The sequence below is a fragment of the Microtus pennsylvanicus genome, chromosome 6, assembly GCF_037038515.1.
Source record: "Microtus pennsylvanicus isolate mMicPen1 chromosome 6, mMicPen1.hap1, whole genome shotgun sequence".
NCBI classification, from domain to species: domain Eukaryota; kingdom Metazoa; phylum Chordata; class Mammalia; order Rodentia; family Cricetidae; genus Microtus; species Microtus pennsylvanicus.
In genome coordinates, this window is record NC_134584.1 from 58,059,241 (window position 1) to 58,193,356 (window position 134,116).

The 134,116-nt window shown below is 45.3% G+C and overlaps 1 protein-coding gene across 1 annotated transcript; it reads right to left on the reverse strand.

Annotated features, from left to right (window-relative positions):
* Window positions 1-3,048: 3,048 nt before the first annotated feature.
* On the reverse strand, window positions 3,049-101,739 carry Serinc5 (serine incorporator 5). Its single transcript, XM_075976320.1, has 12 exons — window positions 101,529-101,739; window positions 52,914-53,081; window positions 37,945-38,123; window positions 37,506-37,588; window positions 35,724-35,817; window positions 29,163-29,374; window positions 26,884-26,979; window positions 24,178-24,304; window positions 13,954-14,020; window positions 10,222-10,261; window positions 9,461-9,605; window positions 3,049-7,151 (listed from the first exon to the last, which is right to left on the reverse strand). The coding sequence occupies exons 1-12, from the start codon at window positions 101,553-101,555 to the stop codon at window positions 7,004-7,006; spliced, it is 1,386 nt and encodes a 461-aa protein (XP_075832435.1). The 5' UTR covers window positions 101,556-101,739; the 3' UTR covers window positions 3,049-7,003.
* Window positions 101,740-134,116: the final 32,377 nt, after the last annotated feature.

Consider the following 134,116-nt stretch of genomic DNA (forward strand, 5'->3'; position numbering starts at 1 on the left):
GTGTGTCTGTGTGTGTGTGTCTGTGTGTGTGTGTCTGTGTGTGTGTGTGTGTCTGTGTGTGTGTCTGTGTGTGTGTGTCTGTGTGTGTCTGTGTGTCTGTGTGTGTGTGTCTGTGTGTGTGTGTGTATGTGCCATGTGTGCTTTGTGTCTGCAAATGCTAGAAGAGGTTGGTGGATCCCCTGGAACTGGAGTTAGTTACTGATAGTTGTGAGCCACCATGTGGGAGCTGGAAATTGAACTTGGGTCCTTTGCAAGAACAAGTGCTCTTAACCACTAGGCAATCTCTCCAGCCCCTACTGCGTTTTTCAAATTGACTTACAAGGACATATTAGTTACTAAAGATACAGATACTCCAGGATACTATTCATATTTTCCTGGCTTGTCGTAACTTTGGTGTGTTTATCTATATGTCTATATGCTAAGCACCAGCAGTTCCACCGAGCCATGTCCCTAGTCCTCAGCAGGATCTAGGTCTCAACACTTATGTATCTGTGCTCGCCTAAGGATACCAGTCATCCCTTCCCTATCACCACATTCCATACCACACCACCAAACAGTTCAGCCATTTCAATGCCGTGAAAAGCCCTCCAGAGTGCCAAAGCTTCACCAGCCTTGTCTTCCACCATCATCATTCACAAATTTTCCCGTCACCCCTCCCTGAGCACCAGAACACGCCCAGGATCATCAGAGAAGCGTGAAGCATTCCTAGTGCGGAAGAGAAGGTGAATAAGCAAGAATATGAACAGTAGTAGGAGCTGGGTGGCTAATGGGAATGGACACCATAGACTGTTTGAATACTTAGTCCCCAGGCCTTAGAACTATTTGGCAAGACCAAGAAGTGTGGCCTGGTTGAGGAAGTGTATCACTGGGGGAGCACGTAAGAGGGTTCACAAGACTAGCTCCAGTACCAGTGTGCTCTCTCTGCCTCCTGAGTGTGGATCAAGGTGTGAGCTTAATTGTTGCTGCCACCATGCCTTGGCTCCACTATCATGGACTCTGACACCCTAAGTCCAATTAAGCACCCTGTGTTGCCGTGGCTGTCCTGGAACTTGCTCTGTAGACCCGGCTGGTCTTGAAACTCAGAGATCCCCCTGCCTCTTCCTCCCGAGGGCTGCGATTAAAGGTGTGTGCCACCACTGCTAGGTGCCTTCTTCTGTAAGTTGTCTTGATCATTTCTGGGGCTTCACTACAGCAACAGAAAAACAACTACGACAGAAGGTGGTGGTTCGATGTAAACTGGGAGTGGAGGAGGGGTCCAGGAAGTCACTGGAAAGGCAACACGGGAGTGTAAGACTGGGAAGGACGGCCCACACAATCCTAGGGAGGACTCTTTCAGGAAGGGATGGCGCATACATATGATGACCTTGAACAGTCAGGAAGCCAAGTGATGGAACAGACTGGCCATGGGGAAAGTGGCAGAGGTACCGTCAGCAAGGTAACTGGAGCAAAGGCAACAGGTCGCGCAGGCTTTTACACACCACTACAAAGGATGGCTTCAACTTTGAATGAGACAGCAAGCCATTTAGAGAGCATGGTGAACTGTTTCCCAAGGTAGCTGCTAAAGCACACGACTCGGGTTTTACAAGATGATCTTGCTACTCTCCTTTGCTGAGAAAATGCACAGAGTATGAGGTATACATGCCGCAGAATGCTATCCAGCCTTGAACATGAAGGGACTCCTACAATGGACACCACCTGAAAGAACTTGCAGGACCTTGGTACATGAAATAGTGGAGGTGTGGGCATATGAATCAGGCCCTCTAAGTGCTGAGACTGTCCTCCAACCCAAGCCACCACCATCTTGGGCAGTTCAGTGGCACCCCTTGCAAAAAGATCATTTGAGCAGGGCTTGTTGATGGTCTACTCCTCGTCACAGAGGAATGGAGAGGGTCACAGGACCCTTACCTGACTATCCAGACACTCCACCTTAACTTCATGTGGCCCTGGCGTGGGGAGTAGGCTCTGCAGGTAGATGACTGAAGGAAGAGGGCCCCATCTTTGTGGGGGAAGGAGCACCTATACTCCTTACATCACCACTCCCAATGCTGTCTGAAGCCTAATAAATAGTTTCCCTAGAGTGAACTTTTACGGGATCATGCCTGTTTGTGTCTGGGACCTTAGGAGAAGGGAAAGGGGTTTATGATCTTCAAAGAAGGAATTTTAATAATAGCAAGCTAGAGTGAGACAGGGTGGCTGGAGCTGGAGTTCAGTGCTACTGTACCTGCCTACCCTGCATGAGGCCCTGTGTTCAACCTCTAGCACCTGAAACACAAGCATCAAGCAAGGTAAACTCAGACACAGATCGTAAAGCTGTGGTTATCAAGGACTTTGGGATCATGTTAGAGAACTCAGAATTTCACCTAAGAATAAGAAGTCCAAGAAAAATGTTGTAAAACATGGTGCCTGCACTTAACAGTGTATTTAAAATTGCTATAAGGGGGAAATATATGTGTCCTTACCATAAGAAAGAAGTAATACATGTTAATTAGCTTCCTTTAGCAAGTCTATGCTGTGCAACAATCTTGGCACACTGTAAATATGCATTACTCACACTGGTTAATAAAGAACTGACTGGTTTATATCTGGACAGGAAGAGACTGGGTGGGAGAGCCAGACGAGGAGGATGCTGGGAAGAAGGGTGGAGTCTGAGGAGTCCTGAGCAAGATGAAGAGGAAGCAGATGTACATGCTATACTGAGAAAAGGTACTGCCATGTGGTAGAACACAGATAAAATGTGGATTAATTTAAGTTGTAAGAGCTAGTTAGTAAGAAGTCTAAGCTATTGGCTGAACATTTATAATTAATATTAAGTCTCTGTGTGGTTGTTTGGGAGATGCTGGTGGGATAGAGAAACTCCATCTACAATTCTATTTGTAGTTCAAGGCCTTAAATTGGATACCATAAACAATCCACTTCATTTGTTAAGTATAAACTATCCGTATAGTTGCCAAGTTTGATCCCTGATTGACATGTAAAGGCACAAACCCTGCCACAGGCTAACTGGTGGCTTTAGTCATGTGTCTAATAGAAAGAAAACAAACAACATGGTTTTCAGGTTTAAATTTTATTAAAGTAGAGTTAACAAGTTTGAGTTGTTTTCTTTTTTTACATAGGAAAAGGCCAGTCAATTTCAGGTAGTTCATAGAAAAATTAGCATTCAAAAAAAAAAACAGGTACAAACCCATAATTGGCGTTGTGGCGAAAAACAGCAATTTTAAAAGGTAGCAAAATCTAACCATGTCAGAAACTTTATAAGCCAACAGTAGACTTACCATACAAATTACATTCAAACTCCAATATAGAAAAAAAGTAACCACAAAATTTGGCTACAGCTAATTGTTTCCAAAAAATCTTTTTAAAAAATTAACAGATATGACTATAAAAGTTTTGTATTTTTTCTTTGCAAAGTAAAAAAAAGTTTAAATCTTTAATAAATGAAGACAAAATGATCCTCTTAAAATTTTTATAAATAGCTCTCAAGACATATATTACTCATCTGCTGTAATCTTTCTTTACCTGAGAGAGTTTCCCAGGAGCCTTTCTCCCAAAGGATTACCTTAAAGAGTTCTTCCATCATTTTGCTCACGTGAATGTGGTTACACTTATGCCGAAGTCTTTTTGGGCAAATGCATTCCTGATTTACCTGCCCTTCCCCAACTAAAACAAAATCAAATACACCTCTTTGGTAAAAGTCAAGTATCTTGGCCTTTCAAAATAACTGTCTCTGAATGACTCACTGATGGACAACGTAAGAAGAGCGAGCTGAAGACCTCGAGATCAGCTCTCCTGTCTGCTGATGTTACCACGACACTAGAGAGCCCATCTCTGTAAGAAATGAAAATGTTTACTAGTTAAGTTACACCAAAAAAGCCCTTCAGATTCTAGGCCCAGGTGCCAACCTCATCTCCGATGAAGGAGGAGGGCCCAGCATCCTTTCTGGGCATTCAGTCTCATCTCTGAGTATAAGTGGTAGGCATTGGTATTCACGCCGGTACACCAAAACAAGATCCTGCTTAGAAAGACAACAGAAGAAGAAAAGCCCAGCAAGTTTAAATATAGGCTCTGGAGCTCCCTTCCAGAGAAACGTGAAGCACCAATGATGGGCATCTGGCAAAACTTAAATAAGTCCATCATCTGAAAAAGGCAGAAGGTGACAGTTTGGGAAGGGGGCAGTTAACACTACAGTGACGTCATCTGTGAAACTGGAAACATTGCCATCATGTGGAAACTCCTGCTGGCCATTCCTTATGGGAATCAGAACCCCAAAGTCTCAATACCCCACACTCCCTCCAACTCCTTCCCCAACACAGTTACCCAGATATAAAACTTCCCCAAACCTCTGGAAAACAACTCATCTGCTGACTTCCCAAGAAGCCTGGAGCAGCTACCCTGCAGTACAAAAGCTTGACTCGGCAATGATTGGCAGGCTTTCCAAGGGCGAACATGGGGACAGTCTCTAGTCTCCAACCAGGCGTCGTGTCTAAGCAAGACTGCCAGGAGAATCCCCTCCTGGCTTAAGTGTTTTACTCATAAGAACAAGAGGGAGGGGAACACTACAGTGTCTAGCGCTCTGCTGCCAGGTCTGCCACAGTAGAGGGTCAGATCCGCAGCTGCCAGGCATGGAGTTTTATGGTCCTGTGAGCGTGGCAAGAAACAAAGAGCTGCTACCTTTAAAAGTTACTGGTGGATAAGGCAAGGTAACACTGCCGTTGTTAATTTGAAGCAATTGGCACACTTTCCAGTTTCTCAAGTGCAAAAAGCTTTAACAGGGGCCTTAAACCCACACATGGACTACCACCTGAGTAGTTTCTGATCACGAGTGTCGACTTGCCGTTTTGAGACAGGGTCTAGCTGGCCTAGGACTCACTGCTGAGATTAAAGGTTTAATTCTTAACATCTATCTTACTAGGAAGCCCACAAAACTCAAACGTAGCCATCTCACTTCTGACCATCAGCCGAACCCTAGCAGCTGAGAGTAAAAATGGGCGTGGCCAACCCTTCTAGTGGGAGACCTAGCTTCTGAAGGGGAGGGCACACACACACCTCACAACCACTTGGGCAGCTGGAAAATAAGAGGGACCTGGCCGGCTGACGGAGAAGCCACAGGGAGCTGCGGCTGACTCTGTCCTGTGTCTCCCTGAGCTATTCTCTGCAGAGGAAAGGGACCCGACAAGGACCAGCCCAGGAGTGTATGGCTTTGTCAGCTTGACCTTGATCCGCTATGAAGGCCAATTCAAAACTCAGACCCGGCTGCCAGACTCAACAGAGAAGATAGATCTTAGCAGGAGGAAAATATTACTGCTCCATCCCTACCTCAGTTCCCCTCTGCTTCTTCTCACAGGATGGGTCCTTCAGGCTGTTGCCATGGAGCTGGCTCACACTGCCCACTTTCTGAATCAGTCCCCATTGATGGGGCTCCCATTCCCATGGGGTTCACTAGATTTGTTTAGAGTTAGTGTGTAGCTATATTGTTTGTGATTTTCAAGTGTATTTAAACTGCTGATCTTAAAGAGTCCTTGACCTATACAAGGAATTAGGATGACGTTTACAAACAAGGAAGGCATCCTTATTTGTGTGCCCTTTAAGACTAGATCTCAAACACTGCCAACCAGGCAAGTTCTTCAGCGAACCCTCCCCTATTATTTTCCCCTGGCACTTTAGTAAGTGGACACAGGAGTGAGGAGAAACAAGAATCCACATTTTGGCACATGGGAACCAGGCTTAGGTGGATCCCAATTCTGCCTGACTTGTTCAGATAGGCACAGAAAAGAACAGCTAGGCTGAGCCCTTCTGAGAGGTCTAGAGAGTATCTCTACTCCACACAAAAGCAGAATATGCCTCCACCAGTGTCTTTGACAGACTTGGCCCTGGAGAATCTCCTAGACTACGAACATCAGCATTGAAAATGCATACTTGTGAGCACTACTTTCCAAGAGTAAATCTGAGAAATGCCTATGGATGGAATCCTCGGAGATGCCCTCAGCCACCTACCTCTGCATCTTAGTCCAGTTCCTCACTTCCACAGCCTGTCTAGCTCTGCCTGGTCAGCTCTGCTGAAGCTCCTCACCCCAGCCCTTCTACTTCAAGGAAGCCACGATGCTAGCACTGGGGCACACTGCAAGTGAGGAAGGCCTGGTGGTAGAGGAGGATGGGTGGGGGCTTCCCGTAACACTCTGAGAAGGGTGTGACGAGCTGCAGCCAAGAAGCAGTGTTTCTGTTAAGATCCTTAAAGCATTCCTGTTAATAACAAGTAAGAGCTGAAATTCTCTGCTGCTCAGACAAAGAAAATAACATTGACTATAATCACATGAACACCACCATAAATAAGAGCCAGTTATTGTAGACTCAGACTGGGTAGGCATAAAATGGTGGAGAATCCAATGGAAGTGAGATCAACTTGTGCTTTTCACATTATTACAAAGATTACCCCGAAAAGAATGAAGAACCTCTGCCAAGGGCAGAGGGGAAAGGCCCTAACTCCCAGCATCAGGACCTCACAGGAAAATGCTGCGGCAGGGACACAGGGTTGTAGTCTGAGGGTGGAGGACCTTCCTCTTGTCCTCTACAAACAGGGAGCCATGAGGGCTTCAGGAGGCAAACGTGAGTGACAGAGGTCAAGACCCACCTGAGGGCTAGGGCCTCAGGGGTTTTGTTTTTGCTTCTTTATACCAAGTATGAGAATGACAGGCTATACAAGGCTATTTTCATCCCTGTGATGGATGCTGTGTCCCGAGTTCCGTTCTGGTTAAAACACAAGAAAAACAGCGACAGAACTTTAGCTACCACATAGGGGACAGCATAAAGAACTAACTGCACCTATCGGCTTGGCTGAAGATTTCAATTCCGGCAGGTCAGACTGCACACTGAGGAGCTGACTGGGCGACTTTGCTTGTTTTTGAGAGTGTTGTCAGACCCGGGGAAGGTAACCAGAGAGCATCAGCTTTTCCCAGGGCATCAGCTGCTGCTCACATCCCCTGCTGAGCCAAGGGGCACTTGGGCATCCTCACACCGAGAACTGCCTGGAGGGACAGCAAAGAGGGGCCACCAGGGTCCACAGGTAGAGTATCACACACATCCAGCAGGAGGCCATCTTGACCCAGAAGGTGGACCAGCTCCCAGTGAAGAAGGTCTCAATGGTGGCATTTTCATAACTGTTGAGGAAAGGACACAGGTGTGGTGAGAGCGGAAGAGAGTTCCTCTGCTAGGCACTTCCTGCCCCAAGCAGCCGCCAACTTTCTTAGCAATTAATGGAGTTGTAACTCATATACATTTTAAATGTATCATTTGATGACTTTTCAAAGACTCACAGGCTTGTAGAGTCATTGCTACAATCAGTTTGAGAACATCGCCATCTCCCCAGACATCCTGTATCCCTTAGCTGCCCCCCCCATTCCCACTGTTCTCCATTCCCTGCATTCGTTAACTATTTCCTGTCGGTAGGATATGCCCTAAGTCAATTCATGTAAATGCAGTCATGTGGTCTCTTATAATTGGCTTTTTAAACACAGCAGAATTGTTTCCAAAGTTCTTGGTGTTGTACCATGTACCAGCACTGACTGAGTCCTTATCTGAGATGCCTAGGACCAGATTTTAGAATTTTTCACCCTGAGATATTTACATGGATGTTATCAGTTGAGCAAGTGCAAAATTGGAAATAGGAACCCTCTCATGTCATGTTAGATTTGAGAAGATATTGGATTTCTGGGTTGGGGATACTCAACTGTATGTCACTCTTTTTATTGATACACAGTATTTCATTGTTTAAGAATAGCACACTGTTATCTCATCAGGTATGGACATTTGAGCTATCCCAGACCCCCAGACCTCTGTGTTGTTATGAATTACTATGACATGAGCATTTGCCTATAATTTTTTGGTGTTTTTTCCTTTTTGTCTTAGATCTTAGGAGGGAAATTGCTGGATTATACTATAATCTTTGTTGAACCTGCAAAGAACTGCCAAACTATTTTTCAAACTATTGCCAAACTGTATTTTCAAATGTGGCTTCTGTTGTAGGACATTTGCACACTGTGAAGATGTATTGTTGTGGTTGGCTTAGTGAAGAGCTGAACGGACAACAGCTGGGCAGGAAGAGGGTACTCAGGACTTCCGGGGACAGAGAGGACTCTGGGAAGGAGAGAGGTGGGGACAAGCCAGTGAGACTCTGAAGAAGTCAGACATATGGTACAGAACAGAGGTAACAAAGATTAATAAAGACAGATCAATCTGAGTTATAAAAACTAGTTAGTGTGGCCAGGCGGTGGTGGCGCACGCCTTTAATCCCAGGACTTGGGAGGCAGAGGCAGGCGGATCTCTTTGAGTTCGAGGCCAGCCTGGTCTACAAGAGCTAGTTCCAGGACAGGAACCAAAAGCTACGGAGAAACTCTGTTTTGAAAAATCCAAACAAACAAACAAACAAACAACCCCCCCCCCCAAAAAAAAACTAGTTAGTGACAAGCCTAAGCTACAGGGCAAACTTTCATAATTAATAGTAAGTCTCCATGTCTTTATTTGGGGGGCAGGCAATATAAGGTTGGCCCCACAAGAAAGCTTGCTACAGGCTTCATTTTACATTCTGAGCAAGATGGAAGGACAGCTCTGGTTTCTCCCTAGCTTCTCCTTTCTCAGATGCTCCAAGTCAAAAATTCCTCCAGGAGTTTTCAAATGATCACTTGGAAACATCAAAGTCCACCCCGCCCTCAGAAGAATGTCCTCCAGGAAGAGTTTTCTTACCCTAGGTTCTAGACTGTGACTCCTGGTCCATGGAATCCCAATCCCCAGAACCCACCACTACCTGACACAGTGCATGAGTTTGGGTCACGGTCTGTCTCCTACTAGAGTATAATCTCTGGTGCTTACATCAGTACGGCACATGAAAGCCACACAACACCTATTAACAAACACAGGGATGCAAGCGGAAGCCTGAGTCTGTACAAAAAGCATAAATCTCCATGTAGGAATCAGATCCATTAGGCATGGGCAAATTAAAAACTGGAAATAATAAAACATATGTATTTTGAAGTAGGAAACACCCCACTATATTAATCTTTCTTAAGATAACCTTTCATCTGTTACCACTAGGGTTCTCCAGACTCGCCAAGTGGAATTAGCCCTTCCCGTCTTGTGTGGTTTCTTTCCCAGTACAGAGACGGGACTCAAGGCCTCTCACACGGAGCTCATGCTCGGCCTCTGAGCACCCCAGCACCTGCCACTTCTTAACTGCAGTAAGCAGTGGATGCAGGAAAGGTGCTGCTCCACCAGGAAGAACGGTGAGCTATCAGTTACAAAGGCTGTGGGCGCAGTGAGAGCTGGACAAGAGCTGGACTACACACTTAGAGAACCACACTGAACTTGGGGTTCGTTTCTTTGGTTTTGTTTTGTTGCTTCTCAGACAACTATTTGACTCGATAGATATATTTACTCTGAGCTTGGCTTTAAGGCATTCAAATGGGACACTCACTGGAACCAGCTGGTCAAGGTCATCATCACGTAGAGGGAAGCCAGCAAGAAGACAAAGTGGAAATAGGAGTAGCTGTAGACGGTGCCTTTCTTCTCGTCATAGATGACCCGGGGGCCCTCCTTGACATTCTGCTGCTCTTCAGTATCTGCAGATGACAAAGGGTGTCAAGGGCAGCGGTGAGCCCTAGGGGGAGCACTATAGCAGCTCCTGCTTGTACCTTTTCGTCCTAGGTGCTGCTAAGTGGAAACAGTACAAACTCCACCTGTACCTCCGTCACCCTAGGAAATTTCTTGACTAGACAATGTCAGCAAATACATTAATTTAGTAAGGCAGAAGAGAGAGCTCTTAAAGACATAGAGACTATTAGAAGCTTAGCAGGAGGGTAACCCATGTGCTTTCAAGCCCCCAGGACTTTCCCTTCTATGAAGAAAAGCAAGTAGATGAAAAGAAATGGTACCCAAAGGAGGTGTAGGGACCTCTTGATATTTTCTTATCATTCCTTTAAAAACAGTACACATATTGTACTTTTTTCTAACTCTTACTTAAATTAGACATGAACCAGAATCCACAGCAATTTCCCTGCCAGCTGCCAACAAAACCAAACGCAGCGGCCCTTGAGGAAGATGTAAGAAGTATATAAACAGTGCTTTGGATGAAGTGTGGTTTAGGTACCAACATAGTGCCCGAATTGCAGATGCTTACAGAGAGAAATCCGGTCTGCAAGGCCACGGTCAGGCATAGACGAGAAATGCTGCACTTACCCTCTCCATCTGGGCCGAAGCAAAAACAGAACCTGGCTACCTGTGAGAGCAAAGGCAATGGAGTCAGACGCCTGTGTCCGTGTCCCTAGCACTGACGGCTGCCCACACGGCAAAGCGGCTATCAGAAGCACATGCTGGCATCTCAAAAGGCTTGGCTAAGTATCTGTCCCAAGATACACTGGGTACAGTAAGAGGGAATACCTTCCTGGGCATGGGGATGTCCTAGCTAGGTACTCCGGGAGCAAAGCCTGTGTACCAGCTCCTTTAGGCATAGCTTCTGCTGCAGAACTGCTTTGTCCTGTAGCAGCCCTTTCTGGGCATCCTCCGTGGAAGGACTGATCATGGAAGGCAAATAAAGGCCCAGCTAACAGGCCAGCTAGGACTCTGGGGCACCATATATGTTTGGGAACATGCCCTGGGGCTAATCCAGCTAGGACTCTGGGGCACCATATATGTCTGGGAACATGCCCTGGGGCTAATCCAGCTAGGACTCTGGGGCACCATATATGTCTGGGAACATGCCCTGGGGCTAATCCAGTTTATACTGCCCTTTAACTTAATCTAGACTCTGTCTAATTCTGTCACCTTCCTCTCCTTCCTCTCTTCTACGTGTGCTGACCCCTCATAAATTACCCACTTGAGCCACTCTGCCTCAGTTTCTACTTCTGGGTGGCTGAAACATGCAGCAAACAAGCCGAGGACCTTACTTGTCTCACGCTTCCTAGTGGCTCGTTCTGCTGCTACCCATCAATTCCGCTCCTGCCTAGGGGCTGGCACTGGGATCCCAGTTGAGGATGCTGAGAAGGGGCAGGTGAAACAGGAAGCCAGCAATCTAGTTTCATGACAGAGCTGGGATACATGCAGAATGGAGACCTTGGGATCTGTGATTCACAACAACAGCTGGCATGTGGTATTCAGGGGGCCGAAGCTAAAGAGTGTGGCATGGGAACTGGAGAAAGCTGCTGAGCAGGGGTGCTGCTGCTCCTGACCTAGCACCCAGGAGGCAGAAGAATCCCAAGTTCAAGGCTGGCTTGAGCAATGTAGTGAACTCTAGGCTAGCCTGGGTGTCACAGCAGATTCAAACCAGCTTGGGCTACACAGCAAGATCCAGACCAGCCTGTGTTATATAGTGAGATCATTTTTTTTTATAAAAATAGAAACAAAACAATAAAAATAAACAGATCAGACTGCCGAGCTGACTGCAGACACAAATAGCTGGGACACTAGCTTTTTCAGAACAATTTGAATTTTATATCCTTTTTCTTACTTGTTCAGAACAAGAAGCTTAAAGAAAATGAAATGAAATTATCTAAGCTTTATTACATAATCACAGAGAGACTGATAAACAGAGTAAGAAGCACAGAACATGCCGAGACTGCCTGGGAAGCCAGGGCCCTTGCTGTCTCTAGTGGAAGACAGCTGAACTACACAGAAACCAGAGCATCAGCCTTTCTTCCACCCTGTTCCCACTCAAGGTCAAGCCCTTGCCCTTGCTCCCCCTTCAACTCCACAAGACTTGGGCCGTGTGAGGCGGTCTATAATTCACCAACAGCAGTGGGCTCACTTTAGTCATGCTGAGGTCCTGTTTCTCTTGAAGCTTAAGTTACTAAGAAAATACCAGCTCGGATTTTCGAAGGTATATCCCAGGCAACTCTACGTGGGATCATGAGCCCACCTTCTCAGAGGCAAATGGTGGGCAGCTTCCCTCTCAAAGGAAAAGAACAACATACTCTCTTAAATCTAACCTGGGACTTGCTGCTGTCTGAGATTGAACCGTTCACAATGGGGACATTGAAACCATAATATCCAACCCTCAGCAGGTGGCCACCCAGTCAGTGATGAGAACAAAGGAACAAAGGCTTCTGGAGGACATTCTGCTCTGTAAGGGACAGCAGCGACCTATTCAACCCAGCACAGTCTTCTCCTGTGAGTGACAGAAAGCGCTGGTGAATGATACTGGCGGAGTAACAAGCCCTCATTATGGCTCCCTATCTCCAGGTCAGGCGCTGGAAGGGGCATCTCAGACAGCCAGCTGCAGAGCAAAGTGCCAAGTAAACGCTATTCAAATGGAGCCAGTGGCCAGATGCCAGGCCAGGCCAGCAGCAGGGACCAGGGACTGCAGCTGTGCTCCTACGCAATGTGCTGTCAAGAACATTTACCCTGGGGCCACATCCTGAAAAATGGAAATCTCCTTTCTATAAAATGCAAAGGACAGCCCTTCACTGGGCTTTTGTGAGGACTTAAATGACACACGGAAAGCTCAGAACAGCACCTGGCCAGTGCTAAACAGCTTAGCCAATCACTGAGCTGCCAGGTCCTTACCAATCCTGGGGTCAGGGCTGTCTTGTCTTAACTACCCTGTAAATTTGAGTCTTCTGACTATGGTTTATGGTTCATCAAGAGCTCCAGATAAAGCTCTTGAAAAGGAAATAACAGGGCTTTGTTGACTGATGGTCTGCTGCTGGCTCCGTCCTCCCATCCACATGCTGTGAATGGCCTCATTGGTGTGTTTACAGTTCTGAGGTCTTTGCTGAAGGACACACATGTGAAGGCACTGGCGCACAACTGAGGTGTCAGTGTCTGCAGGGCACGTTCAGTTCCCTCCCTGTCTTCTCTGTCTTCCTACAGAGCTGCACGGCTACGCTCTCTACGGAGAATACCGATGGGTGTCAGACAGGTGAGCAGTTTAAAACAAAAAGAACATCTGTATCCTGTTACAGCCGAAGAGAGTAAACAAGGAGGAGCTGAACAAGCTTCTGCTCAGACCGGGGGTGGGTGCCAGGGTAACAGGCAAGAGGCCAACAATGGTGATGGAAAATTTAAGAATTCTTTTATTTTAATACACAGGACAATAGTGCATTTTCTATACAAAAATCTTATTCTTTTTCAGACCGAAAATAGAACCATTAATGCCAAAAAAAAAACCTAAAAAAACACCAGCACAATGCAAAGTAAAAATGAGTTTTCTTACTGGCTATAGAAAGCATAACAAGGACAGGTCCCATGACCTGCAGTAGATGGTCAACACAAAGCAAATTCAGTGGTATCTTTGGGGATGTGCTGGCTCATAATGCTTTGCTTGGGCATTTTCTACCTTGCTTGTCTTTTGCTTAACTGTTATGGTTTCTGATTTTATGTTTGTATGGGTTTAATGTGTGTGTGTCTGTTTGAACACACATGTGTGTGCATGTGTGTCTCTGAGTATGTGTATATTTATGTGTACATGTGCCTGTGTGTGTGTCTCTCTGAGTATGTGTTTAAGTGTTTCTTGTGCTTCTTGTATTTCCCCCTTTTGCTTAGTTTTGTTTTGCTTTGCTTTTCAATTGGCCTGTTGTTTTCTAAGGAGAGGGAGAAAGAAGAATGGAGTTGGATGGATGGGGGTGGGCTCTGGGAAGAGACAAGGGAGGAGAAACCATAGACAGAATAAACTGTACAAAAAAAATTATTTTTTGCTCTTGAGTTTGGTTGGTTTTTGTTTGTTTGTTTGGTTGGTTGGTTTTGGTTTTTCGAGAGAGGGTTTCTCTGTGTATCCACGGCTGTCCTGGACCTTGATCTGTAGACCAGCCTGGACTAAACCTCAAGAGTCCTCTGCCTCATGGGTGCTAGTATTAAAGGTAAACACCACCACTGCCCGACAAAATTGATTTAAAAAAAAAAAAAGACACTAGCGCACAAAGGTTGTCCTGCGAAAGGGATCTGAGCTGGAGCAGGGCAAGGGAGGGAGGAACTTACTTCCAGTTCAGGAGCTCCGTATCGCCTCTGCAGAGCGTCCGAGCTGGACCTCGTGGTTGATGTCAAACTAGGAAGAGAAGTCAGAGAGCACAGTGAGAAGCTGTCCTGTGGAACGGAGGGGGCGCTGCCTGGCTGAGGCTTACTGTGCCCACAGCTCTGGTGCCTTCGTGCAAGCGCATCTGCCCCCTTGTCTCCATCTGGGGTTTAACTTTGCATAAAGCTGTCTGGGGGGCAAGGGTATGTCTGAAAAGGATGTGCTGAGCATGAGTTGTCTTCCTCCCTCACTCTTACTTCCTAAGTAATAATATCTTACATAATTTACACTGTGTCAGACATGCCGTCTAGAGGCAACCTAATATATGAAGGATGTATGCAGATCTTTCGTAAAAATAATACTTACACCATGTTATATGCAAGGAACTTGATTTGGTATCTGGGGGAGGAGGGCACCCCTGGAACCAACCCCGCACCGGACACTGAGGGAGGAACACAAGCTACTGTGATATTGCGTCTGTTATCCAAGCTTGCTGGCTGATTCTACAATGATCTTTTTATGTCCACAGTATTAGATCATTTCATCCAGACACAAGTTTGCTGATATCTCTGGTCTTCTATCTTGGTATTCAGCACGGGTCCTGCTGCTCCTTGCTTAAATGCTAGAATCACTTTGTAATTTCACCTCTCTCTCTGTTGAGTGTGAGTCTTACTTAGAGATCACAGTTACGGGAGGACCCGGAGGAGGCGAGAGAAAAGCAAAGGGCAGCAGAGCAATACTTTCCCTCTGAAGTTTGTTAGAGGAATTACTGGCCTGTATTTTTATTTTTGCTTTTTTCCCCCTTTAAATCCAGGCGATGCAGCTCAGTTAGCAGAGTGCTTGCATAGCATGCTCGAATTTGTGGGTTCAGTTCCCAGCACCACATAAACTGGGTGAGATCATACAGACCTATAACCCCAGACTTGAAGGAGTGGCTTGAAGGAAGATCTGGCATTGAATTCAAGGTCATCCTTGACCTCACAGTGAACCTGAGAGCAGACAGTAGACCCTGCCACCAAACGTTGCCGTCCTTCCCTCCACATGAAGAGGTAAAATGATATGTAGGACAGACTTGCAAAGGTAAAACTATCCACTTGTCCTCACATAAGAGCATGGAAGCACTTTACACAAACCAAGACGCTCAGCATCTAGCCTGACTTTATGCACTTATTTCGATAATTCCTGAAGGCCTTGAGTGCTGTATGCGGCAAACCCTGTTCTGAGTGCTAGGGGCTCCTCCATGAGAATGGAGCTACCCTGCCTCACCCAGAACCAAGCTGACAAGGACACAGCTGCTCAGGAAGCTAGGCAGCTCCTAAGAGACAGGCAGGAATCGAGATTCATGTCCCCAAACCAACCTCAGGAGGTGGCAGGGGCTTGTGTGCTTGCTCTCAGTCTCTTGCCCGAGGGAACAGAGATCAATGAACTACGGAGAAGCAATAGATCCCTAGCAAAGAGGTCCCCTGGGACCCAGACCCTAACCCTCCATTCCTCCACTCTACTTCCTGACTCAAGACAAACCTTCCCAGTGCACTTCCGACTGCTGCATGCCAAGTATGCTTTAGTACAGCAGGAAGTTTCGGCAGGGAAACCCAAATTTTAATTTTAGTGTGACCTCAGTATCTCAAGCTGTCAACTGAAAACTAAAGAAGAGTCTTTGGAGCATTGTAATAAATACTTCATTTTATAAATTATTTGGAATAAAAGTTTCAGAAAGACAAAACTTTGGATTCCAGGACCTTTGCCACCTCATTCACCCTCAGACAGCACTAAACCAGGAAAGGCTTGGCTTCTCCGTCTAAAACTCCTTACACCCAGACCAGCCCTAGGGACCATGTCTTCCTATATGCAGAGAAGATACAGCTGCAGTATAAACCTTTTCCACAAAACTCTTGAAAATTGCCAGGCTGTGGTGGTGCAGGCCTTTAATCCCGGTATTTGGGAGGCAGAGGCAGGCAGATCTCTGTGAGTTTGAGGTCAGCCTGGTCTACAGAGTGAGTTCCAGCACAGCCAGGGCTGTTACACAGAGAAATCCTGGCTCAACAAACAACAAAACCAAAACCAAACTTCTTGAAAATTAATGAAAACAATGGTTATGCAAGCTCTTAAAGCCTAGAATATTCTCTCTCCCTCCCCTTTCAATCTCTGTCTGTGTGTGATGTGTGTGTCGCTGTGCGCATGTGAAGGTCATAGGACATCTTGGGTGTAAGTCCTTACCCGTCACACTTTGAGACAAGGTCTCATGTTGTTCCAGGTCTCTTGTTGAGCTTCTAGAAATTCTCCCATCTTCCCCAACTCCCCATCTCATTGGAGAAGCACTGGGGTTATAGACATATGCTGCGTCTGGCTTTAGGAATTTGAACTCAGGTAGCTATCTCCCCAGCCAATTAATTTTATTTCTTTATTTTGAGGCACAGTCTTACTATGCAGCCCGTGCTGGTTTGAAACTCACTATGCAGTCCATACTACCCTGGAGCTTATAGACATCCTCCTGCCACAACCTCTTGAGTGATGGGAACACAGATGCCAACCACTCTACCCTGGAGCGGAACAAGGGTAGAAAGATTGACAGCAGGACCGAGTGATGTGATTTTTCGCCACTGAGAGAATAGCTAAGGCAGCATAGCTTGTTCAGGGTCTCTGGATCCCATCCACAAAAACCCAAGTTCCTTATAAACATTGACACAATCACCAAAATACTGCCTTCCTTCCCTCCTCACGAGAAGCCATTGCAATACTCCAAACTCTGCCATATTGTCAGAACAGCGCACGGTGGCAAGCCTATGACGTTCTCATGGTGCTGCAATCACTGATTCATGGCTACCAAAGACCAGCATTCCGTGGGAGCCAGGGAAGGCTACCCCATGCTCCTGGTGCATAGCCATGAAGAATTCTGGCTAGCTGCTGAGGTAGTGGCAGGATTTTGGAAATTAAAAAGCAAACCACGACCATTCCTTCCTTCTTAAATCAGAGTGGCGGGCCCAGAACAAACAGAAATAACACTCCTCTGCAATTTGCCATTTTTCTCAGCTGAAGTCAGCCTTCTTTACCAGAACATCATACCAGCCTTCTTCCACATGGTGTGCTGGGCTGCTGTGAACAACCAGGAAGTTGCTTAGCTTTCCCACTTTTATATTCAGTGGGCATTTTCCTAGATGGCTTAAATACTAACTGGTTATTTTTTTTTCTCTTAAGCATAACTAACATAAGAATAACTAAGGACCACTTTACAACACTAATGCTTCCTAATAGTCTAACTGTGCAGGTCACCCAGCTCAGGACCCGCCTTAGCAATACCATCTCAGGCCATCGCTGGGGTGGTTTCTGTCACATCCATAGAAAGCAACTGTAGTAATAAGAGCGGCGGGGCTGCGTCCCCAACACCCCAGCCGCCTGGCTAGCTTATGCCCGAAATAACAACACACGAACTGTATTCATTTAAACACTGCTTGGCCCTTTAGCTCTAGCCCTTACAGGCTAATTCTCACATCCCGATCAACCCATCTCTAATAATCTGTGAGCACCAGTCTTACCGGGAAGATTCTAGCCTAAGTCCATCCTGGGTCGGAGCTGGGGCATGGCGTCTCTTTGAGGCATCTGCTCCGGAGAGGAGAGCTGTGGAGTCTGAGCTCACTTCCTCTTCCTCCCAGCGTTCTGTTCTGTTCACTCCTCCTACCTATGTTTTAACCAATAAAATGGGCCAAGGCAGTTCCTTTATTAGCCAATGACCTTCCTCTATCAAGCAACTATAACAGAAAGTGTACCAAAAGAGTGGGCTATTGCTGTGACAAACCTGACCATGTATTTCCTAGGGATGGTGGTGAAGCATTTGGAACTGTGGGCTGGAAAGGCCATTAGTTCTCAAAGCTTGGCTGATTAAGATGAGAGGGCCCAGCCCATTGTGGGTGGTGCCATCCTGGGCAACGGGGTCTGGGTGGTACAAGAAAGTAGGCTGAGCAAGTCATGAAGATCAAGTCCGTAAGCAGCGTTAGTCCACGGTCTCTGTTTCGGTTTCTGCCTCCAGGATCCTTCCTTGAGTTCCTGCCCTTTATGGTGGATTATAAGCTGTAGGTAAAATAAACCCCTTTCTCCATGCATTTGGTCATTGTCTTAAGTTATGGCTTCCATGCTGTGATAAAACACCACAACCAAAAGCAACTTCAGGAGGAAAGGGTTTACTTCGGCTTACAGTTCCTCATCACAGTACACTCAGACAGGGCAGGAGCCTGCAGGCAACAGCACATGCAGAGGCCACGGAGGGCGGCTGCTTGCTGCCTCGTTCTTGGCTTGCTCATTTGCCAACGCAGGGGTGGTTCTGCCCACAGTAAGCTGGGCCCTCCCATATCATTATCAATAAGAAAATGCTCCACAGGCTCGCCCCAGGCCAGTCTGGTGGGGACATTTTTTTCAGTTGAGGTTCCCTCTCCCCAGATGACTCTCCATCTAGGCAGCATGGTCATATTATCTATTAACAGTAATAGAAAGCAAGCCAGAACATTTGGAAACCAGGAGCCAAAATATATCTTTCCTACCTCATGATTTTTTTGGTCAGGTGTTTTGTCACGGTGATAAAAAAGTAGTATCTATCTATCTATCTATCTATCTATCTATCTATCTATCTATCTATCTATCTATTATATAACTATCAATCTCTCCACATAATCTAGCAAAGGAGGCTCAAGCCAATGGCTCGTAAAGCTGAGGCAGAGTTGCAGATGATACTTCATTCTTTAAGCTTACAAAGGACTCCGGGATCCTCCCCAGGCTGAGAACTTTAGCTGAACATAACAAAACAGCATTCTGAATATGAAGACCAAGGACGACATTAAGGACTTTCCAGTTGTGTTCAGTGGAAGCTGGACTTTGTTACACATTTCAGGAGAGGGTGGGAAGGCTGTACTAACTGAGCAAACTCGGAGGGAACCCTGGCAAAAGGGCCATGGTGACAGTCATCCTGGAGTCCTGGCTGGGGTGACTCTCCACACAGGTAACTCCTTGGCACCAGGCAGAGACTCTAGAGAGAACATGGCCCATGAAGCAAGGTTTGGACAAGACAACATAGAGCAAATTCTCAGGAAGAGCCTGACAGTAGGACCTGGGCAGACACAGGGCCTAAGGAAGTATTTGTCAGTGAAACAAGGATCCCCAGAGACCACAGACGACGTAAGCAGGCCATAATTTCTAAGACCAAAATGTAACCCCAGACAATCCTGGGTCTTACACTAAGCACTTCTTTAATTTCTTCTTTCTTTTCTTTTAATCTGCACACTACCTAGTGTTCTAGCCTATATAATTTCCACCAAGAATTTAACTATCCCTATAATCATGTTCAAATAACAGCTTCTATCCAGACACTGTGGCCTCAATGAGAGCATCCTCCAAACCCCCATGCTTCATCAGTGTAAACTCTGGAAACAGTTGAAAACCCCCAATGGCACTGGTGCCTTCCCTTAGCATCATGGCCTTTCTTCAAGGCCCTGTGAAGTCTGAGTTCAGTCCCCTTGACCTAGAAGCTAACCCATTTGTTTATAGGATCCTACAGGCTGACTCCTAGTGCTGCAGTGGTGACGACGGCAAGCATCTGATCTCCAGACCTACAGGAACCTGAGCCAACTGCTGAGAGTGTTCACGCAGTGCTGAGTGTGAAGGAAGCACACTGTGTGCTGCTGCGCTGTGTCTTCATTCCAGGCCCCTATAGCTCTGCGGTTTAATTACCAGCACTAATACCAACATTTGCTGCTGGCATTTAAACAGGATAAATAGCAGCTGTCAGCTTTGAAAATTGACATCTTTGGGGAACGTCAAACTACCCTCTGCCATCTCCACTGTGACGGCTCAATTCTCAGAGACTCTCTAGCTCAAAAATGATCTTTCTGGTTTTTCTTGTTGCTACAGTGCTAGGGAATAAATCTAGGATTTATACATATGAAACGGCAGGCAGATTCACTTCCACTTAAGCCCCAAATGAAAAGTGATGGGGGCGGTTTCAAAAGCAGATCCTTGAAAGGCTGAGAGTTAAGAATTAATATGCTAAGTCGTGGGGCCATTACACCCTTCATGGGAAATGGACTTGAATCTATCTTATTGGTGTGTGTTTGTGTTTGTGTCTATGTTTATACAAATGTTTCTGCCACTGAGCCATACTCCCAGTCCTAAAAGTGACTTAAAAAAACAAAACTGGGTTTTGCTAAATTGCTGAGGTTAGCCTCAAACTTGTAATCCTCCTGTCTCAGCCTCCCATATTAGCTGGGATTACAGTCACACACCAACACACCCAGTTGTAAAAGTGAGTCTTTACAACTGGAGAAGCAGGGGGAAATTTTCATACTGTGAGTCGCCCCAACTGTCATCTAGGCAGTGTGCCCTGGAGGACTCTGCTCTTTCCACGGATGGTAAAGCAAAGCTACACCTCTGGGCTAGCCTAGGAACAATCACTTCCCCACCCCAGCTTTATTAGACACTGACTAACCTTCAAAAAACACAGTATTTTATTCTGTTAAGTACCCTTACAATTCCTTCTGATAATATCAAAACAGATAAAAAGAAATCTATTTCACTACAAATAAACACAAACTGAAACACCAAAGAACTAAAATAAAGGAAAACACTTGTCTCTAATGCTACTACAACCACAGGTTTCATCTGTCTCTTCCTGTGAGTTTCTGGGTTTTTTAAATTTGTTTTGTTTTTAAATATTTATGAGTATGAGCATTTTACCTGCAATTATGTCTGTGTACCACATGGGTACCTGGTGGCCAGAGTGAAGTGCATCTGAACTGAAAGTAGGGTCTGAGGAGACTGTAAGCTGTCATGTGTGCTGGGAACTAAAGCTGCCTCCTCAGCAAGAGCATCAAGTGTGCTTAACCATCGAGACTCTCCAAGCTTAACCACCGAGACTCTCCTGGCAATGTTTATAAACACAACTGGACTTGATATTTTGTAAAAGAGAATGAGTTATAAGCAGTTTAGTAACCTACTTCTCTCTTGACCTACCAATATTTTTGAGATTTTTGTTCATTTTTTATTAAATGTGTCTGAATGTTTTGCACCCATGTCTCTCTGTACAGCATGTGTGTGCAATGTCCTAGAGCCCAGAAGAGGACGTCAGATCCCCCAGAGCTGGAGTTACTCCAGCTGTTAGCTGTCAAGTTATTGAATAGAAGAGCTCTGGAGGAACAGTCCGTGTGAACCTGCTGGCCACACCAGCCCTGCTCACCAACGTTCTCACACACTGGCCACCACACCAGCCCTGCTCACCAACACTCACACGCTGGCCACCACACCAGCCCTGCTCACCAATGTTCTCACACGCTGGCCACCACACCAGCCCTGCTCACCAATGTTCTCACACGCTGGCCACCACACCAGCCCTGCTCACCAATGTTCTCACACGCTGGCCACCACACCAGCCCTGCTCACCAACACTCTCACACGCTGGCCACACCAGCCCTGCTCACCAACACTCACACGCTGGCCACACCAGCCCTGCTCACCAACGTTCTCACACACTGGCCACCACACCAGCCCTGCTCACCAACACTCACACGCTGGCCACACCAGCCCTGCTCACCAACACTCACACGCTGGCCACACCAGCCCTGCTCACCAACGTTCTCACACACTGGCCACCACACCAGCCCTGCCCACCAACGTTCTCACACACTGGCCACCACACCAGCCCTGCTCACCAACACTCTCACACGCTGGCCACCACACCAGCCCTGCTCACCAACACTCTCACACGCTGGCCACCACACCAGCCCTGCTCACCAACACTCACACGCTGGCCACCACACCAGCCCTGCTCACCAACACTCACACGCTGGCCACCACACCAGCCCTGCTCACCAACACTCTCACACGCTGGCCACCACACCAGCCCTGCTCACCAACACTCTCACACGCTGGCCACCACACCAGCCCTGCTCACCAACACTCTCACACGCTGGCCACCACACCAGCCCTGCTCACCAACGTTCTCACACGCTGGCCACACCAGCCCTGCTCACCAACGTTCTCACACGCTGGCCACCACACCAGCCCTGCTCACCAACACTCACACGCTGGCCACACCAGCTCTGCCCACCAACGTTCTCACACGCTGGCCACCACACCAGCCCTGCTCACCAACACTCACACGCTGGCCACCACACCAGCCCTGCTCACCAACACTCTCACACGCTGGCCACCACACCAGCCCTGCTCACCAACACTCTCACACGCTGGCCACCACACCAGCCCTGCTCACCAACACTCACACGCTGGCCACACCAGCTCTGCTCACCAACACTCACACGCTGGCCACACCAGCTCTGCCCACCAACGTTCTCACACGCTGGCCACCACACCAGCCCTGCTCACCAACGTTCTCACACGCTGGCCACACCAGCCCTGCTCACCAACACTCACACGCTGGCCACCACACCAGCCCTGCTCACCAACGTTCTCACACTTTGGCTTTCTTTCTGCTGCTTGCTGTGATAAACACCATAACATAAAGCAACTTGGGGAGAAAAGGGTTTATTTCATCTTATACTCTGACATCAGAGCCCATCACTGAAGGAAGTCAGGACCAGAATTGAAGGCAGGAGCTGCAGCAGAGACCATGGAGGATGGCTGCTGACTAGCTCCTCACGGCTTGCTCGGCCTGCTTTCTAAAACAACCGCCTGCACAGAGGTGGGATCTCCTCCAGAGGGCAGGACCCTCCCACATCAATCCTTAATCGAGAAAATGCACCCAGGCTTTCCCAGAGGCCAAACCAATGGGGTCTCATTTTCTCAGTTAAAGCTCTTTTCCCCAGATTACTCTGGCTTTGACAAACAACTAGCCAGCACACAGCTAGTAGGAAAAGTGGTTGTATCAGGTATGGGCTCACCAGAAATGTAAAAATATTGAATACCCTCACTGTTTAATTTTGTATGTCAGTGTGTACATGTAGAGACCAGCACATCCTGGGTACCTTACTCTTTGAAGCAGGGTCCCTCACTGAACCTGGAGCTCACTGACTAGACTGCCTGGCCAGCAAGTCGGGATCCATCTGTCCACATTCCCAGCACCAGGCTAGCAGTGTGGGTCATGACCTGGAGATGTGAATGTGAACTTAGGTCCTCGTGCTTGCGTGGCCTTTCCTTTACTGACTGGGCCATCTCCCCAGCCTCAGCCTTCTCTGTTTCAGTGTAGCAGGCACTAGGTAGACAACGGATGGAAGTAAATGTCAGAAGGCTCCCTCAGACATAAGGAAAAGACTGTCGCGTAGCACAGGCAGATTGCGGGTCAGTGCTGGTTAGAGAACCATCGCTTTAACTACATGGCATACATCCAAGCATTTTTGGCTGGTCACAGTTCTGAGCAAACACAGTCTGCAGTGTGCAGATCCTTGCTGGCCGCTTCCTCTTAGAGGATCTGTGGAGAGTGTGTCAATGTACTCAGACATTTTCTTCACCAGGGTTGTCACCACCAGGATTGTTCAGTTTCAACAAGAGGAAAATTATAATGTGCCCATCACAAGCTGAGTTTCTTACACATGGAAACCAAACACAAAACATGCTGAAGTAAAACCTCACTCTGAAAGGCTCCCACCGAAAGGAAGCCGCATTACCAGTGAAGTGCATACCCAGAATAGGTAACCAACCACTTACTTCTGTTCTTGACCTTTCTCTCCAGCAACCTCTCAAGTGTTTTCACAGTAGAGGCTCCTTGGCAAGGGATGGGAGACACCCTGCCTACATTACATGTTTCTCACAGACCCTGGGAGATGCTGCCTGGCCAGCTTCAGAGCACTGATGGTCTCAGCACAGGAGAGGAGGGACACTTCTGTCTTTACTCAACCATGCGTAGAACAACCAGGCTTTCTCTCCACCGATGATAAAACAAAATGCTATTTCCCTTGGATCAGAGCTTTGCCAGAATATTCTGGCATATAATATGTTTTCGTCTTCCTCACTATGTGTTTTACTCTTCAAGGATGCCACAGCAATTAATCTTCAATCATCTTTTAAACAAAGCATTGCTTCCATTTAATTTGCCCCGTATAATGTAGTAAAGTGTACACAGATTTCACGTAGGAGGCCACACAGCAACAGCGCTCTGTCACTTGTGGCTATTTCTCTCTTATGGACAGGGGCTGAAACAACTTTTTCTCTGCAACGTTAAAGCCTGTAAGCAGAACTTCAGTAGCCCTAGAGCTTACCATGAATACGCGATGCACAGAATCAAGAGAAAGGTGCCCAGCCAGGTCACCATGTTTTCATCTCTACGCAGGTCTTGGCCGAAGTCAGGCACACATATGGTGACATTCTTCCCATGTTCATCTTGAACTTGAAAATACAAAGCAAGCACAGTCGTCACATTAGGAAGGTCTACTGTAGCCTACAACGTTCACCTGGGAAGATTCGGATTGCTCTGGCATGACTCCTCTCAATACTGAGACCTTCACTCTGGGGCTTCCACTCTTCCCTCTGATTCTGCACGGCTGCACTTTTGCTAGTTGAGAACACTGCTCTCCCACATCTGCACATGTGAACACCCTGCACCCTCCGTGTTCCAGGTATGTGTTCAAGGATGTAATGACTCAGGAGTCAGTCACCCTTGCTCTTTTCCTATTTTAAGCAGAAAACAGTAAAAGTGAAGCCAGATCCATTAAAAAATATTATTATGCTTTCTTTTCAACTGGATCCATAGGCTCTAAAGAAAGGGCTAGAGCACAGGCCTCCTGGCGTGAACAACCCACTTAGAGACAGGGTCATGGGTGCCTGAAACTGGGGCTCCTAAGCCAGAGAAGACAGGTTACTACAGTTGGCAAGGGACACAGCCTCTTTCAGACTGTGACCTAGGAACCTCCTGAGGTATTCTAAAAGTTTAAAGAAATAAATCTGGATATAAATGGCTGGATATAAATGCTCCTATAATATCCCTCACAGTTGCAATTGGCGTTGTTTTAAAACACTGAGCTTCAATTATAAATATCCAGCTAGATCTGATTGTCAACTAGACCCCAAAACAGAAAAGTATATAAATCATTCTGCAAACACAGATTCTAAACAGGAATTATCACTGGAGTTCACCTCAAAAAAGTAAATATAACTGTGTCAGCTGTGGTTTTAAAACCCTTGATTTTGGAGTTCAGTGGGGGAAATGATTTTTGTGAGATTGAACAAAGTTTAACATTTATATTCAGGTACTACTATTTAAAAAGTGTTTTACTGTTTGAGGAAAATATTTGCTATTTAAAAAGCCATTGTGAACAAAACCTCCATTAAGTTAAAACCAGAGACTAATACATAAGCAATCAGAAAAGGAAGTTTTAAGACCCCAGTCAGGATTGAGCTTTTTTGTGTACAATTAAACTCAGGATAAGCTATACTTACTATAAGACCTCCAATTACTACTTCCTACCATCACTATGAAGACAAGACCTGAGCTGAGCATGGTGGCATGTGCCTATAATTCCAGCACTTGAGAGGCTGAGGCAGGAAAAGAGCAAGCTCAAGGCAGGCCTGAGCTATGTAGTGAGTTCCATGTCAACTTGATTTTATAGTAAGGCCTTCTCTCAAAACAAACAAGACAGATAAGTGCTTGCATCTAAATAATTGCATTTGTTTTCTAAATTTAGCAACTATTTTCTATCCAATTAAGACTAAATTTACTTGATTTATAGAAAATCAAATATACCTAAACATTCACATTCATGCATCTGTTTGTATATGCATATGTATATATGTGTCTATGTATACTTATGCATGACAAGTGATAGATAAAAAATATAATGAGGTAGAAAATTGATAACAAAAATTTTGTTCATAAGGTTGGGGGCTCATAATATTATATTAGAATATAATACTACTTATGTAGGTTAAAATCTTACTTTTGGCACATGCAAGTTGGTCCCAACACTTAGGAGGCAAGACAGGTGGATTTCTGTGGATTTGAGGCCAGCCTGGTCTACAGAGGGAGTTCTAGGTCCACCAGGATTATGTGGACCTTTAAAAGCTTTCAAAATAACCCCTGTAACCACTTTTCACTAGTAACAGGTAACACCCCACAGAACTTGCTGTGTGTCAGCCACTGTTTTGAGTAATGCACACATCTGAACATTTTCACTGAGCTCTTAAAACCACACATATAACAGTGCCCCAACAGTCACGCTCCTTGCTCTGTGTTCTGTTGTCTCTGTAAAGGAATGTAGTCTAGGACAGGCTTTGAGCTTCCCTGCCAGTCAGAGACAGATCCAGATCCAAACTGTGGTTTTTGGCTCCCTCACCTTCACGCTTTGTCCACCCCCTCTCACTGTCAGAGAATAACCTTCTGACATGGGAAAAATTAATAACTAAAAAAAAATCGAAACAAATGAAGCAAAACAAAACAAAACAAAAGACAACAGAATAAAATGAAGTGGTCTTGACAAAGCAGATCAACAGAATGCAGAGGAGGCCCAAACACAGCTGGAAAGGTGAGCTGCTGATCTCTGGTCAGTCTTTTCTGCACAGCAGGAAGACTCAAAAGATGCTGGGGGGTTGGAGAGGGGCTCAGTGGTTATCGGCTTGGTGGCTCCTGTTCCCATGCCAGGTGCCTCACAGTGGCCTGAAATTTAGCTTCAGGGATCACATGTCCCCTTCTGGGCTCCTGAAGCACCTGCACTCACACATGCATGAGCATATGTACACACATGTGTTTGTATACACACACACACATGTGCACGAGTGCACACACACACACACACAACTGAAAACCAAAATTTTTAAGAGCAAAAATTTCGTTTTTGCAGTTATTGGCTTTATTTCATTAAAAAGCCTAGATGATCTTGCTTCCTTGACTTATAGACTCCTCGACAGCTCAGGCTCTAGGGAAATGAAAACACATGTACCATCGGCACACACTCCTGAACAATGTTCCTTACCTTGCTCTTCAGGCTTGCTGGTCAGTGCTGAGAAAGTGAGGTATGTGACATAGCAGCTTATCAGCCCCGACTGCAACAGCCCGGAGTGTGGCTGTCCTGGAACAAGACACAGATGAAGACAGGCTTGAAGGCCCAGCAGCAAGATACTGGACCTTAAACAGGTTCCCTTCCCCATCGATGAAGCTCCTTAAACTTGTACACCCACCTTTACCAGCGAAAAGAAGAATCTAATGATGTGTTTGTCTCAGAAAAAAAAAAATTAAAATTGGGTGAGGATATGCCTACTGATATACTATTATTTTTAAAACATCAACCTCTCCATAAACAATGCTTCAAAACCTGTAGCTATGGAACACAATGCCCAGACCCGTGGAGGTTTAATTGTATGTATGTATGTATGTATGTATGTATGGAAGGATGGATGGATGGAAGGAAGGATGGATGGAAGGAAGGAAGGAAGGAAGGAAGGAAGGAAGGAAGGAAGGAAGGAAGGAAGGATGGAGGCACGCAGGCGCACAAGTGCCATAGCAGGTGTGGACGTGAGGAGGTCAGAGGACAACTTGCAGGAGTCGGTTCTCTTCTTCTACCTTGTCAGTTCAGGGATTAAATTCAGGTTCTCAGTCTTAGGAGGAAATGTTGTCACCCGCTGAACCATCTCTCAGGCCCCCTCCCCCTGAAGTTTATAACAGTTCATAAATCACAAGATCAAAAGAAAATCAGCATCACTGTTTGGCTTAGCATGATAGACAGACATATTTCACAGAACACGCACAGGTGTCCGAGGATTAGACAATCCACGAAGCACAATCACTTAGCTGTGGAGAAAACAAAACAACGACAGAATACTCTTGGCTACACTAAGTACAAGGCCTAGTCTAGGCTAAAAAGTAAAAGCTATGGGAAGTGGAATTCACTGGAAGAGGAACTTTTAAAATTACAATATTTAAGTTACAACTTAGTATTGGAATCATTTAGGGTAACTACAGAATCTGCTGACACATGACCTCTCCTCGCTGAAAATTCCAACCATCTACTAACATGAAAGGATTCAGGCTTCCTTCTCGTTAAAATTCCTTCTTAAATTACTGTTATTCAATTATAATTATCAATAGAAGTACTGTAATAGGCTCTCACAATACTGCTTTTTGGAATAAGACATCCTTAGAACTAATGCGTTAAGCAAAATATTTTAAAATGCTCTGCCTGTTTCAGAAGGTAGCACTGCGCCCAAAGGAGCTTTTAGCCAGATTACTGATAGTTTGCTTCAGGAACTCTTTCCTGATCAGTTGCAGATATTGGGAGGATAATCGCCACAATTTCTATAATGCAGTAGAAAACTTAGTACAGATAATAATCATTTGCTACTACTCAGCTGCTTCCTCTTTCCTTGAAGGGGATGAGTTTCCCTAGCCCAGGCTAGCCTCCAACACCCTATGCAGTAAAGGCTGGCTTTAAATTTCTGATCATCTCGCTTCCATCTCCTAAGTACTGTGATCACAGGCATTCGCAAACATGCCTGGCTTTTCAAACCCACAGCGTGGAAAGGATTCAAGGGGGCTATACAGCTATTGTCCATATTTCGTTTTCCTATCCAGAAATCTGAATGGCATGTGTAGACTAGTCACTTATAGAGTAAGAGTCCTTCAAGAGACACCGGACTGGTTACACGTTTGTAACTCTGAAGGCAGTATGGCTTCAGCACACAAGGTTAAGGTGTGAGAGGTACTTCATTGATTTCACACCTCCACTTTCTAAGGTGCTGTCAACTCTGTCTCCTCTGTGGCTCTGAAACAGCCTGAGCAAGGCCAGGCTCACACAGTTCTGCTGACTTCACTTGAGTAGACTCTGGTCATGAGACAAGAAACAACCAGGTAAGATTTTCTATTCCTGACTCACGAGCCAGGTTGCCCTCGGTTCGTAGCCACCTGCCTAAGACAATCCCAGAAAAAAACTCCTTCTGGGCTCCATCATTCAGATTTCACCAGGACACAACAAGCCAAATTTATAACTCTCTTGCTTCACACAGACTAAGCCCATTCCCATGGAACGGCTCCCCATAATGCACTGTCTCTCTTCCTATGTATTGCCTTAAGTTCAGATCTTTCTGGACACAAAGTAAACCTGGCCATTACTTCCAAATAACCATGGAGACTATGAAGATGAGACTTTAACATTCACAGGAAGTTAAAGAATGACTTGGGCTTAAAAAAGGCACCACCGTGTGTGTTCAAAATCACAAAGGAAAAATACATAAAGAAAAAAAGAAAACCCACACTTACGATTCTGGACACAGGGCGAGATGGCTGCCAGAGAGATTAGCAGGCACAGGCCGCCGTGCGCTCCCAGGAGGATCTTGTTGTCAGTGCAGCCGTCCCTCTGGGTGTAAAACACGGCCATCAGAACCAAGCCCCCAACAGCAACAGAGTACATGATGAGCGTCGCCAGGGACAGCGAGGCGTACCACAGCTTATTCTTGTCGGTGCCTGCATTCCTGTTTCTCCAGGAAGGTGGTAGGGGAGGTAGGAGAGAGAGAGAGAGATCAAGTCAGTGAAGGCTCCCATTCTCCAGAGATAAAAACATCCCTCAGATACTGACTGACAGGATCAGGCCACATCAGGGACATGGGAACCATGGATCAGAAGACACCTTCAGCAACGATGGCACTCTACCCCAGCTAGAAAGTTCTCACAATCATGAAGACTTGACTTAGGCTTAGAGCTATCTCTAAACATGAGTTTCTTCTCCTGACCCAAGTGTGTTCAACACCTAAAGTGAACATCCTCCAGCATTACCCTGGCGCTTCCCACGCTGAATGCTAGCAGTGCTGGGGAAGGTGGCAGCAGCACTGGGGCATGAAGTGGGATTGGCTTCAAGCTCGCTCTCTCCCTCTCCCTCTCTCTCCCTCTCTCTCCCTCTCTCTCCTTCCCTCTCCCTCTCCCTCTCCCTCTCCCCCCCCTCCCTCCCTCCCTCCCTCCCTCCCTCCCTCCCTCCCTCCCTCCCTCCCCCTCTCTCTCTCTCTCTCTCTCTCTCTCTCTCTCTCTCTCTCTCTCTCTCTCTCTCTCTCGTGCAGAGCCTGGAGCTGACACGCTCTCTCATTGCATGTGCTGCCAGCAGCTCCTCTGAGGCCACCTTCTCCTGGAGGGGAAACAGCTCCACTCCCAGGAGACTAGCCAGCCCCAGTTCTTTTCCCTATGTACTGAGAAGGGCCTGTATCAGGACCACTCTCTGAAATACCATGAGGAAATATTACAGTAAATAAAATCAGGGAAAGAGGGCTGGAGAGATGGCCCAATGGTTAAAAGCACTTACTGCTCTTGCAGAAGTTCTGGGCTCAAATCCCAGCATCCACATCAGGCTCACGATTTCCTGTAGCTCCAGCTCCTGGGAGCCCAAAGCCTTCCGGGGTAGCTGCACTCGCATGCACACACTCCCATAGAGACAATGCTCACATGTGCAATTTAATACATCTCTAAGTCAGGGAAAGAAAAGCTGTACTGGGGCTGGGGAGGTAGCTCATAACAGCTCGATTCCTGGTGTTCTCTGGACATCTACAAGTCCAGTCTACACGGAGTGTTCCAGACCAAAGGGTGGACAGCATCTGAAGAATGATAGCTCATGTTGTCCTCTGGCTTCCACATACATGCACACATATGTTCACCCCATAAACATGAATATGCGCACACATATGCACACAAAAGAAGGAAAGGAAGGGAAGAGGAGGGGAGGGGAGGGAAGGGATGGCTTACTGGGATATACCATAAAGAAACTAAGAGAAGAACCTACTTTGCAGTTTTTATAGATATTAATAAAGGTATGAGTAAGATTAGTGGTGACAGAACTCTGTAGAAATTGTTCAGAACAAAGAGAAGGGCGTTTATAAAAGCTAAGCAAGGAGGACAGAGCAAGGGAGACTGGATGACTGACTGGCATCCACCTCATGATTCAGCTGCTCTTGGTGTCAGCACCACACTCCCACAACCTCCAGAGAAAGCAGCTTGCCTAATGTTCCCACAGCGCTGGAAAGGGTTCAAGAAGCACAGCTCTGGAAGACGGCTCTGCCAGAGACAGAGAAAATAGGAAGGAAGGCTGAAATAATGACCATCACATTCCTGACACTAAATCAGGCACTCTGATGACCTCAGAGTCACTCCATAAGAAAGACGAACAAAGAAAACGAGAGAGAATAAGACATGGGGGGGGGGGGACAAAATATACCGAGTGACAAGGAGACAAGGTGAAATACACACCAAAAGGTGAGCACTGCACCGGAGGGAGGGGCAGGCCCTGCTTGCTCCGCCTCTGGTCTTTGGGCTGTTAGCATGAGAGGGATTTCTGGTTATATTGGTAGCCCAGGTTAAGAGTTCGGCCAGAGCCTCTCCCGAGTTCTTCCACCTAGGCCCCATGTGAACCTTGGCAGATCACGATGATTCTGTGTTCACTTCCCTCCCCTCTAGCCTCCGAAAATGGCAACCATACTCTTATCATTGGGAGAAAGAGAACACAAGCACCACAGGTGTTCTCCTCACCGCGGGCTCCACCCACACCTGAACCCTGGTCAGACCCAGCTCCATCCCCAGTGCGGGAGCACCCCACACCAGTCTCCTTAGCATGCCCTTGGCCCTCTCTAATCTTTGGCTTTTTAAGAATGATTCAGTTACGCTCTTCCCTTCCAGACTCTTCTCTCCTAGCATTTCATTTAAACCAAGGCTGTAAGTCTGGAAACGCAGCACAGTGGTGAAGTACTTGCCTAGCAGGTGCAATGCCCTGGGTAAAAAACAACTTTTAAAAAAGCCTTTATACTAGCCTCAAAGGCACTATGATCTGGCCCAGGGCCATCTCTGATATCATCTTCCCCACTCTTCCCACGCCACTGGACCTCAGACACAGATGTCCCTCTGTTCCTTAAACTAGCCCAGCAAGCTTCAGTCTGAGCAGGGTCCTCCCAAAGGACAGCCTACTCTCCTGCACCCATTATGCTGTAGAACTGCGCGGTTCTGTGATGGGGATCTACCTCTCCACTACAACACTATCAGCTTTGCAGAGCAGGCTGGGCTGTCCCCTGCCTCACCATGTTCCCTGCTACCATGTAGAACAGTGCCTGGGAAGTGAGAATGCCCTAAGGAAATAGCACAGGACAGCTCGGTTAGCAAGGAGGCTGTCACTCTTGCTGCTCCAGCTTCACCTGTGCTCCTGCTGGCATCCTGCCGGAGGCCATCCCAGTCAGTACTGTGACTAATCACCTTTCCATTTCCATGCCCATCAAAGTGTTGTCTGGACCACAGCTGTCCTAAAGATATTGACCACATGTGGAGAAAGAAGCCCGGGACAGAGACCAGAAGAGTACCACATCGGCTGCCTGGCAGAGTCTACGCACACCACAGAAAGAGGGCCCAGGCTCAATGAGAGGCAGGTTCAAACTAAACCTAACAAGGAAAATTTAAAATCTTCAATGTTTTCAACATCAACTCTCATTAGCAAGGTAGCTGACTGTACTAGCTCCCTTCTGTTATTTCATCAGTTACTTGTTTATGGAGGGGCATGTGGGCAGGTGGCACGCATGTACCGTGGCACATGTATCGAGGTCAGGGGGTGATTTATGGAAGTTCTCTCCTTCTAACACATGGGCTCAGATGTTTAGTGCCACCAACTGAACCATCTGGCCAGCACCTGTATCTTCCATTAGTTCAACTGTAATATAGAGCTGAGCTTTCAAATTGGGAATATGACCTAGACAGTAAAACATAAAACAAAACCACAACTATTAAGCATCCAATCCAACCAACCACACCATTTTATAGTACAGAAATTGGTGTCATAGATGCCAACAAACATTCCTCAAAGTGACATTCCAGAACGGGGGAGAGAGCAGAAGATCTGTGTTTAGCTGGTTTGCACGTCCATGGCATGTCTACCTTGTAGCTTTTGGGGTCTTCTCTTTTGATAGATTTATAAAGAAAGAAAAGAGTGGCATCTAGTAAGCCATCCCCCTAAAACCGGCAATCACATTTTCTGGGTTAGCCCTGAATCAAGTCTATTCAAATCAAAGAAAAACAGAAATAAAGAGGGGCATAAAAGTTAAAAGAAAGATACCAATTCTAGTGAGCTCCCCAGCTTACTATTAATTTTAGGCTGACAGTCAACTGCAGGTGTGCTGTCAAAGGTTTGGTTGTCATTCTAGCCTCAAAGCAACATTACCATCTGCAAAGGTCTTTTTTTTTTTTTAAGATTTGTTTTTGTGTAAGTATTCAACTGTATAAATATATTCCATATGTACGCGGTGTCCAAGGAGTCTAAATGTGATGTAGGGTTCCCTGAAGCTGGAGGTGCAGGTGGTCCCAGCAGCTGCAAGCTGCCCTACATGGGAACCGAAACTGAACACAGCGGGGAGGAAGGGGGTGTCTTTGTAAGCGCAGTGAGTGCTCTTAACTGCTGAACCACCATCTCTCTACTGAGTAATTTCTAGAAAGTTTTCAAAGTGACCAAACTCTTCCAAAGGGCCCATTAAACTTTGGCATTACTCATCAGTCCCAGAAGAACTGGCCCACGGATCAGTTAAAGCACTCAAGGAGAGGCAGAAGCACAAACGTGCCCAGGGGAACGTGCTGTGTGACATACAAGTCAGGACTCGGTGTCCAAGACACTAATATCTCTGCATAAAGCACGCACGTGCGATAGATCTGCAGATTATGTCCAATATAAAGACGGTCTATGCAGCACTGTCAGTTACGACACATTTCTAACCGCTGATGGGTACTCTGTATAAAGAACAGAGGGCCAAAGAAAACCCCTTAGCTCAGCTTTAAGAAAACACTACTGCCTCAAAATATGACCTAGAAGATGTACAAATCACTAAATTTTAAAAGTGATTCAAAATGTGGACAGCATGCAATAACTAACTCTTACAAAGGCACAAGTCAACTGGAATATGTAATTGAAGAAGTAAGACTTTATAAAATATCAAAATGTACCAGAAGCACTTCTGTATGACCAGTCACTATGCTGTAAACATTTAATATGTATTTTCATTTGTGTGTGTGTGTGTGCGTGTGCGCATGTATGTCTGTGTGTGCCTCTGGAAGAAGGAGTCCGATCCCCTGGAGCTGGGGTTACAGGCAGTTGTGAGCTGCCTGATATGGGTGCTGAGAACCAAGCTTGGATCCTGCAGAGGAGCAGCCAGTGCTCTTAACAACTGAGCCATCTCTCCAGCCCTGACATCTGAAGTCTGGTCCTACCGGCTGTGCTAACCTACTATCCACTAGGGAGCAAAATGGCTGGCTACACTGTCTTCACTGATGTGCCCCCACCCGCCATGCCATCTCATCATCAAGTTTAGGACACAAAAGAGGAACGATGTCCAAGCTGAAGACTATGCTCAAGACAGAGAGTACTGAGAAAGTCTGGACAGTGTGCTTTGTCTTATTCAACGTAACAATAAAATGCACACTCATGTGGCACTGGTATTTGTTGTTGTTTTGTCAAAATTCAGTATTAAAAAGTGATGCCTACAAAAATCTATAAGACAGCAGCCATAGTTCATATACACCTAGGATCCTGGTACTCACGAGGCAGAGGCAGGAGGATCATGAATTCACAACCAGCCTGAGTTGCAGAGGCAGACAGACATAAATAAAGCAATAGCTTTATTGAGTATAAAAGAGAATTATTTTAAAAGCAAAGAAGTTAGCTCAGTGGTGAACACCAGCCCAGAGTTGATCACCAACAACACTAAGACAGACACCAAGTCAAAGCCATAGAGCACACTGTTCTGAACCTCAGTATGAGAACAGAATCCGTGTCTGGTTGCCACTTCCTCAGTGTAGCCCAACAAGAAAGAAAGCTATTAATAGGATTTCCCCCGTGGCCTGGGATGCAAACTCTGTTTTCAAGGCACTAAAGAGTCTATAATTTTGCAGGCAAGACAGCTTCCTACAGCAGGACAGCAAGCTTTCCCGACAAAAAATGTTGTGTGTCTTGGAAAGTGGAGACAACAATTTTGTTTTTAAAAGAAGAGAATGAGTCCATCTCATTCTGCACAGAAGATTCTCATGCTCCAAAGGATTTGTGGCTTTTTCTGCTTCTTAACCTTGTAAGACTGGGGGCCTAGATGCAGCATATTCAAGTTACAGATGCACATGTTCCACATACCCAGACTATCATGATCCATACAGCCAGTCACACATGACCCACACAGACGGTCACACATGATCCGCACAGACAGTCACACATGATCCGCACAGCCAGTCACACATGATCCATACAGACGGTCACACATGAACCACAAACCCAGACTATCATGAACCACACAGCCAGTCACACATGAACCACACAGACGGTCACACATGATCCACACAGCCAGTCACACATGATCCACACAGACGGTCACACATGATCCACACAGCCAGTCACACATGATCCGCACAGCCAGTCACACATGATCCACACAGCCAGTCACACATGACCCACACAGACGGTCACACATGATCCACACAGCCAGTCACACATGATCCGCACAGCCAGTCACACATGACCCACACAGACGGTCACACATGATCCACACAGCCAGTCACATAAACCATACAGATGGTCACACATGAACCACAAACCCAGACTATCATGAACCACACAGCCAGTCACACATGAACCACACAGACGGTCACACATGATCCACACAGCCAGTCACAGAAGGCACAAGCAAGATGGGAAGGCAGAGAAGACAGGAAACAGCATCAGAGAAGAGAAAACGGAGAGATCCAAATGGCCTGGAACCCAGAATAACCCTTTCTCAGCTGAGGCAGTTTCTTTGACTCCATGAGGGAGAGCTTCCCAGAAAAAGCACATACCAGTTCTTGTTCCATTTATGTGCAAACTCGACAATCAGGAGGAGCTGAATGCCAATGAAGATGAAGCTCCCCACAGTTCCCACATAGCGCCAGGCTGCAAAAGAGCATGGCCCAAAGGGCAGGGAGGTGAGCACTGAATGTACTGAACTCTAAAGAAAATAAACTTTTGATTCAAGGTCATTATACCTCTGATAATTTCATTCCCACACAGCCATACAATCTCATACTCACTTGTTAAGCAGGAGATAAAAGATGTGAGTTGGTAAGATGGTGTCTCTGACAGAATCTAGAATCACTAGGGAAATGGGCCTCTAGATGCACCTGCAGGGGTTTATCTATGTTAACTGAGACTGGAGGGTCCATCTTATTGTCAGAACCATTCCTTGGGCAGAGGAGTCTGACTGTGTAAACTGGAGGAAGCGACCTGAGTACAGGAACAGGCATTTGCTGCTTTTCTTCCCTGCTTGTGACCAGCTACTTCAGACACTGCCTCGACTCCCCGCCCCGAACCACACTCTCGAATGAGTCCTTTCTTCTTTAAGTTGCTTTTGTTGGGTATTTCATCACAGCCACAGAAAGCGTAGTAACAAGGCATAAAGGGCATGGCTGAGACTTAGACATCAGTCTGGCCCTGGGCACCCAAGCTGAACCTCATGTTGAACTGACAGCTATCTCAATAGATGCAGGAGTTCACCAAGTCCACACTGGTCCCTAATTCACAAGCAAAAGGAAATATTGCTAGAAAGATCAAGAGTTGAAACCTTAGTGGGCAGTGAGTCTTGACTATTCAGTATGGAAATGAGGGGACAAGGGCTTGGGTCTTTTGGGCTCTGCTATAAAGTGACTATAATGTCAGATGAACCATGCCATGTGGGTTGCAGACTGTCTATAAAAAGACTGAGCTAGAGATGGCCTGAGGACTTTAGGTCATCTCTCACTCTAGATATCTATCTCCAATATGCTAAAATATACATGAAAGGTTTCTCTGTGGAGAATAAAAGCTAGTTAACAGCATTATAGCTAGAAGAAAGACTTAGACATACCATTCTAAAATCCTATGAACTGACATATCCCTAAAGATGGAGCTGAACCCTAATATCTAGGGCATCTAAGGAAGTATGGCTGGTGCCTATGGACTGCCATCTCCGTTAGAAAAGTGAATCGATTTGGGTTGAATGAAGTGTTTGATCCACTTTAATTTAGATGTCATAACATTCTTACCTGATCCTTTCCTAGGAAGAGGCTCTGCTTCAGTTATGATTACTGGCTTCATATTAAATACAAGTAAGGAGTATAACTCAAGGCTACATAACTTGTGTTTAGGAAGAGACTGGGGACCGCCTTCCTTGTCCAGTTTTCACAGCTAACGACTGTTTCATGCTGCCAGGTCTATGGGGTACGTGGAGAGAACAAGGTCCCCTCATGGCAGAGGCATGATCTGATGTGCCAGATCTGTTTGCAAGCAAACACTAAAGACCTGCTTTACTCTCCAGGCCGATAAGTTCATCACTGCAATTCCTTAGCCAGCAGAGGAACAGGGGACGGGGTGTGGAGGCAGATAAAGCTGCTGTTAAAATGCTCCCACACGCTGCTGGAGCCAAAGCCAGGGAACTGCATTCGCTAGACATGCACGCTACCACTGAACTAAATCCCTAACACCTCAACAGTCTTTAACTCAGGAAAGAATCAGTAGTTCACAACATAAGACACCGGACCATACTTTTAAAGACTTTTACAGGTGTAAAAACAAAATGGCCAGGTGCCCGGAATACCCATGCGTACCGTTCAGGAAGGTGTCCTGATCAGGAATGAAGAATGCCCCTGAGCACATGGCCCCCAGCAGCAGAAGCTTAAAGAACCAGAAGCTGGGAAGAGAAAAACAGGAAATATATTTAAATGATATTCAAAGTAGCACGCCAGCCACGCTGCTGCCCGTGGTAGTGAAGGGACGGCAGAATGTCTTCTCCCATAATTAGGCACCTGGCACGGCTCTGATTGTACAAAACACCACTCAGGACAGGGTGGAAATGACCTGAAATGGCCGCGGTAGAAACAACACCTCTCTGTGCACACTGAATTTCTTATCATGCACCAGGCACTACAAACAGCACCATCGCTCTTGGGCTATCAGAGTCACACAACCTATCTTTGGTTCTCCAGATCGGTTAGTGCTGGTGAGCAGAGGGGGCCTGGAACATCCCTGGGAGGACAGAAGACTCACCCGTTGTGGATGTAGGCCCGGCAACCTTTGCTGTTGTTGACCTTTAAGGTCAGCACGCAAAACACAAAGAAGAAGCAAGCCATTCCAAAGCAGACTCGATACACCGCAGAATATCCCACCAGGTTTTCGCAGGTGTCGCCAGCTTTAATGCCTTTACAGAAATCTTCAAAAAAAGGAATCTGAGGGAGGAGGAGACACAAAAGTTGCCGGTTAGAACTGGGCTAGAGAGGAACTGTCTGTGAGTGTCTGTCCAGCCTTAAGTCAAAAACCAAAAATAGCTATGTGCACAACAAAACCGAAACTGAACACAAAACTAGATACCCTCTAAAGACTTTAAAGCTAGAGAGCAGGCTCGGCGGTGAGGAGCATTGGCTGCTCTTCCAGAGGACCACAGTTCAATTCCCAGCACCCCTATGGTGGCTCACAGGCTCTGTAACCCCCTTCCAGGAGAACTGATGCTTTCTTCTGATCTCCAACAGCACCAGGCACACACATACAGGCAAAACACCCTTACACATAAAATCAAAGACATTTCTAAAGTATAAAGACTTGTTCTTAATTTTATTAACCCCCCCCCTTTCAAAAACACAATCCCAATTACAGTACTGTTCAGTCTTTAGGGACTCCAGTGACGTTCATTATCAGAATTTCCATTGCATGTATAGGGTATAGGTGGGTGCTTCTTGAAATACACACTATCTAACATACATATTATGAGGTGAGAAACTGCCTACAGTCACTCCAAGTGTCACTCCTTCCTACAGAGGAGTCAACGATTTAGTTGGTGGTGAACTTTTACTCACCTACAAATAGAAATGTGTGTATACACATCTATACAACACACATATACACATACATACACCTATACACACTCATGTAGTACTATACACATTATGTATACTTTTTTTTTTTAAGATTTAGAGCTGTAGATTTGGCGCAATTGGTAGAGTACTCATCTAGTATGCACGAAGCCCTGGGCTCAACCCTAAGTAAGTGTAACATAAAAACTAGGTAAGGTACAGCTATAATGCCAGCACTCCGGAGGTATATCCCATCCCTCCAGTCCGAGAGAGAGAGAGAAAGAGAGAGAGAGAGAGAGAGAGAGAGAGAGAGAGAGAGAGAGAGAGAGAGAGAGCGCAGCAGAGAGGAAGAATCTTTCTTGAATGTGCTGCTGTCTGAATGGAAGGAAAGTATAGCCACAAAAGTTCAAGCAGAGAGACAAAGACAGCACAAATTTGATTTTTTTCACAAGCATAACTCGAGGCCCTGGAGAGCACCCGCCTGAGCCGTCCCAAAGAGAACACCTTTTACCACTTCGGAGTAGTGATGAAAAGTGAGCACAAAGACATGGGAGACACCCAATGGAGGACATGAGAGAAGCCATGTGAGTGTTTGCTACAGGTTCTTATCTATTTAATTTTAGCTGGACTGTAGTATGAGTGAGCGTCTAGGTTAAAATGATGAGACGGTGAATCTTGACGGTCAGCTTGATAGGGCTGAGAAACTCCTAGGAGAGCGGAGAAGCGCACTTCTGGGTGGGCGGGTGTGACCCTCCAGGGACTGCTCATGAGAACTGACGGAATGGATTCGTGATACCATGTGTGCTTGGGAGGAGCTGAAAAGTAGGAGATGGAGCATAACTGGAGAAAGGCGGTCACTGGGCAATATCTCAGGCTGTATCTTTTTTGTTTATTTATCTTTGAGAATTTCATAGATTTTAATCATATTCTCTCCATTCCTCTAACTCCTCCCAGATCCTTACCTCCTTCTCTTACCCAGTCAATTACCTGTTATCTCTTCCCCCCAAACAAACAAAACAACACAAAAAACATCAAGTCCAATTTGTGTTGCCAGTTATTCCTGAGAATTGAGCCTCCATGGAGTATGGCAATACACTCAGTGTTACTCCATTGAAGAAAACTGATTTTTCTGTCTCCCAACAACTATCAGTAGCAAACAGCTTCTTGGCTAGACGTGGGACTTTGTCCCTACTTGCCCATCTCCGTGCTGGAGTTCTGCTTGTGTTAAGTTTCTGCATCAGTCCCCATGCATAGGAAAACCTCGTTTCCTTGGGGTCGTCCACCACCTCTGGCCCTTTACAATCTTTCCAGCTCCTTTCCTGCACTATATCGTGCCCTGGCTTCTTCCTGTGTGTTCCTTTTTCCTACTTTCTGTGCCATGCAGAGAACAGCCTCTCCACCACCTCAAATTCCCACAACAGGCCCAGAAATACTGAGTTAAGTGACCACAAATTCTCAGAAACCATGAGCCAAAATGATTCATTTCTCCTGTAAGTTGGATCTTTTAGTACACAGTTGAATAACAAGAAAAGTTCATCAATATAAATGGGGCCCAGAAACAAAATATCTTTCAGAATTCCAACTTGCCCCAAAGAAAGTCACTCTATATGAATAGTATTGGTGACAATGAATGTTGCTTTAAACAGTAATAAATTATATTTACAAAGAAGAAATTTGACAACCTCACTTATTAGACTATTTCATTTATATATACCTTTTTTAAAACTATGTTTATATGTGTTGGTGTTTTGCTTGCATGTGTATCTGTATGTCACATGAATGCAAGTGCACACAGAAGGGGCATCAGAAACCATGAAACTGGGTATCAGCTGCCATGGGTCCCAGGAACTGACCCATCTCTGCACGAGCAGCCAAGCTTTTAACCACTGAACCATTGCTCCAGCCTGTATGACTTACCAGCCCAACATACCCACTGTGGTCGGCCTTTGTTTCCTCTTCTTCCCTTCCTTTTTTTCATTTTTTTAAAGACAGGATCTCACCCCGCAGCCCAGGGTAACCTGGGACTACCAGCAACCCACTTGCCTCCCAAGTGCTGGCTTACAAAACTTGCCTTTTCATCTTTGAGCACACAACCTTCTGAACCCCCAAACACACCATTATACATGTACACTGACATGTTCCAACTACACCAGTCCATCCTTCACATTTGCCCCCACCCCTTTCCTTCCTTTTGTTCTCCCCCTGAACACTGGCAGGTAAGACTTCTGCTACCATTCCCAATAGAGCCGTCCTCTGTTCACCCCAGTCCAGCTCTCCTGTGGCCACAGCCCGAGGCGCTTCCAAGGGTGAGTGTGTGGCGCTGCGAATGTGATCCAAACTAGAAGTGGGCAAACAGCCCCTGCTCCAAATCCTAACCAAGCCTCCTTTATGCTCTGTGAGTGACTTAGCACATTTAGCCCTCAGTAAGTGCTGAGTATTTTTAGGCAATAACCTCCAAGCTGAACAAACCAACACGATTTTAACAAGAGGAATTTGCTCTGATTAAATATTTGCTGTTCCAAACTCTATTCCAGTTTTGGGAAAAGAAAACATGCATCACACACAGAATTCATACTCGAGGGTGTTACCTCTTAAGTCTGCTCTGGGCATCCGAGGACATCACACACTGAGCCTGTGTTGTTCTGTGCCGGCCTCTGGGAACAAGGACTTTCTCCAGCCCCATAGAGAAATCAAACTCAAAGCCAAAACCGTCAAGTAAAAATAAATAGTTTGCAGGGAATTACAATCCTGACTCTGCTGTTCACCTAGGCAAGTCTTGCCTCCTTCACTCCCAATTTCCCTAACTTTAAAATGAAATAATCTCATAGTGCTGCCCTGAACACGCCTCTGGCTAATCCCCGAAGGCTAACTACAGTCCCTTGCCCACAGCAGTCATTACACTCGGCCACTAACACATAAAGGAGCTTTCTGGAGAGGGAGTCAGACTGCTGCAAGGATCGCTGGTGGGTACGTCTGATCTCAACAAGGTAGGGTGAGCATCTTGGAATTCCATGACTGTGCCAAAGGGTTTACTGCAGAGCCACGCCAATGAGAATGGTGGCCGGGTTCTGTACAAACTGGGTTCCAGCAAGGCACAATGGCACTCCACTCTAGTACTAGTATTTAAGAGGCTGATGCAGGAGTAACACAGGTTAGAAGCCAGGCTTGGACACACACGAAGCTTAGGGCTAGGCTGAGCTTCAAGAGAAGACCCTATCTCAGAACACGAGGGGCTAGAGACAGAGGCCATTGGTAGGACACTTACCAAGCATGTGCAAGGCCCTGGAGTTGATCTGCAGAACTTAGCAAAATGAAACAAAGTTCCAAAAACATAAGCAGAACTCTCCGACCTGGTTAGCTCCTAAAGAAAGTCCATCTTGGAAATATGTCCAAGGCATGAGCAGAAGCACCAGCCTCGGGCGAAAGAGCTGGGAGCAGCAGCACCAATTATCCTGCCTACAAAGGTGAGAGGCCAGCAATGTCCTTACCGTCTTCAAGTTTGGGTAAGTTCATATCAAAAATTAAGGCAAGAGGAGCCAAGGAGATGGCTCAGTTGCTGAAGTGCTCACTATGGTAACTTGAGTACCCAAGTTTGGACCCCCAGCACACATGTAAAAAGCCAGGTACTGAGGAACCCGCCTTTAATCCCATCACTGAGGAGGCAGAATGGGAAATCCCTGAGCTTTGCTGGACAGGCAGTCTGGATGAATCACTGAGCTGATGGGTCAGTGAGAGATCCTATCCAAACAAGTGGAACCCAAATGAGGACACCCAACATCAACCCCTGGCCTCCGTAAGTACACACAAGCACAGGTGCCTGCACAATGAACATGTACACACATGGTAAACACACACACACACACACACACACACACACACACACGCTACAGAATGGTATACTGATCTTATCGACTAGAGTTCCAGAAGATGCAAACTTAGGAAAAAATAGATTCTTTGGGAGGGCTCTCACAGAAACAGAGGGGAAGATGGTAGTCATATGGCTCAGAAACAGTATGACGTCAGACATGAAAACGTGATATTGGCGAAGCGAATTAGTCTTACATTTGATTCTAGCAAATGTCTGGAGTTTCAAATGAAATCACACTGCTGAGACAGCTCTGGGCATCTCGGCATGAGTGAGAAGTTAACTCACAGAAGCGGAAGAACAATATCTAAGAATTCCTCATCAGCTCTCATTTGAGAAGAATGTTCGTGTGTGTATTGGGGTGGGGGTCCTCTCCCTACTCCCTTAGATTTTCTCCCTGAAGAAATTCTGACAGTAGTATTAGGCTGTCACCAGCCAGGGTGCAACAGCTGTGAGACAGGAATACTAAGCCAGTCCCTACCCTCTCCTGGACAGGGTGAACACCAGGGTTCTTTCCTTGGTATGGGAGCATCCTCAGCCCTTCAGGGAACCTAGAAGTATTTAAAAACAGCAACACCAACTAGGGATTGCCTCTCTTTGGGTTAGTCACCTAGCCATATTTGTGTGTGTGTGTGTGCGCACGCGCACGCATTGCCCTTATTAAAAGCTAAAAGTGGGGGGAATTAAAAATCCATGGTCTGATTTTACCTGATGCTACCACCTCTCAAACCTGTTCAGAGACCAAAAGCACATAGGCAGACTGACAGTACAGTTCGCACATGTCCTCTGTTTGTGGCTAGTGTGGCCACATAGCCAGACAACAGCTCTAGCTGAAGAGCTAAATAAAAACAAGCTCCCGTCTGAATCAGAAAACTCACAGAAGACTAAGCAGGGCTGGAGGAGGGGCTCTTCCAGACACAGAATGGAGTCGGTGAATTCCACCCTCCATTGGCTGAGAATTCGGTTAAAAGGAAGATAGGCTACACGAGGCCGAACCACACCACACAATTCTGGAGGAGAAGCAGGAGTGATTCCCAGTGAAGAACCGTGAGAGCAGGGCCATCAAAGAGGCTGTCCTGATGGACACGACATCATCTGTAATAAAGGTGCAGGGCCCTGGGGGGAGGCTTCCCAGTTTTGCAGCTGACAGGCAATCACAGAAGTGAATCACAGCAACAGTGGGGCAGCAAGTCACTACTGATGGCTTGTCCTGGAGGCGCCTGTATCAAGAGGAAGTGGGGGTGGACAGTCCCACAAGGGGGATCCAGAAAGACAGCTGGACTAGAGACAAGGGGCATGTTGGTACAAGCCTGGAATTCTAGCAGCTGGGAAGTAGACAGGAGAAATAAGTTTAAGACGACCAGCTTAGTCTGTATAGCACGTTCCAGGCTAGGCAAAAAAGGGATGAGGATTTTGAGGTAGCCAGTATACACATGGTGAAGGAGGCAACCTATGGGTGTTAGTAAAGGAGCAGAGAAAGGTCAGTCCTAAGCCCAGAGAAACAAACACTTAGAGAGTGCTAAGGGCCTTGGAGACAAAGTTCTCTGAGCTAACCTAATCAGCTAAGATACTCTTAAATGTGTGAAACATTGTAATGAACAGCCAGCATCACTACTTGGAGCTGTATAAAATGAGAAAGTTGGGTATAGTGGCACATTCCTAAAAGCCCACCATTTGGGAAGCTAAGGCAAGTTTAAGGACAGTCTAGGACACTTAGAGAGACCCTACCTTAAAAGAGAGAAGAGGAGGAGGAGAAGAGAGAAGGGGAGGCTAGTTACAACTGATTGGTAGAGTAGTTGTTCAGCATGTACAAGGCCCTGGGTTCAATCCCCAGAACCAATAAACAAGCAAGCAAATAAACAAACAAAATAAGGATTGCTTGAACAAAAGTACTGGCACCACAACAGCAGATCTGATAACCAAGAAGGTCAGTGAGTGACAGCTGGTGGCATAAAGGGATAATTCATATCCTAAGCAGCATAGAGTAAGGCAGTGCTGCATAGTTTAAAGATATGAATTATTTATTTCTGGAATTTTCCATGTAATATTTTCGGACGTTAGTTGACCCCGGATAATCAATGCCACAGAAACAACACCAGGGTTGGGGTGTTACTGTGCTCACAGCATTTATGTGCTTATTCCCGTCCCATCAGCCTGCAGCTGCTTCATTCTAGTTCATTCTGCGTTGCGGTGTTTGCTCCTTCAGGCTCCAACTTTATAGCAAAAGATGGTGCTCATCCTAACTGTAAGCACTTCTCTGGTGTCTTTATCTGCAAGTGCTTTGATGGCCACAGGGAAAGGACTAAGAAAAAAGTCACATTCTCATGTCATCATTCGCTCCCTCTTATGGCCAGGGCGACCTGAAAAAACGGTTCAGCTAACATCCGGTGCCTCCAAGAGTTCTGTGTAAGGGATCTGACAGTCAAGGACAATGACAGTTGCCTATTGCTTTATGGCTCCTGGCAAGCTCGTGGTTACTAGACAAGAGTCATCTCAGTCCTTGAGTCTGAATCTAACAAAAGCCTCTCAGCGCAGTACAAAGGGCGGCCTCCTCAAGTGCAGAACAATTTCCCAGCACCATTCACTGTGTGGAGGATGGACCCAGCAGAGAGGAGCCAAGGTCGAGACTTGCAGGGACTATTTGCTTCTGGTTTAGATGACCTGAGACCAAAGATGGCATTGTTTTCAAACCTGTGTCCCTCAGACCCTGACTGAGAAAGGATGGGACCCAGGAAAATGTAGGACGTGGAGCCTCATTGCCAGCTCCCCTAACCCTCAGTCCAGTGAAACTTTGACCTACATGAACTGTGTTCACCACAATTCTACCCAACTGACCCATAAGGCACACTGACATGGAATTCAATTGATGTTCAGAAGGAGGATTTTTGAAAACCATTTCATCTCAGTTGGGTTAAAATAATAAACTGGAAAATTCTCCAGAATCAAAGAACTTGCAGGATTTCTCTTTATTTGATATTATTCTAACATCACAACACACACACACAAATAAATAATAATAATAAAGATTTAAAAAACTAACAGGCAGTTTCTGGGAATGAAGAGCTCTGCCTGGGGTTTTGACTCAAACATCCCCAGAGCCTGGATTCCAGCACTCTGAACACCCAACCAATAGAAACCACGTTCACAATTAGAGCCAGACATTTGTACTTTAGCATGGACCCCTGCCATTCTGAGCCAAGCAAACCACACGGTGTCTTGCAAAGCAAAGCATTCTTCACCAGTGCTGTTTGCTTGCTTTGAAAAGACAGACACAGGAGCACACCCTGAGGGCAGGTCCACTTTCCGAGCAGCACCAAAAGAGCACTTCTTTTGTGGCTACTCCACTTCAGACCAACAGCCCTTCTCTGAGCCCAGCTTTTGGCTGTAGGCAGGGAAGGAGGCAGCTGGGAAGGTGACCTTTCCAGAAGGTCACTATATATTTCTTCCTGCCACTGTGCCCAGAGAACACCCAGGAGTCAAGGAAAGCTCTGCTTACTAAATGGTTGTCACCTCCTGGATAGGCTCCTTCTCCCTGTCCCGTATCCAGAGTGTTTAGGAGACATGGGAAGCGAGGCTTGCTTTAGGCTAGGAATGCTGTTTCTGCGAGTTTTGCAGGTTATCTGGCTAACAAGCAAACCTAGTTATAAGAGCAAGAAATCACTGGCCAAATACCCAGGGACCCTGAATTTCAGTCTCTGCTGTAACTAGTGTTTTCAGCCTTGGACAAGACACTTCACTTCATGGGCCATGTCATCTGTCAGACAACTAGATGGGTAAAATAATCCCTTAGGTTTCTTCCATTTTCCAATCTCCTTTATTCTTCTACCAACTGATTCAAACTATACCCTTTAAAAAGCAAGCCTGTTTCCTCTGTGTAACACTTAACAGAGCCCTGTTTATCATCCCCTCTCATAGATGTGAGCCGTGTTCTTTAATTAGATGCCTTAGCTACAGATCTTAGTTCATAGGATCACAGAGACTAGCCCAGGAAGGCAAGCCACACACAACATGACAATCATGTCATTATAGCCCTCTTAGTTCTTCGTGCTGATGACAGGAAAGGAAGCAGCTTATCTGCCAATCTGCAGTCTTAAGTATATTACACGGCACTGTCAACTCTAAGAACCACCAAAGTAGTGCAACATGTCATTCAAACTAACTAGACAATTAGATGCTGTACTTAGGAAGCCTCTTCAAAACGCAAGCGACGGAGCCTCTGCGGCTGACAGTTAAGGCCATGGGTGACTCCAATGGGGAACTAGTAGCAAGGGTGTCCTCACCGTGGGATCAATTATCTGGAGAAGGAAGGCTGAGAGCAAAAGTCCAGTGTGGCCAACTCATTTGTGACTGACTAGAACGCACAGCACAAACAAATTTCCATGGCCTGTCCATGATCAGTACTGTCTGTGGTCAGTACTGGACAAAGGGAAGAGAAGGAAGAAGCTAAGAATGTCCCCAGTTCTGTTCTGAGAGAAGGTACCTCTACCCTCAATTCTTCATAGAAGATAGCCAGAGGCAGAGATGAATGAGCTGCCCCAGGGAAACCACAGTGGTCAGGTTAGTGTTCAAGACACCACAAAAACACCAGGATGGGAGACAGAAAGGGTAACAATAAGGGTTGGCAAGGGCACAAGAAACATGAACCTTTACACATTATTACTATGAATGCTTCTCATGATGGTAGGGGTGCTAATGGTGTAATTACTTTGGAAAACAGTATAGCAGCTCCTCAAAGATTAAGCAAGGTATTTTCATCTAGTACAGAAATTCTACTGTATATACCCAGAAAATAATTATTCACACAAAAATGGTGACATTAACATTAAGAGTCAAAAAAGTACAAATAACATAAGTGTTCATCAACTGAGGAATAGACAAATAAAATATGGAGTATTCATAAAGTAGAATACTATTCGGCCGAAGTACTAACATATGCTACAACATACCTTTAAAAACATGGTAAGTAAAAGACACCAGACACAAAAAAAAGTACAAGTATGTATTAGTCCATTAGCTATTATTATAATAAAATACCTAATACAAGGTAATTATTTTAAAGAAAACAGAATTTGTTTAGCTCATGGTTTAGGAGGTGTCCATTTTGACATTTACGACTCCATCAGAAATACAACCCTATTCCAAGAGTTGCTAAACTTATCATGAATTCTGAGATAAAGGCATAATCCAGGATTGGGGTCTCCCTGCAGCATGACAGCTTCTCTCAAGGCAGACAACAAGAGAACTTCCCAACCAAAGAAAAGCTAATCTATACACCTGGCCAAAATTTCCAGGCATTTGTCCATGCTTCTGTCTGAATGTGGCCTTGGCCAGGAGTCAGAGCAGGGAGAGCCAACGTCAGCCTAAGTGCTTTCACCAAGGCCAGGGGAAGAGGACGAGACACTGCTTTATTGTGGCCTGCTGGGGTGTGTCACTGCCTCCCACTCTGCACTCTAGCTCTTAGGAGGGCCCTATCAGGGTCACATGGCCTGTGGTGTGTGGGCTGAGAACAGTAGGTTCTTTCTGGTTTCAGAATGCTGCCTGTATATCTTCGTGAGAAGGAGCTTGGAAGAGATGCTGAGGCAGCTTTGCCCTGCTTTTGCATGAGGGAAACCCCTCTTCCTATGAGACCGTTGGCTCAGAGAAAGGTCTCCTGTATGTTGAGCCACAGCATGTGGTTTCTCCCTTCTTGGAGCATTTTTTCCTGTGTCAGAATATAGAAGCCATTTTAAGCAGGCTGTTCTTCCCAGTCACTGTGGTGTTTAAGCAAGTACAGAACTTGGGCTGGTTGATGCCTGGTGGCTTTCGTGGACTTCAAAATGTGGATCACAAGAGGAGAAGCAGGTGAGAGAACAGGGCTCCAGATCTCCACTGATAAAATAAGATCTGCCTGCCTGCTTTGGAGATAAAGGTGACAGCTGAGAGCCCCAGAAGCTAGTCATTTGGAAGGGAGAACAAAGGAAGGTTCTTGTGTGCTCACTGGCCGATGTGGAAAGAGCCTTCAGGGCTCCAATCTTACATCTTAGGTCCACATTCTCCCTGTATCCCACTTGGTACTGCACTGCTCTGATTGGGGGAGATGTCTGACATGGTGAATACAACATTTTAAAACCCAAATACATGATAAATAGTGTTGGGAACTCATTTGTTTGGTATATGGCGTGTGGAACATGACACTGTAATACATTTGTTTTAGATTTGAATTGTAAAGAAGTATTCATTTTGCTGTGAAGCATCTACTACGATCTTTATTGTCTTTCTATTGTTCTTCATTCATTTTTAGATGGCGTTATGCTTGTCTGTGCCTTCCGATCTCTCTGCAAACATTTTATTTTGCACATTATTTCCCAGAGGGAAGTCTGGGCAGTTCTGAGTGGTAGAGACTTGGAAAATGGTCGACTCTGACTAGTGTCCTCCCGAGGTGAGAGGGTTCTATGCTTGTTTTCAGCGTAGGTTGGTAGCACCACAGTATATGGAGGGTCTCCAAGGCACACAGCACAGACACACCCCGTGCAGGCCACAAGTTTGCAGTTCTTTTTCCTCTGCCACTCTCACCTCTCGAGCTCCCACAGGCCAACCAAGGGCAGGCAAGGACCCGCAGGGGACCAGCTGTGCACTACAAGGAGACCTTTCAGGGCCCACCCTCAAGTGCCGCCTGGGCATGAGGTCAACCTGATTCTAGCACCACAAAACAAGCTGACTTTGTGGCCAAATAGCTGTCCCCTGAAGGGAAAAGGATTTATTCCACCCAGAGTGACCTCACTCCCTATGTGGGAAGCCTGGCCAAGCCATGCTCCCAGGCAGACGCACGCGATGAAGCTCCGACCCAGGATGGACTTAGGCTAGAATCTTCCCGGTAAGCGCACCTAGGGGCTACACAGATGATTAGAAATGGGCTAAATTAATATGTGAGAATTAGCCTAGAAGAGGCTAGATAGAAATGGGCCAAGCAGTGATTAAATAAATACAGTTTGTATGTTGTTATTTTGGGCATAAGCTAGCCAGGCAGCCGGGGTGCTGGGGACGCAGCCCCGCCGCCCTTATTACTATATCGACAGCACCTGCTGTACGGGCAAGGGCAGTGGTGAAAAAGAATGAAGACACAGGTAAAATGCTCAAACTAAAATGGCATTATGGTAGTAGCCTATAAAAAGCAGCTCTTAAAATACTTTTCCTTATATATGCTACTTCCTCCATGCAGCCTCCCTGGGCAACACCAGGCAACATTTTCCTGTTGAAGGTTCTGTCAGGAAGCAGAGATAGCAGATGGAGTTGCTAGTGGGTACTGCACGGAGCTGGAGCAGGATACCCGAACAGGAATCAGGTGTGTTTTATAAAATTTATGCCTGAAGTACACACCTTGGGCTTCTACATCACCCATACAATTGCAATTGCAGTGCTTCGCTCCAAGAGATGTCACATACTGGCAGAGTTACAGGTTTTCGTGGACCTAAGGCTTTCATTCTACTTGCACCGAAAGCTTAAGAGCAGGGCTCACATGGCAGCCGGCTAAGATACCGACTTCTTACCACAGGACCACGGCAGGTCATCACGCAGCTGCTCAGGAGCGGAGCTTAAGAAGAGAGCATCGCACTACTAGAAAAATAAAAGTAGGAAATGGCGTGCTGGGGTGTAACTCAACGATAGAGGTTCACTGAGCCTTTTTGAGGTTCTTTTCAAATGCATGAATTTAAAGGGAAGATTAAGCAGACCCTCAGCAGAAGAGTTAAAATCTATCCTTCTAGCCTTATAGCTCTTAAAACTTTTTTAATTTAAAAAGTTTTAATTTTAAAATATATACATTGTATATTGTGCATACACACACGCACACACACACACACCCCGCACGCGCAAGCAGGCATGCATGGGAATGCAGGTGCCTGCAGAAGCAGAAGAGGGTGCCAGATCCCATGGAGCTGGAGCCATAGGCAGGTGAGAGCTGTATGAAGAGGGTTCTGGGAACCAAATCCAGTCCTCTGTAAGTGCAGTATGTGCTGAGCCATATTTCCAGGCCCCGTAGGCCCAAACTTCTTTCCCCAAACACACCAAGTTAAAGCATGATGCTAGTAGGGCTGGGTGGTAAATATATCAACAGCACAAAGCAAATCTGGCAGAGCCTCCTCAAGGTAGCCAAACCCTTCATTTCTACCTCCAAACTTTTACACAGAACCTATTTACCTTGTTTTAGGCCTTAGAAAAGTTCACATCTTTTCTTCTGAGAGACAAACTGCACCCTCATCTAAGCGTACCTTGCCGCCCACTGGGGCGCCTTCACTGGAGGCTCTACAGTAGCACATTCTAATCAAAACCATATGGCTACATTAGAAATGTGTTAGCCAACAGGAAGCTCCAATAGGCCTATCCTAACTAAAGGATAAACAGGATAAAAATAGACCAAGAGCTTTGAAGAAAATGTCATGGGGCTGGGGTGTAGGTCAGTAGAGAGATCGCCTAGTTCATGCCTGACTCTGGGTTGATCCCCAGCATAAAGAGAAGGGAAATGATTGTTTTAAAGCAGAGTGCCACTAAATGGCCACAGTATAGCACAGGATTGGGGCTCAGTTTGCTTAGGAGCTGCCCCAGCTGAGGCTATCATCACCACAGAAGAGATGCAGCTCCATTATAGACTCGTCTTCTCTCCCTCCCCACTGTCTGTGAGGATGAAGGGCTGAGTGGTGTACGAGAGGGAAATGGGCCTCGACAGCTCTGCTTTCATCCTCCACTTCCCCTGGGATGAGAGCTGCCCTCAACATGCTGCTGCCCGCTCTTCCTGGCTAGTGAGCCCTAGCACCATGCCAACGGAGCACGGGTGAGCGAGCTGCTGGCTTAGGAGCTCAGGAGAAAGCCCACCTCCCTGCAAACTCAAGCTGCATGAGTTCACCTGCCTTGTTGAGTAATGAACATGGTATCTGGACCCTACTTGCGGACATTTTAGTCTCCCTTTTCTCCCCCAGAACCTAGGGCAGGAAGAGTTGTGTTGTTTATTGGGGTTTCTCGTGACCACAGCACTCTGCACTCTGATACAGCTCGTCAAGAGGCCTGTATGGAGAAACAGGAAAAGGTTCCACATCTGTCTCCATGAACGTCACACTCCAGGCATCCCTGAGTAGACTGCCCAAGAAATGGCTGACCTCTTGCCCTAAGTCCCAGAGGCAACGCCATCCAAGTGGTCCGTCTAGAAAAGCTAAAAACCACAAAAACCACTTCCTGGTATCTATGGGGCTGTCTACGCTATATCATCCTTTCCATCGGCCTAAATTACGTCCTCATAACAAGCTGTGACTTGAAACACTGGCAGTCATCCCTATGACAGAGATGGGCAGAATTCTACAAGCAAAAACTGTGTTTATCAGAAACGGCTAAACAAAACAGAGACCAAGCACAATCCTCTGACATCAACGTTCTCTACCAACAGCATCCAACTATGCCTATCCTACCACTAAGGACAAAGCTACCAGGGGCTGGAAAGATGGCCCAGTCGCTAAGTACTTGCTGCCCAAGCTGGATCCTAGCACCTATGTAAAAAGCTGAGCGTGCCTACCCATGCTTATAACCCCAGCACTGCAGGGATGGGGAAGACTCACTGAGGCTTGCTGGCCTCCAACCACCAACCCAGCTCTAGGTTCAGTGAGAGACCCGGCCTCAAAGAAACAAGGCAGAGAATGAGGGTAGAGCACCTGGTGCTCTCTCCTCTGATTGCCATGAGTGCTCAGACACACAACATACCTCATCACATCCACAGATATACCTAGACATCATACCAAACATTAATCGATTGATTAATTAAAGCTCAAGCTGTTGAATGGCTTGCCTGCTTGGCCTGAAGCAGTGGACAAGTTCTGAGACAGTTCAGAGACCAAGTAAAGTGGTTTGCACGAGAAGTGTCCTCCACAGCCTCAGGCATTTGGATACTTGGTCTCCAGTTGGTTGGTGGTGTTGTTTGGGGGGAGATTTAGGTGGTGCAGCCTTACTGAAGAAGTATGTCATGAGGAAAGAGGGGGCCACGAGCTAATTAAAAAGCCTTGCCAACTTCCATTCTATCTCTGCTTTGTGTGTGCTATGGTTCAAACTGTGAGTTTTCAACTTCCTGCGGCCATGCCTACCATGTGCTGCCTCGCCAACCCACCAAAATAAACCCATGTCCCTTTGGAACCATAAGCCAAATAAGCACTTCCTGCTATAAGTTGCCTTGGTCGTGATGTTTTATCTCAGCAACAGGCACGTAACAAACCTAAATTACAGTGGTATGGAACCCAGTACTCTAAATCGTGTTTCTCATACAACTCCATCAAGAACCACAAACTTACATGCTCCTTCATCTGCTTAGTCACGGAGGATGACATCATCACACAGCAGAGGCCGATGACCAGGAGGAAGTAGAGTAGATACATGAAGCGGGTGGTCCGAGACTGCCGGATCTTAGGGCAGCAGCCGCAGCAGAGGGAGCATCCAGCAGAACCGCAACAGCAGGCCAGCTAGGGAAGACACAAACATCCTCTCAGAGTGTGCCATTGTGACTTAGCAAGAAACACAAGACTGTTCTTCAGGGTCATGGAACGTGAGGCTCTGAAATCGCTGGAATTTCAAGAGTGAATGAGAAGTATCTTGTTATTAATAAACCCCGTTAAGCCACACCTGAGTCTATGCTCAACAGCACGACTCTTGGTGAGCCCCTCTTCCCAGTCATTTCAGGACCTGGCTGTCAGAAGTCAGCCACATGACACGGAAGATTTGAAATTTCAGCTCCCCACTCTCTCCTCTCAGGGAGAGAAGGGGTGACTGAGTTAAATGATCCATGGCTGATGATTGAAGCAGTTGTGATACACACTGACATCTCTACAAAAACCCTCACCAGTGGATTCAAAACATCTGTGTCAATAAAAGTATCCATGTGCACTGGAGATGTGTCCCTTCACTGTGGAAACAGACACTACTGGGGTTCACACTTCTGGGGCTCCTCGCCCTGTACATCTGGCTGTGTATTTTTAACATTTATGGTAAGCAGGGAAAAATAAGTACAGAGTTTTTCCTAAACTCTGTGAGAGGTTCAGCAAATTACTGAACCCTAGAAGGAAAGGGTAGGAACTCAGGCTTATACCCAATCAGATAGGCTACGGAATGTTCAGATTATGAGTGGCCTGAGAAGTTGGGACAATTTTGTGAAACTATATACCAAACCTTGGTAGTGCCAGTCTGAACTAAATTACAGGAGAACCAGCTGGCATCCCATACAGGCCCACTGCTTTACAAACATTTGCCCTAGTTTTCGGCTGGTGGACCTTCCAGGCTAAAGGATGACTGCTCTCTCGGTCATCATGACCACAGGACACAAGAAGAGTGTGTGGCAGAGCTTTGGCTAGAAGCAGTCTGTCTGGAAAGATGAGCACTAATGGCTTGGGAGATAACCAGGAATAAGCAGGAAAGGGACTTCCTCAGAAGTACATAGTCATTATTACACTTAAGAGAAAACAAAGGTTTCTGGGATCAGCTAAAAGCAAAAACAGCAGCTAAGAACTAGAAAAGGTGCTACATGAAAAGAGTACATGGGAAGGAAGACATGAGAAACAAGAGGCTGGACCCAACCATCAAAAGACAAAATCCGTAACACAAACTGTCACCTAGGAACATGTTGAGAGGACATGGATGTGCTTGTAGAGGGGAGCCTGCAACTCGAAACCCCAAAGGCAAGTTCGTAGGTACCTCTTACACGTGCTGTTTCTCAGCCTTGTGCCCCATCAGGGGCAATCTTTCTAAGCTAATGAGTGACAGATGAGCTCAGTGAGCTCAGATCTCCTGCTGTACCACTAATAGTACACAAGGCTTTCACTTGGGCCACATGACCCTGTGTATGGCACATACTTGTACATGTATGTGGAAGCTAGAAGTCTATACAGGGTGTCACTCCTCAGCCATGTATCCACTTTATTTTTCAAGACAGAGTCCTACACTGAATATGGGTCTCATCACTTCAGCTCAATGAGCTGGCCAGCAAATGTTCCAGCCTCCTCAGTGCCGGGATCATAGAGGTGGGCTGCCACACCCACTTTGTTACGTGGGACCTAGCAATCAAACCAGTTTCTTGTGCTTGTACAGTCAGTACTTTTCCAACTCAACGTCCTCTCTGTCCCCCATTATTTGGAAGACTAGGTCTTTGATAAGACACAAGGCAGCAGGTGGTGGACAGCAGTTCAGGCTAGAAGTCAGTCTCTGTGGAGGAGGTTAGGCTCTGCCACCTAGAGATAAAGCCACTTACTCCTTCAAGACTCAGTAGACTCACTTCTAAAGTAACAATGGTAACAGGACATAAGCTATGCAACCCTTATACACTGCTGCGGGAAGCCTCCCAGGTGCATTTGACTTGAGGGAGGAGCTGTTACCCAACAGGGCTTCTCTGAAAGGAATTACAAAAACTGCAAATTACATCTGAACATGTGAGTATGAACACTGTTCTATACCAAACTTACACCCTAATAATTCAATTTCTTGACAATGATCTAGAAGGAAGTTTGGGACTTTGCAAAGCTTCAAAACAAACACCAGTCACAAGAGTACATTGTAAACACCATGCACAATGAGACTAGTCAACAGGTATGTAGTTAGGACAGCAAATTATGATGCTATGGTGGATCCCAGAAGTGGGGTCACATCTCAGGCTACCTCCCTTATGTCGTGAAGGCTCCAGCATTAGAGCCTCTGTCTCTCTACTCTGTAACATCACTTCAAATTCTTGCTAATGTCTTCTATGCGCCTTACATTCTACTTTCCACACATCTTACTTAAAAGGCTCATAAACCTAGGTCATCACTATAAAAGAATCAATTCTCCTTAGGCTGAGCCAACAGGTAGCGCTGCGGTACTACTGCTGCTGCATGCGTGTGTGTGTGTGTGTGTGTGTGTGTGTGTGTGTGTGTGTGTGCGTGCGTTTTTTACCAGCCACACTTCCATTTTCTTTACAATTCATTCATCTTTCTGTTTGTATTTTGTTTGGGCCTCAGGCTCCTCCCACGTGCTGGGATTATAGGCATACACAACCACACTGGGTTTATAATGTGCTAGGACTGAACCCAATGTGTTCTTCCCCTCTGCTCCCAAACTAACTGGATTCTCTAGGCTCTCCCTCTTCTTTCCTAGCTTTTGATTAAGTCACATTGTCTCAGATAACCAGATTTGCTGCATTCCAAGTTCAAAGGTGATAATAAATACTTAACCCATAAAACTCCTTTAGAAGCAGTTTTCTATAGTTGGAGCCTTAAGCATCACTTAATGATCACATAGTAAAAGACTGGTGATGTGAGACATCCTTCTGTACATTGTTGCTTTTATTGGTTGATGAATAAAGCTGTTTTGGCCAATGGCTTAGCAGAGTAAAGCTGGGCAGGAAGTCCAAACAAAGATACAGAGAGAGTCGGCAGAGTCGGGAAAACACCATATAGCCACCCAAGAAGTACGATATGAGGTAATAAGTCATAGCCTCATGGTAAAATATAAACTAATAGAAATGGGTTAATTTTAGAGATAGCTAGCCAGGAATAGCCTAAGTCACTGGCCAGATATTAAGCCTCTGAGTAATTATTTGGGAACAGAGAGAAACCAGTCCAGGGGGGCCAGTGGAACAGAGAAGAGCCTTCTGTTTACATATGATGCCCAAGGAATTTCCACATAAACCCGAGAGAACTTTTAAAAAGAATCTAAAATGGAGCCAAGAATGGCTTCCTAATTCATGTCTCTCATTGCAGGTCACAGTACAGAACCACGTCCGCTGGTAGCAGCAGGCCTCAGCTAAACATGGCACACTCCCTCTCTCACTGGCCGCAGTACAAAGAGGCTTCTTCCAGCTGCTATGTGCAGGCTTGACAGCACAGCCTGAGACTTGAGAACACAGCATGGCAGATTTAGGCTTTTACTCAGATGAAAAAGGTTTATGTGCTATATACTGCTCCCCAGAGTTGGGAGGTGAGTGCGGCTCTCACCCAGTGGTCCCGACACTGGTGGTGAGCGTGTTTCCGCCATCTTAGAGGGCTAAGCACAGGGGCAACAGTCAAAGCCATGGCTGTAGTCTTAGCCATGCTCTCTTATCATATTTAAAACGCTCCTGATCAGAAAAGGATTATAGATACACAATAGGACAGATTTCAGATAAAGACCTATAAATGTGTCACAATGTGTTTGATAAAATATGCATAGGATCAGAAGAAGGAGAAGGCGAAGGCAAAGAAGAAGAAGAGGAGGAGGAGGAGGAGGAGGAGGATAACAGTCAGATTAAAATAATTTAAAAATCCTTAAAAATAGTATAAAATATATATATTAAGCCATGTAAAGATAGAAAATACACAAAGAGTCTAAATTATGTGCACTATTGTGTTTTCTTTAAACTTTTTGACTGCAGAGAGACATTGATTCTGGTGTCTGGTAAGCTAAACCAACATATAAATTTTAAAGGTATCTTAACTTGAAAATTTAAGTCTAAGGATAGACTAAACTTTGGGGAAAAAGTTCTTCTTTTGTTTCCACAGAAGATAAGAACCTATTGATTACAGTTCTCCTTAGTTATAATAAAAGATAAATTAGATTTAAACTTTAGACTCACAAAGAATATATGATAAATTATCTTCTTTAATTTTGCCTAATACAAATAGACTAAATGTTGTAACTGTAATTCTTGCTTAATAACTATTTTGTTATATATAATTTTACCTTGTTAAAGTTAAAACTTTCCTTTTTAATTAGACAGAAAAGGGGAGATGATTTGGGATGTTCTTCTGCATATGTGTTGCTTTTATTGGTTGATGAATAAAGCTATTTCAGTCAATTAGCCGAGGACAGTTATGTGGAGAATCCAAAGAAAGATAGAGAGAGAGTAGCCACCCAAGAAATAAGATATGAGGTAACAGGCCACAAGCCTTATGGTAAAATATGAACTAATAGAAGTGGGTTAATTTACAGAGAGAGCTAGCCAGAAATAGCCTAAGTCACTGGCCAGACAACTGTAACTGATATTAAGCTTCTGAGTGGTTATTTGGGAACATATTGGCATAGAGAAACTGATCAAGGAGGACCAGTGGGATGGAAAAAAGCCTTCTATTTACAGCCTGGTCTAGAACAATATGCCCCAAATAAGAAAAGAAAAGCGGCTGAGAGGCCCTGGCTCCCTCTGTTTGCTGTATGCTCCCCTAATGATGCACTACTTGTCATCCCACAGCAGCAGGGACATCCAATCACATTCTAAAACGCTGAGCCCAGTAAGCCTCTTCCCATTACAGGTTGGTCATCCTGGGTGTTTTAGAACTAGCTAGAAAGCTTCAAACTAATAGTAGAACTATACCAGAGCAGAGTCAATAGCTAAGCGCACTATCTCCACAGAAAGGAAAATAAATGAATAAATAAATAGTGACAGAAAGGACACGATTATGGAAGACACTGCAATGAAGCAAGCGGTTCCGTCCTACACTGTCACTAGAGCCATGCACCAATGTATGCACGGTATTTGTTAAATGCTTCTCTTTACTTACAGAGCGACGGTCCAGTGGTAGAGTTTGCCTAGCAGATGCAGCACAATTGGTCTAAACATAGTATTGCCAAAACCCAGACATATGTACATTCATATGTATGTACATATTGAACAAAAATTCTAAAAAATATTGCAATTCAACAGTAGCCTTTCTCTGCTAAACCAAGAGTCACTCTTCAGAGCAAACCATACCAATAAACAAAGGAATACATGCATGGCCTTAAGCTGAATTCTGACAAATGCACCAGGGGGAAACTGCAAACCATGTCTGTGAAAGGAAGAGTACAATTCCAGGAAACTGTACTCCACCTGTGCTGACTGGCCACAGTTTTGGAGAACAGAGCTTACTCGTTCTGTTCTTTACCTCAGACAAACCTTGGCTGGTCCAACTCCAAACTGTCACAAGCTTGAAGAGAAAAGCTAGTGTACTGTGTGTGTCTCTAGAGGGCATAAGCCTTTGCCAAACAAGTCAGGCTTATAAAACAAATATCTGTAGGGTTTGTGGCACCAAGACTGAGTAGGGATTTGGGAGGCAAAGAGGAGATAGAGTCATCAAAGAAAACAAAAGAGCCACTGTGCTGGGGATGCTGTGATGGAGGGTGATCATGGGAAGAGTCTGATGTCACTGGAGAAGCTGATCCTGGAAGGATGCTTGTCAGCTCTGGGAAGATGAACTTCTGTGGTGACAGGGTGTGTGTGAAATGTTTCTGTGTTCTCTACTCAGTTTTGCTGTGAGCTTAAAATCACTCTTTTAAAGCCTTTTGTTTAAAAATAAAAAGTGAACAAAGCAGTGCTGTCCATTCTTCCTCAGCAATGGATGCTGAAGGAGTAATGTCCAGTGATGAAGCCATGTGAGTGGCAAACTCCTCAAGCCAAAAGCACTAGTGATGTAGGAGGGTCACCTGTCTATGTGTTACTTTCAGTGGTTAATAAAGAAACTGCCTTGGCCTTGTGATAGGCCAGCCCTTAGGTGGGTGGAGTAAGCAGAACAGAATTCTGGGAGGAAGAAAGCAGAGTCAGGCAGACGCCATGAAGCTCCAGCCCAAGATGGACGTAGGTTAGAATCTTTGCGGTAAGTCACTACCTCATGGTGCTACATACATTAATAGAAATGGGTTAAAGCAAGATGTGAGAGTTAGCCAATAAGAGGCTGGAACTAATGGGCCAGGCAGTGTTTAAATGAATACGATTTCTGTGTTATTATTTCTGGGGCTAAGCTAGCCGGGCGGGAGCCGGGTGGGACGAAAGAGCAGGCCTGCTGGCCTCATTGCTACACACCAGCACTCCCAATCCCTGGGGCCGAACTCACAAACCACATGCTAAACTCTTGAATTTCTTAGTAGCATTATATCACAGAGCATTATAATTTTTATCTTACTTCTTTTATTTTTTGGAGAATATAATTACATCATTTCATTCTTCCCTTGCCTCTCCCTCCCCCAACCCTCCTTACTCTCTTTACAAAACATGACCTCTGATTTCATTATTGTTGTTACATTTTTATGTATGTACATATGTGTGTGTTTGTATATACAGACGTACATTCCTAAATATATAAAAAAAACAACCTGCTCATTCTGTATAGTGTCTCTTCCAAAGTTCACGTGTACTGAGCTTCAGCACCTGGAAATGTGATTCTGTTTGGTCTTTAGAGGCTGATGTTTTTGAGCAGCATCCCTGGAACAGTACCTATCCCAGTGGTGTGTTGTAGTAATAAGGGAGCGGCGGCTGGGCTGCGTCCCCAATACCCCAGCCGCCTGGCTCCGGCTAGCTTATGCCCCAAATAATTACACGGACACTGTATTCTTTTAAACACTGCTCTGGCCCATTTCTACCTAGCGTCTTCTAGGCTAACTCTCGCACCTGGACTGGCCCATTTCCAATCATCTGTGTAGCGCCCCTAGGTGCGCTTACCGGGAAGATTCTAGCCTAAGTCCATCCTGGGTCGGAGCTGGGGCATGGTGTGCGTCTTCCCTGGAGCAGGTAGCATGGCGTCTCTCTTGCGTCTGCTCCTGAGAGGAGAGCTGTCGGGTCTGACCTCACTTCCTCTTCCTCCCAGCCTTCCCTTCTGTTTACTCCACCCACCTAAGGGTGGGCCTATCAAATGGGCCTAGCAGTTTCTTTATTGCTTAAACAATGAAATCAACAGATTGATATATGACACTCCCACATCACTTCCCCTTTTTCTGTTTAAACAAAAAAAGGAAGGCTTTAACCTTAACATAGCAAAATTACATATAACAAAACAGTTATCAAGTAAAAGTTACATCAGAAACATTTATACATATAACAAAATTGACCGTAAATCTCTATCAATAAAGCAAAATCTATACTAATGCAAATTATTCATGTCTATATCATATCCCCCTTTAAATTAAAAGAACATTTATAAACTATATTTGGGAACATGGGCGCAGTTTTTCTCTCCAAACTGCTTCCTGCTGAATGGGGGCGTCGTTAATTAGGTCTTTCTTGGTATAACCTGTGTGCTAGTTTCATCTCAGTTGGCAGTTGAGCGAAGCAATTTTCTGAAGATGTTCACAGCAAACCTTCAGGAGGACGTGGTCCATCATACCAAATCAGAATAGAAGAAATGAACAGGGTCTCATCCTCTGTGAAAACAAAAGAAGAAACTCTTTTCCAAAGTATCATATCCTTAGACCCAAATTCTGAAATCATACCCTCATGATATCCGTTCTGGTTCCACTTGGCAGCCCATATAATGAAATGTCTCTCTGTACTTAGCTCCTTCACAGTCAAAAATTTTAAAGAAAACACAATGTACATAATCCAGACTCTCTGTGAATTTTCCATCTTTACGCAGCTTATTTTTACTTATATCTATAACTATCTGTACTCTGTCTCTTTAAAGACTTTACTTTTACTTTTTTCTTTTTAAACCATTAACTTTATTCTCTATATTCTTTTTCTTCTCTCTCCCAAGCCTACGTATATTCATCCAACAGTGTGACTCATTTAGTGGTCTGAATCTGTCCTATTGTGAATCTGCAATTTTTTACTATCCAGGAGCACTTTTGATTTATGCCTTTAAATCACTAGGCGCTTAGCTGTGACATTCCTACGTTAACTTTTTGCTTTTTGAGCATATATCTTTGACCTGGCTGTCTTTGAACTCTCGGAGATCCACCTGTCTCTGCCTTCCAGGCATTGGGATTAAAGGTGTAGCTACTACACCTTGAACTCACAGAGATCTGTTCGTCTCTGCCTTCTAGGCACTGGGATTAAAGGCGTGTGCTACCACACCTTGAAGTCACAGAGGTCTATCTCCCTCTGCCTCCCAAGTGTTGGGATTAAAGGTGTGTACTAGGACACAAAACAACTCTCTTCCTTTTTTGTTTTTTGCTTTAAGAACTTCAACTTTCAGCTTGCATATATTTTTAACACACTTTAAACCATTCAGAAATTTTCTCTGTCTTTGAATCTCTCTTTACTGTATATCTCTCTTTTTCTGACCACTTGAGTCTTTAATTTACCAAGCAATCTCAGTAGGACTAAAGGCGTGGCTTTGCCAGCTGTAGCCATGTTTATAGCATTTCAAGGTCCCTGCCAGCCAGCGAACTGCAACAGACAACACTCAAGTCCTCTCTCGGTAGCCAGCCCTCCTGCCTCAAACAGTCAAGAGTTTGCCCTGGCAGGATGGCCCAGAAAGCCAGCATTTTAAAACAACACAGGTTTGTTCCTGCTGCTGAGTCAGGAAAGTTTCAAAATGGAGGACATACCATTTTGTGCTAGCTCTGGGGCCACCAGGTAGGAGCGGCACTCAGCACTTTAATTCTGAGACTGAGTGTGCAGCACAGAAATTCTTTTCATCCACGTTACATCCAAATCTGACACGCAGAGCACTACGCAGTCTGAAAACACGTCTCTGTATGGCAGCAGGAATCCGCCATGCTCTTCCGCCTGCCTAAGCCTGATTCTGCCTTTTGCCCATGGGCAGGCGGGGAGCTCTGAGTCATCGTCAAGGTCTCAGAGCACTCTCCTTCCGATCCCAAGCGGGAACACAAACATAAAGCCAGAGTTTGCACTGGCGGCACAGCCCCAGGAAGCCACGCTTTGAAATGACACAGCGTTTTTTCTGCTGCTGTTGCCGAATCAGGAAATCTCTCTACAGCACGCCACCAACAAACAGCAAAAATCTGTGTTAAACTCTATCTCCCTTATTTTTAAGACTTCTCAGTTTTTTTAAGTAGGTTTAGTTAGCCACACGTCTGGGCGTCATTTGTAGTAATAAGGGAGCGGCGGCTGGGCTGCGTCCCCAATACCCCAGCCGCCTGGCTCCGGCTAGCTTATGCCCCAAATAATTACACGGACACTGTATTCTTTTAAACACTGCTCTGGCCCATTTCTACCTAGCGTCTTCTAGGCTAACTCTCGCACCTGGACTGGCCCATTTCCAATCATCTGTGTAGCGCCCCTAGGTGCGCTTACCGGGAAGATTCTAGCCTAAGTCCATCCTGGGTCGGAGCTGGGGCATGGTGTGCGTCTTCCCTGGAGCAGGTAGCATGGCGTCTCTCCTGCGTCTGCTCCGGAGAAGGAGAGCTGTCGGGTCTGACCTCACTTCCTCTTCCTCCCAGCCTTCCCTTCTGTTTACTCCTCCCACCTAAGGGTGGGCCTATCAAATGGGCCTAGCAGTTTCTTTATTGCTTAAACAATAAAATCAACAGATTGATATATGACACTCCCACATCAGTGTGTGTCCTCATCGGGAGAGATGAGAACACAGTCACAGCGACTGTCCTGGGAGAAGATGCTAAGGGGCCATTTATAAGACAGCCTGACAAAACCCTGCTCTGGAGTTATTAGCCTCTGGAAACTACACTGAATTGTTGTTTGAGTCACGTGGTTGGAGAGCTTGAGTGTGGCCCACCCCCCAACACAGTCTGCTTGGCTGACATAAACTACCTGTGCAGAGAGGTACATACAGCCATGTGGGGAGACACAGGTTATAAACAGACTCCCAGGAGAATGACCTAGATATGGGGAGGGGAAAAAAAACATCTACTTCTTAACACTCAAGCTTTTGTTATGTATGTATTACTTTTGTTTTGCTTTGTTTGGGGACAGGGTCTTATCAAGTCCATGTTGGCCTCAAACTCTCTATGCATCTGAGGCAGGTCTTGTACTCTGGATTCTCCTTCCAAGTGCTAGGATTACAGGCATGTGGCATGGTACGTGACAAGTTGTCGTATTTCTTTTCTTTTTAAAGAGTAGCACATGCACACTGGGCTGTATGTGATCCTGTCAAAGGAAGGAAGGAGGGGAAGAAAGGAGGGAGGAAGGGAAATCTACGTATTTTAGAACAGCAAAGAGGTTTGAAGATGTTCCTGCAAATGAATGTGTGAACACAGTAAGTACTTAAGTGATTCTCTTCCCTTCTGAGGAGCCTTCTGTCCCTCAAACAAATCACAAAGAGGAATGTGTCACTCCTAGAGTCCTCCCACTGCCCAGCTCATTTCTGAGCATGCTCAACGCAGGCTTTCAGAAGTAAAAGGTGCTTTGTCCCTGCCTGGGAAAGGGTCAAAATGAAGTCAGGCCAGCTGTTCTCACCGCTCCCCCAGTATCAAGGGAGAAACCAAAACACATCCCACAAAAAGTGAATACTATCTCCACTCTCCCTTCCTGGCCTTGCCCACCAGCCCTGGGAAGTCATCATCCCACGGACTGATGGGAGGCCTATGAGGAAATGTACCAGGAAACATGAGCTAGGATTGGGAGTGGCTTCAGGTACTTCTATTAAGTCAAAACACAATATCCTCATTTCCTGGAAGTCCACGCCAGCAGTACAAACTGAAAATAGCAACGCAGCAGGAAGTCCACAAGTGTCTCTGTGTAGGTGCAAACGCAAACATACAGGGGTACCTAACTCACACAAGAGTCTTCTCTGCAGCTCAATCGTCTTTCAGGTTCTGAAGCTCACAGCAGGTAGCTGTGAAATGGAGCAGCAGTAGGTGGGGGTGATCAGGGATGGTGGGGTCCTTGAGCGTGAAGCTTAACTCAAGGGTTTGGGTGCCAATGCTCATGATCACACAAAACTTCCATTCTGGGTCCTTTTCTCACGAACTCATGGAGTGAAAGTCATGGTCAAGGATAAGACTTAAAAGAAACTTCTACTGCAGACAGAAAGAAAATAAAAGCAGAATGATCAAAGTTCTGTTGCAGAAAACAGAGCTCGGGGAGGCAAGCAAAGCCCCCAGAGGGACCCAACAGGGGCTGCCACAGAGGTTCATTTGCTCCTGTAGGGAGGGAGTATGCTGAAATGTTTGTCTATGGGCTCTTAACATGACTTAGGGCGGAAACTCGGAAGAGACTGTGGCAAATTTTATTAAGATTGATTAATTCTCTGAGCATAGTGAAGTTGAGTCAATAGAGACCCACATGTTCTACACACCCTACCGGTTCAAGCAGAAAGATGATCGCGCATGTTCACACTCTTACTTACTTAGAGAAGTGGCCATGCTTTGATGCCCTCTTCCACACATCTCTAACTTGCTGCTATGTAACGCCATGGCCAACATAGGTCTGCTAGCTGTTAAGACTATGCTGCCTTTGTTCATGCGTTTACATAACCAGCTAGAACTTTATCACGGGCCTTTTTCTTTTGCTGTCTGTGGATAGTTAAGTCTTATCATAGTTTACCAAAAGCTAACTGTAGATTCTCTTGGCTACCTCATGTTTAACTCCTTGCCTACAGGTAGATCTGTGGTGTTCACCTTTTTGAAATTGGCAAAATAAATAGACGGAAAGGAACATAGACTTTACCTACTTAAAATTTAGTCTATTATAACTGCCAAAAAAGAATGCAGGAAAACACAATAGTGTCTACTGGGGGAGCTTCAGCTGACCATCAGTAGCTCAGAGCCTGTCTCTCCTCTTATCTGCTCACCTCAGTTATGTCACACCCAGCTGCAAACCCTTTTACTTCTCCTGCATAGTGTTCTGGATCTCGCTATCTTAATCTCGCCTCACACTCCTGAATACTAACTTGTTTTTATTATAATAGAAAGGACTTGTGTAGCCCAGATCTGAAAACTAGAAAGTCAGAGTTTAAACTGGGCAGCCCTAGGACCTGAAATCCTGGACCAGTACTTTGCAGCTCATCTTCCTCACCCTCTGTGTGTGTATGCAGGGCTCATCCTATAGCACAAGGGTTAGGGAGAGGAGTACCGGTGCCTCCATGGTATCAGGTGGTGCATGCTGGGTAATATATGCCGGGCAGTGCATGCCAGATAGTCCATGCTGGGCTCTGCCCTTTACAAACACCTATGAAATACTGAAATGGGGTTAAAAAGATAGTGTGTACCATGTGCCAGGAGATGGAGAATGGAGAACTCTTTCTTCTATTCCACACTGTAGGGAGGACACTACACTTACACACCATTAATGAGCTATTGATTCTGGGTTAACTCTCCAGGCCAGGCAGCACTTGGGGAGACGCAGAGTTGATACCAGCAGACACTGGCCAGACTCAGTAGTCCAAGACATGTCTGAGACTGTTGGCAGCAGTGAGACCCCAGATCCTGAATTTCTTGTAATCCCCTGATCTGAGTGCCTACAGCTGCTCTGAGCACAAGACCTTCAGGAGTTCCTGATGGCAGGAGAGTGGTTTCTGGTGGGTTTGGCTGGGGAGTGACTATCTCTATATAATCTGCCCCTGAACACAATAAAGGGGGCATTCTTGGGGAACCCAAGGATGACCCGTGTCGCTGTCTCTCTGGCTGTGTGTGTCTGTGTATTTTAACCTCCAGCCCCCTTGCCCGAAGCTCGCGAACTGGGTGCCAGCGCACAGAGCGCAGACACTGGGGGGGGGGGGGCGGTGTGCGCGGCATTTGGCGGTCTCCACCGAGATAGCGGCATTAGACAGCCAGAAAGAGGAGGGAAAGTATGAATGGTGGTCACCTGACCAGGGGGAGCATGGCTAAGCTCTGGGATGATAAATAGCCTTTGTTCCCCTCTTTGCAAAAGCTTGTGAGCTAAAGATGAGATGGTCGGGTGTTTCTACAAGGGGGTTAACCTACCACCTCCTCAGATCACCCTAGCTAAAGCACAGCTTAAGAGATTTAGCATCCATTTCTGCTCACTGACATGTAGGATAGCAAACAACTCAAGCTCAGGTAGGACGGTCACAGCTGTAGCTAATCCTCCAGTTACAGCTGCCACTCGTCCCAGACTCACAGAATGACTGTGACAACATGAACTCAACACACAGGCATGCGTTAGGAACGTTATTTATCCCACACAGACAAAGCTTACTTATTTGTATTAGCTAACACCTGCCAATCACTTACTCTCTGCAAGGGACGATTACGGTTACTGCTGCCATGGCTGTCATCTCTGTGAAAGAGCGGAGGCCAGGGCTCAGGGACGTGATGCAACTTAAGGTAAGAGAGCTGGTAAGGAAAGAGCCAGGGTTTCAGTTGGTGAACTGTGCCCCACTTCCTGTTTGCTTAAGTGCTAACGGGACAGATCACACTGGCCAAACCTTGGTTTTCTCTAAAAGGAAGATGGAGTTAGAAGGGGCAAGCATGGAAGAAGCAGTTTTTCTTCTCTGCTCTACAAAATAAGGGGCCAACAAGTCACCCCTTCTCTGCTCACCTTCTCTGGCAGCAGGGGACCCGGAAGTGTTCTCTGCACCTTAAAAGATGCATTGCTTTGGAGAAGAGGTTCTGCTTCTGTTTCCATAGGAACAAGATGCTCTGAACTCTTTCCAGGTTAAGATGGACCAACTTTGATCAAGGGAGACCTCCTGAGCCTTGACAGGTGTTATAACAAAGGTTATAACTGGTCTTTCCAAAACTTGGCTATTATCTCAGATTTTCTCAGGGATCCTAAATATACTTTATCCACAGACTTCCTAGCAGTTTGGAGAAAACGACATCCACATTCCGAGAGCTCTGGGAGGTATGGATGGTCTTTTGTTATTTGGTAGGTTATGGGTGTTTGTTATATTCAGGGGAATACAGGATATAAAAAACAACTGTTAATCTCAAAATAATTTATATTGCTATAGATTTTGTTTTACTGATACATATTTAAGATCAATTGTTTTGTACTGTGTATATGTGTATATATTTCTTTTCTTGTTTAAAATGTTACGTTTATGCAGCACATTTTGAAAAGTAATGAATAGTTAACAAATGCAAATTAGTAGCCATCTATAATATCTATAATAGTCAAACTTATTGACTTGTTATTTAGTTTTCTAGATATACAAAGATATATTTCAAGTGAATAGGTAATCTTCAAACACTTCAAAGTCCTATGGATATAACATTTAAACTGTTTTAAGAACTTAGAATGTTTTTGGACATGAGGCATCTGCTTCTGAGAGCACCAAGTACTTCAAGATAATGATAGACGTCAAATAAACTCCTTTTGGAATTTGCTTTCAGTGTGGCAAGGTTAGTTATTTGGGTAAGAAACTGCTCTTGCCTGGACTGTTTGATGTTATGCTGTACAAACTGGACATGCAGGACCCACAGTAAAACGGCTGCTGAACTTGCCAAAACAAGGCAGGACAGTCCTTCAGGGTTCCTGCTTCATGAAAGAGTCTGCCAGACATTCTGCAGGACACAGGAGTGACTGACAAATTTTGCCAAAATATGCAGGACAGCCCTTCAAATTTTCTGCTTCACTGAAAAATCTGTCAGGTGTTGTAGACCTATAGGCTGAAGATGGATGCCCCAATATTATAAAAGAACTCTGGGTGATGGTCCAAGTAGCCTGACATCTCTGTTATTTCTAGAATTTTGGAAGTTGCTTACAATATACTTACTATTTACTCAGGTAGTATTAAAGCCTTCTGAGGTCTTCGATGGAGCTAAAGACTAGATAGCTATTGTTTTCCTCAGTTATGATAAAAGATAAGTTAGAAATGAAACTTTAGACTCACAAAAATAGGACAGATGATAGATTATTTTCTTTAATTTTGCCCAAAACAAATAGACTAAATACTATAACTATAATTCTTGCTTGATATCTGTTTAGTTATATGTAATTTTACAATGTTAAAGTTAAAACCTTCCTTTTTAATTAAAGAGAAAAGGGGAGATGATGTGGGATGCCCTTCTATATGTTGCAAATATGTGTTGCTTTTATTCATTGATGAATAAAGCTGCTTTGGCCTATGGCAGGGCAGAATATAGCTAGGCAGGAAAACCAAACACTACTGGGAGGAAGAAGGCAGAGTTGGGTGAAACACCAGCTCCCATAGAAGATGTGAAGTAACAAGACTTGAACCTCGTGGTATAAGCTATTAGAAATGGGCTAATTTAATTGTAAGAGCTAGTTAATAATAAGCCTGAGTTAGTAGGCCAAATAGTTTGTAATTGATATTAACCCTCATTGTGGTTATTTGAGAATTGGCAGGTGGGAGAGAAAGCTCCAGTTATAATATGTAAAGGTGGTACTTGTCCATGGTTGCAGGTATCTACTGTGGGTTTTGATTGTATACCCTAATAGATATATGCCCATAATGACTATGCATTCCAGTTGATTGGAAAAAGGGCTTAAGGTTAAAGGTAAACAAACTTTACCTTTCTCTCAGTTCAACAGAAAACAGGCCTCCCTAAGAGGTAGAACACTGAGAATAAGCTTCCTCGAGTTCAGCATTACTGATGCTGGGGTAAGGGTGGGGGTTTTAATTGTTGTAGAAGATGACCTTGCTCTATGCCACATTCTGCAGTGTTCCTGACCTCCTTCGTGGCCTCCTCAGCTAGATGCAGTAGCAGTGTTCCCTCTCCTTCACAACTCAGTCATCAATGCCTCCAGACAGCTGCTCCTTGGCTGAGAACCACAGATTTAAGAGCCAAGAACAAGAGTAATGGATTCAGATGGGGTTCATATGCTGAAGTCTGAACTGGAGTCTGAACCCAGAAAATTATCCCAGCAACATGGGAAAGGTGATTCTATGCACATAACCACACCTGCATGGGCTCCAACCAAAGCTATCTCCATCCTTTCATTATTAGTGAGAAGAAAGTATGGATGCAGAAGCATCATTTGTACCCATCAAGGGGCAACTATCTATGGTAAAATAGACAAAGGGGTGGGGGTGGAGGGGGTGGGAAGAAAACCTCAAGTTCTAGAAGAAAATGTTGCCAGGAAATGAATCCACGGAATTCAAAATGGAAAAGTCTGGAGAACGGGAGAAAACACTCACTGAGTTTAAATCACTATTGCAAATTAGTTTTAAACACTCTCCTCAAAAATGGAAAGAGAATCTTGCTTATCTTACTTTATAAATAACAGCTTATCAACTGGCAATTACCGAAACTCTAAACCCCGAATCTTCCTCCTGTGTCATGGGGATTATGTGGCAGTGGAGAGATCTGGTGAGCCCTTTCCAAGAGCCACTGAGTGCCAGCTCAGTTCCCAAAGCCTGCCAAGCCACAAAGCACTCTCCAGGCTGGAGACCAGGTCAGAGAGCCAAGGAGATGGGGAAGTATGCTCTGGCATAGGAATAGCAGTGAGTTCATTTCACTGCTCTCAGAGAGCCGGGCCGGGAGTGCCAGTGTGAAGGGTTTCAAGATGCTTGGATGCACCATAAAGCTACAAACAATTCAACATTCGCATGACAAATGTTCGCCAGTGCTGCCTAGCAAAGCAACACTGACCCAGGACCTGACAAACGATCTCTGCCCTCAGGAAGCTCACATTCTAGTAAATACATTTTATCCACTTGACATCCTAGAAAGCCAACCCAACCTCGGACATGTCTGCAATGTAGGTGGAAAAGCCTTGGATGTAATCCAGTCCTTTCATCTTCCTGAAGTGAGACCAGATGTCCAGAAAGGCTGTGGGTTCAAGAACAAACTTAGTGATGGACAGCGGACAAATAACAACTTGGCATTCTGTAAGCAGGTTCAGCCAGTAACTTGGCCTCTGGGCTCCGCGCTTCAGACTCTGCAGTGCAGACTATGAGACACTTGAAACTGCTGCACGAAGTCATGGCAGACCAACTGGAACAGCACTCTGCTCATCCCAGCAAACGGGCAATAAGAGTCTAGTGCACTTTGAAAGGTTTCCATCACAACCAGAGAAAACCAAAAGATGGAGAACAATGTCCTAACCCCAGGCTGGCCACAAAACCAAGTGGCTTCCCGCAGCTACAGCTGTGTTCTGATCAATGCCTAGCCTTAATGAACCTCCCCCCCCACCCTCTGAAAAGCAAAGAACAGGAAATTCCCTACCCACCCCTCCTCCATTCCATGCAGGGTCACATCCCCTGCCCACACCATAGAAAAGCTGGTACTCAAGTAAAACCTTGGAACCAAGGGTTTCTCTTTGTGCTCTGTTTTTGAAGCAGGATCTCATACAGTACAGGCCTTGAGCTCATTAGGTAGTTGAGGGTGACCTTGAACTTCTGATCCTCCTGCCTCCACCTCCACTATGCCTGGTTTTCCTGGTGATGGAGATTGGCCCGGTGCTTCTTGCATGCTGCGGAAGTACTCTAAGGAATTGAACTCCATCCCTAGCCCCAAGATGGTTCTAAATTTGTCTCACAATGAGAGCTCTGCCCACACTTCACCAACCTTAGATTGCTTAGGGTAGTCGGGATTCCATATAATACTATCCACAAAATGCTCAGTAAACAAGTAAAATGTTCATGTAAATAAACATGTAAATCAGAAAATGAGGTGTCAGGCAACTAGGCTCAGGTTTGAAAATCAACCACTGTGCCATGGTGCCAAGGGCAAGAGCAGAGTCAAGAGACAGCGAGGGGAGGGAAGGAAAGGCCCACACTAACCCCACAGGCCACCCTCACCCTTCCAAGTCATTCTGCTCTGGATGAAGGGTTGCGGGGACGTGAGAGGGCTTACTGGACAGCTTTCCCTTGTAGCTGGGACAGCAACTGCACTCATTTCTACAGCCGAGAAAATACTCTTCACGGTAAATCTTACCATCCGTCAATCCCGAAAACATTAGGAAGCCTCACCCTCGCTCTCTTCTCCTCTCATCATGGAAATCCAGCTCCCTTTCCCCTTCCAACGTGAAATGCAAAGAATCAGCGTTGGCCCCATAAAAGGTATTGCAAGTTCATGACCTTTCCCAGGGGCAGCACTGTTCCGTCACCATAAAGGCTGTCCCAGGACCGTTTACTCCCTTCTGAGCCAGTCCTCTTTCCGAGGCTGGGACCCAACGCTAAACAGCTGGTGCTGGGATGCTTGCCATCAGGGTGCACTGCCTCATCACAACAGCTGGCAGACAACTTTCACATACATGCAACTCCCCCTGTATAACCAACCTGAGCAGTGGCCTATTTAAAATGTCCCTACAAAGGAACCACGGCCCAGATGAAAATGCAGTTCAATGGCATAGCACTTGAGTGCCTGGGGTTCCTGGATTTAGTCCCCAAAACACAGTACGTCAGTAGGTGAAAGTAAGTAAGAGTCACTTCTACCAAAATACCAGGAGAAATGCAAATAGTCGTAAGTAAGGCCTCCTGCTTCAACCTTTATCTTCTGTATTCATTAGGCATCGGGGATCTAAAGAGAGGTTCCCCAGATCACTTTCATGAAACAGATCATTGCACACATTGGAAGCAGTGTCCCCTCTACTTTTAAAGCAGAACTCTTTTATCCTCCCTAGATTATGAAGGCCAGCACTCCAGCATCCAAGTCAAACGTGAGGACCTCAAAGCCAGGCGGAAACATACAATGTGAGCTGTTAATTGGGCTGGGAGGTAACCCGCCCAAGGGAGAGGCAGTTCAGGAAATGAATCTTAATTATTGTTATTTGCACAGTCAAACCCACTATTTCTCCAGTCAGCTGGTGGGATGAATGTGGACTGAGCAAGAGGGATGCCTTTGAAGACTCTGCACCTGACCTGCCTCATTCATTCCTTCTTGAAGGAAACAACCCAAGGTTGTTGGTTTTCAGGGAGGCCAAGGAGGGAGCCAGCATGGGCTAAGATGGCTGAGTCATAATGCCTCTGAAAGGGAGCTACCACCATCCATGGAGAAGAGGATGGGGGCACCAGACCTGAGCTCTCAGACAGAAGGTGGAGGGGGAGGCAACAGAATAAGGCCTTACTGACAAAACACTGAGTTTCTGATTTGGTGGTGATACAGGGGGGTTAGACTCGGAGAGATTAGCCTGTTGGGTCAGCAGGGCAAAGCCTGGGTGGCAACGAGGGTATGTGCCGGGCACAGTTGGGAAGAGCCGGAGCTCTTCAGCAGCCTTGGTAAGAAATGGGACAGTGAGGTAGAAGGCAGTCACCATGCAGATCAGCCCAGAGCAGAGGAAAGCAAGAACTGTTTCCCCACAGAAGACAGGAGCGCCTCTGCTTGTGACACTCCTAATGGCTCATGGGCCAGCAGCACCAGCATGCTGGGAGCTTCTAGGTTCCATCCTAACCCACAGAATCACACCCGGAGCCTGTACTGTAAGATCACTTCTCCACATGACCATCAGGAACCAGTCCAACAGCTGTGCAGACTTCAGTTCAACCTGTGATTAAATTACACCACGCCACATGCCTGACAGCAGTGTCCCCATATTTATTCAAAAGACCCCCTCAGTGATGGGGAGCATGGCAGAGAGGTCTCCAGGAAGATCAAACACAACTTTGGTGTAATAAGATGATGCAGACAGACTAGGAGGTCATCTTGAAGAAGTCTTTAGTACAGAAATATGCTAACAGAGATTCTTGGGAAAGAAAACACCACTCGGGGCTGAGGGATGTAGGAGCCAGCCATGATAAGCTAAATAGAAACAGACCACTCAAAGGAAGTTATTTACTTCCAACCATATCACCTGCAAGTGTAGGACTCAGCCATAGGTAAGTTTAATGGAGGCCTGAGTCTCAGGAGTTTACCCTGAAGCAACACCTGGTTTCAGAAAGGACCACAACTGAGATTACCTGAGCACCACCCAAGAACAGACCCCCCCCCACCACAAAGGAAATGCCTTAAGTTCCAACCGCTGTAGATAGGATCACCTGCCAGCATGCACTCACCAGGACACCCCTAGACAAATGTCAGCCAATCAGGGGTCCTGAACCTCAGAAACCCCTAACCCCTACCTTTACTACTATAAAAACCCAACTCTAACTGATCTCAGGGCTATCCAATTATTCCAATACGTTGGTCACATGAGAGACCAAGTTTGCAAATTTGTATAAAATAAAGGCTCTTTGCTTTTACATATGGGACTCGGTCTCCTTCTTGGTTTTGGGGGTACTTCATGGATCTGGGCTAACAGTGACCTCTGATTCTCTGTCACAGTCTGGCTTTCCAGGTTTTCAACACGAAGCTTGAGTTTCTAAGTTTTATTTCCTTGGGCTTCAGTGTTTGTTTGGGTTTTTGTTTTGTCTTGGTATTTATTTTTTGTAGAACTAGGAATAGAACCCAGAGTTTTGCCAAGCTTAGGAAGTACTACTCTACACTAAGCTACATTCCTAGTCTGCCTAAAGTTTTTAATTAGATGATTATGTAATTTTTTGTAAATAAAGAATCAAATAATAGAAACTTATAAACCAAAAAATTAAGGTAACTTAATTTGTTACATTCTACATAAAATATGACTTTTATTTATAAAATACATTCTACCAGTATAAATTAAAGATAAGAATGACCCTAACAAAATCAACAATTATCAGAAGAAAAATACCATAAAGTGAGATTCAGTAATAGCTTTGATAAAATAGTCCAAACCTCACTCTTGGCTGCTGTTGTAAGCAGACACTGCCCTGCCACGGGGAACATCCAACTGTGCTGTCCCGAAGACTCACACCCATGAGTGGACAGGCCACTGTCCCACGTGACTTCCAACGGGAAGATGACAGGTGTGGTGTCTGCAAAGACACGTGAGAACCTGCAGCTTTCCGTTCCACTGAGAGAAAAATGGAGCCGTGTGGACCCAGTCCTGAAACATGGCCTCTCCCTCTCGAACCTGGACTTCACACCCAGCTCCTTAGACCACTTATGCTTCACATGCCATCCCACAAGGCTAAAACTCCATTGTGACTTCCTCCAACTTTACAAGAACAGAACATAATACACCTGCTTTCAGATTTTCTGTATTTCCAATGCCCAGGTCTCTGAGGTCTTGCTGACCCAGGAGGGCGAGTTAATGCCTAGAAATAGCAAGCTATTTCCCTGATAGCACAACTTCAAATCAACCAAGCAAAAGCTCCCCCTCCACGCTTTCCTCCCCCCAGCCCTGCATTCTAGAAAGGAACAGTCCTCTACCAATTACCCCAGGTTCTGAGTTAGACTAACACCCAGAGCCCACTGAAATTACCCCGCCACCCCACCTCAGCACATACACCCTGGCCTTATGGGCCTGTCTGTCTCAAGGAAGCCACATCAAAGGAACAAGTTCAGCCTGCCTCTGTGGCTTCCCAGGTAGCTGAATGGTGTGCCTTCCCTTTCCCCTTGACAACATTATTTATGCATTGTAGTTGTCCCCTGGCCTGTTGACCTCACCCACCTGAATAGTAACAGACCTTACATTTCAGCACACACACACACACACACACACACACACACACACACACACACCAGTTTAATTTTTATTTCTTAATCCCATAAATTTTCCTTAAGCCTTCACCACCTGCTCCCAATTATATATGGGCAGATGGCAAGCAGAAAGAACACAGCACAAACACTAATGGGAAATTGGGAATTCTATGGTATTTAGCTTGCTGGTTTATATACAAATACACGGGGTTTGGGAGAACAGATAAGTCATATTGCTGAAGTCATATCTGATTCTTATCTCTAGCTTTCTCACTGAACACAGTACAAGAAACATGCTCTGCAAAGAATGACACAGCCCGAGAATGGGATTTTCAGTGAGAGTCAATGCTCTGATAACATAAAAATAAACTGCACTGTTACACAGCAAATTCTGGAAAGCGTCAAGCATCCAGAATGGACTAAAAGGAAGCACAGCTGTCAACGTGGCCAGAAATAGGTGAAAATCAGAGCCGCAGAGGCTTTCGGCCCAGCACCCACTATATAGAACAGGGGCCTCCATTCTTGATCATTCCTCCTGTTTCAAGCCCACCCTCACCTCACCCCCATCCTACCCCGCCCTACCCCTCCCCCACCCCTCCTACCTCATTGCCACCCCTGTTAAAGGGCTTTCACTTAATCTTAACAAGACTATGCTGAATCACAATCCCTTTTCAGAAAACCCCAGTCACTGAAAGGTCAACTACTACAGAAACCTCTTTAGGACTGACTGAAACCCTGATCTCTGGCCCCAAAGTCCATCTGACTTCAGATATCAGTTCTCCCTTACCAAATCTGAGATAACTAGAATATACTATTTTGGTCTCTCTTCCACCTAGCCCCATAAAAAAGTCTAAAGTCAAGGAGATCTTACAGGCAGTACCTGCAATGAGGCCAGTACAGCAGCATGCTGGAGGTTAGCCTTCCTCACCTGCCCTCACTTAGTGCCAACGGGGAACTCACTCTGCAGACACAGCCACCACCACAGTGTTCAGAAAAGCATTCTTAAAATGTTCTTAAATAATGGAAAACGCATGTGTCAGATCGGGTCCACTCAACCCTCCCAATAACCCTTGATCTACACTGGATCTTGAGTGTCCCCCCAACGCCATGTGTCGCACACCAGACTATGGGCTAAGAAGAGAAAATAGAACCTTTAAGCAGTGGAACCTAGTGGGAAGACTGTTACGGGGTGGGATACCCTTGAAGGGGTTTTGGGGACCTCAACCTCTTCCATGTCTTCTTGGTATGAAATGAGCCAAGCTCTTTCTTATGTATTCCCCTTGACGTATCATGTCATTGTAGGCCCACAGCAACTGAGCAAGAGAGACTGAGGACTGGTCCTCGGAAGCCAAGAGGAAAAAAATCCTCCTCCCATCTCAGGCATTTGTTTAAAAAAACCAGGAAACAGACTAACAGAGAGGGTCCTCAGCTATTGGTGTGGATTCATTTAATCCTTCCACAGCTCACAACACAAATACTCTCAAATACTTACGGACGAGAAAGTATCCTTTTAAAATACTTTGCATGAATATGTGCTACTTTTAAAATCATAACAAAGTAAAAATACATGATGATCTTGAAGAATTCAGGAAAATGTAAAATAAGCAGAAGACACAGGACAGGAGAGAGAAAGGGGAGCAATGCCAAGTCCATTCCCCCATCCACGAGGAAAACCCAGATGGGCGTCTACCTTGCACTCCCCCTGCACAGCTGTGCACAGCTCCTCTACACGGCGCAGCGCCGACCGCTGCCCACACGTGGCATCCGTTTACACGTTAACTAACCTGACAAAAGCACCTTACGAGAGGAAGAGTTTATTGTGGGTCCAGCTCGAGGGTCCAGGCCACCACGGCAGGGAAGTCACAGCAGGAAGCAGGGCGCGCACACTCAACTGCAGCGAACGGCGGCTGCACTCTGTGCAGGGTTTCCCCATTGCTCTGCATGGATCTTGGTGCTGTTGACAAGGAAGCTACAGAGCATCCCAGCCTAGGCTCCCCAGGACTCGAGTTTCATCTCTTCAAACTCAACTTGTTGGTGACACTTGCTCCCAGTGGCTTATCTGGTGGCTTCTCTTTCCACTGCTTAAGGAAATCCCAGGGGTCGGGAAAACAATATGCCCTTCCTCTGAGGGACAATCTGCTCTCTGGGAAACTGCAGCAGCTTCATGACTCAAACTTTGTATCTGGGCCCCACAAAAAGAAAAACAAACAAACTATTCCTCCTTGCATTTCTGCTTTCCAACTCCTCAACTATCCTTTTCCAGGGGGCCTGAGCAGGTTTTTAACCACGCAGAACAAAGAACAAACATCAACAAAGACAACTGCTCATTATGCAGCGTTTGCTGCCAAGGCTGGGACAGATGCTGTGCCTTGTGGACAGTTTCTCCCAGCTGCCAGAGCAGTCACTGTCATTACCTTCACTGCGGCCGTGGGAAGCTTAGACTCTTAGCAATGAGATGGTCACAGCTATAGCTCTGCAGAGGTGAGGACAGGACCAACTTAGGAGCAAACTTAAGAAACTGTCCTACTAAACTTACCAAAGTGGAAAAGAACAGGAAAATCACTCACACACACACACACACACACACACACACACACACACGTGTACAGGAACACATATGTGTCCATACAAGATCTCTCGGTAGCCTGGAACTGACCAAGCAGTGTGGTCTGGCTGGCAAGGGAACCTGAGGATCTACATGCCTGGCCAGGACTGCAATTACAAGCATGAGCTTTTCTTATATGGGTTCTCAGATTGGAATTGGGTCTCATGCTTAGAAAGCAAATACTTTATTAACTGGCCTCTCCCTTCCAGACTTAGAATCACACTTAAAAAAAGAAATCAATATTTTTTACAATCCAATCAAAATGTATTTTTTGTTTAATAGATGACTGTATCAGACTAGAAGCTGAAGATGATCCCTATGGCAGGGAAGTGTGCTTCTGACGACTCCAGGGCTCAGGGCAGTCTTACTGACAGATGGAAAGTCCAGTAACAACTGCTATAGTAGATGTGTGTAAACAGAACCATCGCTCAGGTTTCCACCAGAATCTATTGCAAGCCTGTGCCAGTAACAATCCGATCTCTATGAACATTTGACATCATTATTATTCACAGAGATGAGTAACCATCTCAGAAAAACCAGTTGCCAGTCCCCAAAGTAAGTCCCTAGCTAGGTGACAGCAGTTTCACCACGTTGAAACTTCAAATGAGTTCTTCTATAGGACCATGTTGAAAAATAAAAAGAGAAATGGTCTGGTGGCTATGAACCCTTATTGCTCTTGCAGAGGACCTGAGCTTGGTTTCCAGCACCCATGTCAGGTGGCTTACGAGCACCTGTAACTCCAGCTTCAGGAGACTGACAGCTCTGGCCTCCGTGGGCACTGCACTCAAGTGCACAGACCCACATTCAATATCCTAGTTAGTTTTCTACTGCTGAAATAAAATACCATGACCCAAAGCACGGGGAAGATGAGGTTTATTTCATCTCTCAGCTCTCAGGTCACAGCCTGTCACTAGGGAAGAAGGGCAGGAGCTGAAGCGGACACCATGAGGAGCACTGCTTACTGGCTCAATCTCATGGCTTCCCCAGGGTAGCCAGAACTGCCTAGGGGTAGCACTGCCCAGGGGTAGCACTGCCCCCAGTAGGCAAGAAAATGACTCAAAGACTTGACTACAGGCCAGTCTGAAGGAGCAACTCTCAATTGAGATTCCCTTTTCCTAAATGTCTAGGTTTATGTCAAGTTGACAAGAACCAACTACCACATGCACACACACACACACACACACACACACAAACACACACATTAAAAAATAATAAAAACTGGGGTATGGTGGTACATGCCTAGCACTTAGGAGGTAAATGCAGACAGATCTCTGTGACTCTGAGGCCAGCCTGGTCTAAATAGAAAGTTCCAGGTCAGCCAAGGCTACATAGTGGGAACTACTTCAAAATAAACAAATAAAAAAACAGCAGTAACAATAATAATAATTGTGTAAGTGAGAAATCTGAGCATTCATAACTAAACCTGATCATCTGCAGACAGTTAATCTTGTCAACATAATGGAATGAGGGGAAGAAAAGTCATTTCAACCAATGTGACTAGACCTGAGGATCTAAATTCAGAAAAATAAAGTTGGACATCTTGAGTGTACAAAAGTTAATGCTAAGGTCTGCATTAAGATCTAAAATGGTGTAAGTCTTTTTTTTTAAGATTTATTTATTTATTATGTAGATAGTGTTCAGCCTGCAGGTCAGAAGAGGGCACCAGACCTCGTTACAGATGGTTGTGAGCCACCATGTGGTTGCTGGGAATTGAACTCAGGACCTCCAGAAGAACAGTCAGTGCTCTTAACCTCTGAGCCATCTCTCCAGCCCCAAATAGTGTTAAGTCTTAAGAGAAAATAAGATTTAACCCTTTATTTGGACAAAAGGATTTTAGATAAAAGAACTATAGCACAACTCAAAACAGAGAGGTTTTTAAGCATACTTCACCAAAATTAGTAACTTTTCTGTTATAAGCAGTATCATCAAAAAAGACAATTCACAGAATGAAAGTATTTGCAAATTATCCACCTCAGGAGGGACATACCTGGAATCCAAAATATATTAAGAACTAGGAAAGGATCCACATGGACATGTCTCCAGAAGAGGTGCAGCCACCAGGCTCCTGAAAAGACACTTGGCATTCTGAGTCATGAGTGCTGTGCAGGGACCGAGTGACAGGCTAGTGACATAGGTTGTGAATGAATTGAATGAATGAATGGAGTGTTCTCTGGGAGGGATGGCTTTGCTGGGAGGCAGCTGCAGCTGGAGTGTTCTCTGGGAGGGATGGCTTTGCTGGGAGGCAGCTGCAGCTGGAGTGTTCTCTGGGAGGGATGGCTTTGCTGGGAGGCAGGGATGCCCTTTCCACAGTGGTTAAAAGGAGAGTGGGAAGGTCTTATGGGGCTGACATCTGTGTAGACTCTCAGCTGGATGGCTACGCAGACATCTAACTACTCCGCTAAGATGGAAGGTCTCCAGTGTGGCTTCTCCCTTCTTATGAACAACTATCTGCACAACACACACAGTACTCCAACTCCTAGTGGTCAGAGTCTGCTCACAAAGTCTGGAATATTCCACAGTGTTGTCTAGACAGACTGCAGCCAGGCTTCTGAGGTCAACTCCTCTGGTCATGAGAATGAGAGGAGTTAGGAGGGAACAGGCAATCAGGGAAGAGGCCAGGAAAGCAGAGACCATGAAGAATTCTGCTTATTGGCTTAATTTCATAGCTTGCTCAGGACAAGCAGGCGCACCTGCTCACACACCACCTAAACCACAAAGAGAGCTAACACCCCCCATCTGCAGCTGGGAGGCCGACTCTCTTGCCTTTGTCACCCTCCTGAGCCAAGGACCACCTGGACCAGCTAGGAGATGAAGTAATGGGAGAGGGGAGGAGAAAATTAATAAAGAGAAAGGGGAGGATCCAAGAAGAGAGAGAGCTCAGGGGCCCTACAATAGATTAGTTCAGGGCCTGCTAGATGGCCTGCCAGCTCTGACGACCCCACCTGCCACAAAGGTCCTTTCAGCTTCTGCATCAATAAACATCTGTCTTCGCCTCTCCAGAGTCCTTACTTTCTTTGTGCCTTGGCTTCAATTCTTTATTATCCTCTAGGAAGACCCTAGACACCTGGGCAGCCCGCAGCACCAACATTCTAGGATCCATACTCCTGGTACAAGAACAGCCTGACTTAAGGCAAAAGCAACCTCGTTGTGAGGTTAGAACAGCCCAAGAGCAAAGCCAGCTCACAGCACCAGGATGCCCTTTCTCTTTAAGGGCACGTGGGGCAAGGCTATGTACAAGTTAGAGGCCTGGGACACTGGTGGTGAGCCAGGACAGACAGCAGTCCCTTTCCAGCTTGATGGCACCCAAAGGGTTAAATCTCATGACTCAGCATTTCTACTCCTACATACAGACTTGAAAAAAATGAACGCACATTATTTTGGTTTTTTGAGTGGGCGATTCTCTGTGTAACAGCCCTGGCTGTCCTGGAACTCACTCTGTAGGCCAGGATGACCATGAACTCATATAAGCCCACCTGACTCTGCCTCGTGAGTGCTGAGATTAAAGGCATGAACCACCACAGCCCAGCAAATATTTATGTTTATTTTTATGTATGTTTTGTCTGTATCACCTGTGTGAATGTATGTTCACAAGTATGCCGATTCCCCAGTAAAGTTATAGGAGGGTCAGATGCCCAGAGCTGGAGTTACCGGTGGTTGTGAGCGGCCTGGCCTGGAAAGGAGGAACCAGAGCTGAACTCTGGCCTGCTGGAAGATCGGGAAGGTCTCTAAGGTCTCTAAAGCACTCAACCACCTCTCCACCCACCTCCCTCACATCTCAAAAAAAATTAAAACCTAATCTGTTATCATTCTTTTAGGATTAAAAAAAAAGTTTTACACTTTCAAATAATGTTGAAAAAAATTGGTTTGTGGCCAGCAAGATGGCCCTTTCGTCTCTGTAATTCCTTTAATGTTTTAAATCGTGATTGTTTTTGTTGGTGATGAAAATTGCATGCTCTGCAACCCTGACAGTTTGCATCTGAGTCCCCAAAACCCACAGCAAGAAGGAAGAACCAACTCCAAAAAGCTGTTCTCGGACCTGCACCTGCGCAGCACAGCACACGCGCACCTGCTCTCTCATGCATGGACTCACACCTGCACCTTATTTGGTCGGGCGTGTCTGCCCAAGAGTGAAGCAGAGGTTAGGCGTTTGTCCAACTCCACTTTACGAATAAGGAGGGTCTCAGAACACCTGTTAGTTTAAGCGTGAACCAAGTGCCCCCAAGGGCAAATTCACAGCACTTTGGGGCTGAAATTGCTTACGTTCCTGAAGTTGTAAGCCTGCTGTAAAACGTTTTATAAAGTTTACATGAAGTGTTTTATGGATCTTTCAACGTTTAGTTTTCTTAAGAGCGCACATTTGAAATGGCTCAGTCTTAGCGCTGGGACTCCCGTGTCTGTTTTCTTGTCCTGCACCAACACAGCCCAGGGAATGATACTTGCTGACAACCCAGAGCCCAGCTGGAACGGAGCCAAAGCAATGTGACGGCTTAGTTATTATCTTAGCACCCGCTACTCTAGGTGGCACACTCCTTTTCTGTAGCTCTATTTACGCCTCAGTGCTTTGGGGGAAAAAAGACCTCCATTTACATATGTAAATTGTGGGCACACAGATAAGATTGCACAGATGTGCAGCCAGACTGGCATCTTGGTTTCTATCGTAGGCAAAAGTGGGCTGATTCTGTTATGGTCCAGCCCGTTTTCTAAAGGCATCAAGCACCACACCCTCCAGCCCTTGACTCTCCCAGGCAGGAATACTAAAATCACTATCAAAATCAAAGCCATGCTGGGAAACGCAATTATGTAAGATGCCAATTTTTACACATTTGGCTTTGCTGAAATAAGGTTTGAAATTTTAAAAAGCAACCGACATGTGTCAAGATGAACCGTGACAGCACAATCAACTGTCAGATGAAAACCTAGTGTCTAGACATGCCCGCCTACCCTCCTACCTCCTGAGAGGATCCCCTGTAGCGACCCTGCTGCCAGATAACCTCAGAAAGGCTCACACTTGCACAAGGGTCTACACGTAGAAGCACGCATGTGCTGGTCCTTGAAAACCAGATACACGGATTCACCATGTTCTGTCCGCCAACCCCTCCCACAGGGGAAAATCTTACTCAACACTGTCACAGTCACCGCTTCCTCTCCATGCACCCAAAGTCACCTCATTTAAAAATAATAATAAGTCACCTGAGCCACATTTAACCTTGTAGTCCATAAGCGTTAAGTACGTCACTATGCTTAGTCAACACAGGTGTCCCCTTTTGCTTCCTGCCCTCCAACCTTTAAGAAGCCCAATTCTGTTGTTTTGGTTTTTGCTTTGTTTGTTTTTCATTTGTTTCTGTATTTGCTTTTATTTGTATTTATTTTATTTGTTTCTGTATTTGTTTTTGTTTATTTCGGTTTTTTTGAGACAGGGTTTCTCTGTGTAGCCTTGGCTATGTTGGAACTCGCTTTGTAGACCAGGTTGGTCTTGAACTCACAGAGATCCACCTGTCTCTGCCTGGGATTAAAGGTGTGCACCACCACTGCCAGGCTGTCACTGTTTTTAACTACCTCAGATACTTCATTTGAATGGAGTCATATGAGAATTGTCCTTTTGTAAGTGGCTTGTTTTGTTGAACGTAACGTCCTTGAGGCTTAAAGTCAGCCACTACTAAAGCACAACCATGTGTCCTCAGACACACAAGCATGTCCAAGTGTCAACCACCTTTCTTAGTTTTGTCCTTTAATTGTCTAGCTGTTCAGGACTAGGAGCAGGGCAAGCCTGTTCTGCAGATTGAAGCTGTAAGAAGAGATCAGGACACCCAAAGCTCTGAGTACTTTAACTGAGCAGTTGAAGCAATGTTCCACAAAGAACATGCTTGCATGGACCTCCTAGGAAGGACCTGCCCAGGCTAGAGAGATGGTTCAGTGGTTTAGAGTTCTTATTGCTCTTTTAGAGGACCTGGGTTCAATTCCCAGCCCACCCAGGAGCCCAGTTCCAGGGGATCAAACAGCCTCTTCTGACCTCCATGGGCACCCACCATGCACATACACGGTACACATACACACACATAGGCAAAACATTTATAAACATAAGATAATTTAAAAAAAAGAACGAATGAAAGAACTATTCTAGCCAAAAAGCCCGCGCCTCTTTCCAGTCAAGACCCTCGCCAGCAATGCCCACCTCTAGTTTCTCAGCTCACAGAATGACATCACAGCTTTTCTTTACTGTGTCTTATCGATACCTAACAGGCTCTATATAACAATTAGGTACTATACATAGATATTACATGTTACATAGATCAAGGGGGTGCTACACAGACAGTGAACTGTTCTTTAGACCTTTTACTGTATCACCGAGGCTGGTTAAGACATCAACCTATCAGCCTCGGCATTAGTGGGGATGCTCTGCTTTGGTGGGTTTTTGCTGTTGGTTTGTGTTGGGTTGGGAATTTGCCAGGTATAACCAGACTCTGTGAACTTGCACTGATCCTGTTTCTGCCTTGGCCTTCCAAGTACTGGGACTCAGGGGCTGGACCTCTGCATCTTGCCTCCGCCTTTCGAGTACTAGGGTTATGGACTACACCATTATATCTGACTTAGAATAGATGTTTTCTATCAGGAGCTCTAGACTTTGCATGCAAGTTGCTAATTTTCATACTCTTCAAGATGTTTTTAAAAGGACATTCACTGAGTGAAAGAGAAAGCCCTTTTCCCACTGGGAACAGCTATAGTCCCGCGTGAAAGAGCTGAAGGAGCAGCAGCTTCTCCTTCAGCAAATCCTACCGGCGTGTGCCACCACCACCAGGACAGCAGCTCCTCTTTAAGCAGTCCACTTTCTGCCACTTCACCCCGGGGATCAGAAGGGTTGGAGACAGGTCCACTGGACCTCTTGTTTGCACAAAACTTCCATGAGCAGCGGCCCTCACCCTGCCCTCCACCCCAGCCACCATAAGGAAATCATTTACTGCTTCATGCTTTTCAAAGCCTCCAGCCAGAAGCCACTGCTGGGCAAAATGATTTGCATAAGGTTCCTCATTGGTTAGCCGTGCTGTTGAAGTGGCCTACTTCCCCTTACTCAGCAACCTGCAACTTTCCCAGAGAAAATCTCGGCAGGACAGATTGGAAAGGCTGTTTTCTGTTAAATCTTGTGATCCACATACAGGGCAGAATTTTCTGGAACAATAACAACAAAATAAGCAACTGCCTGGGAGTTTAAGAGACACAAAAAGACAAAAAGCTTAAACCAAATTTATCACAGAAAAAAAAAGCGAATATGAGGTTTAAACCACAAGATTATGTTTAAAATGTATAGCCATGAGCTTCGCCGGGTTGCTCTGAAAAAAACCGATACCCAGTCATTGCCTCGCAGGATGTATGTGTCTACTTTATGCTGCACACTGGTGTGAGTGCAGGAAAGGGGGGCAGGGGAGCAGGGCAGCTGTCCATGCAGCAAGCTGCTTAGCAGCAGCAATGTATGGCCTTGACAGAGCCCCATGCTAGGAGTCTGTTTCCCCTAGTTACTAGAGAAGGGTGCACATCTTTCTGGCTCCAGAAGACCTGTGGCCTCCCAGACTCTCAGGCTCCTAGAGAGCACCTGGAGGCACGGGTAGCATGCCCACAGGAACCTGGGCGGTTACGGGCTTCCGTGTGAAGGCTCTCAACTCCCGATTTTGTTTAAGGATCAGGTAGACACTAAAACTGCTCAAGCAGCAGGACTAACAGCCAGACTGGGAGTTTTTGTGACTTGGACGCTGAAGACTCTGAAGGAAATTCCTGGAAAGAAGCTGTGTTTACAGGGGCTGGCTACAAGCGCGGTGATGTGGAGCTCCAGTAGCCACTGCTCACCCGCTCTGCCAGTGATTGATAGATAAAAACCTCTCAAATATATCATTAATTTAGCAGACCACTAACTCCCACCAACCCCAAAGCTAAAATGCCATCAGATAGCATCTGAGGCCTGAGGGAAAGCTCCCTCCGCCTTGCTGTAAGCAGCCCCTTAACTCAGGACTTCCTTCCCTCTGTGAACTATAAAAACTGTTTCCATGTTGCAACATGGAACTTGGAGAGTCTGAGCTCTTTTGCTGTGAAAAAAATTATGACCAATGCAACTTTTGTTTTGTTTTGGTTTTTTGTTTGTTTTTTTCAATACAGGGTTTCTCTGTAGTTTTGGCCCTCTCCTGGAGCTAGCTGGCCTTGAACTCAGAGATCCACCTGCCTCTGCCTCCCCAGTGCTGGGATTAAAGGTGTATGCCACCATTGCCCATCCACCAATGCGACTTTTAAAGAAAACATTTAACTGGAGGCTTGCTTACAGTTCCAGGAGGTTAGTCCATGGTGATTGTGGAATGGAGTCTGGCGGCAGGCAGACTGACATGGACAAGCAGTAGTTCAGAGCTCACATGATCTTCAAGTTGCAGACAGGAAGGAAAGACTGGATTGGCATGGGTTCTTTGAAACCCCAAAGCTCACCACCAGTGACACACCTCTTCCAACAAGGCTACACATACTAACCCTTCCCAAACAGTCCACTAACTAGGGACCAAGCATTCAAACCTATGGGGGGATATTTTCATTTCCACCATCACATGGGGTAACCTAACTTGTGGTTCCAAGCCATGGCCACTCAGAAGGATCCCAGAAAACAACAACAAAACAAACGAACAAAAAACTATCTCTTATTCTCTCTAAGATGAAATCTGTGTCGTCCACTGACAAGACCACGCTGCCCCTTCTGACTATGATACAGTAATGACTGTGTCCCTCTGCAGGCCATAGCCAAGTTCTTTCGGTCCTGGGCAGCTAGCAGGAAGAAGGATTGCGTCAGAGGTCACTGACAATGAAGAAAAGCTGACTCCAGACAGGAAGATCCTGCCTCTGGAGCTGTTTGCTTAGTACAGTAAAAGAAAGCAACACAGAGACGGGTTAGAAGGGCAGATCCTTCCAGCACTAAATTTCTGGGAGCAGATCCAAAGGGAGCCTGCTGGACCGACACCAGACCTTGCAGCTCAACAGAAGTGTGACTTGAGGACATCCTTCATGAAGAAAGCGGAAAGTTCAGGGCTTCTTGGCTATTCCAGGCCTCACATCTCAACAGGAATGTGCCTGGGTCATCCTCCTTGAAGAAATTCCGCAAGTCCAGAGGTTCTCGGCTATTCTTCCGATATTTACTTTGAAAGTACACACATTCCAACAGGATCTCTGTGTTAGGGATGATCTGAGCTCAACAGGAAGGCAGTTTTCTCTGAGATACCAGAGAACTGGACCCAGGTGAACTGAGCTGCATAATACTTAAGATACGCACAAGTCAAATGGTGTTGAGTCACACCAGAGCACACCTGGGCACCAGCCTTCATCCGTGGCAGATGCCCCCCCTCCCCTCCACAGCACCCTGAGGCTGGAACTGCCAACACCTGTTTCGACAAGCACACCAAGTCTTTTTCAAAGTAAAGTTTACCACAGTTTAAGTATTTTTTTAGCAACCTTGGATTTATAAAAATATCTTTAATACTATTTTCACCAGGTTCTTTTTTTGTAATTAATTTACTCTATGTGTACAGATGTGTTTTGCCTGTGCATGCCTGGTGCACACCAAGGTCAGAAGAGTGTCAGACCCACAGGGACCAGAATGGCACTTGGTTGTGAGCCACCATGTGGGTGCTGGGAATCGAAACCAGGTCCTCTGGAAAAGCTGACAGTGCTCTTAACTGATGAGCCATCTCTTCAGCCTCGAATGTCCTTTTTCTTAAAAATGTGTTAGCGACAAAGTGCTAATGTTTGATGTTGTGCCCCTGATGGAGGAGGGTCATCTTTCTATCTGTTGATTTCATTGGTTAAGCAATAAAGAAATTGCTTGGCCCTCATAGGTTAAAACATAGGTGGGTGGAGTAAACAGAACAGAATGCTGGGAGAAAGAGCTGAGTCAAGGAGTCGCCATGATTCTCCCACTCCAGGCAGACGCAGGTTAAGAACATTCCTGGTAAGCCAGCTCGTGGGCTACAGCAGATTATTAGAAATGGGCTAGTCCAGGTGCAAGAGCTAGCCTAGAAGAGGCTAGATAGAAATGGGCCAAGCGGTGTTTAAAAGAATACAGTTTCCGTGTAATTATTTCGGGTAAAGCTAGCCGGGCGGGCGGCCGGGTGCCGGGACTCAGCCCGCCGCTCCTAACACAACATGCCCCAGGTTAGCTTTCCCCATGAGGCCTGTGGTTTTTCTTGCACAGCTCTGCATGCAGAATGTGAGTGCACAGTGCACTCTGCACATTACTTGCTGAAGCACCACCGCTTCCAGGGCACTAAGCCTGGGATAAGAGATATTACTTATGACCTTTATTAATGAACTAAATGTCTAAAAGAAAAATAGTGCAATAGATGTTCATGTTATTTATTAAACATTAATCCTAACTAATTAAATATGCCATAGACCTGTGTGAGGTTATGTGAGCATGTGTGTGAGCAGGCTAGTGGAGGCTCTAAGTTGATACCAGCTGACTTCCTGATCACTTTTCACTTTAGTCACTGAGGCAGGATCCCTCCACTGAATGCAGAGCTCTAATTGGCCAGTCTAGTTAGCCAGCTTCCCCGCTATCTCGGCCTCTACCTTGCCCATCTTCTCCACTGAGCCATCTCCCTTGCCTAAAGGTCTGCTTTTGAAGAATTCTTACAATACTGAAAATATTCTCTCCAGTATGAGATTAAATTATAACAACACAGAGTATGGTCCAGTTTGTTGTAGCCCTAGAATGAAATACAACCAAGTACTCACGGGCTTGCTTTTCCTGTGAGTGAAAGTTGTAACTGGTGACTGCTCGTTCTTTTCCAGGCTTTCCAGACCTGAATAATCATACAAAACTATATCAATTACAACAATGTTTGGCCAGCAGTTTAGGCATATTCCTAGCTAGCTCTTACATCTTAAATTAGCCCATTTCTATTAATTTGTGTATCACTGGTCCTTGTGTAAGGCTGGTCTTTCTCCTTCAGCAGCTACCTGGCATCTCCCTGACTCTGCCTCTCTCCCTATATATCTCTGTTTGGATTTCCTGCCTGGCTTTATTCTGCCCTGCCATAGGCCGAAGCAGTTTCTTTATTAACCAATGGTAATAAACCATATTCACAGCATACAGAGGGGAATACTAGATCAAAGTTATATTTTTTCTTTATAATAGTATTGCCTAAATGCTTATACTAACCATATGTTTTTAAAGCATAAAGTGCTGAGGTTTTGGTCTGTGCTTGATTTAGGGAGGAGACTTCATTCACATTTGTGTGTGTGTGTGTGTGTGTGTGTGTGTGTGCATGCCATGTATGCATATGTGGGTATCCTTAGAGTCCAGAAGAGAGCATCAAATTCCCTAAATCTGGAGTTACAAGTAGCTGCCAGCCACCTGGCACTAGATGCTGGAACTGAACTCAGGTTCTCTGGAAGAACAGCAAGTGCTCAAACTCTGAACCACCTCTCCAGGCACTTGAGTACTGTTTTAAAGTTAATTTCCAAGTAATATTACTTTAACATTCTAAGAGTCGGGCGGCTGGGGCTAACATGTGCAGCTCAGCAGCATTGGGCTTGCTTGGCGTGTCACAAAGCACGGCGCCTTGGTAGTCATCCCCAGCAAGGAAAACAATGTCCCTCTGATATGTACTGTTACTTGGAGGCCGACTTCCCACTTAGGTTTGCAGATGCCCAATGGGTAACGGGAAACAGGATGCATGCTTACTATGCCCGCCTTCATTTTATATCTGCCTCCTTTGCTAGCCCAAATTCTGGGCAGAATCTGGAGGCAAATACACGGATCGTTCAGAGTACTCCTCTGAAGATGGGACTCCTCCCCTCCAAGACTACATACACCAATATGTGACTAAGGCACTTCCAAGATTTGCAGGGTGTCATAAACGAGAGCTTGCTAACTCCCAGTGTCCAGCTCCAGACCACAGTCTGCCCTACTGCAGCCACCGTGGTCTGACAGAGAAGCCTCGGGGGTGGGAACTTCTTGCCACTGTTGCTGCTGTTGGTCAGTACTGAACTCCTAACCAAGCAGACTACATTAAGAATATGATGGCCTGACCATGCCTGCTCCCCCACTCCACCCCACCTCACCCCAATCTTTTGCCCCTCCCCTAAATGACCCAAAGCTCTTTATTTAACTCCTTGAAGGCAGGCACGTGTCGGCTGATCCAGCAGCCATCTCAATAAACTCCACCACTACTTTTGCTGTTTGTGCTTTGGAGCAGACAGCTGACCCTGTCTATTGGTGATAGGACACATAGCCAGATACGAGCAGTGAAATAAGAAAAGGTTAAATCTTGGGAATGGGACATTTTACTGCGGGTGTCCTAGCTGCTTAGGCCCTCCTTTCTTACTAAAACTACTTGCAGGAATAAAACCAAATCTTTAAAAAGAGCAATTCTTAAAATCCATATTTAAGCCCAATTAGGGAGAACGGACTTCAGCTAGACCTGGACGCTGACCAACAATAACCTAAAGCTCACTGTATCAACCGTATCACTTGCATTGACACTTGGAGCTTCTCAACGACTTTTCAAATAAGTTCTAGGCAGCCGCATGCTCAGCGAGCAGCAACTTACCCAGGTCTTTAAGTTATCAATCAAACTTCAAAACTCCACTCTGAGGGTGGGAAGGGAGAAAATTTAGAATAAAAAAACTGTCTACCCTAGGGACTTCTGGGTCCATAAAAGGTCCACTGTCCAGACTTGACAGTAAATTCCATTTCCTGTCAATACATTTTTATTTCTGCTACTGTCCATATGTTGCTTGAATTCTTTTCCGTGATAGCACAAGAACAGTGACCCAACTTGCCAGGTGCCAATGCCCGCCTGCTACCAAAGCGAGGCCCCCAGGCCTCTGGTATCATTCCTAGCATGCTGACTGCCCTACCTGCTGCATCCATGCTTCTTAGAAAACATCTAAAAGAACAGAAAGATGGTGGGAAATACCTAACCAACTGCCTCCTTGACAACTCAGATGTAAAAGGCTGGCAAGATGGCTCGTCATGTAAAGAGCGGCTGGCAGTCCTGCTGTTTCCACCCTTAGATGCTGCACAGTGGAAGGAGACGATCTAGGTTGTTCTCTAAATCACACACACACACACACACACACACACGCACACACACGCGAGTGCATAAAGAATTCATAGCTCTAATGGGTTTTTGATCCTACTGCACATATTGGCTTTGTGGGAGCCTAGGCAGTTTGGATGCTCACCTTACTAGACCTGGATGGAGGTGGGTGGTCCTTGGACTTCCCACAGGTCAGGGAACCCTGATTGCTCTTTGGGCTGACGAGGGAGGGGGACTTGATCGGGGGAGGGGGAGGGAAATGTGAGGCAGTGGTGGGGAGGAGGCAGAAATCTTTAATATATAAATAAATAAGAATTCATAGCTCTAAACTCAAAAACAGGAATTTTTAGATCAACTTAGCCAGTGGTGGTGGCACACGCCTTTAATCCCACAGCACTCAGGAGGCAAAGGCAGGGGAGTCCTTGAATTCAAGGCCAGCCTGGTCTACGGAACAGTTCCAGGACAGCCAGGACTACACAGAGAAACCTTGTCTTGAAAAAAACAAAACAAACAACAACAACAAAGGATCAATTTATTAAAGGGACATATTTCTGAATGTGCACACACCTAATGAAGCTTCAGAATATCTTAAGGAAAAAAAAGACAAAGTTTAATGAAAGCAACAGATTCATATTTGTAATTTTAACACCATTCTCCCAATAATTAATAGAATTAGACAAAAAAAGGATAATGCAAAGCAAAGCAAATTTCTGGAAAGATGGAAATTGGAGCAACACTATCAACAAAATGGAACACTTAATAATTGTAGAGTGTTCTTTTCATGAGAAGAGAACATTCACTAAACTATGCCACATTCTGGGCATGGAACAACAATTCAAAAGGAATATAGACGGATTTAGGGTATGACTAGGTGGTGTTTGTCTAAAATGCATGTGGATTAGATCCACAGCCACACACACACACACAGCCACACACACACAAATGCATAAAAAAGAATACACACACGTAGAGAATATCCAATAAGCATCAAGCAATTAAATTAAAAATCAGTAGCAAAAAAGCCCCTGGAAAATCCCCCAAATACCTAGAAATTAAAAACACATTCTCTAAATAACCACCAGATCAAAAAAGAAATTATGAGAGAATTAAGAAAAATACTTTGAGCTGAATGATAATAAAAATACATCAAATGTGTGGATTAAGATGCTATAGTTTTAAATGCTTATTTGAGAAAATAATGGTCGAGGCATCTGCCGAAAGTGAGAAAAATAACCAACAAAGCAGAAGTCAGCAACACAGAAAATGAAGGATTGTAGCAGCTGTGGCAGCACACACGTGCAAGAGGGTCCTGAGCCCAAGAGCAGCCTGGGTAGCACAGCAAAGCCTTATCTCAGAATTCAAAGAAAAGGGGAAATGAAAGCTGCCACTGGGAAGTCAAGAGCCTTATCTTCCGGGAGTAATAAAGCCAGAGGCAGGTGCCAGCCAGTGCCACTGACACTGGAAGACGGCAGCAGCAAGAGGGTGTCTCAACAGACCCAAGGCCAGCCCTTGGCTGTAAAGGAGCTTGCCACAGAGACTGACAAGCTGAGATGAGGGAGAGAACTGACTGCCATGACCTGTCCCGGGACTCCACACATGCACCTTCGTGCAGGTGCCCACACACATGAATAAACAGACGTTAAAAAGAATTAAACTCCTTAATTTCGAAGGCTTTAATAAGCTTGGGTTATCTTATCTATAAATCTATTAATTTTATGTTTCTAGGCCAGCCTGAGATATATGTAGAAAAAAAGAGCCTGTCTCAAATAAACAAGGGCAAGGAATGAAATTTAATGTTAGTTTGTCTAGCGTATGCAGGGCCCTGGGTTTCCATTTCCAGTGCCACAATAATAATAATGGTAATAATAACAATAGTCATAGAAATCAACACACACCCTAGCCACATTAATTAACAGACATGACTTCATATATGCATCGAGCAACCTGACATTTAGAATCATAAACTAATAGGAGAGATTCTTTTCTTCAAAGAAAAAAAAAAGCTTATCTTTGTGTGTGCTATGTGTTCTGACACATACAGGTTGCCCTGGAGACCAGAGGGCATCAGATCTCCAGGGAGCTGGGGTGACAGGCAGCTGTAAAGGCACCTGATGGAGTGCTGGGAGCCACGCTCAGGCCCTTTGGAAGAGTAAGTGCTCTTTACCACAGACCCATCTTCCCAGCCCCTAGAAGAGACATTTCCAAAGCACGTGCACTTAGGAAACCCATCACATTCACTTCCTGTCAGTTCGACAAGTCAGACAGGATGGCATGATTAGAACCCACCTTGGGTTAGATGACATGATCAGGACAGCAGCAGCAGCAGCAGCAGCACAGTGCTGGGTGCCTGCATCCTCGCCACACTTGGGTTAGACAGCATGATCAGGACAGCACCAGCAGCAGCACAGTGCTGGGTGCCTGCATCCTAGACACGCTCATGGCACGCAACCTTTCACGTTCAATTCTGCTAACCAGTGCTGAAGAATCTGTCGATTCAAGCTGCATTTCCCAGACTCTGATCTAGAACCCTGACAATGAATACTAGATGGCGACAAATATCTCCTCATCTTCCTCTGTGGCCTCTGCGGCACCAAGGTCCTGGGGCAGGTCCAATCCTGACTACTAGGTAAACTGCAGTCAAGGAAACGGGCAAACCTTGTGCACTTATTGCTAGTTAACTAATTCTAGCACAGTAAAAAGACACGTAGTGTTTATTCCTGGCATAATGGGCTCAGAACACTGTGGCAGTAGGATTGCAAATTTGAGGCCATCCTGGGGTATAGAGTGAGTTCCAGGCCAGACTGGGCTGTTTTTCTAGTTCTAAGTCTGTCACAGACTTTTTGGTTTAGGTGATAGATGAGTACATAAAAATAAATTCGATAATGAAAAGTATAAAATCCAATGTGAAGTGCCACAGCTTCTATGGCTATTCTAACTGTACAGGAGCTCAATGAGATGTATACAGACATTTTTGTGCGTGGGAGTGGGGAAATAATATGCATGTGGGGATGAGAGGACAAATGCAGGAGTCAGTTCTCTCCTGCAGCCACATAGGTCACCAGGCTTGGCTGCCAGCACCTTTAACCAGCTGAGCCATGTCATGAGCTCTTGCAGACATAGCTATGTGTACAATTGCAGGGATACATGGGTAGCATGTTTAGGGTACACAGACATAGCTGTGCATACAACTGCAGGGCTACATGGGACAGATACCTCTAGTCCTCCATGTGTGTCCACCCTACAAAACCCCACCCACTCTCCTTCCCCAGAGAGTGATGCTTCTGAGCTGAGGCGCACAGCTCTCAGTGAGCTCTGAAGAAAGCCACCTGAGGAGAGATATTACCCTAAGAAACTAAGTCCTGATTCACACGTCTTTCGTTTATATTATCCTGCATACCCAGTGAAGACGTGTAAGTGGCCAGGCTGCTGTAAGGGCTTTGTCAGCTCTTACAAAAAATCAGCAGCCAATGGAATAAGTCAGTAATGATCCAGGGTGCTCAGGCAGAACACTTGCAAAGCTGAAGAACACACAGATGCAGAATCCTATGTCAGAGAAGTTTAATTGCTATGGTTACAAAGCACTGCCATTGTTTCTGAGAACACCACTGCAGATCGGGGCATGAAGTCAAGAACAAAAGACCGAATTCCTCCTTGGTTCCTGGGAACCAAGATCAGAGCAAGTCAAGAGAGCCAGCCCTCCAATAAAGTACTAACAGAGTCCAAGAGCAAAAGGCTGGGGAAAATTCCACACAGACTTCCCAAGCTTTGTTTCAAAATGCAATTAGCCAGTCTACAAAAATGTTGTGTAAACAGAAGTCTGAAGTTCCTTCCACTCCTCATCTTCTCATAAACAAGATTGCGGGTGTATGTGAGCTTGCCCCACTTTCTAGAACACTATCTAATCACTTCTTGCTGTAACATGACTTCAAACCCGCAGTGCTTCCAAACTTGCTCTGTGATACAAACCCAATCAGACCAAGTTTTTCCATAGCAGCTGCTTTCCAAACACTTCAACCTCACAAGGCAAGCTACAGAAGAAAGGCCAAGAGCAAAAGCCTCCTTCCCTTCAAGTGCAGGCAGATGCTTTACAGAAGCAAACCAAACCACCATTTGAATTTCCTATACATACCACACTGACTCACAGGCTATACTGTAAAAATTGCTTTAAATTATCATTAATAAGAAAAATGACCATTAATATACAAGTTAGAAGATGTATGAAATATTATAAAATATTCTTTTACTAGGGCCACAGAGGGTCACTTTTGAATACTTAGAGAGCCTAGAATTTAAGGACAATCACAGTGGTTTATTTGGTAACTTGACCAATACTGCTCTCAACATTCAATCGTAACACTAAACTCAAACGAAAACAGCAATCTGAAATGGAAACTCACTAGCAAAGCTGCCTGCCTCGGGGTGATGAGGGGGTCCATGAGCTTCAGTCACCAGGTGAGTGGGACCTCACTTCTCAGCCTCTGAGTAAAGTCAAGGGGACTGGAGCAAGGGCATTTCAGGCAAGTTTTATCACCTTTTCAAAGTACTGGAAGGAAAAGCAATTGTGTGGAATGCTAGTGCTACAGACCTATCAGCTCGCATAAGAACCCCTCTTAGCTGAGCAGAGTGGTGCACACCTCTAATTCCAACATTTGAGAACCCGAAGGAAGACTGCAGTGAGTTCAAGACCAGCCTGGTCTGTAAGTACACAGTTCCAGGCCAAAGTAGGATACAGGTAATTCCCTGTCTAGGAGGGAAATTAAAAAGAAAAAAGAATTCCTTTCATTCCAGCACTAAAAAGGTAGAGGTAGGAAGACTGCCACAAATTTATAGTCAGTTTGGCCTAACAGCAAGTAACAGGCTGTCTTAGTCACTGTTCTATTGCTGTGAAGAGACTCCATGATCAAAGAGAGCATTTCATTGGGGGCTTGTTACAGTTTAAGGGTTAGTCCACTGTCATCATGGCAAGGAACATGGTGCCACACGTCCACTGGTGCAGTAGCTGAGAGCTACATCCTGGTCAAAAGGCTGAGATGACACTGGGTCTGGCTTAGGCTTTTAAAACCCCAAAGCCCGCCCCCAGTGACTACTTCCTCCAGCAAGGCCATACTTCTTAATCCTTCTAATCCTTTTAAATAGTGCTACTCCCTGGTGACTAAGCATTCAGATGAACCTACGGGGGCCAATCTTATTCAAACCACCACACAGGCCAACCAGGGCTACATAGCAAGACCGTGTGTGTGTGTGTGTGTGTGTGTGTGTGTGTGTGTGTGTATCAAAATGTATCAAAAGATCCAGACAACTGAACATAGTCAGCTCTAAAATACAAGCAGCCATGCCATGATAATCATTGCTTTATCCTTTTAGGTTTTTAGGATGATTACACTACTACACTTGGGCAACTACTAACAAAGTTGATGAAGCTCACTCTACTCACTGCCAGATACCCAGTATCTGTGGGAAATCTACTGCCAGTATTTACATGGAAAATAGCAGTCAGGGAACTAGCAATAGAGCAGGAATGTGACTCTATCTCTTTAGCCCAGAGATGAGTCAGAACCTGCTTTCCATTTCCTACATACTAGTGGCTCCCCAGCCTCCCCAGAACCCATCCCTCTCTGCTCTGCCACAAAGACCAGGCCCAGAGCCATTTGTCAGCTAGCCCTGGGCAGCTATCATGCATCCTAAGAAAACAAACACAAGGGAGCCACCTGCATGCCAACTCCCCAGCTCACCCAGCAACCTTCACTGGATTTACTGTGCCAGTGAAGATGGGGCAGAGACTTAGCTCTCTAACACTGGAACGTGGCTGAACCCTGCCACGATACCACGGCTCCATCAACAGGGTAACTGCCTGGCAGCAGGGCCGGGGCGGTATACGATATCCACTGCATTCTGCCATCATTTTAGACACTAAAAAAAAAAAAGTAAGTGACTAGAAAACTGAAAGTGACCACACTAGTGATAAGTGTAGGACTCAAATTTATTGCAGCCAAAACAAAACTAGGCATAATAAAACAGGAAAAAAGTCAAAACTGTGACTCAGTTCATTAGGACAATGGCATATATACTAAACGATAAAGTAAAAGCTCAAAGTTAAAGACTTAAAATGACTGAAATGATCCAGTTTTACAAAATCAGATTACATATACTAAGCAGAAATGACTGGATATATTAAATATCAAAACACGGCTCTCTCTAGGTAATAGTGATTTTTTTTCTTTTCCTCAATGTTTCATAATACTGCCACATAATTTCAAAAGAGTATCAGTCTTGGAAAGAATACATCTGTGCCTAGATCCCTTCCAAAGGCGGGAGCATCTGCTATGAGCACCCAATAAAGAACAGGGGGACAAGAGCTTTGCGACCAAAGCCTTCATCAAGGTATTCAGCTAGGTTATGGTGCACGCTTTGCACACAAGCTGCAACACACCGTACGAGTCAGCCCACACTTCTGGTGCACTAGAAGCATACATCTAGAGGGATAGAGTCGGCAATACCTTCTGGTATGTAGGCTATATTTTTTTATTTGTGTATGTCTCTCTCTGTGCATGTGTATGGATGTCTGTATGTGTATGCATGTATGTGTGCATGTGCAAATGCATGTGTGTATGTGCAAATGCATGTGTGTGCGTGTGTGTGTACATACATATGTGTGTGTGTGTTTGCCATGCAAGCCTAGCAACCCAAATTTAATACCCCAATCCAACATAAAGGCAAAAGTAGAAAACCTGCTCCACAAGGTTGTTTTCAGACTCCCACAGGCATGCACCGTGGCAGCCATCCCCTCCACACACATCTTACGCAAATGATAATTAAAGATGCGTTAAAATACTCTGCAAGAAGACAGAAGACTGTAGTAAGCAAATTCTGAGAGAGGGAGATGGAGGGAGGGAGAGGGAGAGAGAGAGCATTCTTTTATGATAAAATCCAACAAGACTGCGGCTCCAGCTCTGTGGGAGGACAGAACCTAACACTGCCAGAACCAGCTAGCAGGCAGAGCTGACAGACACATGTACAAGAGCCAGCCACATCTAACTTCTTACTACCTAAATGGGACTTGGGCCATTACTCTCCCCTTTCCTATTTGCCCTAACTAAGAGGTCAACTCTACAGGTGGCCCACACTTGTAGTTCCAACACTTGGGAGGCTGAGGCAGGAGGATCTCAAACTCAGTACAACCTGGGCCAATCAGAGCCACACAGTGAGGCCCAGTCAGACAAACAAGCAGCTGACGCAGCAAGAAGTGCAAGTTCAGTTCTTTACCCAGGACTTGCCAAATGAAATACTATGCTTTAACAAATGTCCCGGGTATTTTTGCTTTTTAACCTTCGACAATGGATAATAGTCCCTGGTAGCATTAAAGGCTTTATGAATTAACATAATAGACCTTAGAGTGGGTTTACATTAAGAAAAACCTCAATGATCAAGAAATATGACCTTGGCTGGGCAATGGTGGCACACACCTTTAATCCCAGCACTCAGGAGGCAGAGGCAGGCAAATCTCTGAGCACAAGGCCAGCCCGGTCTACAGAGCAAGTTCCAGGACATCAGGTCAGGGCTACACAAAGAAACCCTATCTCAAGAGGAAAAAGAAAAAAAGAAAAAGAAAGGAAGGAATGAAGGAAGGAAGGGGGGAGGGAGGGAGGGAAAGAAAGAAGGAAGGAAGGAAGGAAGGAAGGAAGGAAGGAAGGAAGGAAGGAAAGAAGGAAGGAAGGAAAGAAGGAAGGAAAGAAGGAAGGAAATATGATTTCACCAGGCACGGTAACACATGCCTTTAATCCCAGTACTAAGGAGGCAGAGCCAAAGTCTTCAGTTTGAGGCTCAGGTCAGTCAGAATTACATGAGGAGATGTGTCTCAAAAAAACAAAACAAAACAAGAACAAAAACAAGGCATAAGCCACACAATTGCAACTCCATCACTGGAGAGCTAGAGGCAGGAAGATCAGAATTTAGGGTCACCCTCAAGTTGAAAGCCAGTGTGGATTACATTAGACTGTCTCAAGAAAAAAGGGGGAAGGAGAGGAGGGAGAGAGAGATGGGTCGAGGATGTATAGACCTGTCTGTAAACATCTGGGTGCATCTGCCCTTGCATGCAACTGCTGATGAGATGGACAGAGTCTTTTCTTTATCAATGGCAATCATAGGCTGGGCCTGTCCACAAAGCCCCGCTCCTGGGGCAGTCATGGCTGCCTGAGCCCATGCAGAAGCTAGCCAAGTCCTGCCCACTAGACGGTGCTCACATCTATCTGCCCCAGTGAACTTTTTGTTCAATATGCAGACCACAGCATCAAGAAGGCAAAAAGCTGCAACTTCCCAGAGTTTAAGGAAAAGCTGCAAGATCAGCAAATGATTACGTGTTTGGCAGAAATCTGTTAAGTGGGTGTTTGTGACTTGGACCAGGTATGAGGAAGAAACTAAACCACATTGGCCCTACTGGTAGCCATATCAACCAAAACAAGGGGCAACTGTCAAGCTGAGAAGTCAGTCAACTAGAGCCTGGAAAACCAGTATCCAAAGGTCTGGATCAGGCTGCGGATCTGTTTGTTTGTTTGTTTTCCTTTTTCTTTCGTACTTCAGTTGTCTCACCTGCGAAAAGCAGGGCTGTTACCTAAGAGGATGATGTATTTGTGAAACCAGACAGCACAGTAAACACTGAAATAAAGTTCTGCTATCACCTTCACCACCACGATTATCATGAATGCTTACACTTGCCTGCAGGAAACCCTGACAACTCTCAAATTGCTTGGAAAGGCTGTCTACGTTGTTCTTAAAGTATGCATCTCATCTTAATCTAACAGTGTGCCACAGTTCCCTGACACCTTCATTCCCAGCCATCCCCTAAATCAGAAGAGCAAGGAAGCTTTCTGCTAGTCCCTAGAGGCCCGTGTCAGGGTGCTCTCACCCAGGAGGTACTGTAGGGCTCTCCCTTGTGATCTCTGCCTCCATTAGCGTCCATTAGCCAGCAAGGAGGCAAAATCTGAGTATCAGAGTGGATAGAGCAACCAGAGAAAGCTGACTGGCAGACTGTGCAGTGGCAGGCAGGTAATGACAAGTGATGTCTTGGAGCTAGGTCTAGTGGCACATGGCTACAATCTCAGGAGGTTGAGGCAGGGGAATCACCATGATTTCAAGAGCAGCCTAGGCTGCAGGCTGAGTTCCCAGTCAGTCTGGATAGGCTGTCAATCTCCACCTGGCCCAGCCGGTTCTCTCACTCTAAGCCAGTCCAGCCCCCCTGCTCCATCCACAGCATCTCACTTCTAGAGGTATCTTCTCAGGCAAGTAAAACCAAGACGGTTTTACTACGCAGTCTTGTTACAGAACTACTGGCCGTGTTGTTGTTTACACGCTGAGCTGATGAAATGCCCCACACTTATGTACACACACAGGTCACTGCCGGCAGAGATGTTTGGTTTCCCACGCCATATCCTCCTCCTAGCACTCAGCAGCATTTTTAAGCCAATAAGGATACAACTGGCAGACTTAAATTTCTGGAGATGCTGTGAGGTTTGAGGGGTTCATTGTGTACAATGCTTGGGGCTAAACTCAGGCAAATGCATGCTAGACAAGCACTTGAACATTTTGCTTCTTCCCCATACCCTCATATAAACTCCTGCTAGGGGGTCTATAGTCCCGCCCAACTATATAAAATCGTGGTGTGATTGGCTGCTCACTACATTGGAACCACAGTGAGGCCTCTGGCAGCACCGAGAAAGCAGAAGTTATTATCCTGTGGGGAATGGCCAGCACTTGGTTCTTTCCAAAGTCCTAAGAGGGGAGTTTTAGAAACAAGTCATAAATCTTAGCAAAATATTACTCATACCAATTTTTTAAAAAAAAAAATGATTTGCTGACAATAATTTCAGAGCCTGAATTCCGGCACCTGTCCTGAAAGAGCTTCAAAGGGCTTCCAAAGAAGCAGGAGCAGACATTTCCAAATATACGCAATTTCTATACAATGAAAAGTGTTGCACTAAATTGAAGAATATCACTTAGAAAAGAACAAGACTAATGAATCTGGATGCTGCTCAAGATAGAGCACTTGCCTAGCATGCACAGGCAGGAGACTCTGTTCCATTTCAGCACCACATTAAAAAAGAGAGAGAGAATTTGCAATTTTTTTAAAGCAATCTCTTCTGGCCCCTCTAGATCTCAAAAGCTCCCATAAAATGGAGGACACGGAGGGGACATTCCTTTGCTCTCTCCTTTTCGGATTTGGGGGAAGGGATATCATTTTACCTCAAATCAAAAAGCCTCAATTTCCTCATCTCTGAAAATGCCAGCATGACTTCATGCCAAGCACAGTATTAGAGACCTCAGAGACCAAGACGACTCTCCACAGGGCCACCTCAAAGAGGACAGGCCACTACAACTGGTGGGTTCAGAGACTCAGCTTAACCCCTACAGCACTTACAGATGGCCTCCATTGTCCTGACGCTCAAAGTAAACAAGACCAGTCCCCTACCTCAATGCCCACCCACCGCGATCGGATGGGGGTTTTTGTTTTTATTTTTAGTAACCCATTAAAACCGAACATAAAGACATAATCAACGTGGGGGGGGGGGGGGAACATCCAGATGGCTTTACCTAGCTCGCTGTTGTTTTTCTAACCCTGTCGAAAGAAGGGAAATTAGCATTAAAGGGCTAAAACCTAATAATTCTCTCCTGTTAGAAGACGCCTATAGCTTGGATAATGAGAATTTAACTAGCAAGATTACAAAACAGGTTCCAGCAAGATGAATTGCCAAGGAGGGTGTGAAGGCTCGTGCCCAGTCAGGGTTGGGTCGGGTCCGGTCGGTAAACCCAGGAAGCAGGGTTGACCCTTCCCTGCGCCCAGACTTGTGCCCAGGAGTTTGCAAGTCAGGTTTACAGACGTTTTCACGACTACAGAGCCCACGTTCTAGACTTGGAGATGCCAACGCTCTCTGCCTGGACTGACTCGAGTTGTATTCGGAGCGTGGAAGATCTTGTCCGACCCCACGTTTTTCCTCCGGTTCATCCCATAGGCAGTGCAGTGGCAGCAGAGCTGCGGCGCTCACTCGAAGTTCCGGAGGTGACACGTCCCGGGAACCGATGGAATTCTCGGTTCCAGCCAGGCTCGCCCCGCCAGCCGGGAATCCCGGAGGCCTGATGCCGAGGTCGCGGGGGGGTTGCCTCTCGGGCTTCCCCCGCGTCCCTTCCCGCCCACACGGGCTTTCCTGAACCCGAGCCCAGCGCAAGGCTCGTTCACGGTTCTGACAACCCGCGCGGCAGCCCGTCTCGCTCACCTGGCCAGCACAGCACCGCGCAGACATCGCCGCGACCGACGACCTCGGAGACGCTGCCCTCTGAGCCGCCACTCAGGCCCTCTCGGCTCCGTCCGCGAGCACACGTCTCGGAAGCGAGAATCCCCTGCTAACCGAGAGCCGAGCAGCCCCAGCTGAGAGCAGCCTACCGCGGCCTGAAAACAACCGCCGCCAAGCCCCGCCCCGCGCCACTGGCCCCGCCCCGGGACCGCCCTAGCCTGCAGATTCCGCCCATAGCTTAGGCTCCGCCTCCCTGTCCAGACCCCGCCCCTCTCCGGGCGGCGCAGCGGGCTTCTTCCTCCCCGGCACTTCCGTCCCTCCGGGTTAGGCGGTGGGAATGCGTCTTCAGAGCCTCCGGGTTTTACCAACCCGCCCGGTCGTCGCCTCGTCCCTCCGCCCTGGCTCCGATGAGCGAGAACCGCTTGCCTTCGCTAGTAAAGCCGGGAGCTCTAGTGAGCGACCTCCTCCCGACTCTTCTGCCCGGGTCGCACTACCGGGACACCGCTGGTCCTGGGCTACGATCGCCTCTCGCTCTTCAGAGGCGTCCACCAGTTCGTCTTGCCCCCCCCCCCCAACCCCCTCTTCTGCGGGTCTGCCCAGCCTCAGATCCTCAGGCGCCTGACTGTTCCACCTGCTGTTCGGCGGAACTCTGGGGGCTCTAAAAAGAGCTCTGCCCCGAGTGTCGGTCTGGGAATCCAGGGACTCGGTCGGCGTCCTCGCTTCCTCTCACCTGACCCACGCTCAAAGGAGGATCTAGCAATTCTCCTTTTTGTTGGATGCCAAGGGAGCGCCGGGTTTTTCCTTCTACCTGAATATCTCCTCCCAGTCACTTCAAATGTAAAGCTATTTCTGTTAATATGAATTTTACACTAGCCCACTTTTTACTGAAAGAGTATATCAGATAAACTTAACGGAGGAAAGTGAGAGGGAAGCCCGAGCACCTCAAATAGTTTGCCCTAGAGTCTCGGGAAGTGAAAAGGCAATGTTGGGAACCTTGGTTTCTGGTCCTCAGACACACAACCCAAGGCTTGACTGGTCTTGGGAAATTTAGGAGGGAGAGACTAAAGGACAGTTTTTTGACAATGCCTAATCTTCCAGGATCCAGGAGCTTAGAGTAACATCCACGCGAAGCAGGCCCTGCTTGGAGGCCAGAAAAGTTAGGAAGACAGTGGCTGGAGCTAAAACTAAAGGGGTGTGGGTAGTGGCACACCAAATCAAGGCAGCCCTTGCTGGTGGTGGCCTGTGACTCAGAGGCAGGACCTCTGTGGGGCTTTACAGTGAACCTCATTGTTTGCTGCAGGAAGGTTGCTTGACTTAGAAACTCAGCCCCTGGGGAAACCGGTTGGACACCAAGAGTTTCTGTCTTTGTGGAAACCGCCCCAACAGGTGTAGGCGAGGTAAAAACCCACAGCCCTTTGAACTGGGACTTCTCCACTCCTTTGGGAGAATTCTCATCAAACACCGAAGGGTTAGGATCAGGGACTTCCTACCAGAGTCCTTGTTTTGTTTCGGTTTTGTTTGTTTCTTTGTTTACCAAACATACGCTAGGATCCAGAGTGTGGGCATCAGTGTCTTGCAGAGAAAGCGTGCGTCTTAATGACCTGGAGGTAGGGCTGGAATTGGAGCTGGATGGTAGAGCCTTTGCCCAGCCTGCATGAGTTCCTTCCCAGCACGCCAACGATAATAAATAGCCTGCGGGCATGTGAGGTGTATACCGGGGTACCAAAAAGCGTTAAGAAAAACCCGAGTTTCCCACAGAAAGTTAAAAATCTAGCTTCACTAAGAACAGGCTGGATAACATGATCTGTTTGAAGCTCTGACTTACCACCACTTGTACTAATGAATATGTTTGAGTGAAATGAAGAGATAATTTGTGATTTTCTCTTCTGGCCCCAGCCCCTTCAAGATCTATGTGGATTGTGGTACAAACACCGTGTCATGCTCCCCCATTTTTACAAATGGCATCAAGAAAGCTGGTTGCAGGCTGGGATGTCGCTCAGTGGTAGAAGCCTTGCCATGCCTGGTGTGAACTGAAGCTTTCTGTAGATGCCTTTGCTTTCTGTTCCTTAACACACTGGTGTTGAAGCCTGGCAGCCTAGCCTGGACCTTCATGATTGTGGAAAGAGGGAATGTTGTAGATGGAGAATCAAAGTTATCTCAGGCTGTCTCACTAGACACTTACTGCCCACCTCCAGAATCTGACCTAACATGTTCATGACTATTAGGTAAAGCCTTCGGAATGCGCTGCTTAGCAGAGTGCTGGCTTCCAACCATGAAGCTGAGTGTTATAAACATGTCTGAAACCTGTAGCTATTTCTCCATTCTGCTATGTCCTTCCTATCTGATAGCCCCACCAAAGTGTTTGGTAAATACATTCCTTTGTGAGGGTTTTTTTCCCCTGAGACTATAAAAGCTCATGTGGAATAGAATGTCTTTCAAGTCAACCTGAAATTATGTTCCCAGGCCGTGGGTATTCATATTTGGCCCAGAATCAGCAATCTCTTATTCCCTTGAGAGTAAGAGCTGTTTCACATCAGCACTGACAGGCCCTGCGTCCCAGGTTCCATTCCCAGAAATATGGAAAGAAACATAGAAACCCCAGCAACAGAGAGGAGGATTTGGAGTCCAAGTTTCAGAAGGAAACTCTGTCGAGAAGCACAGTCTAAGAGCTTAGAGTCTGGGAGTGGAGCTCAGCAATACAGCGCTTGCCAGCACACAGGAGACTCTGGGTCCAGGATGCCAAAGCCATCCATGTGGCTGCTGAAGTTATTAAGGCCTTCATGAAGCCCAAGGAGGCCAAACCTTTTGTTTTCAGAAGTAAGTCCTCTGCACGTTCAGCAGACTTCTGACATCCAGCTCAGTCCAGGAAGAGTGTGTGTGCTGTTCTATGGCCAAGACTAGCTCAGAATGCCAAAGTTCTAGGCTAACCCTCTAGCCAAGGCAGGCTGCAACTCTAAGCTCAAACTCCCCAGGGTGCCCAGCCCCTCCAGTCTCCTTTATATAGACTTCTGTGCTGAAGGCCTGGACTGACCCGTGGGCTGCTGTAGGCATGTTTGCTACTTGTACAAGGAAACTCTACACAGGACTTGTCAGCAGGAAAAAAGAGAAAATCTGTGTACACTCTTCTTTTGATCAAAAATCTTAAATTACTATGGGCAGTCATGGAGGTTTCCCACTTCCCCGCTCTGAAGACCTGTCTGGTTGGAGGCACCCTTGGTAAGTACAGTTCCCTAACAAGAGCAGAGGAACCGCTAGGAGACCAACAGAAACAGTCTTAATTTACTATTATTATTACTATTTTTAAGTAGTCTACATACTTTTTGAAGCGAGACACAGTGTTCCTAACTTAAAGGTAGTTGTACAGACAGGCCCTTTTGATGTGGCTTTTTCAGGAACAAGCAGTTACAGATCTATTTTAGTAAGATTGTAGTTCTTGGCAGACTAGGTAAAATATTCTCCCCACAAAAATTTTCTTAAATTAACTAAACTAGCTTCAGTTTGTATAATATAATTATATATGTGTGTTACATTTAAAATTAGAAATAAGTAGCTTATAATTTGCTCTTTTCCCCTCCTTGAATTAGGTTCTTTTTTTGATAGAGGTAATATTTAAAAATACCACATACTGAACTAAAAATAGTGAGATAAATATGTGTGTGTTATTAAAATCAAAATGTAAAATAGACAACACCCTTTCCCCTTTTTAGAGACGACATTTTACTAGGTTGCCCTGGACGGTCCAAAACTCAACATGTAGACCAGGCTGGCCAAAAAACTCGCAGAAATCCACAGCGATCACAGTACTGGCATCAAGACCACCACAGCGATCACTCATGACATCAAGACCACCACAGTGATCACAGTCCTGGCGTCAAGACCACCACACCCAGCAACAACCTCTCTTTAGAATTTTTTTTCAGAAATATTTTTACAAATTTCATTTCCAATTCAAGAATTGACTAAAGGCAAATAAAAAATTCAGCCCCTAAAATTTGAACAACTTTGAGGAAGAAAGTTAATGATACATTCTGTTGGTTTTTGATGTTGCTGTCAGGTGTGAGGGACTGACCCCTGGGCCTGGTGCATTTTAAGTAAGTGCTCTACCACTGAGCTATACCCCATCCCCTCTGCTGAATTTTTCTTTTTGATTTTTGGAGACAGAGTTTCTCTGTATAGTCCTGACTGTCCTGGAATTAATTCTGAAAATCAGGCTGGCCTCAAACTCAGAGATCCACCTGCCTCTCTGCCTCCCGAGTGCTGGCATTAAAGGTATGCACTACTACCTTCAGGCTCCAACCGGTGATTTTTAAATATTACATTTTTTTCTATGGTCTTCTTGTATGAAGTCTCTTGGGCCTGTGGTCGTTCAGTTTTTGTCAATTTGACACAAACCTAGGCATATCTGGGATGAGGGAACCTTAATTAAGAAAATGCCTCATCAAATTGGCCTGTAGGCAAATCTGTGGAGATGCTTTCCTCTTTGGTGATTCATGAAGGAGAACTCAGGCCATTGTGGGCAGCGCTACCTCTCAGCAGATGGTCCTGAATTATATGAGAAAGCAGGTTGAGCACGCTATAGGGAGCAAGCAGTAAGTGATCCTCCGTGATGTCTGCCTCAGTTCCTGCCTGCAGTTCCTACCCCGTCTTCCCTTAGTGATGGAGTGCGGTATGAAAGTTATAAGATGAAATAAATTCCTACCTCCACAGGCTGCCTTTGGTCATGATGTTTTATCACAGCAATAGAAGAACAAAGGCAGAAATTGGTACTAAACCATGGACTATTACGGTGACAGGCCCGACCATGTTGTCCGGGGGATTACGAAGAACTTTGGAACTTTGCTCTAAAAAAGCCATTGAATAATCAGCTCAGAATGAGCTGCTGTGGGAGTGTGGGAGAGAAGAGAGTGCCGAGAGCAGGGCTGCTGATGGAGGCCTGCCTTGTGAGGGTTCGCAGGGAAGTTTGAGAGCCCTTGTAAGACTATCAGGGACATTCAGGACTTTAAGAGTCTATGGCTCTGGTCAACTGAGGCTAAAGAATTGGCTGTAATTAGAAGAGTACAGAACCACCAAAGCAAATTCTTTGATTTGCTTGAACAATCAATACTGGTCACGGGGGTCAAAGAATCAACTACTTTTAAGAAGAAATCTGCATCTTAAAGGCAGACTCTAGATCAACACACAGAAGCTGTGGTCTAGAGAAGGCCAAGGCTATACCTGGTGCTGGTAATTGAACTTAGTAATGTATAAGAGTCTCTCGGGTGGTACTGGTTGGGAAGGTATAAAGGGGTTATGGGGAACAGCTGATCTTGGTTGCTGGGGCGGGGGTTTAGAAAAGACCATTGGTGAAGAGGCAGGCTCAGTTACAATAGAAGCCGGGTATTGAAGGATTCATGGAGAGAAGCTGAGGATTGGTGACATGTAGCAGGGTCAGAGTCCCGGAGGAAAGCAGCAACTGAGGCTGCTGGTGAGGGTACAACCCAGTTAGTGTGGAGACCCCAGCTTCTTAGAGATGTCAGTACCACAGAATGACGAGCAAGGACAGCAGCAAGTATGGAGTGGAGCTGGCCAAGCCTGTGTGCGCTGTGGATGGCAAACTGAGCCGGAGGGGCGGCACTGTTCCAAGCTTTTTGGAGCTTGTGAGTCCCAGCACTGATCTTTGCACTGTTGGGCGTTGATGTTTGCTTTGATCTGATTGCAGCTAAGCTCTGGCTTTTCCCTTTCAAAATAAGAAAGAGCTAACTCTTACAAGAGCCCCCACTTAAAGAGTCTGGAATTCGAGAGAAATTTTTAATGTTTCAGCGAGACTGAGCATTTTAAAGAGACTGGACTCTTAAAGCTCTTGAACCGCCAAAGCCTGTGGGACTTCTAAGAGTTGGAATGTTTTATACTGTGATATTAACATGACAATTGAGGAAGGAAATGTTGTAGTTGAATAGTGCTGTTGTCTGTGCCTCGAGCTGATGAGGGGTCAGTTGTGCTGGCTAGTTTTTTCGTCGGTTTGACAAGCCAGTCATTTAGGAAGAGAGAACTTCAGCTGAGGAAACACCTCATCAGACTGGCCTGTAAGCCAACCCGTGGAGCATTCTCTTGATAGATGATTGCTGTGGAAAGCCCAGATCACTGTGGGCAGTGCGGCCCTTGGGCAGGTGGTTCCGAGTTGCACTCTGAACGAGGCATAGGGAGGAAGCTAGTAAGCAGCACCCCTCCATGGCCTCTGCTTCGGGTCCTGCCTCCAGGTTCCTCCTGCCTTGAGTTCCACCCTGACTCCCCTCAGTGATGGAGTGTGACCAGAAAGTTGTCAGATAAAAGAAGCCCTTTCTTCCCTAAGCTGGTTTTGGTCCTGCTGTTTTATCACAGCAATGAAAATCCTAAGTAAGGACTGAATTAGTGGTTGGAGTTTAATATTGGTTCAAAACAAACCACTACCAGATATGGTGGCACACGCCTTTAATTCCAGCACTCAGAAAGCTGAGGCAGGTGAATCTCAAAGTGGTTGAGGTCAGCCTGGTCTTCAAATCAAGTTCCAGGTCAGCCAGGGCTACCTAGTGAGACCTTGTCTCAACAACAACAACAAAAAAAAAACATTTATAAATATACCCAGCATAATGGTACATTCCTGTAATTCCAGTATTTAGGAAGTAGAGGCAGGATATCATGAATTGGGATTAGAATGGGCTACATAGTGAGTTTCAGAACGTCCTTGGCTACATAGACTCTTTTGCTAATTGGCATTCTAACTAAGAGCTAATTAAATAGATAGCCTGTAAGTTTGGAGATTCCAGGCAAAAAGAGAACCTCGTGATGTCTCTACCCCACCCTTCTAATAACCTTATTTCTATTAAACCAATATATGAAGAAGTTTTAAAACGCAATAATATTTTAAAACAATAAAATGAATAGTAGTATCTGTCTCGACACCCAACCTTCCAGTTCTCTTCCCAGAAGCACTTCTCCACTGCGTACCACTGTACGTCTAGATAATATCCTTACGCTGATCCATGTGGGGTGAACTCTCAACAGAGAGAGCCTCCACCTACCTGCCTTCTTGCCAATGTAAGTAGATCATAGTCTTCAGAAAGTCAGCAACCAACAACTATATAGTTATGGCAAGTAAGAAATGCCCACTATATAACCACATAATAGATAAAGATATGGTTTCTTTCTTGTTGGTTCTTTACTCATCAACTTATTTTTCAATCCTCACCCCTTCAGCCTTTCTTGGAGTCAGTCTATCCTTTCAGTATATTCTAACCCCACAGCAAGACCCAGGGCAAGCTTGGCTTGGTGTCTCATTTGGTCTCTGGTTTTGAGGAAGATGTCATGCTAGGACCCTGATGACAACCTATGGGGTAAGACCATTTCCCATGCCAGAACAGAGACAGAAAAGAGTCGATTAAAGGATAGACAGAAACACAGCAGGCTATTTCCCAGATAGAGACTCATCCCTAGAAAAAACAGAAGTTCTTTTAGAAGGGGGGAAGGAAAGTTACTTGATCCTATCTCTTGTCTGTGGTCTATATTGAAGAGATACGCAATCACCTCACTCTTGTGTTAATCAGTAAATTTTACAACATCCATTATCTTTTCTGAGGATGTCCATTTGGGGAAGGTCCTGCCCTAATTAGTCTTCACTATCAGCTGGACACGGCCTAGAGACATCTGAAGATCTCAACTGAGAGACTACCCAGACCCACTGTCTGGAGGCCTGTGGCCATATCTGAGAGTGTCTTATCTGATGACTGACCAGCCCCAGCACCAGGAAAGGGAACCAGAAGTGACACTGGGCCATTGGGCGTTAGTTTTAGGTGTAGGAGTTGGGCATCACAAGCCACTGGGGCAGGGCTCATTGTGAAAGTGCCGTATGTTTACTTTATTTTTGGCCTTTTTGTTTCAGTGCACCTCAGTTTCCTTCTGTATAAAATTGGAGGCCTGGGAAGTTCATACACAGTAAGTCCTTAGACCAGTATCTAGCCTGTAAAAGATGTTTGCCCTCGCTTTAAACTGCATGGCTTTCCTTGCACCCATCCTTCATCTTCCTCAACGTGTACATCTACTCTGTCATTATTAGCTTTTAAACTTTATTATTTGTTTGTGTGCATGTGTGCTTATGCACATGCATGTGTGCAGGCTTGCACATGCCTTTAGCACACATGTGGCGGTCAGAGGACAACCTTCAGGCATCTATTCTCACCGTCTACCCTTTTGAAGCAGTGTCTCTCTCATAGATGCTGCTGCTGCTGTGCCTAGTCCAGATTACCTGGCCTGCAGGCTTCAGAACTGTTTCTGCCTCTGCCTTTTGTCTCCCTACAGGAGTCCCGGGATGCCGGGTGAATGCTAAACCATCTCCCATTTCCTGATCTCCCATTCTTATTTCCCAGATGATCAACCATGTCAATTCCATCTTCTCCATCAGCCCTCTCTTTCCCTCAGAGCCCTGTACACCGTCCTAATGTGGGTCCCTCCAGCTCCTGATCTGAGTCATAAGGATGCAGAGTTTGTTTTGCTGGTTCTTAGTCTGGTTGATAAAGAAGGGAACCTGAGGACAATTTTATTGGCATTTGAAAGGAAACCAAATAAACAGAGTAGGTAAAGCTGCTCAGAGGAGGAGGTGCAACCTGAAGAAAGCAAACACTTTGGAGTTAGAAGCCAAGAAAGCAGCGGCCTTAGCGGCAGATCTGTGCAGTGTTGCGGTGTTGCGCTGGATGTGAATGCTGGGAGAAAGGACTGGGAAGGTTACGGCAAACAGGTGATGGGGATAGGATTTGAGCTGGGATCCAGAAAAGGGAAATGTAAAAAGAGGAAAGAGGAAAAGGTTAGACCTTCTGAGCTTCAGCTCAGACAGTGGGCAGGCTCAGTGGTGACTCTTTAAGCAGCTGCCCAGAGGGAGGGGCTTTGAGGAATGTTTGAGGACACCCCCATGTAAAGGATAGCTACTTCTCATGTGTGTGGGGGGGGTTGCTCTCAGAATGGACCCCGTGTTAGGCAGGTGCACTCTCCCGGAACTACGTTTCCAGCTCTACCAGGGAGCTACACCCCAGCTGTCCTCCCATTTGCTTATCCCGACTTCAAATGGCTCTTGTTTTGAAGAGTCCAAGAATAAAAAAATAAAAATGTAGACTTCAAAAATAAAAATATCGAAATAAAAAATATAAAGTTACAAGTCTAAAAGAATAAAAACAGACTATCAGCAGCTTTTTCAGCAGATTAAGGATCATTCATTCACAGTGAGCTATTTTCTCAGATGCTTGGGAAGCCTAGGTCATTTCACAACTGTTTTATTTACAAGGCCAGAGCTTCTCCCTGCAAATTGAGAATAGTGTCCTGGCCATCCTTGCTAAATGACCGATGTGAACTAAGTTAACCTTTAGGAGACAGAGATATGTGACCTTTGGGTTAGACACTGTTTCTGTTATGGAAAGCTGGCGCCACCAGAGGAGAGGCATAAGACTCCAGTTTACACCTGGAGGTACCAGGAGACAGTGGACAAATACAATGGGTTAATTACTAAGCTCTGATAATGGAGGTTGTAAAGTATGGCAGTCTGTATCTGAGTTTTACCTTGAGATAGTGTGAAAAGCTTTCTGTTATCTCCTAAGTTCTCAGCCTAAGAACCAGTTAATCCTAATTTATTAACCTTCTAGTATTACTAGCAGTCCCTTTCTGACTAATTGCTAAAGACATCTGTTTTCTCGAAATTAATGACTTTCGTTGTAATCTCCTCTGAAACATATTTCATGATGGCTGCCTAGTTACCCATTGACATTAGCACTCACTCCTCTCTTTAGGGTCTCTGCTGACCAACCCAAGGGTCAGGGCAAGCTTGTAAAAATTCCTTTGTTCAGAGCTAATGCTTGGTGCCCCTAATATAAAAAATGGGTTCAAAAACCGGCCTTTTGCCACAGCCTAACAAACACCATCTCTGGCTGTGGTCTCAACTAGCTGATAAGCTTCGTGACCCGTGGTGTTTTATTTTTATTTTTTTATTTTTAAGTTTGTTTCTGGTTTTCGTAGGATCTGGTTTCTGGAATAAAGTTTGCTTCTGGTTTATTAGACTTGGTGGTGTTCTCATCTTTGCGCGACCACCCTGGACCCAACAGTTTCTCTCTACCTTCCTGCTCCAGGCTTGTTTTCTTTAGGTTGTGAAGAAAAACTGTCTGCTTAACACCCAAGGGCTCCTCTGTGTCTGGCAAGAGACACCCCAGCTTTCTCATCAAGTCCTGAGGAATCCAGTCCACCGGAAACGGCGGTTACTCCCCATCGCTATCTGTGTTACAGGACATCACATGTTATTCTGTGGCCCACAGGAATTTCCAGCATGGGAAGCACCTACTGTCCATGTCAGGACAGAGGAAATCTGGACTTGGGTCAGGCCACTTACACCTCAGGAAGTTAACATAGATAACGTGGTCCAAATGGGGTCTGGAGAAAAGCTCCCTTCTTTTCTTCTTGCCTGGCCTCCCTGTCATGGAGATCTGTTTCTCAGTCCCTTCTTTTGCACACTGGCTTTCTGGAGTTCACGTCACCTTTCTTAGTTAATTCTCTGCATTTGATGAGAGGCATCAGCAGCTCCATCCAGAAGCGCTTCTCAAGCTCTGCCTTCCTTGAGCTGTCGGAGTTAAGAATGTGTTCCTTTTACCAGATCTCTCCTGTGCCCTGAGTCTCCTCCCAGTGACTCCTTTTCTCCTGTGCCCTGAGTCTCCTCCCACTAGCCCCTTTCCTTTCCCATTTCTCAGATGGCTCAATGGTTAAGAGTTCTTGCTGCTCTTGCAGAGAACCTGGGTTCCGTTCTCAGCACCCACATGGGGTAGCTCACAGCCACCCCTAACTGCAGCTCCAGGGAATCCCACACCATCTTCTGCCTCATGTGCACACACCCACCACACATACACACACACAAAATTAAAAATAAAATAAATCTTTAAAAACTCAAGTTATAAATATGATCAAATGTTTCTTTAATTATACAATAATTGTAAATCTCACTTTGGTACAGCTTCCAGCTTTTTCTTTTTTTGCTGGTAAAATGTCTAGAAAGCAAAGGGTGGCTCTTGGCCTGTCTTCTGTATCTCAGTAGCCACCCCGAGTCCAGTGGTGCTCGCTGCAGCTTCATGCTCATGTTTGACAGGAGGATTGACCCCTTCTTCGCACGGTGTGCTTTTTATGTACAAAGAGAAAGAAAATTGAATGTAATCCCACTAGTTCCTATGGAGAGGAATTGTCGAAGAACTTTGATTTTCAAGTTCAGTTAATGACTACACATAGGCCACCGCGGTGCTGCCTGGTTATAGCTTAGAGAGCAGGCGATGCAGGGAAGAAATGGTTTCTCTGTGTGACCACCAGTTATGTATGTGCAGAGTGCTGGCAGTTCTGAGGCTCTAAAATAGCGCTTTAAAAATCCACCTTCATGTTATAAACATTATTAATTTGTGTGGTGAGCCACCTGAATATAGACAATGCAAAGGAAAGGACTCTTGGGCAACCCTCCAGGGACCCAGATTCCACACTAATAAGGGGGAGGGAGTTGCTCAACAGGCTTGTCAGCCCTGTGCAGTCTTCTGGGAGCAAATTAATTTCAATTTTTTTAGTCCTCTCTGATTATAGGTAGACCTTGTCCTGATGCCAATGATAAGAAGACATATCCCCCATCTATAAGATGTATTGGGTACACTCAGGTTCTTAGGGTGCACTGAAGCTTTTACTAAATCCCTTTGAAGGAATCCAATGATTAACCTAACTCCATTTGCCTCCTGTGTGCTGCCCCTTTCTGAGTTGTTCTTGCACCCAATTTATCTGGAATCACAGACCTGTGATAAACTGACACCCTGTGAGGCAAAGGGAGGTTTCCCAAGCAGCAGCAATTTCCTTGACATTTGCAAGACTGTGAGGACAGTCCTGAGATAAAGAGTGTGACCTGGCCAAGACCTTTCACTATAAACTGCCCCAACTCTGCCTTGGTTAAGTGCCTATGTAGAGAACAAAGAGCCTTGTGCACACAGCTAAGCGCTGGAGAAACCAGGCAAGTTAAACACACAGCTTACATCTTCAAGGGAATGAGGTGCGAAGCTGCTCTTCCTGGAATGCCAGCAATGATGTCGCTTTACAGCCCTGTGATCCTTTGCTGTCTGATAAGATGGGCTTTGCCTTATCTCCCAGAATTTATGTTTTCACTTATCCAAACCTTTCCTCCTAAATATTGAGCACTGATTTTAAGTCATAAACCGCTCTGAAAAGTGAGGTCACTTGTGTTTCCCAACAGCCTAAGTGACTTCTATGTTATCTTAGGGCCAGGCCAGGCCCACAGATGTTATGTTTACCTTTGCCAACCTCCATAGACCCTAAAACTTGGGCACTATCTCAGCTTGATTGCCAGCATGTTTAAAATAAGTTATATTCTTGTGACTCTGGTAAATAATTATCACAGTGCAGACACTATACACGTTTACTATGAAATGTTAAAAGCATTCCTAAAGATGGCTCATTTCTGTTCTTCTACAGAGCAGGGAAAATTATTCTATCTTCTTTGATTTTACAATTCAATTGTCCAAATGTTTGCTATCCTGATTTCAAGGAAACAGCTTATAGCTGAGACTGACAGATGAGCAAGGGAGACAAAGGCAGTTTACACCAGCCCCCAATTCCCCTGTGCCCCGTGGCGAGCACAGCCTGTGGACTGTGGGGAGCTCGGCAATTAGGATGTACACACAAGATCTGTCTTTTGAATATGCTCTGCTTGTTCACACAAACATTCCTTACAATATTGTACTAACACAAAAGTTAAGCAGCCATCTCCCCAAACAGGGAACTGTGGTTTGGGCAGAAATGCTGCTGCAGAGTTCCACCAGGGAATCTTCTCTGGTGAGGACGCTTCAGGCGCTTACAGGTCCAACCCGAGCCCGCTGTGAAGTCCTTCAGCTGTGGCAGCCTGGAGGATGGCAGTGATGGAAGTCCAGGAGGTTCTAGAGAGCATAAGCCAATGGCTAGGGCTGACAACCAGGCCTGTGTGGGCCAGGGACAGTTCAGGGGTCCATGAAGCCAGGGCCAGGCACAAAGTCTCAAGTCAGTCCTCTTACTGATGAGTGTCAACACAAGCTAGAGATGAGGCATCTGGGGAGCATGGCAGTGAGATACCAGAGAATGGTCCCAAAATTCCAATTTTAATGTCACTTCACTGGGTAGTAACTTTGCACTCCCAGGGCTCACAGTTCGGGACTGATTCACATCACACCATGGTTGAAGTTAGCTCATTATATAACAAGGCCTGTCCTGGACTAGGCACATGTGAGCTGCCCGGTGGCCTACCAGGGGCTTGCTCCTGAGGCCTAGCTCTTACCAGAGCTGTCTAGGTGCAAACTTCTATCTCCATATTCCAAGCCACACAAAATGGTTTTAAAATTACGTTCCTTACACCCCCTGAACCCCCCTCAGCTCTTCTCATTAATCTACTCTCATTTCCTAAAAGTACTAGAGGTGAGATCATTTGTTTAAATAGTATTATGCTGGCCTATCTTTTCAGTTTGTATGTAAACGTCGGTGTCTCTTTGTGTCTACTCGAGCACCTTTGAAGTATAAGCTCTTTGAAGGTGATTGTTGAATCAGAACCACAGCCAGTTAACTGCCTTGGGAAGCCTGTAGCTTCATGAAATCAGTAACAGGCTTTCTCTGAGGATTTCTCTTGAAAGTTGTCTACCTGATTCTGTGCAGGACAAAAGGCAGAATTTCCTCCCTGGGATAGCACAGGAAGAGAATCCCACGAATCCTGTCCGTTTATTCACAGTGGGATTCCAGTTGCACAAGAGCGGTCCTTTTCTTTAGAAATGCTTTTCAAGTAGGTTCAACTGGAGAATCTGTCTGTTTAGAGACAGGGCCTCATGTAGCTTGAAGTTTGTGTAGCCAAGGACAACTTTGAACTCCTAGTCTGTTCATCCAGTACCCCGCCTAGCCCAGAGTATTATTTTAAATTGTTGAAGAAACAGAAAACGTCTGACTAGAGATGTAGTTCATTTCATAGCGTGCTCGCCTCTGTGCTTGGTGTCTTGGGTTCAGTTCCCAGCACTGAACGAAACCTGTTATGGTGGTCCATGGGTCTGTAATCCTATCAGTTGGGAAGTGGAGGCAAAGAGGATCATGACTTCAAAGTCATCTTCAGTTACATAGCAAGTTCAAGTCAAGTTTGAGTCAAAACTGGGCTGCATGAGACCTTGTCTAGAAAAGAAAAAATGGTAAAAACAAAAGCCAAAACCTGTTCTTTTTTAAGCCTTGTTTTTCTTTTGAATCATTTTGTTGCTGTTTCTCTGTAGTCTTGATCATCCTTAGCAGGCTAGACAAGCAGCTTAGTTTCAGTCTGGCCGCGGAGACCATGTGTGTGACTCCACGGCCATCGAAGGAATTGACTGGATCAAGCTGTGGCCTGTGTGAGCCACACTGACTGAGGCGGACAATTTAGTACACTTTATCCCGTTTATTTTATAAGCTTTAAAACCTTTTTAAAAGCTCTTTGAATAGTGTAACATTTCTGGGTGGTAAAAAAAAGAAAAAGATTGTCACAGCTTAATTGGAAATGTTTTTTCTTCTTTATGAGCCTATAAAATAGTGAGCCCCTACAATTATAGTGTTTTAGACTCAGCAACAATAACTGTGCTTCTTACATCTTATATAAGAATTCCCTGGGCCATTCTGCTGCTCCTCGTTTCAGTGCCCTGCCGAGTTTTTAAAGATGCCAGAAAAAATTTCCTTTCATAATTAATCCATGCATATAAACTACCCAAGACTTTCTTCATCCCCAGAAACATGAGTTTCTTTTTAAAAAAGATTTATTTATGTGTATGAACTATTTACGGGCATACATGTATGTGCACCACATGCATACCTGTTGGATCCCCCAGAACTGGGGTTCTGTTGGTTGCGGGCCACCATGTGTGTCATGAGAATTGAACCCAGGTCCTCTGCAAGATCAACATGTGCCCTTAGCCACTGAGCATCTCTCCAACCTCAACACGTTTCTATTCATAGTGAAAGACTGGGCTGGGGAGATGGCGTGGCGTTAAAGAGTGAGGATGGGAGGTTAGATCCCCGGCACTCACAGAAAAGTCATTCAGGCACAGGGGCAGAGACTGGAAGGGGATTCCCAGGATGTGATGGGGCCGGACTAGGTGACAAGGGAGCTCTGTTCAACCAAGACACCCTGCCTCAGTAAATAAAGTAGAACGCAATCAAGAATGATATCAGTGCCAACTTTGGGCCTCTGCACACACATGTACTGGTACACACATATGCATGCGCACAAGTGAACACGAGAACGTGCACTCTCACACACACAAGAATGAACGGTGTATAGTAACGGTGGAAATTTCGAGGGGCTAGAGAGGTGGCTAAGTGGTTAAGAGCACAATCTGCATTTCTAGGGGACCTCGGGTCCTAGCACCCATGTCATATGGCTCACAACCTCCTATAACTCTACTATAACTCTGGTTTCAGGGATCAGCCACCTTTGGCTTCGGAGAGTACATTACATATATATTATGTATATGTATGTATATATATATTTAAAAATTTTTAAAAATTATAATAAAACAAAATTGAGAATTTAGGGCCAGAAACCTGTCATCAAGTTTGAGAACCCAAGTCTGAGCCCAGAACCCACCTGTTGGAAAAAAACAGCCCACGCTTGACTCTTGTCCCCTGACCTCACTATGTACCACAGTACCTTCACAACATGCACAAAGAAGATGGAGAAAGAGCTTTGATATGAAGCGTTATCAGGTGAAAGTGAAATGGTTTGGTTTATTTTTGCTGCTGCAAACTTTGTTTTTGTTATATAAAAAAAAGTTCTTTGGTGGTTTGTTAAAGCCCCTTGACCTTGATTTGCTGTCTTCAGGTAGAACAATCATGTTTTTCTTTTTTTGTTTTTCTTTTTTTAAAATATTTATTTATTTATTATGTATACAATATTCTGTCTGTGTGTATGCCTGCAGGCCAGAAGAGGGCACAAGATCCCATTACAGATGGTTGTGAGCCACCATGTGGTTGCTGGGAACTGAACTCAGGGCCTTTGGAAGAGCAGGCAATGCTCTTAACCTCTAAGCCATCTCTCCAGCCCCTCAATCATGTTTTTCATATCATAGCTAACTTGTGTGATAAAACTCTGCCTAGAATTTTTCAAAAGTGACTTCATTTTGAATGGAAGGCATTATTTAATAAGATACTCGAAACATTTAATCAAGCCTTATCTTTAAGTGTTTGTTCCAATTATACTCAAGGCTCATCTCATATAACAATATTTAATGTTTTCTGTCTCATCTTAAAAGCTGAAATCATACACTAGCTGGAAACTCATTCGTTGTTTAATGCATACATATTATTGTCACTTTTAAATACACAAAGTAATTTTGATGCTAGCAGTTAATGCAATTAATGGTATTATATCTAAACATTTCACATTTTAACTTAATTACTTCTAAAAAGTAGCACCAGAATCTAATGCACACATTCACAGTATCTGATCATTGATAATTTTCACTGCAAATAATATAATATAAATTAATGAAATGAAAAATTGCATATAGGCTTGCACTTATTCCAATGATTTCCACAAAAATAGATTAAATATTAACATATTTATTATGATGTTAACGAGACTGAATTTCATATCCTACTTTTTCAAATAAATTTTGCAATTTATTTCTCTGCATTTTACATTATGCTGTGAAATGTATAACACAATTATTCACATAGCACATTATTTTTTCTGGCAGACGTTAAGCCTGGTTGGATGACTGCTCAGGGAAAACCAGTTTTGCTAATTATGTCCTACGGTAGGTATTTTACATAAATGAGTAAAATACAGTTCCATCATTTTAACAAATAGCAAGAAATAGCTTGAGTATTTTAATAGGCTATTTATATTAATTCTTTGAGAATCTTATGCAAGCATACAGTGTAGTTTGAATATATTCACCCCTCATACCTTTCCTCACAAGAGTATTTTATTAAAATATGTTAGCGTTGTGCTGGCAACAATGAGATCGAGGTATAGGGTAAAAGTATCTACCATGCCAGAATTAATACAAAAAATTTAATGAAGAATAGATGCTGCAGACAGAAACACAGTGGGCTAATTCTCAGAATGGCTGCCTGCCCCACCCAAGCTCTAACAGTTCCCAAAGAAAGGAGGCCCTTTTAGCTGTCAAGAGAAGTCTCCTGATCTTATCTCCGGGGCCATTAGTGTGAAGCCTTTTAAAACAGAGGTCACCAGCTGGAGGCAGCCCAGTAGGACACCAGTTGTCTTCCTGAGATGAGCCATTTGGGGTGGGATGCCAGTAACCATCAGGAGTTAGGTTCCAACTGTGTGCCAGACAAGTAGGGCTCTTGGTCCTTTTATTTGGGACCTTCTATTCCTACAGTTGGCAAAACTGCACTTTTTACGTTGAGTTTAATAATTTCGTTTTATTCCCAACCCTGTCTGAGTATGAGCATATTATAAGCAAAACACATCTAAATAACACGCACATTCCATATACATACACACATGTATACACACACTCAGACACACACATACACACTAAAATATACACATTACTCACACACATATAAACACACATATGCATTCACACATATACACTTATACGTGTCCACTTATGCACACACACATTTCAACATATGTGCGTGGTCACACACTCGCACACATATACACATGTACACTTACACATTCACGCACACATACACACTCACTTATAGACATGTACACTTATACACACATTTAGACATATGTGCATGGTCATACCCTCGCACACATACATACATGTACACTCACACTCGTGTGCACATACATACACACATTCATACACACTCACAGTCTCTCATACACATACTCTCTCATACGTTCCTTTCTGAGTAACTCCTCAACTTCCCGCTTGTGCATAGAAAGCTCTAGATTCCTTTGGAATAAAGACAAACATGATTCACACTTTTCCTCTCCATCCCACCATTGGCTATGTTTGTTTTTACTGCACACATCTTGGGTCAAAGGGGTTGGGACTTTCTTTAGAGAGCCCTTCACGTGACAGTGTTTCTGTGACTCTGCGGTAGAGACTTCGACTGCCTGCTCTAATTCCTTTTCTCTCTCTGATCACTAAGCCAGAAGTGAACATTACAAACCATTATTTACTGACAGGATCTCATTCATGAGATAGGAACAGAAGGATCAAATTTCATTCTTGACTAGGTGGTGAGTTTGAAGCCAGCCTGAGTGACATGAAACCCTGTCTCAAGAGGAGGAGAAGGAGGAACAGGAGGAAGGAGAAGAATCCATTTCGCACATGGAAAAGTCCAAAATGAAACGTAAGAAGTACAACTACTTACATCCCATTGGTCAGAAATATGTAGTCACTGAGACCACACCTATTTACAAAAATGAGACATTTATTCTGGGCCACTCTGGGCCCCAAATAAAAGTGGGTTTTAAACTTTCCAGGGAGACATTTCCCCTCGTGCTCAACATAAAGGTCAGCATAAGCCAGTTTCCTTACTGTTGTCTGTGTGTATTTCGAGTTTTCGCCAAGGACTGTGCTCGTCTTCCTAGACCAGTTTTACAGGGACTGAAGTGGGCTCTGCAGTGGATTCCTCCCCTCCCCACCCGTAACAGACTTAGCCAGCAAAGACAAGATTCCAGTTCATTAGGATTGAGCTAGAATTTGGAAATACCCCAGGAAGAATCTGGTTTCTTGCTTCTTCAGAATTTCTGATTTCTCTTGCCTTTTTATTTACTTTTTTTAGCCAGCTCAGCAAAACATTTGCATAATTTAAGCAATATTCACTTGAACATGTGTAGTCATTTTGCTAAATTTGTCAGGGTGTCTAGACACCATCCGGTCCGTGCAGAAGTTCACACTGGAAATTTCAGCAATTTGTTTAGTAAACTTCAAGGGACAGTGAATCTTTGTGTGACAAAGCTTTTTCAGAGACTAGAAATAAGGGAAGTTACACAAAGCATTGTACAAGACTTATTTGAGCCTGATGAGAAACTCAGACAGGGTTAGCACACATAGACACACACTTCTTTTTATCTCTCTTTTAGTTGTTTGTTTCTTTCGTTCTTATTTAATATACTCATCTTTTCAAGACAAAACCTTATATAGCCCAGGTTAGCCTCACATGCAATATGTAGCAGCTGATAACCTTGAATTCCAAGTCCTCTGTTTGTTTCCTAGATACTGGGATTGCAGGTTTGCACCACTCTGCCTGGATTATGCAGGGCTGGCTTTGAACCCAGGCCTTCATGTAAACTAGGTGAGTGTTCTTTCAGCTGAGCTACATCCCCAGTCTCTTGTTCTCTTTTTAACTAATTCTGTTATGTATATTCAAAATGTACAACATGATGCTTTAGAATATAGAGACAGTAAAATAGTTTCTGTAGTGAAACAAATTAATACAGTTATAAGCTTGTATTGTTAATTTTGAGGGACAAGAACAATTATTGTTGTTACATATGTGTGTGCACAAATATATAAATACAACCTGATGAGTCCGTTCTTATTGTTTGTGTGTATATGACTTCAGGGCTGACACTTTGTATTGGATAACCAATTACAGGACTCATCCCTGAGAGACACTTAATTTCCCCTCCCTCAACAATCGTAAGTTGTCTGTGATTTTTTTTTTGTCTGTGGGTGAAATCCCATGAGCTTTCCCCCCTCTCTCTTAGCCTATCTAATGAATTGTCTTTGTTCAGATCATATTCGAACAACCATTTCTAGGAGACTTCCTGGTCCTCTGGCTCTTATAATCTTTCCACCTCCTCTTCTTCCATCTTCCCTGGGCCCTCAGTGCAGGAGCTGTGTTGTAGATGTAGCCTTGAGGCTGAGCTTGCCATGACCTGTGGTTCTCCATTCACTGTTGGTGGGAATGAAAGTCAGAATGAAGAATCTTCAAAGAACTAAAGCTAAACCTGTCATACAGCCAACTATAGCACCCTTAGCGCATCCTGGAAGGACTCATACTCCGCAGATGCCTGTTCAGCCATGTTCATTGCACCTCCATTCACAATAGCCAGCCAATGGAAACAACCTAAATGCACTGCAACAAATGGATGGATAATGACAATGTGGTACATAGATACAATGGGATACTAGTCATCTGTAAAGGAAAATGAAGTTGAAAAAAAAAATCTCAGGGGTTGCAGGTAGGTCCCTATTGCTGAAGACATTCGCCCACTTAAGACATGACTTGGAAGATTTGAGCTATATCTAACCTGAAGCCTTCTTTTCTGCAAACTAACTTCCATAGTACCATAAAGTACTAAGTTGCTGCCAAAGAAGACTCAGCTAATAGTCCTATCCAGCTGTGATGCCTATGAACCACAGCAATGGCCAGCATGGCAGGACAGCCCCGGAGATGCACTCCAATGCTGGCAGTTATGAACTGCTGGCTAAGGGGAGTCAAAGTCCACTCCACAAGAAATCTTGCCTTGCCTGTTTTCTTTCTCTCAAATGCCAACAAAAATGTCCTCAAGTTCTTTCTGGATCCATTTTCAAATTACTTTGTCAATAAGACTAAGCATCTGCCAGAAGGATCCCGTGTCCCCTCTGACAATTGTTGATTAATGCATTTTGCATCCCCTGTGACAACTGTTGATGAATACATTTTGTGGTCCAGCGCTTGGAGAAGGTAACTGCAAAGTATTCTGGAAAGAGCAAAACCTTTTGAAGAAATGAGTTTATGATGTAATCAAAGGGCTGGAAGGAAGAACTCAAACATCAGTGGAAGATCCAAGTATTGGAACGCAGAGGAAGGGTAGGGCTGGGGACGTAGCTCAGTTATTGAGTGCTTGCCTTGTATGCACAAAGCTCTGGGTTCAAACCCCAGCGCTTCATAAAACCAGGCATGGAGATGCACAGCTGGAATCCCAGCACTTCAGAGGTGGAGACACGTGGATCAGAAGTTCTGGGTCATACTTGGTTGGCTACATGTCAAGTGTGAACTTTAGGCAAGCTCCAGCAAGCAACACTTTGTCTCAAAACAGCAAAAACTGTAGTAGGGTATGCTGGATTTTACAAAGATTTCGGAGAAAGTTCAGAAATAAAGCTCCCTTAGTGGAGTTCACCCGGGAGACAAAAAAATCTCAAGTCCACGGGAGGCAGTGGCAGGCGGATCTCTGTGATATCGAGGTCAGCCTGATCTGTGAAGCGAGTTCCAGAATAGCTGGAACTGTTACACAAAGATACCCTGTCTCAAAAAACAAACAAAGATCTCAACTCCAAAGGGTTAAAAATAATGTACCAAAGTGAAGCTACTTGAGTGTTTTACCCTAACTTTCATTGTCTCCCTGCCAATGACTTTGAGCTCAGTTTGTACGTTCGTGTTCTAGTTTCCTGATGCATGGAGTATATAGTTAGGTTGTTTGACGGTGATTTTATTTTTCTTTTTAGCATGTGTGTGCATTTGGTGTGAGTGTAACTATGTGAGCTGTGGCAGGTCAGAGGCTAACGTGTTAACCAGCCTTCTCCTTCCTGTGGGTGCCGGGGCTCAAACTCAGTTCATCAAGCTCACACACGGCATCTTCACCCTCCTAGCCATCTCGACCAGGTTGTTTGAAATTCTCTCTTTCCTTCGTAAAAACAGGGCTTCATTTATTTATTTATGTATTTATTTATTTACTTATTACTGATTTTATTGAGCTCTACATTTTTCTCTGCTCCCCTCCTTGCTGCTCCCCTCCCCTTCAACCCTCTCTCATGGTTCCCATGCTCCCAATTTACTCAGGAGATCTTGTCCTTTTCTACTTCCCATGTAGATTAGATACATGTAAGTCTCTCTTAGTGTCCTCATTGCTGTCTAGGTTCTCTGGGATTGTGATTTGTAGGCTGGTTTTCTTTGCTTTGTGTCTAAGAGCCACTTATGAGTGAGTACATGTGATAATTGTCTTTCTGTGTCTGTGTTACCTCACTCAATATGATGTTTTCTAGCTTCATCCATTTGCCTGCAAATTTCAAAATGTCATTATTTTTTTCTGCTGTGTAGTACTCCCTGTGTAAATGTACCACATTTTCCTTATCCATTTTTCAGCTGATGGGCATTTAGGTTGTTTCCGGGTTCTGACTATGACAAACATTGCTGCTATGAACATAGTTGAGCACATGTCCTTGTGGCATGATTGATCATTCTTTGGATGTATACCCAAGAGTGGTATTGCTGGGTCTTGAGAAGGCTGTTTCCTAATTTTCTGAGAAATTGCCACATTGATAATCAAAGGGACTGCACCACCAGCAATGCAGCAGTGTTCCCTTTACCCCACAACCTCTCCAGCATAAGTTGTCATCAGTGAAAAACAGTGTCCTTATGAAGCCCAGCCTGACCTCCTGAATACTCTTAAGTAGCCTGTGGCCCTTCTTTCTTAGCCCCTGCGTGCTCATCTCATTTTCCATGGTATACTGCTGGAAACTGCTGTGAGCAACGCTTCTGCTCCATCTCATCACACTGACATAGTATGCACTCTTTCTTGGCTCAAAATTACTCTTTTTTTCCTCCAATGTTAGGCTCCAACCCAGGGCCTGACAATTGCTAAGCAAGTTTATTATCATTGAACTGCATCAGCCTGGGTTTTTAGAGAAAGGTTTTGCCTGTCATTAAGGAAGCTGGGCTTCCATCTTGGGGTCTTAGTCTTGTTAACGAATGAATTTAGAGACAGACTTGGAAGGAAGTTTGAGGGCAGCTTTATTAGTATCTGGGAGAAACAGGACAGGCACACAGGTCATGAATCTCAGCAGCTGCCAGGAAGAGGACATGGGGAGAAGGAAGAAAGCCATGCCTTTTGACTTAGGGTCCACGACAGCCAGCACATTCAGAAACTGGAGGTGGGTGAGCAGCTTTGTGGTAGAGATGGCAGAGACACATCTGAGAACAAATGAGAAAGCCCAGAGTGTCAGGGAAAGCATGCTAGGCTTTTGGCTGTTATCTGTAAGAAAGAGATAAGAAAACAGTAAGGGGAAAATGGTACTCTTTTGATTTAGATTCAGAGAAGCAGACAGGTTTAGGGGTGCTGCATGATGGGAACGCTGAAAACAGCTGCCTTGAGAGAAACACATTCTCTTATTAAAGGAATAAATATTCTTCTAACACCTGAGCATATCCTAGGGTGAGTCAGCTTTCCTGTGAGCCAGTCTCCTGTCCACATGATCAGTAGGCACAGCTGGGATAATTTGTTTTTTCTCTTTTGAAAAGGGGTTTCTTCATGTAGATCTGGCTGTCCTAGAAGTCACTCTGTAGACCAGGCTAGCCTTGAACTCAAAGAGATTCACCTGCCCCTGTCTCCTGAGTGCTGGGATTAAAGCCGTGCACCACCACTGCCCAACTCGGAATGATTCTTTTTTGTTGTTTGTTTGTTTTTTTCTTTTTAAAATAATTCTCAAGTGAGGAGACACTGGTATATAATGTTTTCATCTTTGCAGCAGATTGGAATTCCATGTCTCTATCCAAGGCCAGAGGCAGATTTGATCCTTTTGACCAGGAGGAAGTAGTTTTCCATTAAGAAGTCTCAACAAGGCCCTAATCCTCAAATGGTCAAAGCTGAAGTTTACCTTTCTAGTGCTACCAAGGAAATGGAGGCAGGGTCCAAAGCCAACCATGAGGGAGGGGTGAAACCTTGATGGCCTGCTAATCTCTCTCACATTTTGATTTGAAATCCTAAAGCCATTTGGGTCACAGAAGGTATCTTAGTCACTGTTCTGTTGCTGTGAAGAGACACCAAGACAACTTTTATAAGAAAAGGCATTTGATTGGTGTTTTAGTGGTTCAGCCCATTATCATCACGAGGGGAGTGTGGCAGCATGCAGGCAGACACCGTGCTGGAGAAGTAGTTGAGGACATGGCATAAGAGTGATTACTAGTAACCACACTGCAAACAAAGTCAATGCTAGGCTGTCTTTAAATCTCCTTTGCCAACACCTTTAATCTAAACATCTTCAATTTATCCCCAGGAAGAGCTTTAGGACAAGAGTCAAAGGCTTTGCCAAAACACCACAATAAAGGTCTCTAAACCATTTACTATCATCCTTTCCCTCTGAAACCTCTTGAGCTGGGTCGTAATAATTTACAATGCTTTCAGCACTGCTAGTGCCCCTGCTCCTACTAATGTGGCCCATTAAACCCTGCCAAAGTGTTCAAGCACTCTTCCAATCCAAAATTCCAAAGTCTTCCACATTCCTACAACAAACAGTATGATCAAGACTGTCACAATAATACCTGAATTTCTGACACAAATGTCTTAGTCTCTGTTCTAATGCTGTGAAGACACATCATGACTAAGGCAACTCTTACAAGAGAAAGAACTTAATTGGGGGCTTGCTTACAATTTCAGAGCTTTAGTCCATTATCGTCATGGCAGGGAGCATGATGGCATTAAGGCAGGTACTGGAACAGCTTCATCCTGATCCACAAGCAGAAAGAGAAACATAGAGGGTGGACTTGGCATGGTCATGGTGTCTCTTCATGGCGATAGAACAGTGACTAAGACAGAAGGGTTTGGAGTCTTCATTCTTGCTAACTTTCAGCCCTGGGAGGATGATCAAGGACAGACAGACTTAGATGTCAGTAGGATCATCTAAGTGCAGCTTGAATGTGAATAAGAGGAGATAAAATTAAAGCACCACCTGAGAAACAGGTCCAGAGGTTGCAGCATCACTATTAAGATTGTCACATCCTCTCAATGTACTGCTCCTTTTAGTATTTAATAAAAAATTACAATTAGTATTTTCTGTGTAGGGGTGTTTGGGCTGAATGTATGTCTGTACATCGTATGCATACCTGGTATCTTTGGAGGCCAGAAGATGTCAGATCCCCTGGGCCCGGACTTACAGACAATTGTGAGTCATCAGATGGATCTGGGAATTGAACCCAGGTCCACTGGCAGAGCAGTCATTTCTCCAGCCCCTTCTCATATCACTTTATACTATACTAGCCTTTTGTCTGGGGGGAGGGGCTAAGTGTAACACTCCTGCTCCTTTCTGAGTGCCACTTACACGAACTCCTTTCACATCCATCTGACTCTCGGCTGTCCTCAAGGCTGAAGTGTGCCTCTTGGAGGCAACAGTTTGTTGGAACTTGCTTTTTTTTTTTATTATTGATAAAAGGAGAATAAAGAAAAGAAAGAAAAAAAAACAAATTTCCACCTCCTCCCAGCCTCCCATTTCCCTCCCCCTCCTCCCATTCTTCTTCCCCTCCTCCCACCCCTCTCCCTTTCCCCCCACTTTTCTCCCCCTCCCTCTCCAGTCCAAAGAGCAGTCAGGGTTCCCTGCCCTGTGGTAAGTCCTAGGTCCTCCCCCCTCCGTCCATATCTAGGAAGGTGAACATCCAAACTGGCTAGGCTCCCACCAAGCCAGTACATTGCGTTGGATCAAAACCGCATGCCATTGTCCTTGGCGTCTCATCAGCCCTCATTGTTCGTCATGTTCAGAGAGTCCAGTTTTATCCCATGCTTTTTTTGGTAACAGTCCAGCTGGCCTTGGTGAGCTCCCAGTAGATCAGCTCCACTGTCTCAGTGGGTGGGTGCACCCCTCGTGGTCCCCCTGTAAGTCGCGAAGAATTAGAAGCTGTTATCAAAAACCTCCCTACCAAAAAAAGCCCAGGGCCAGATGGGTTCAATGCGGAATTCTACCAGAACTTCCAAGAAGACCTAATTCCTATACTCCTCAATGTATTCCACAATATAGAAACAGAAGGGTCATTACCAAATTCCTTTTATGAAGCTACAGTTACTCTGATACCAAAACCACACAAAGACTCAACCAGGAAAGAGAATTACAGGCCGATCTCACTCATGAATATCGACGCAAAAATCCTCAACAAAATACTGGAACTTGCTTTTTAAAAATATATATTTTGGCACCGAGTGTCTGATTAGACATTCATCTCATTTATGTTTAAAGTAATACTATTTAGTAATTTTTGAGGTGGTAGAGGTCACTTGGTGTAATTATTGATAGGTAAGGCTTACCGTTGTAATTCATTAATGTTTTACAGTTTTGTAGCCTTTCCTTCCGACCTCACTGTCTTCCTTTGTGGTTTGTTTAATTTTTGTAGTGACTGCTTTGGCTCTTTTCTCTGCTTTTTGTATGCCTATCCAGATTCCTTGTGTGTTACCATGAGGCTTTCATGAAGCAGCGAACATCCTAATTCAGGCTTATAATAACTTCAATTCATAGAAAAACTCTATGGTTTTATTTTCCATATAAGCATACACATTCACAATGAGCTATCTGAAAAAAAAAATGAAGAAAACAAAATCATTTTTAGAATATAAAAAATAATAAAATAAGGGGCTGGAGAGATGGCTCAGAGCTTAAGAGCACTGACCGCTCTTCCAGAGGTCTTGAACTTGAGTTCTTCAAGTCCCAGCAACCACATGGTGGCTCACAACCACCTGTAGTGGGATCTGATGCCCTCTTCTGGTGTAAGGGTGTACATGCAGGAGGAGTACTCATACATACATATAATAAATAAATCTAAAAAAATAATAAAATAAATAGGAATATATTTAATGAATAGGGGAGCTGTCTGTGCAAACTAAAGATGTTGTTAAAAGAAGGTAAAAATCAATGGAAATTTCAATGGAAATTTAAAATGGGTTAGAAGAATCAATCTTGTTTTTATATGCTACCCACATTATCTCTAAGATTCAAAGCAATCTATCAAAATTACAACAGTTTTTTCAGAAATCAAAAATAATCCTAAAATTTATGTGGAACTACAAAAGAATCTAAACGTCCAAGGAAATTGTTTGTTTTTTAAATGTGCTTTGGTGTTTTACCTGCATGTATGTCTGTGTGATGGTGCCCGGTCTTGGAATTACAGACAGTTGTAAACTGCCATATGGATGCTGAGAATCAAACCCAGATCCTCTGGAAGAGCAGTTGGTGCTCTTAACTTCTGAGCCATCTCTCCAGCCCCCAAAACAATCTTGAGAAAGAGAAAAAATGAAGTTGGACTCATAACACAATATTCCAAGGCTATTGTAGTCAGAACAGAATGGTCCTAAAGCAAGCAGAGACCAATGGAAGAGAATAGGCAACCGAGAAATAAACTCACACTTGTGATCAACCCATCTTAATAAGGCCACAAGAATGGACTAAGAATGGATATGGGGAACGTCTTGAAAAACAGCAATAACAACAAACCCAAGCACAAAAATACGAGGGTCGCATGTTCTCATATGTGAATGCTAGCTTTGAATCTTTTGTGTGTTTTGCCTGGAGTATGTGTGAAGGAAACTAGAAACATGTTCACAGAGAAGAGGGACTTTTAGGGAGGAAGGATAGAGAACACAGTTGACACAGAAGATGAGAATATTGAGGGCAAGGCAGAAGATGAAGATCTGGCCTGAGAAGTTTCAGAGGGAAGTTTAAAGACTCTGTCTGGCAGAGGCAGGCAGATCTCTGTGAGTTCGAGACCAGCCTGGTCTATTAGAGCTAGTTCCAGGACAGGCTCCAAAACCACAGAGAAACCCTGTCTCAAAAAACCAAAAAAAAAAAAAAAAAAGACTCTGTCTGGACCATTGCATATTTTGAGTTGAGACTCTGTGGTTCTGGTCAGCTAGAGTGAAGAATAGGCTGTGATTTAGAGGAGACAAGAACCTTTGCTTTGCTGGACAGTGGGTGCTGGTCAGCTGTGATGAAGAGACCAGCATTGTTGAGGTGAAGTCCTCTGGGAAGTGTTTCCTCAGAGTCAGCACACAGATGCTGTGTTCCAGAGGTGGCCAAGGCTGTAGCTCATGCTGGCAGCAGAACTTGGCCACGTGTAAGAGTCTCCCAGGTGGTACTGGTTTTGAAGGTATAAAGGAGTCATGGAGAATAGCTGACCTTGGCACTGGGGAGGACATTGGTGAAGGCACGGCCTCAGTAGCAGTTGGATTGAAGGGGTCATGCAGAGAAGATGGGGCTTGGCCCATTGAAGAGTCTATGAGATGCTATTGCAGCCCTGTTGGAGCAGAGACCCCAGTACTTTGGAGATGCAAGTACCAGGGGATGACCACCAGCAGCAGCAACAGTGGAGAGGAGCCTAGAAGACAACCTGTGTGTGCTGCAGAGGGCAGAACCAGAGCAGTGACCCAAGACCTTTGGAGGAACCCAGAAGATCATGCGTGAGTCACCGATACTGGACATTGATTTACTTACACTGTTGAGTTTGGCTTTCCTTTGTTCAGATTGTGACTGTGCCCTGGTTCTTCTTGAAGTAAAAAGTATTTATTTTTGATTTTACATGAGCCCACAATTGAGAGACTATTTTTTTCTAAGACAGGGTCCTATTATGTAACCCTGGCAGCCTTCACAGGCCTACCTCTGCCTCCTGCATGCTGGTATTAAAGGCATGTGCCCTCATGTCTGGTTGAGGTATTTTGGAGTTTTACAGAGATTTTGGATTCTAAAAGAGACTGTGTATCTTTAGAGACAACTTTTAAAGTGTTTGACTTTGTAAGACTATGGAACTTTTTGAGTTTGCAAAATGTTTTATACTGTTGTGTTTATAAATGTGTGATCTTGGGATGAACAAGAAAGGAAAGGTTGTAGTCTATAGTGATGTGTGTAGAGTTGCCAAGGGGCCAATTGTTCAGGACAGTTTTATGTCAACCTCACATAAGCTAAAGTTATCTGAGAGGAGGGAGCCTCATATAAAAAAAATGCCTCTATGAAAAATGCCTCCACGAGATCAGGCTGCAGGTAAGCTTGTAGGCCACTTTTTTACATAGTGATTGATGAGGGCCCAACCTGTTGTGGGTATTTCTAGCTCTAGGTTTGTAGATGGAAGTTACTGCCCCATCCAGTCTGCAGTTGTTCAGTTCCAAATAAACACACAGAGATTTATATTAATTATAAACTGTTTGGCCTATTGCTCAAACTTATTACTAACTAGTTCTTACAACTTAAATTAACCCTTTATTCCTTATCTGTGTTTAGCCATGTGGATTGGTACCTTTTTTTTCAGTAAGGCATTCTCATCTTGCTTCCTCTGCATCTGGCTGGTGATTGCATCTACCTTTCCTCTTCCCAGAATTCTCCTAGCCTGGTCATCTCACCTATACTTCCTGCTTGGCTACTGGCCAATCAACGTTTTATTAAACCACTAGGAGTGACAAATCTTTACAGTGTACAAGAGCATTTCCCCACAGCATCTAGGTTGGTGGTCCTGGATAAGCAGGCTAAGTAAACCACAGGAGCAGTCAGTAAGCAGCACCCCTCCATGGTCTCTGCATCGCTCTTGCCTCCAGGTTCCTGTCCTATGTCCTGACTTCCTTCAGTTATGAACAATAATGTGGACTCATAAGCCAAACAAAGCTTTCCTTCCAAATCTGCTTTGGTCGTGGTGTTTCATCACAGCAGTAGAAGCCCTAACTAAGACAATGACCAAGATACATGAATACGTATATGAAATTTAAAAGAAATTTTTTAAAGACTCTAGATATTCATATAAAAAAAGAATGAAAGTGAGCCTTTGTTTTATGCCATATACAAAGATTAACTCAAAGCATATTAAATACTGAAATGAGAAACGGGAAATGTTAAATTCTTAGAAGAGAACCGAGAATGCAGCTCAGTGATAGAATACCTGCCTGTCATGCATAATGCAATAGCCATCAAAACGAAACCTCGTAGATGGAAAGATCCAGCTGCCTAGTGTGAGTGACTTGCAGTGCTCAGCGGAGGACAGGTCATCTGTATCACACACCCCATCCAAGGCTTGAGGACAGGTCATTGTATCATCCTCCCCACCCAAGGCTCAGGGAGCATCACTGAAGAGGCTGAGGGAAAAATGTAAGAGACTAGATGAAGCCAGCTGTGAAATGTTGTCCCCTGGACATAACACAGCTATTGGACACATGTTCCCACAGTGGCTGTGGTTATCTGCAAAAGATTATGCCAGTCAGAATTCCAGCATGGGCAGAGGATGGGCCCTCGAGGCTGCACCCTTAGCAGAGGGCCCTTGGCATTTTAAGTTTTAAATGTGTGTATGTATGTGTATATGTACACATGTATGTCATTGCACATATGGAGGTCAGAGGACAACTCGAGAGTCAGTTCTTTTCTTCCACCACGTGGGTCCCCGGAACAGAACTTAGGTCACTGCACTTGGTGGCAAACTCCTTTACCTACTGATCCATCTCACTACATAATCTTCATAGGAAATTAAATATGCATTAAATATTTGTACTGCACTGGGGATATAGCTCAGTTTGTGCAGTTGGCAGAGTGCCTGCCTCTCGTGCAGGAAGCCCCAGCAGCACACACAATAGGTGTGGGAACACAACCCCAGCACTCAGGAGGTGGGGGTAGAGGACTAGAATTTCAAGATCATCTTCAGCCATGGGATTTGAGGCTACAGGAGACCCTGTCTCAAAAACAAAACAAAACAAAGCAAAATGATTGCTGCTGCTTCTGCTGCTGCTGCCTGAACCCAGGCCTTACACGTGCTAGGCAATGTTCTATCACCATGCTACAGTTGTGTGTGTGTGTGTGTGTGTGTTGGTGCACTTGTGCACGTGCAGCGTGTGCATGTGCATCTGTGTGTGTGTTTAAAGAGAGACTTGAATATTTATAACAAACAGAAGACTGAAGTGACTGCAATGAGCCAAATTAGCGTTGTCAGAAATTTCCAAAACATAGCAAGCACTCTCACAGAAAATGGAATTCAGATCCTGAGCCGCCGTGCTGTGCAGCTGAAGTCGCTGGCAGATGACCAAACTTGGAAGGTAAAGGCAGATGATGGATGTCTCACAAAAGAGGGTTTTGTTAACCATGGCTGAAGACAGATGAAAGGCCATTTCCAACCCAGACTGAATGGAAGTCGAGTTGATAGCTCAGCACAGGAAAGAAGTGCAACATAATCTTGCTCACTGGGTAGCCAAGACTTTTCTGGAAAATGAACACAGAACGTTGGAAGGCTGATATCCTTTATAAACTCCTCAGCAGAAAGTCTGCGCTCTTCCAATAAAGCTCTTTCCCTCCCTCCCTCCCTCCCTCCCTCCCTCCCTCCCTTCTTTCCTTCCTTCCTTCCTTCCTTCCTTCCTTCCTTCCTTCCTTCCTTCCTTCCTTCCTCTTCCCTCTCCTCCTCCTCCTCCTCCTCCTCCTCCTTCTTCTCTTTCTCCTCCTCTTTCTCCCTTTTCTTTTCTTTCTTTCTTTTCATTTTTTGAGACAGCACATTTCTGTGTAGTTTGGCCATCCTGAAACTCACTCTGGAGACCAGGCTGGCAGAAGCAGGCAGACTTGCTTATTTCCAAAGAATATCTTACAGAATGTGAGTTATGGTGTACATATAGAAATTAGACATTCAGATTGTTCCTTGGAACATACAGGAGGTCAGGTCTGAGCAAGAGTCAAGGCATGGTTCACTCCAAGGCAAACTGACCAATGTTAACCTATAAAATAAAACATGTGACTTGCTCCAAAACACAGTGATGGGAGAGAAAGTACGATGACCAAGGGAAGGATGGGAAGAAGAAAGGAATGAGTTCCGTTCAAGCCCAAGGATTAGGGCTCAGTCCTCAAACTGAGCCTCTCGCCCGTTTGTGTTTGTAAAGCATTACAGCCCCACGCTGCAGGGTGGAGGAGTGCAATGGTGGGGGAGCACTGTAAAGGCAGTGGGAGGGCTGAAGAGATGGCCCAGTGGTTGGCTGCTCTTCCAGAGGACCCAGGTTCAATTCCCAGCACCCATATGGCAGCTCACACCTGTGTTTAACTCCAGTTCCAGGAGATCTGATGCCAAGCACATAACAAAAGTTAAATAGATGTTTTTTTTTTTTTTGTTGTTGTTGTTTTAAAAACGGCAGTGGGACTAAAGGGAAAGATGATAAGAGACTAGACTCTGATCATGAAGAAGGATGATACTGAAGGCAGGGCCACAGAGAGGTGTAGGATATGGATTAGGATTTGGTTGGATCCAGGGAATGATGGACATGGAGAGGAAGGGATTGAAAGATATTCCCAGATTTCCTGTTTATGGAACTCTGTGGGGAACAGAAACCAAGCCAGATGTGTGGAGAATGGGTTAGTTTGTGACGTAGGAGCACATGATGACGTCCCCCTCCTGTTTTTGTTTGGTTTTTTAATAGCACTACACGTGGAACCCAGGGCTTTGGCGTGCTAAGTGCTCTGCATTGATACCATTGAGCTGTATCCTTAGCCATTGGGTCTTTTTCTCTAGGTAAGGTCTCACTCATCAAAAAGCCTTGGCTGACCTTGAACTTGAGATCCTCCTCCCTCACCGTCTCCAGTGCTAGGATTACGTGAGCCCAGCCACCCTCACCTGGAGTAGACTTGAACTCTTTCATTCGTGATACTGAGTGGTGAACTGAGAACCTGTTTCGGAGACCAGAAGCAGGGTCTGAACCCGAATTAGAAACAGCAGCAGAAGCCTTCTGGAACTGAAAAAGGATCTTTGGAAATCTACTCCACCAAATGCTGTGGGAGCAAGGATCAGCTTTTCTGAATTCTAGAGATTGGCTTGGAGCCTTAAGAATTTAAGCCGAGTTCATTCCAGAACAGCAAAAGCAGCGTGCATGTGTTCTGCCTGTCCTGTTCGCACTGTTCTTT

Excerpts from the sequence above, each read along its gene's own strand:
- Serinc5 (XM_075976320.1), bottom strand. The coding sequence starts at position 101,555 with ATGTCTGCGCGGTGCTGTGCTGGCCAG. Across the intron at positions 38,124-52,913 it reads CTAAGCAGATGAAGGAGCAT|ATTCCTTTTTTTGAAGATTT; the intron begins GTAAGTTTGTGG and ends CTCCTCCCTCAG. Across the intron at positions 9,606-10,221 it reads CTTCGGCCCAGATGGAGAGG|ATACTGAAGAGCAGCAGAAT; the intron begins GTAAGTGCAGCA and ends TGTCATCTGCAG.